Consider the following 142111-nt stretch of genomic DNA (forward strand, 5'->3'; position numbering starts at 1 on the left):
TTGGGTCCCTGGGCATTTAGAGCTCACCCAGGACCCATGGGTTTTTCTTTTTTCTTTTTTTTCTTCTCCTGAAAGGTGGGAAACAGATGTTCTGCTGGTGTTGCCAATTCTTGGAGAGCTGGAAAGCTCCATGAACTTTGTAAGCTATTACCATAAATTGGGAAAGAGAACTACTCCATGTTAGGCATTGTGGTTGTGTAATTTCATTTCATCCCTTACAACAGCCTTTCATCCTCTAGCAGAGGCTGTGCCTTGCCCATTTCCCCTGGGCACTCAACATTCTATTACATACCCACAGTAACCTATTGCAAGAATTTGCAGCTCTCTGCATTAGCACTTCTCTAGCTTTGTATTGGCACAGGCTAGGATGCCAGGACTTAGGCCCCTGAGGCAGTCCTCAACCGGTGAAAGGTGGAAGCTGGGGGATAAATACTTGAGCTTCCTTACCTGTTAGGTGGGTGCATTCTCCACCAGAGTTCTCACAGAGTTCCTCTGTGGGACTGAGCCTCACGAGCTGCCAGCAGCAATTTAGTTATGTACATTCAATTGCTTTTCTTTTCCTTCCTACCTCACTTCCAGTTCCCCTGCCAGCACTTCCTGGATCAGGGCTGGGACTAGAGTGAGGGGCCCTTGCTTTGGGTTCATGTAAGGACAGAGTTGGCACTTACATGAAGGTAAGAGGGCGTCTTTACCTTTTGTAGCTAGGCACACCTCACATGGATCACCCTCATTCTAGCCCTGGCCTGGATCACTTCCCAGTTAAGATATTTGCACTCAAATTAGGTCTGCCTCTGGGGAAACCCAACCTGAGGCAAATCCTATGGAAAAATTAGTCTCCACGTTTTATGCATGGAAAATTCAGGCTCAGAGAAATGAAGAGATTTGCCTAAAATCATACAGCTAAATGGGATGGGATTCTAACCCATCTGCCTGACACTAGAACTAATGCTCTGTGTACTTCACCACCTCCTACCTCCCACTTGAGTCCCAAAACTCAATGGAAGTTTTAAGTTTGGATGGGCTCATTCTCACCTGTGAGGCAGAACAGCTTTGGCCCTAAGTTGATTTAGAAATTGGACTGAGGAGAAGTCAGATACTAAGTGGAGGGTATACCAGTGGGAAGATAGAAGAATATATAAGCCCAGAGTGGAAAGGCTGCTGAAGCTATACGCACCAGGAAAGCAGGAAGAGGTTATTTCGAAACTCTCAGTTTCAAAAGCCCTGTACTACTGAAGTTGTAGCTCTTCAATTTAACACAAATTAACTGATACCTATTACATGTCAGGTCTAGAACCTGGGCCATGGGATTCCAAAGATGAATAAGGAACATTTTCTTGGGAGTCTGTGGGGAAAGACAAACATTATTTTAATAGACTTGTCAATGCAATGATATAAGCCAATCCAAGACCCTCAGATCAATAGACCACACTCAGCTGGGGTCAGGGCCAAGAGGAACTTCTCAGGAAAGGCTCCACAGCATTGGTGATGACTCAAATATAATTTTTTTAATGTTTATTTACTTTGAGAGAGACAGCAGGGGAGCTGCAGAGGGGGAGAGAAAGAGAATTCCAAGCATGATCCATGAGTCTGGGATCATGACCTGAGCCGAAATTAAGAGATGCTTAACTGACTGAGCTACCCAGGCACCCATGAAGTATAAAGGGTAGGAAAAATTTGGTGACAAGGCTAGAGAGGGCAAAGGGGGAGGTTATTCCAGATAGACCAGCATGAACAAAGACTTAACAGCAAGAAGCAGCTTGATGGGGGTAGGAAGTCTGGAAGGCACACCTGGAGTAAAGGGTGTGGAAGAAATGGTGGGGAACTTACTGAGCCTGTGTGCCTGGCTGCTGGGCACTGTTAGCTGTGAGAAACAAGACTATGAACAGCTCCGAGTAGGGAGAGCCTAGCTCCTAGCCCAGCCCTGGCTGTAGCCCACCTTTCAATGACCTGACCACCAATTCCCATCCCTCAGTTCCTCCTGGACAGCTGGAGATTGGTACTAAGGGTGCTATGAGAGAGTCTTGTCAGGATTTGTCCTTCTTGTTGGTCAGTGGTCATCTGGCGTCCAAAGAGAACTTCTGGCTACTACTATGCCTCTGCTATAGCCAGGACTGTCACAGCTGCTCACAGACCTCAAGCCCGAGCAATCTCCACCCTCTATAGGCCCTGACACAGAACTTTCCCAACACTCTGCCTAGGGTATCGGGGAGATAGACACAGGACTTCCAGAAACATGGATGAAGAGTTTTGGCATTACTTGTTAGGAACATATCCTCACCCTGGCCCAGAAGACTGTGGACTCTGGCTGTCAGCATGAATCACATTCAGTTCCATATTCTCTTCCAACTAAACTAAGCTGAGAGAGACTAGAGCCCTAGGCTAGGCAGGATGTTATGCTGTGGGTGATGGCCACTCTGTCCTCCTGACCCCACCCCCAGTTTCCCTGCTTTTCAGAGCCCATGTGTCTGATTGGCACTAATCTAGCCAAAGCTAATACAAGAGCCATCATCCCTGGTCTCCACCCTGGTGTCACATGGGGGCCATGTTCTACTGTAGATAGTGGTAGGGTTACTGCTGTTGAGGTAGACCAGAGTTTTAAAATTTCTGCTTACCAATTTCTCAGAAATGAAAATTGGTGCAGTATGTCTGGTCTCCTGTCTTGGTGGGTGTCTTAGCCTGTTCAGACTTCTATAACAAAATACCACAGACTGGTATATAAACAACAGAAATTTATTAGTCTGTATACTGAAGTCTCAGATCAAGCATGATTGAGTGAGGGCCCTTTTCTAGGTTGCAGACTGCCAACTTCTCATATCCTCTCATGACAGAAGGGGCAAAGATGCTCTCTAGGGCCTCTTTTATGAGGGCACTGATCCCATTAGGGCTCTGCCCTTATGACTAATCTTCCAAAGGCCCCATCTCATATCTTCACCTTGGGCATTAGGTTTGCAACATAAGAATTTGGGGGGGATACAGATATTCAGACCATAGGAGTGGTCATAGTGATACCCCAAGGTTCTATGTATTCAAGAAGACCAATTTGGGCAAAAACAGCTTTGTGGCCAACAGCTGTACTGCAGCCTGAGATTCCCATTTCCTTTCTGGTAGAGAAGACCCAAGGTATGAGCCTACTTTCTCCCCACCCACCCCTTGGCCTACCAATTCAAGGATAGACTCTACAGTCTGGCTGCCACCTTTCCCATTATATATCCCCACCTACACATATCTTCTTTAGGTCTTTGGAGCTGCATCCCATTCCATGAAGGTGCCTTGTGCTCCGTGATTTTGTACATGATCTTCTCTTTGTCAAGGATCACCTCTGCCAGCATACTGCTATTCGTCCTTCAAGGCTTAGCTTTCTCAAATTGCCCTGCCCACTCTAGAACAGAGTTAGTCTCTTCCTCTTGTGTTCCCACATTGCCTCTTGCACATTAGTACTTCAGCATTTTACTGTTGATTTATTTATTTTGAGAGAGAGTGTGTGTGTGAGTTGGGGAGAGGCAGAGAGAGGGAAAGAAAGAATCCTATGCAGGCTCCATGCTGCCAGTGCAGAGCCCAATGGAGGGCTCGATCCCACGAGTCTGGAGATCACAACTGAGGCTGAAATCAAGAGTTGACACTTAACTGACTGAGCCACCCATCTGCCCCAGTACTACATTTTGGAAAATTGTCTATTGTACTGTACATTTCTCATGCTAGGCTCTTCCATCTTTCCAGGGGTAAGCCATCAACTCAAAACTCAGACTCTGAGTGTTTGTAAAGTGGACGGAGCTCCCAGCATTACAGAGGGGATGTCCCAGGGTCCTTGACCTAGTTCAGGGCTCCAGTTTCCTGCTTCATCTTGCTTAAGTTTGCACCATAGCCCTGCCTGTGCTGGGCTTCTCTTAAGGCAGACTCAGAAGGAAGTGCACCTTCCTGAATTAACTGATGTTCAGTTAGTGGTGGCCAAGGAAGAGGGTGGGACATTACAACTCAGGTGACTTGTGAGTTTCATTTCACAGTTCAGTGGGATGCCTCACATTGAGAGAGAAGAGCTGACGCCCGAGGAAAGTGACCAACTGCTTCTCCCAGGTAAGAGCCTCTTCTAATTCCTGCTTGCTTCAGCCCCAGTCCCTTGCCCTCATCTCTCCAGCTTGGCCCATGCTAGGGGAGTGGAGGCTGGAACGACTAAGCCAGATGTCCTCAGTGGTAGCTCCCATCCTTGGCAGGGATCCGTGGATACTTTTCAGAAGGAAGTCTCACTTCATGTAGCTGATTCAGCTGAGTTAAGCTAAGAGGCCAACAGTTACTCAAACATGTGCAGACCCTGGCTGGGTTCTGGGAATCTAAGGATGTGGAAGAAATGTCCCTCCCCACTGGGCTCAGCTGGAAGAGGCAAACAGGGATACATTTACTGGGAGTGTAAACACTGAGATTTATTGAGGGGAATCTTCACAGTCTTTGGCATGTAGAAATATGGAATAGATATCAAATAGAAGAGTGAATGAGTAAGAGAGTGAATATATGATTGAATTAGCTGGGAGTGAGTGAATGAATGTTTGAGTTAGCTGAGCCTCAAAAGGAGAGTGAAAGCTCACCCCGTGTGTAACTCTTGGCCCTTTACTAAGATTATAATTGCCTTAGTTATCCCATTTTATTCTTGAAACAAACTTGTAACATACGTGGAGTTAACATTCCCATTTGACAGATTTTGGAAATTAGGTATATGTTACTTTGAGGAAATTTGTTAGAAACTCATTTCTTAGTTCTCCAAATAAGGACCCCACCCCCAACCCCCAAATTTTTCAAAGCTGTATTAGCACCTACCTATGCCAAATTTTGTGCTGGGCTGAAGATGTAAATGACTCAGACACAGTACTTCCAGAGTCAAGGAATGCCGTGAATGAAGGCTGGACAGCAGGAGACAGGGTGAAGCTTGTAGTAAGTGTGGCTGGACTATGAGTGGGAGTAGCAAGAGAGGAAGCTTGGGGCCTGCAATGCTGTGATAAAGAGTTTTAGACTTTTTTCCTGCAGTGGGAACATCACAATGTAAAGGTTTACCTCCTTAAGGGAGATAGGGCTGGGAAATGGCATTTTTGCATAGTCTGGTGATATGTTGGTAGTTGGTAGGGCAGGGAGATATACAAATTGGAGCAGAAGTATCAGTTAGTAGTTGTTGGAATAATCAGATGGGAATAGGGTCTGGGGCAATGGCAGTGGGAACCAGGAGGAGGGGATACATGGGAGAACTCTTTCCATTTTTAGCTCTTTCAGCGTAAGACCTGATTGCATAGAGAAAGTGAGGGTCAAGGATGTAAACAGGCACCTGAATAGCTGTGAGAGTGAGCAACCTTAATGCCTCCAGCCAATGTGGAGGACAGGAAGAGTTTCATAAGGAAAAGTGAAGGAGAAAATGAATGTGTCTTTGACTATTGAATTTGATGAGCCTCTCTATCGTCTGGACAGTAATGTCTAACAGACCATTAGAATTTGGGATTTGGTTCAGGACAGGGGTTGATTTAGGAGCCCTTGCAAATAGGCCTCAATCAAACCTTGCAGATGATACAAAGGGAGTGTGGGGAAGAGGGCTATGGCCAGAAACTAGGAGAGGGGGGTGTTGTTTAAGGGGAGAGGAGAGAAGAAGTTATGAAGACTATGAGAGACTCAGGAAGGAGGCCCAGGAAAGACTGGCTGTCAAAGCCAAGGGACAAGGGAATTTTACAGTGAAAAGAATGCTCATGGCTTTGCATGACTGAGAGAGGACAGTAAGGGTGGGGACTGAGGAAAAGGTTGGGATTGGGCAGTCAGGAGATCCTAGGTGATCAGTAGGAGGGCAAATTCATGGGCATCATGGGGGTGGAAGATGGGGAGGGGTTGCAGGGATGGAAGAGTATCTTTCCTGAAGTTTTGCTGTTATAGGAAGAGAGGTAGAGTAATTCAGTGGACAGATGCCTTCTGCTCATCTTGGGGCCTCCACTGCATTTTCCCTTTTTCTTAACCCTGAAAGGCACCTGAATCCCCAAAAGCTCCCTTGGGAACTTCTTGGAACACCAATACCACCTCTAGCTTGAATTAGCAAAGTACCAGACATCTCTACAGTCCTTTACAGTGTGCAAAGGGCTTTCAGATTCATTAACTCCTTTAATCCTCACAAGAACTGAATTTTTGTCCTGTCATAGAAGAGGAGATTGAGGCTCATAGAGTTTCAATTCAGATTCATCTAAATAAATCTGAAGGCACACCCTGAGCAAGGTTCTTTTGTTCTCATTATTTCATTTGCGCCACATAGCCCTTTGACATATATTGGTCCCCATTTGGCAGATGAAGAAAATTAGGCCTCCAGATTAGACACCTGGTGATGCTGCTTTGTGAAGAGCTGGGTCCTTGACTTTGAGCACAGGGCTGTTTCCATTCTGCATCACTATACTTCTAAAACCCACCCATGAACTGATGTTTGTGTTACACATTAAATTTCCTGAAGGAAAAAAAAAATCCCAAAACTAACTTTATTTATTTATTTATTTTAATGTGTACTTATTTTTGAGAGAGACAGAGTGTGATTGGGAGAGGGGCAGAGAGAGGGAGACACAGAATCCAAAGCAGACTCCAGGCTCCAAGCTGTCACCACAGAGCCCAATGCAGGACTTGAACTCACAAACCGTTAGATCATGACCTGAGCTAAAGTCAGATGCTTAACTGATTGAGCCACTCAGGCGCCCCTCAAAGCATTTTCTAAGTCTTACTCCATTTAATTCTTACAACAACCTTGTAAAGGTAGATGGTAGATATTTCCTCCCATTTTACAGATGAAAAAACTGAAATTCAAAGAAGTCAGAAATGACCTGCCCGAAGTTGTGCCACTAGTGGAACTCCTTTCTAAAGCGCGAACCCATCCCTGTTTAGATCTCCCTTCAAGATGAAGTTTGCTGGGCACCTGGGTGGCTTAGTCAGTTAAGTGTCCAACTCTTGATTTGGGCTCAGGTCATGACCTCACGGTTCGTGAGACTGAGCTCCACATTGGGCTCTGAGCTGACAGTGCGGAGCCTGCTTGGGATTCTCTCTCTCTCCCTCTCTCTGCCCCTCCTCCACTCACCCTCTCTTTCTCTTTCTCAAAATAAACTTAAAAAAAAAAAAGATGAAATCTGCATGCCTTAGCTAGGCATAAAGGCCATTCTTAGTCCAGCCTGCCTGTTTCTCCAGCAAGTCTTTGGCCCCTCCTTACCTCACACCCTTTGTTCCAAACCTCTGGAACATCCCTGAAATCCCAAGCACAGTAGCAGGTCCATGTCTGTTACTGCCCATGTCAACTGTATTATGATTGTTGGTAAGGCTCTGAAATCCCTGAGGCCAAGGGCTACATCTCCTTTGTACCCCAACATTAGGCACAGTAGCCATCAGGAATTGTAAATGTAAATAAATGACAGAATGAATAAATGGCATTGGGATTAGAAATCAGTCTTCCTAATGCTCTGTTAATATACATGCTTCTGGAAAATGAAGGCCTTCTGGTTGATTACCAAAGGATCCGTTGATGGTCAGAGGTTATGAGCTCTGCACACAGCTTTCTTCCCAGACCCCTTAAGAAGGAAGAAAGTTAAGGGCCATGGCCTCTGAGGGTTTGCAGAGTGTGTGGTTCATGAGGGCTGTCCTTTTCCTTCTATAGGTGGCCACCCCCCATTGTGGAAACACATGGACTCCATTGGGGCAATAGGGTTGCAGCAAAGGGAAGGATTTCCTAGCTGCTCCCAGAAGGGCTTGCCTTGCCCCTCAGACAGCTCTGAGCTGGTAAGTGCAGCACTGGGTTTCTGTCTCATGGCTATTCAAGGCTGTCAAGGGCAGGATCAGCTGAATATGCAGTGGGGCCATGGGCTCACAGCCATGCAGCCCTTTCTAGTTAACCAAGCCTTTCAGATCTGATCTGGTAACTACCTCTTCTGTGGCTCCACACAACAGCAAGGTGGGGATTATCTTTTCATCTTACAGCTGAGAAAGAGGGGACTTGGAGAGGTGAAGTGATTTGAGTTTTAGTTGAGCTAAACAGGAGCTTCAGCTGAGGTGTTTCAGTTCCAAAGGCATTGCTTTTGCCACCTTGCTACATAGACGCTGTCCCTGCCCTGATGGGTTGGCATAGTCTAGAAAGGACCATCTTGGGGTTTTCTGGTAGAAAGTTGCATTCTTAAGGCACTTCCTTCTCCTATTTCTTTAGTTACTCCTGCATGTCTCCCTCCCTTCAACATGGCCACTGCAATCAGGCACACAGAGATGATTGCAGGGCTGAACTCAACGTAGAGGTTATTCTGCAGCACAGTCCATAAGCCTCAGGTTAGCTCAGACTGAGTTTCTCTTTTCTGTCATCTGTTTTTTTTTTTAAGTTTATTTATTTTGAGAGAGACAGAGACAGAGAGAGCAAGTGGGGGAGGGGCAGCGAGAGGGGTGTAGAGAGAATTGCAAGCAGAGCTGGACTCAGAGCTCAAACTCACAAACCATAGATCATTACCCAAGCTGAAACCAAGAGTCAGACACTTAACTAACCAAGCCAACTAACCAAGCCACACTTAACTAACCAAGCCACTTCTTTTCTGTCATCTTGACCAAGATTTAGAAACCCTTGCATATCACACCATCAAGCAGGAAACACTTGTGTAAGTCATTTCATATCTGTTAGTCTGTTTCCTCATCAGTAAAATGGAGGAAAATAAAGTCTAATCCTCCCACTCCCTTGGAGGATTAAGTGAACTAATGGAGATAAAGGACCTGCACAGAGGAGGCATCCATGAAAGGGTTCTTGAGTTGTTCCCTGCAGTTTCTTTAGTTTTCTAGGTTATTCTGACATCTGCTGGACTTGGCTTGTTGCCTAAACTGTGAGGGCATCACCCCTCACTGCATTTCACGCTCCCACTTCACCTTTGTCCAGTCTCTGCTCCAGACCATGCTATCAACGTTTCCCTAGTATACAACTCATGATTGGGCCACAGAAGTGAGCAATGACATGGCCCCTGGCATGGGGGACTCAGGCCTTCTGAGTATTATTATTCTCTTGGCCATATTCCAGGGCCACACAGCCAGGAAGTGGCAGAACAAGGACTCAGATGTAAGTTTTCTCATCCTTTGGAGTTTCTTTGCTGTAACCTTCATCAGCTTTGAGTTCTTTTGAGGTGAAATTGCTAGTTTTTATAAGGTTTCACATTCATATGGAAACCCCTCTTCAGTCAGTTCTGGGCTCAAATCCCACTCTGTCCCTTAATAGCTGCTTGGGTTATGCAGATGACTATCCCTCTCTGAGCTTCAGTTTCATCATTTGTAACACATGAACAACCCCTCCTAGTGTACATGGCTGCTAGAAGCATCCCCTATAATGTAAACACGGAACTGAACATCTGGCACTCCAGGTAGGATCATTTGCCTCCTTAGGAATCTGTTTTCCATTCTCTTCTTAAGCAGAGGTGGGAGCAACTCGCCTGCATCTCCCTCACTGAACATCCTTTCCTCCTTGGCTCTCCCTGCCTCCTTATTCATATGCCTGGTGGTTACTTTGCAGATATGGGTCCAGCGTGGGGCACTGGAATGGAATTCCTGTGGGACAGGTGGTGAGGACCTGGGAAAGGCTCAGGCCAGGAGACTAGAAAATAGAGTCACAGGTTGGGACTCTCCAGCAAACCTAGGAGGGCTGCTGGTGTCTCTTTGAAGGACAGGCCAGAGAGTCATCTGGGGTAGGTTTCCACATACAGATGAGGTACTGGGGTCCTCTTAAACTCCCCCACAGTAGCCTGATGGAGAAGAACCTGGGGTGTCCTATTCTCTGCTTTTTGCTTGCCTATCCCTCCCATCACTTTGATTCATCCCTAGTCCAGCCTTCCCCCCAATTCATCCCCTCACTCTGAAGAAAATCCCTTTATCCTCTTCTCCAGATCTTCAAATGGCTTGTTCCCTTCCTTCATTTAGGTCACCTCCTCAGGGAGAACTTCCCAGACCAATATCCAAAAATACCTCTTCCTCCCCTGGTCACTCTCAAACTTCTAATCCTGCCTTTAAAAAAAAAAAAATCTACCATTTCTACCAGAATATATGTTTATGTGCTTATTTTCTGCATCTATGCTGAAATCTGAGCTTCACAAGAACAGAACTCAGCTGGTTATGCAACATATAGTGCTTAGAATAGTGTTGGGCATGTAGTAGGGGCTCTATCGATGTCTGTGGGAAGGATGGCTGACTGATGGCTGATGACTGATGGCCAATTGTCCTCCATTGTGTAGCCTCCAAATTTTCCTGGGCCGGGCTTACTTAGGTTCCAGAGTCAAATGGATTAAGAACCTGAACTTGAGATTCATTCACACATTTTGTTCATTTGCTCATTCAATGATAATTCACTGAGCAGCTCACCTCTGGGTACTGGGGAGCCAGAGTGAGTCAGGGGTATGACAGGAGAGAGGTCTCACTAAACCCTGAATTCAAAGAAGAGGAAGGGGCAGGGGACACAGGGATCTGAGAAGGAGCTACCAGAGAATGGAGCAGGAGGAGGAAGTGTGTGGGTCTCCCCTCTAAGAAGGAACCTTCTAAGAATGCAGGAATGTAGTGTAAGCTGCAGGCTATAAAAGAGAGCCAAGGGATGTGAAGAGGTGAGGAGTGGGGCTGAGCAGGTGTTGGGGAGACCAGCAAGGCTCAGAAAGAGCTCAGGAAGGGCTCTAGTCAGCTTCTGGGAAAGTCAAGGGAGGTGCTGGTCTGTACTGGCAAGAAGAGGAGGTGTGAGCCAGGCAGGACAGTCCTGATTAGAGTGAGAGAGCTTGGCTAGGTTAACAGGGCTCTTGCCCAGATGTTAGCCTGTTTCTCCCCAGGTGCTGGAATGCCTACAGCAATTCAAGGTAACACAGACACAGCTGCAGCAGATCCAAACCAGCCTCCTGGGCTCCATGGAGCAGGCACTAGGGGGGCAGGCCAGCTCTGCTTCCGCTGTCCGGATGCTGCCCACATATGTGGGGTCCACCCCACATGGCACTGGTGGGTGACATAGACTAAGATGGGTGGGCAGGCCTGGGGAGAGTGTTCTGATCTGGGGAAGGGAGAAGTTCCTTATCCCTCTTCCCATTAAGGTTCCCAACTCTAAGCTCTCTTAATGAGACTTTACAGTCCTTGGGGATGTTTCTGGGAGGCAGAGGGCTTGTCTTGCCAGCTCATGCCTTTCTGTGAACTTTCTGCCCCAGAGCAAGGAGATTTTTTGGTGCTGGAGCTGGGGGCCACAGGGGCCTCACTGCGTGTTCTGTGGGTGACTCTGATGGGCACTGAAGGACACAGGATGGAGCCCCGGAGCCAGGAGTTTGTGATCCCCCCAGAAGTGATGCTGGGACCTGGTCAGCAGGTGAGAGGTCACTGCCCAGTCTCTGGGGCTTGGCTGGGTAGCCAGGGCTCTGGTGGGCAGATTTGAGCCCCCAACCTGTTCCACAGCTCTTTGACTTTGCTGCCCACTGCCTGTCTGAGTTCCTGGATGCATTCCCTGTGAGCACTCAGGATCTGCAGCTTGGGTTCAGCTTCTCCTTCCCTTGTCACCAGACAGGACTGGACAGGGTGAGGCAGAGTGGGCATGGGAACATTGGGTGGAGGAACCACAACCCTATGAAGGTTGCTGGGGAGTAACCCAGCTTTCCTGCCCCCAGAGCACCCTCATTTCCTGGACCAAAGGTTTTAGGTGCAGTGGTGTGGAAGGCCACGACGTGGTCCAGTTACTACGAGATGCCATCAAGAGGCAGGGGGTGAGTAGAGGCAAGGGCAATGGGAGGGCAGCTTGTGTGGCCTGGGCCTGGGCCCAGCACACATAGGCTGTGCCTGTGCTCCTGGGAAGGCCTGCTTTCCTTTTCTGTTTATATCCTTTATCCAGTTTAACTCTGGGGTGAATGTTGCTACCATTCCCATTTTATAGGTAAGGAGGCTGAGGCTAGGAAAGGTCAAAAAATTTTCAGGACTGTAGGAGAAAACAAGGATGAAAGGACTTGACCCTGTCCTCAAGGACTTCACAGTCTAGTGGGAAAGCATTTTGACAAAAGATTGTCCCTGTCAAGGAGGTGGTTCCAATGACTCTGGTAGCACTGGGAAAGGTACACCAGGACCTGGGCAGGGATTTGAAGGAGGAATTCTCCAGGTGTATAAGCTAGGCCTGGGGTGGAAGGTCTGGTTTCAGAGAAGAGAATATGCAAAAGCCTGGATGCCTGAGAAAGGTGGATCTGAATTCATGTGACTAAATACAGTGGTGCTAGTGGATGGTAGTCAGGGCTGGGAGGAGCAGGCTTGGGAAGCCAGGCCAAGATGAGGATGAGCAAGCCAGGTGCCAACAGTGCAGTTTTCCAGATGCCATGCTTGCTCACCCTCATCTTGGTCCTGTGGGGAGCGCTGGTGTTCTGGGGGTGATGGCTGAGGTTGGAGCCTTTGAGAGTCCCAGAACCCGAGCTGGGGGTGGAAGAGCCAAGGGGAAGTGTGGAATGGGAGGAAAATCCTCTAGGTGGGATGGCCTAGAATATATGTGTGGGCATGAGCACACATATTTCATGGACTCTGAGAACCTCCATCAAAGCCAGGACCCCTCCGTCAAACCAAGGCCCTAGGCTTGCCTATCCCCCCGGTTCCCCACTACCTACATAGGTAGAACCCTGACCTCTGCCCTCTCCATTGTCTAGGCCTACAGCATCGATGTGGTTGCCGTGGTGAATGACACAGTGGGCACCATGATGGGCTGCGAGCCAGGGGTTGGGCCTTGTGAGGTCGGGCTTGTTGTAGGTGAGCGGTGGGCCATTTGTGATGATGGGTAGAGGGCACAGCTACCTGATGGGGAGGTCCTGATGGAGTCATCCCTGCCAGACACTGGCACCAATGCATGTTACATGGAGGAGGCAAGGCATGTGGCGGTGCTGGATGAGGACCGGGGCCGTGTCTGCGTCAGCGTTGAGTGGGGCTCCTTCGGCGATGATGAAGCCCTGGGACCAGTGCTGACCACATTTGACCATGCCTTGGACCAAGAGTCCCTGAATCCTGGTGCCCAGAGGTGGCCTGATCTTCTGCTCTAGAGCTTATCATTCTTCTGCTCCCTTCCTCACTGCTATCCCTGAACTCAGGACCCTCCCTCTTGCTTGCTCATAGGGTTTCCAGGTTGCAACCTGGGGGGCCCTGGCCAGGCTCAAAGAATTAAGGGCTTAAGATTCTAGAACCCAGAGTTTTCAACACTTAGCCCTCCCTTATTCCTGACAGGTATTCCCTGCCCTCTTTTGGGTCCTGCCACCCTCCAGGAGCCCCTCTGAACCCAACTTAAGCCAGAGGGGGCAGCAAAATCTGGATAAACACCCACCTATCTCCTGGAAGGCCATTTGCTTCTAGAACCTCCAGTCCGGGGACCCTAAAGAAAATGATCCTTCTTTTGGGGCTCTTAGAGGTGGGGTCAGGTGGGCTGAGGGCTTAAGAAAGGCTCTGTCCAGCCATACTTCCTACCTATAGGTTTGAGAAGATGATTGGGGGCTTGTACCTGGGTGAACTGGTGAGGCTTGTGTTGGCTCACCTGGCCCAGCAAGGAGCCCTCTTTGGCGGCTGCACCTCCCCTGCCCTGCTGAGCCGAGGCAGCATTCTCCTAGAGCATGTGACTGAGATGGAGGAGTAAGTAGGGAAAGCGAGTGGGCCTAGACAAGGGGCTTCTTGGCTTGGGAGAGGGAAGGATGCTCTGTCCCCCAGGTAGCTCTGGGGCTGGGGGTGGGTAGGGAGCTTCCAGGCTATTGAGTCCCAGTACGCTGTGTCCCTCTAGCCCCTTGGCCGGGGCAGCCCGTGTGCATGCTATCCTGCAGGACTTGGGCCTGAGCGTGGGAACCTCGGATGCTGAGCTTGTGCGGTACGTGTGCACAGCCGTGTTTACTCGGGCTGCCCGACTCTGTGGTGCTGCCCTGGCTGCTGTTCTCTCCCGTCTCCAACACAGCCGGGAGCAGCAGATGCTTCAGATCGCTGTGGCCACCGGAGGCCGAGTGTTTGAGCGACATCCCAGGTATGGGAAAAACACACAATCCTGTGTGAGCAGGTAGCAAGAACATGTGTGTGTTTTCCATAGAGACCCAGAGGGCACTCTGTGGTAGCATGGGTGCCAGGCAGTGGGTACAAGTGGCACTCAAGCAGAGTGAGGTCAGATGGGGACTAAGGGAAGCCAGAGGAAGTCACGGGAGAGAAAAGATGCTTCTCTTTGGGTGTGCAAGGGAGGGGTCTCTGGGAGCACTGGAGACACTGGGCATATGGTTGGTTCACAGATGGATTTAGAATTGAAGGGATCTGGAGTAATGGGGCTCAGGGCTTCAGCAAGCCCTGGGGTTCAGGTTCAGGTGCCAAGCCAGGTATGCTTGCTATGTGTCTGTGTAGTTTCCTCAGCATCCTGCAGGAGACCGTGATGCTCCTGGTCCCTGAATGTGACGTCTCCTTCATTCCCTCTGTGGACGGGGGCGGCCGGGGCGTGGCAATGGTGACTGCTGTGGCTGCCCGCCTGGCTGCTCACCGACGCCTGCTGGAAGAGACTCTGGCACCATTCCGGTTGAACCGTGAACAGCTGGCAGCAGTGCAGGCACAGATGCAGGAGGCCATGGCCAAGGGGCTCCGAGGGGAGGCCTCATCCCTCCGAATGCTGCCCACTTATGTACGGGCCACGCCTGATGGCAGTGGTGAGGACCTGGCCTAAGTGTGGGGCTGGGTTATGGGTTCCTGGAAGTCATAGCATGTGCTGAAGTCGAGCCACCAGCTTTGTCCTGGCACTGAGGGTCTCTGTCCCACAGAGCGTGGGGACTTCCTGGCCCTGGACCTTGGGGGCACCAACTTCCGGGTCCTCCTGGTACGTGTAACTGCAGGAGGTGTGCAGATCACCAGCCAGGTCTACTCCATCCCAGAGTGTGTGGCCCAGGGCTCTGGACAGCAGGTACTCACAGCTTGGACCTGATGTCAAGAATGGGGAAGAGCCAGGATGGGACCACCCTCTGACTTGCCCCGTATCTTAGCTCTTCGACCACATTGTGGACTGCATTGTGGACTTCCAGCAGAAGCAAGGCCTGAGTGGGCAGAGCCTCCCCCTGGGTTTCACCTTCTCCTTCCCATGCAGGCAGCTTGGCCTGGATCAGGTGAGGGAGGGAGGGCCAGGAGAAACCATCCCCAAGGGCTTTCCACCCTCATCCCCTTCATGAAATGGGCAGGAGGCCTGGGAGAGGGCTTCAGGTGTCCTGGGCTGGAGCTAGGGGTGGGCAGAAGCACTGCTGTGCTGGGCCAGCACTTAGTCCCAGTTTCCCTGGATATGGTGCGTGCAGGTGGAGGAGGTGTGGCCTAGAATCTAGTGAAGTGGCCTGGAATCTAGGGCTATAAAGAGGCCTGAGGTGGAAAAGATCATGGATACCCCTGGGGGCTGCCAATGGGCAGGAAAGTGGAGCCAGGTTAGGTCTGGGCGCTCGGGAGCAGTGTAGGCCCAGATCAGGGCTGATGAGGGGACACACTGACTGTCTCCCCCACAGCCCTGGTGTACTGATCTAGGGGACCTGCAGGGAAGAGCATTTGTTCCTGTATTTCAAGCGGCTGTGTTGTCCAGTTTCTTTGCATGTCTTCCCTTCCTGGCCTTGCTGTGCCCTGGCTTGGTGTTGGGTGCCTGACTGGAATGGCAGAGCAGCACAGAACTAGACACAGCACCCACTAAGCATCCACCTCTGCATGTCCTTCAACAAGAATGCTGGACTTCTCAGTGCATACATCTGAGGCCTGTCATGCAGACAGCTCCTCCCAGACCTCTGGTCCAAGTTCCCAGGAGTCTCCTCCTCAACAACCCCAACTTCTGCCAGAAAGCCTCCTGTGATGAGGAGCTTGCTGCCCCTAAATTTGCCCACCACATTCTTCCACGCCTGTGCTCACTGAAAAAGCTCTGCTTTCTCTTCTCCACCCAGCCTTTGTGCAGGTTTCACCTCTGCTCCAGCTCTGACCTCTCTCAGACACCTGCCTCTGTATTTTGCTTTCTTTCACACAGTGGCCCTTTGGAATTGAGCATTCAGCACTGTCTGTCTGCTGGTCTCCTCCACTCTAGGCTAAGCACCCTTGCACCGTTTGATTATTCCTTGTAAGGTGTGAGAAGAAGATGGGACTCAGGATGCAAAATCAGTCATGCAAAAACAAACAAGGTCCTATTCATTTTCTAGAACTGAACTTAATTTCTGTGTTGAGCCCACATTCTTTTGAGGAGTGATAACTTAATGATAATCAATTTGGGGACCTCCTTCCCCAGGTAGGGGTCGCTCCCAACTGCACAGCATCCTTTGTTGTGTACGTGCAAATACTCGGGGAAGTCAGGAGATGCCCAGGCCCCAGCTATGTGGACTCTCTGCCACTTCCTGTCTTGGTTCTTGACACCTTCCTTGACAACTCACCTTCCCCTCCAAGGGGAAGGAGGACAGAGACCTCCTCTGCTGTCAGGTCACTCCAATCTCTACTGTCTCCTCCCTTCCCACACAGGGGAATGGCCCAGGAAGAGGCATAGGACACCTTTCTCAGGAAACTCCAAAACTTCAGTCCCTCACACCCAGCACCCCTTCCCCAGACCAGGGGTCTTTCTCTTGTCTGGGAGCAGGGAAGTTTTGCTGCTACTAATGATCTGTCTCCCCCACACTAACCCTCCTCCTCATTTGCCCTCTCACTCTCTGGTTTCTGGTTTCAATACAATGAGCATAGAACAATCTGGCTGTGGTTATATAGGAAAAAGGATAAAAGGAAATATTGTTGGGGGAAATGTCGGTTAATAGTTCTAAAATCTCCTGCCCCAAAGATTTTCATAGCTGCTCTGCATGCTCATACTTTGGGCAGAGCTGCCATTTTCTAATAGCAGTAGGCTAACTCCTCCTGCCCCCACCCTCAAGAGGAAGCACACTTAGAAATGAATAGTTCTATGCTGCCAAGCCCATCACTAAGTTCACAATTTAAGGCCAATTTCTCACAATAAAGGCCTATCTGTCTTGTCTCCCCCCATTCTGCCCAGGTGTCTGGATTCTGGCTTTTCCATTTGTCCTGCACTCATATCTGGAACACACAAGTGTATCTGCTATGGACACGGCTCTATCCCTAATTCCTCAATTTCCTTCCTCTCAAGTGACTCTTGCTAGTTCTTTCTGAAAGAGCAGAATTTTCTGTCATTTGGACCCCTGAGCCTTCTGTGTCCTCCCCCTTCTCATACATAGCACTCATTTTATCAGCTCGGTTCATTCCTAACCCAATTATGAAGGGCCGTTCCTTCTGGGCAGCCGTCTTAAAACATCCAGACTCTCAGACCATCTGAGCATTCTGGCACTAATAATAGAAGACATAGGTCAGATGGTTATTAATAGCTTTCTTTACACAGGAAGGCCCCTGGAGAGTTAGGAGGGGCAGAGGGCAAGGCCTTCAACCATGTGGCAGAGTGGGTATGGGATCCTGTTTGGGGAGAGGGGAAATCGTATGCTTCTGATGGGATGCAGGCTTTGGGGAGGGTGAGTGAGATTCCAAGGGGCCTTTACCTTCCTGCCCCACCTTGGTCCCACCCTAGGGCATCCTCCTAAACTGGACAAAGGGTTTCAATGCATCAGACTGTGAGGGCCAAGATGTTGTGTGTCTGCTGCGGGAAGCCATTGGGCGAAAACAGGTGAGGAGTCTGCCTCTAGGGATGCTTGGGGCTGTGGCAGGCCTTGAAGGGAGCAAAGGGTCCCTTGCTTCCTGACCCAGGGGGGTGGAGTGGGTGGCTCTCTGCAGTAGAGACCTTTGGGTCCAGCGCTGGTTGCCGTGACGACCACGTTGCCCAGCAACTAGCAGCATCCTTTTGTGTGCAGGCAGTGAAGCTGAATGTGGTTGCCATTGTCAATGACACGGTGGGGACCATGATGTCCTGTGGCTATGAGGATCCCCGTTGTGAGGTCGGCCTCATCGTTGGTGAGGAGGGCCCTGCTTTTTTGTGCTCCTACTGCCTGGTGTTAATTCATTGCTTCCTGTTGATTCCTCAGGTTGGACACTCCCCTGGTCTTGGGGATGTGGCATCTTTCCTGCCTGACCCAACTAGGCCCTGCAACACTCATTTGGACTGGGTGTCTAAACTTTGGTTGTTTAGCCCAGCTCAGCTACTGACTCACAGTCATTTAAGCTCTCTGAGCCTCAGTTTGCCCTTCAGTTAAATGACTCTGAGCTTTAGAGTCATACAGATTTGGGTGGAAATACTAGCTCTGCCACTTCTATCTGTACGACCTTGACCAAATCACCAGAGACTCAGTTTCCTTCTCTCTAAGATGGAGATAATAATGCCTGTCTCAAGGGTCATGAGAATGAAACAAGAGGCAACAAAGTGTGGGACAATGCTTAGCTCATGGTACATATACAGTGCTTGGAACTGAGTAGAGGCTGTGGGTGGAGGACACAGAATGAGCTGTGGGGGTCCTTCAGGTAGTCCAAGATCCTAAGTCTTTATTAAGCATTTCTCCTCTGGCCAGATAGGGCCTGGATGAAAGGTCAGGAAACCACATAAAGACAGGGGAAATACCTGTCTTCTCAAAACTGACCATGGGGTGCCTGGCTGGCTGTCAGAGGAGCATGTCACTCTTGATCTCAGGATCGTGAGTTAAAGTCCCATGTGGGGTGTAGAGATTACTTAAATGAAAAAAAAAAAAACAAAAAAAAAAACTTTAAAACAAACAAACAACTGACCATTTAGTAGGAATTGAGCCCAGAACAGCATGTGGCAGTCAGAGAGCTTAATCGGACTCTACACATCAGGGTGACAAGGCCAAGATCAGAAAGGAAGTGATCCCAACATGAATGGGACTTGAAGAGAGAGGGTTGTCTAGGCAGTGGAGGAGGGCTCCCACAGCTCTTTGGGTAGTCTCCCAGAGAAGGAGGTATGTAGTAGCCTCCTTTAAACTGGGGGCTTCTTGAAAATAGAACCTAGCATGGAGAGATGCTCAGGAGAGGTGTGCCCAGATTGCTATGTGAATAAACAACTAGTGAGAGGAATTCCAGGTGGGGCTGACAAGGAGACCACCTGCCTAGATAGAGCTGACCATGTATTGGGGGAGAGGGAGGGGATGTCTTTACCCAGAGTATGCCTTCTGCCTAGAATGCCTTTCCTTTCTGTGCTTCTTGGCTTTAAGGTAAAATCCAAACGTCATTTCCTCTCTGTAGCTTTTCCTGACCCTCTAGGCAGGAAGACTCAGCGGTGCTTAAGGCTCCCATGATGCTCTTATTTGCACTTCTATCTGGGTACATACAGGCACTATCAGAGTTAGCTGCTTACTGCCCAACTTTGGCCACTGTAGGGCTCCTCATGTCTTGATTCCTATGTCCCTGGTTCCCAGCCAGAACCTGCTGGTTTGACTAAAGATGTGGAAAGCCAGTGTAGATTGGGCCTCTCAGTTGCAGGCAGCAGGGGTTGGGAGGCTCCCTCACGTATCTCCCAGGGGTGGTCTGGGGTAGCATGGAAGATACAGTGATGGTGGTGCTTGTAAGGAAAGTAGTGGAGGCCCAGAGGCCTTGATGCCCCAGGGTCTTCAGAAGGAATGTCAGGAAGGAAGGCATATCAGGATCTGGCACAGGTTGTGACTGTGGGGAAATGGAGAGGTAAGACATGAACCCAAATTTTGCCATCTCAGTCTGGGAAGGGTTCAGAGGAGTCTTATCCATGTCAGTAAATGGCTTCCACCCTGTCTGGCCTCTCTGCAGGAACTGGCACTAATGCCTGCTACATGGAGGAACTTCGGAATGTGGCAAGTGTGGCTGGGGATTCAGGCCACATGTGCATCAATATGGAGTGGGGAGCCTTTGGGGATGATGGCTCTCTGGGCTTGCTCAGAACCTGCTTTGATGCAAATGTGGACCAAGCATCCATCAACCCTGGCAAGCAGAGGTATGGGCTGGGTTGGAAAGAGGTGGCTGGTGGTGGCTGGCACTGGTTATGGTAGCAGGTGGGGTCTCCTGACCTTTGTGCACCTATGCTTTCTTGCAGTTTTGAGAAGATGATCAGTGGCATGTACCTTGGGGAGATCGTCCGCCACATTCTCTTGCATTTGACCAGCCTTGGAGTTCTCTTCCGGGGCCAGCAGACCCAGCGTCTTCAGACCAGGGACATCTTCAAGACCAAGTTTCTCTCTGAGATTGAAAGGTACCTGAGGCCTGCATTGCTCCTTCCACCTCCCAAAGGAATCTATCCACTTTGGGTAAAATTTTGGTTGGTGGGAGGTCCATTCCAGAGGATGGAGATGTCATGAGGTGGGAAAGCTAATGCAGGACTCTGGCTCTCTGTGCTTTCTTCCTTTCTTTCCTCAGTGACAGCCTGGCTCTGAGGCAGGTCCGAGCCATCCTGGAGGATCTGGGACTGCCCCTGACCTCAGATGATGCCCTGATGGTTCTGGAGGTGTGCCAGGCTGTGTCTCAGCGGGCTGCCCAGCTCTGTGGGGCGGGTGTGGCTGCTGTGGTGGAGAAGATCCGTGAGAACCGGGGCCTAGAAGAGTTGACTGTATCCGTGGGGGTGGATGGGACCCTCTACAAGCTGCACCCCCAGTGAGTCTGGGTGCTGGGCTGAGCAGGGAGGCATGGCTGGCTGGGGTCTGGCTGGCCTGGTCTTACCTCAGCCCCTCTCCTTCACAGCTTCTCCGGCCTGGTGGCGGCCACAGTCAGGGAGCTAGCCCCTCGCTGTGCGGTCACCTTCCTGCAGTCAGAAGATGGGTCTGGCAAAGGTGCAGCCCTGGTCACTGCGGTTGCCTGTCGCCTTGCCCAGATGGACCATGTTTGAAGAAGTCTCCAGGACTACCCTTGCTGGACCAGGGCCCAGGTCCTACCTGTCCCCAGCTACCCAGGACTCCCAGAATAGCCCAAATGTGGCCATTCTGTGGCCACTAGCCTTGACCTCTGGCTTTCTCAGAGAGAAGTAGCACTTGGGTTAGCAATATATATATATAATTTATTTACATTCACGTCTGCTAAAATCCCTACGCACCCCGGCGGCCGGGCAAGGCTGTGTACATAAGGCCAAGTGTAAGTGCACGAATGCACTTAAGACAGAGTCAGGGCACGAGCTTCACACAACAGACCCCGCATGGGGGAACCGGCCAGCCCCAGGAGCGGGCACGCCACGGCACGCACACTTGCCATTGTCCAGCCCGGGACTCCCATTGCATATTCACATGCCCTGTTGGGCAGGGCTCCTCCAGGCTGGGGGTAGAGGGAGGATCAGGGAGGAGCCATTGGGTGTCCCTGGGTGGGTGGGAGAAGGGCAGCATGTGAGAGGCAGATGTGGACTGATACTGGGTGTGAGAGACGTGAGTGGCCTCCAGGTGTACAGCATGAGATGAGCGTGTGTGTGTGTGTGTGTGTGTGTGAGAGGGGGAGTATGTGAGATGAGAACACGAGACATGCATGGGCACATGCCCGTGCGGTGGTTGTGTGCCTGAACCCAGGGGCCGCCCCTTGTCCAGCTGTGGCCCTCAATCTAACAGGCTTGAAGCCAGGCCCCTCAGATGTGCCCCTACCTGGCAGGCACAGAAATGTTTGCATAAGGTCCAGCTCAGGCAGGAGCTCTGGGGGCCATGTCCCGAGCCCAGCGTGTGCGCGCATGCCCGTGTGTATGCGGCCTCCTGGCCAGGGGCAGGAGGAGAGGTAGCATCACACGCACATACACACACACAGATGGGCTGGGCCTGGCTTGGGCTCTAGGCACTGTCCACCCTGGGTGGGCCCCAGAGGCCAGGGCATGGTCAGAGCAGGTGGCAGTGCCAGCCTGGCCAGGCAGGCCTTGGAGGGGCAGAAGTGTAGGCAGGGTCTGAAGGGCCAGTGTTAAGGGACAGTGTCTGCCAGGAGGGGGCCTGTCCACACAGCTCCCCCTGAGCATGGGGGAAGGGCCCCGTCTGGCATCTGTCCGTCCCTGGTGGGTGCCAAAGCTGGTGAGAGTGTAGGCGTTGTAGGCCTGGCTGGCCTCAGCACTCCGCCTCTGACACCGTGAAGAGGCCAGCGTCTGGCTGGCCCAGTCCAGCTACTGCTGCAGCCAGCTGGCTGAGGTTGCCGTTGGGGAAGTGCCGCGCCTCCCACAGGTTGAGGATCATGGCTGTGGGGCTGGGCTTGGAGGCAAAGAAGCTGAGATGGCTGTGGAGGGGGTGGGGAGGGGGAACAGGAGCCAGTCAGCGCCCTGCCTTACCCCAGGCTGTACCCTCCTGTCCCTCAGCCCACCCAAGGGCAGGACCTCCCCTTGACCAAGTGCACCGACCACCCTGGGTGCTGGTGGATGGGGTGCAAGGCCCACAGAGCTTCCTGTCCACCCCACCCATCCTACCCCACCAGGATGGACTGCAGGTGGCCTTTGTAGCCCCTCCTTGCCCATCTCCCACCCACCTGTCCAGGTGGAGTTTCTGTGCCAGAGTCCGCCAGTCGGCACCACGGCTACAGGGTGGGTCAAGGCTGGTAATGATCTTCTGCCGAATGAGGAAGGGGATCTTGAAGGCACTGGGGCCCACTAGGGCTGGGACCCCCCCTTCACTCTCCAGAGCCAGCAGCTCAGCAAATCTCGTGTCCTAGGGGAAGGAGGGGTGGAGGTGCCTCTTAGAACTTTCATGGCCCAGGCCCACTGCCACCTCCAGCTGGAGGAGTATCCAGACCACCTCAGAGCATAGGGGCAGCATGGGCAGTTTCCTGGGCACCCCTGGTGTGCCAGGGCCCTGCTCACACCAGAGTTTAGAGGGTCCCAAGCCTCAGAGGTACGGTGACCTATCCAAAGTCACACAGCCAGTAAGCAGGAGAGCTGTCTAGCCTCATTCTCCTCCTCTCTCCCCATCACTCCTCCCCAGGTCACCTCTACTGACCACTCAGAACTCACTGAACTCTTCTCACTGCCTTTGTCCTCCACACTCAGTTCCCACTGCCCCTTTTCACTCATTGCTGCCTATCTCTTACTCATCCTTCAAGGCACTGTACAAAGTTCCTCCTCCTGGAAGCCCCAGGACCCCCAGGTGGCTCTGTCTGTCCCTCCTGCTGCTCCCACATCTTCTTCCATCTCTACCCCATGTCAGATTGTGATTGCATCTGTCTGCATCTGTCCGTCTGCATCTGCACCTCTCTCCCTGGAGACTTGGAGGAAGCTGCTAAGCAGTTTCTAGGAGGAGGTGGGCTTGGTGGCAGGGTAGGCCCAGTGAGAAGGGGGGTGGGGGTGCGGGCACATTTCAGCAGTGCTCATGCCCCCTTCTGCCCACCTTGGTGATGTTGAAGTTGATATTGAAGCTCTGCCCATCGCCTTCCACCTGCCACACCCACACCTTGCAGGCCAGGTCACTGGTGCTGGGGCTGACGCGCTCCAAGGTGAAGGTGCAGTGCAGGTACTGCTGCGTGCCATTCCAGATGTGATAGAAGGGGATCTCCTGAGGAGACAGGCTGCGTCAGGCGTGCCCGGCATCGGGTGTGCCCACTCCAGGCACCCTGAGCACCCTCACCTGGTAGCTGACCAGGAGCTTGCTCTTCCACAGGGAGCTGGGCACATCGTGGATGGACAAGCGCAGGTTGTGGTAACTGTCCTTGAAGTGAAGGACTCGAGGTTCCTGGATCAGCTGTCCTCCCAGCTGCTTCTCCAGCTGTACCACCTCCTGCGGCGAGCCCCAGGTTGTCAGCTGAGCCTGGGGCCCGGAGCACCCTCCCCACTGCCACCCCTCCCTGAGGACCTCCCCGTGGCAGGGTGGGGGCACGCGGTACCTTGAGTGCGTCGTGGGTATCATGTAGGCAGTAGACTCGGATGTTGTATTCAAGGGAGGTGCAGGCCACGGGGGCAAACAGGAGCAGCTTGAGGCGCTTGGTCGCGGCCACACTGAGGGCCTCTCCCACCAGGGCAAAGCGGCCCAGCTGCTCAGTGAAGACATAGCAGGCGCCGGCCTCCAGCTGGCAGTAGTAGAGGTGGGAGGGTGCCTCCTCACCCAGGTGCAGCACATCCTGCAGGCAGGGCCCGATGGGTCAGCTCATGGCCAACTACAACTCTGAGGAGCAGCCAGACTGGGGAGAGGGTGGCTCGAGGGCCAGATAGGAAGCCCAGGCTCCACGCTGAGCCCCGTGCTCAGGTGGGTGGGCTCAGGGCCGTTCCTGCTCACCTCCCAGCTGCCCTCACAGGACTGCTTTTTGAGGCGCAGGCTCCAGCTCTCCGGGCAGGGCTCCCCACAGTGGTCCATGGCGAGGATGACAGGCCGGGTGAGCAGGACTCCAGGGGGCCCGCAGCTAACGATGGGACTCAGCAGGGTCTGGCAGCCAGCTAGGGGCAACCTCAAGTGGGGAAATATGGGTGCAGAGGGAAAAGCATCAGTGGGCTGTCTTGGGCGTTGGCTGGGGCAGGGTAGTGGCATCCCAGGTTGGTGGCCCCAGAGCTGGGTGGAGCTTATATGGGCAGTTCTTCCTTGCCCTCCCTATGGCTATGCCAGACCAAGTCTGACAGTGGGTGGGCAAGGGGCGTCATGGTAACTGAAGGCAGAGGGCAGAACCCGCCCAGCCCCAGCAGCAGGGCCCGCGCCCACACCTCACGTCCTCCGGCTTGTGCAGCGTGAGGTAGATCTCGTAGATCTTTCCTCGGGGTATGGCATCTGGGGGGATGAGGAGGCTGATCCCTGTGACAAAGTGGGAGGAGGGCTGGGGTTTACCAGGGCTGCAAAGACACCAAACACCCCACTCTGCCAGCCTCTACCAGAGCCTCCTTTGAGAACTGACCGGTGTCAGCCTGGCCTAGGGGACAGAGGTGCCACAGGCACTGCCAGGCTGTCCAACTACCCACATAGGCATGAAACTGAGTCCTAGTGGCCCCAAGAGAGGCTGAGAGAACTCAGGTGGGACAAGCATGCTTAGTTAGCCTGGGCACAGAAAACTGTGGAACAAAATGTGTCAGGTATGATATACCTACCTGACCCATCACCCAAAAGGCACTGGGTGGGACCAGGGCACTCCCTGCTTAAAACCTTCCCTGGCTCCAGTATAAGGTCCAGCTCCCTGACCTGGCATTTAAGACCCTTCACCTATGACCCCAGTTGCCTTTCCAGCAGCTTCTTCAGCACAGCCTGTGCCATATACTTGGCCATTCTGGAGCCACTTTCCTGAGCACTCCTCTGCCTAGATGCCCTGCCCTCCTGCTCTGCTCAAGCTTTCCTCCTCTCCATCGGCCCTGGCCATCTTTGGGGATAGCCATTCTCTGCCACCATGACTTTGCTCCTCATTTGGCAGTGGCCCCTGCAGATGGGGCTGGGGCCTTTAACAACTTGGTCCTTAGGTAGCCTTCCCTGGTTTGGGAGCCTTTGCACACACATCCTTCTGTCTGGCTGATTCACTTCCATAGCAGGGTCTTGCTGGGCAGCATCAAAAGTGCCTGCTCAGTGAGGAGTGGTTCCAGGGGAGGCACAATGGGACAGGAGCTGCAGAGTTCCTCTGGGGGATGGCAAAGGGTGGTCCTACTTCACCTTCCTGTTCTTTTAGGGCAGGGAGTCCCTACATCAGAAGGGGCTTCAGAGGCTAATGACCAGGGAAGAGAAGGAATTCTACGACTTTATCCCACCAAGTCCAAAAGCTTACATTTATGCTCCGAGTGGGTAACTCTGAGATGGGCTACTTGGAATATCACTACTTCCCAGAAACTGAAGCCCAGGAGATGGCATATTTACAGCTACTGCTCCCTTCATCAGCTCTGTGCTGCCTCCTGCTACTGGCTGCCAGTGTTGGTGGCAGTTCCAGAGATCCACATATGAATGCTCTCTGTGGCAGAGGTATACACACTTGCACACTCATTCAGTGAATGCTAATGTTGAGTACTTGAGGCAGTGAGGGAAAACCACGGGCCCTGCTCTCATGAGGCGTCAGCCCCGTGGGTAGAAACACAAGTGGATGGTGGTTAAGGGTGCTAGGGGAGAGCAGGGAGGAGCAGCAGCCCCCCTGCCCCAGGGGAAATGAAAGGCTGATGGTCACTGAGTGCCCACTGTGCCTATCCTTTCTAAGAGCTTGACATGGACCATCTCACCTCATCATCCTAGCAGCCCCGTGAGGAGGACATGAGGCACAGAGAGGGAGAGCTGCCAGGCCAAGACCTGAATGAGAAGTAGCAGATGAGTCAGTGAATGGGGGGCAAAGGGATCTGTGTGTGCAAAGGGCAGCATGGTGTGCTTGGAGTTCTGAGAGCCCACCATGACTGCCACGTGCAGGAAAAGAGTGCATAGGAGGGTAGGGGCCACTGTCGCTGGCTGGCAGGGGACAGGACACTGTGGCTGTGTCATGTGGGCTTTGTGGGGGGCACTGTGAAGCCCCCAAAGCAGTTGGAGAAGGGGAGGGACATGATTAAGTCTGGTGTCATTGGGTGAATGCTTGAGGTAGGTGTGGTGGCCTGAGCCCGAAAAGGCAGTAGGGAGGAGAGCCAGGAGGACGCAGAAACATTTGAGGAGGAAGAATGATGGAATTGGTGTGTGACTGACTAAAGCTGTTGTGGAGGTGAGGGGGGACAAGTGAAAAAGACCAGGAAGTCACGGTGACCTCCAGTTTCTGGCTTGAGCCACTTGACTTTGCTGTCCCTGAGGTGGGGAAAGCCAGGAAGCAGGAAGTTCTGGGGGAGGGTGGGAGACAGTGCTGTTTTAGGCATCAGGAATCTGAGGTGCTGTGAGACATCCAGATGGAGCTGCCCAGGAGGCAGCTGGGTGTATGATTCTGTCGCCCAGGAGAAATGTGGCTGGGGCTGGAGGAGTGGGAGTGATCTGCACAGACATGGCGATTAAAGCCATGGAGTAGGCGCAACTGCTCGGTGAGAGGGTGCCAGGAGAGAGCTCTCAGGAACACCTACATTCAGGGAACAGGCACCAGGAGCAGCTGGAGAGGCGCAAGAAAATCAGGGGCATGTGGGGTCATCTCAGCTGAGGGGATAGAAAATTTCAAGGTGGGAACATCAGAGGCTGCTGTGCTTCCTCAAAAGGTCTTCAGTAGAGATTACTGAAAATCTTTAAAAAAGGATGACTATGGAAGGGGTCTGTGGATTCTCTATCAAGAGGGGTTTCCGCGAGGTGGTGGGTGGGGGATGCCATGTTCAGGTGTTTGTGGTCTGCCATCTCTCCACTAGTTTGCCAGCTCCTTGGGGCTGGCACCTGTCCTACCTCTGGGCCCAGGGTCCAACGTAGAGTCCAGCACACACAGGCTGGCTGACTATGGAAATGAATGGACAGAAGTCCTGTCCTTTAGGTAACAGATCCCTTAGGTAACAGAAGGGAGACACTCAGGCCATGGCCTCAGTGTCGGCCCTACTGCCAGCCACGACTGGATCCTCTCCAAAACTCTATCCCCTTTCCTTGCTGGCCTAGCTCAGCACTTGGGATGAGCCTGAGCAGCACAGGAAGAACATCAGAGCTGTCCCATCCTCCTCCAGGAGAGACACAAAGGCTAGTCGTGCCTTTTAGAGTTCCCCGGGGCACTCTGGGGTCTTTCCCACCTGTATTAGGGATCATCAGCCGTCCCCCGAGGAAGTTGAAGGTCCCGTAGGTCATGTTGCTGGTGCCGCGGGGCAGGGAGCGGAAGTAGTTCTGGGTAGAGAGGCGGGAGACGAAGTCCTCGGCCTCAGAGGTGGGTGAGCTGTGGTGCAGCGTGTGGCGCCCACCACCCAGCGGGCTGAGCAGGTGCCCATTGGCGAGCTGGAACTTGGGGCTTGGCCCGTCCTGCCGGGGACACAGACTGCCCTGGCAAGTGGTGGTGGTGGTGCTGAGGTCTGGCTGGATGGTGAGCAGGTGGGGATTGTCTGCAACGGTAAAGACAGACTCAGTGAGTGGCACTGAGGTGATCTCTTGGGTAGCTCTTGGTGTGGGGGCCTGGCAGGAGTAGGGGTGAGGGGCACCCCACCTGCTTTGCTGGGCTTGATGCTGACAGGCTGGAAGCCTGAGGTGAGTATGGACGAGTCAGCCACATCTGAGTCTAGCCCTTCCTTCTTGCGGCAATAAACAAGGATGAGGACGAGCAGCAGCAGGAGGAGGCACACAGCCACAGCAATTAGGCCCACGTAGAGGGCCACGTCCTCGGGCCCGGAAGCAGCTGCGGGAAAGAGCGTGGCCTTGGGAGGGGCAGGGTGCAGGAGGCCGGGAAGGAGAGGTCAGTGGTCTACACCCCAGGAGGATGAGGCGCTCACTCCTTGGGCATCAGCACTAGCAGGGCTGGGGATACGGGTGGCAGGGAGCATGGAGGCAGCATGTGTGCATCTCAGTCCTGCATCTGCCTGCCACCACCATGCTCTGTCACTCTGGGCAAATCACATCTCTCACTGCTCCATTCGGTCTGAGGTTGCTGCTACTGAAGGATGGAGGAGGGGAAAAGATACTTCCCTGGACAGTCCCAATGGGCTGCTGGGCTGAACGGAAGCTCCTGTGATCCCCGAAGTAGGGGATCTGCTTCTTGGGGGGGGGGGGGTGCGGTCTGCCAATCTGGTTCCTAGCCATGTCCCTGGGCCAGAAGCAGTGGTGCTGGGGCTCTTCTTGTCTGCCTCCCCAGGTCTGAGGCAGGGCTGGGGAGGGGGTGATTGACTGCCTGGAGGAAGCTTATATTGATTTTAGAAGGGCTTTGCATAATAGAAGAAATGTCCATCAGAAAGGAATTGACACAGATAATTAGGTTTTTAATTGAAAGAATGGGGGAGGGTGTGTTCTAGAGAAAAAAATCCAACAGAGATCTTTAATTGTTAGTTATGGCCTTGTAATTAACAGGCCTCACAAGCCTGGTGTCCCCAAAGGACTTCTGTGTGCACTTGGGGAACCATGTGGAGGTGAAGCTGCAGGAGAGGAGGGGGATCCAGGGGCATGGTGTACATGGTAAAGGTTCACACGTATGCATGTTTCATGAGAAGTGAGAGAGGTATTAGGGTGTGTTAGGGATGGGGAGTTCCCGAGGGTCCTAAACTTTGGAGAAGGGGATACAGCCTGTGGCAGGGGGGCTGATCAGGGCCAATCCTGGCAAACTCAAGAGGACTCCTGGGGCAGAGAGGACTCACTGTGCACACAGAGGTCACTGGTACAATTTCGGGTGTCCAGGTCAGCGCCCCGGCACTCCTCGCCTCCATTGCGGGGAGCTGGGTCAGAACACTCACGACTCCGCCAGTGGGTGCAGTCGAGCCCACAGGCTGACCACTTGCTCCATGGGCTCCAGCTGCCATCGACTAGATGAGAGACAGACACGAACACAGAGGAGATGGTGCAGTTAGCCTGGGCAGCCAGCCTGGGCAGTTTGCCAGTGCGGCCCTGCTGGGCATCCAGACCTAGGTGCGATGCTGTGGTAAGGAGCACACCCTCTGATGTCCAGCTGGCCTGGATGACGCATGCTAATGACAGGAGGCACGATGATGCCGGGCCTGCTTTGCTCTATCCACACTATGGGGCCGTCCTGGCCCTGGGGCAGCAAGGGTACTTGGTCCCACGATGACCCTCTGATTCCAGGCATAGGTGGTTCTGTAGCCTCAGGCGGTGCCCTGCCCCTGCCCCACACTGTCTGTACCTGTCCTGATCGTACCTCAGCCTCTGTGACTCAGCCCCTCTGCCAAGGCCTAGCCTGGACACAGACCAAGCCCTGCTTCCGATCACACTAAACCCCATCCCAGCCTTGGACTGAGCCTGGCCTTGTGTGTGGGCGGGTGGGATGGAGCCATGGGGGGCAGGCTGGTGGGCACAATGGAGCCAGGGCACGGAGATGGCGTGGTGAGGAGCGATGCGGGAGGTGGCGGCCGCTGGTACCTGGGCACAGGGTGGCGCAGGCTGTTTTCTGGACATTCTGCCCCTCACAGAAGGCACCCCCGTTGAGAGGCGCCGGGTTGGTGCAGCTCCGGCTCCGTTTCTGCCAGCCGCGCCCACAGCTGGCGCTGCAGACGGACCACTCGGTCCACGTCGACCACCCACCGTTCACTGGCCGGACAGAGAAGGACTGGGGTCAGGGAGCGGGGGGGGCTTCCTCAGACACGCTGGCCCAGAGGCCAGGGCAGGAGGGCAGAGGGGCTGTGAGCTGGAAATGGGCGGACTGTGGCTGTGCTGGTGAAGAAGCCCTGGAGGGGAGCCCATGCTTGTGCTCACCGGCCCCCAGAGCCTGGCAGTATCCTCTCCACAGCCCCTTCTCCCAGCAGGTTCTGCAAGCACTCAGGGCAGCCAGCCCTGGCCCAGTCTTTCATGCAGGCAACTCCTGCACCCGCCCCTTCTGCCTGCTCCTAGGGTGCCTGGAACATTCTACTTCCCATACCTGGGACACAGGAGCATGGGCTGTAGTCTGTCACCTTTTCTAGACTCCCATCCTGTGCCCTCATCTCCATCTGCACGATGTCCCTGGCCCACAGGTAAGCCAAGGGATGGTCCAGCCACAGAGGACTACCACCTGTCCCACACCTCTGCCCAGGCATGCCCCTCGGCTCCCAGACAGCCACAGCAAGCCCTCTCCCTGTCCTTCCCAGCGAGGCCATGGCCTGGTCCACTGGGCCCTGGCTCCATGGGGAGCCACCAACATGTCATCACCCCATATCCCTATGCCCGGGAGCCCCTCTGCCCCACCAGCGCTGGGGCCCACCGTAGACGATGACAGCAGCCGAGGCGCTGCGGCGACGCGCTACGATGTTCTTGGCCACGCAGGTGTAGTTGGCCGTGTCGGCCAGGCGGGCCTGTCGCACCACCAGGCTGTGCTCCCTTGTGATGTACACATTGGGGTCCAGGGACGGGTCCACCAGGTCCTCGTTCCGGAGCCACTCCACCTGGGGGAGGGAGCCACGCCACTGCACTGCCCGCCCATGCTGGCCCTACCTGGAGCGAGAGCAACCCCTGGGGGCGTCAGGGCAGGCAGGACCTGAGACCTGGGAGCCCTACCCACCTGCGGAGCGGGCACCAGAGCCCCTCTCACCTCAGCCGGGGGGATGCCCTCTGGTGGGCGGCAGGGTAGCACGATGCCCTGCTCCAGAGACACCTCCTTGGCCAGCGGCTCCTGCTCGAAGTTCTTGCGCAAATCTGGGAGAAGAACAAGAGTGTCCTCCAGCCTGAGTGCCTCATGACAGCTTCGCCTGGCTGGCCCTGTACCCTGGTCCCGCAGGGGCTGTGGCACGTGGCAGGAGAAAGTGCCGAGTGACCAGGGGGAACATGGGGGTGGCTGGGCCGTGTGCAGAGGCAATTTCTCCACCCATCAAGGCAGGCCCTGAGGTTTTTCTGACCAGACTCTTCCCCCTAGTGATACCCTCTGGCCACCCCTGACCAAGGGCTAGGCTCTGGACTCACAGGCAATGCGGATGTAGGCCTTCTGACTCTTGGTGGTGCCCGAGGAGCTCCACGCCACACACTGGCACCAGTACTCCTCCAGCCCAAACACCTTTTCCACCTGCTGCCTCGAGACATTGATGCGGACCTCCATGGCGGGCAGCCCTGGGGGGCAGGAGAGGTGGGTAGCCAGGGTCCTAGTCATGCCAAGTCTCACACGGTTCTTGCTGTCCAGATGTGTGGGGTCCCTACACCACCATGGCCACTCTGCTCAGAAGGAGCAGCCTGGAGGGAACTCTGGGGGAGCCCCAGGGGGTACTCTATTTATATCTCCTGAAAGCCAGGAGCCAGTCCTTAGCTCCTCCATTCATTATACTTTTTTACCCCAGGCCTGTCTCCCTGGAGTCACAGAAATGTCTCTAAATGGGCTTCCTGTTGTTTCAGAGACAACAGCACAGAGGAGCTTTGGGCTACAGGGGCTGGCCTTCAAGGACCCAAGGCAGAAAGGATGAGGTAGATAGGAGAGCCCTGGGGCTTTTGTGTATTAAAAAAAAAAAAAAAAAAAAAAAAAAAAGGTGAAGAAGGATCTGGTTCACCTCCCTGGGGTTAGCAGGTAGATCCTGACATGTGATAATATAGTAACAGCTATTAACAATATAATTACAGCGATTATGTAGTATGATAATAGACCCCTGGGGCTTAGCCAGGGTTTCCCACATGCTAGCTTATTTTCTTCAATCTACTCCCTTGGTAGGCATTGCTCCCACTCCATGGATAAGGAAACAGAGGCTTAGAGAGGCAGTGACTTGCCCATCTCAAGAGAGAAACGCTGGTGAGGGTGAGGGGGCAGTCTGCAAAGGTGAAGCTGGCTAGTGATGAGTATCTGGGACCCTCTCTGCCCCAACTGGGCTGGGCTGAAGAGACCCCTCTCAAAGACAGACTCAGCCCCCCTGTCCTCTGCCACACCTGGGCGCCCCCGGGGGGGGGGGCCCAGATCCTCTGAGGACCCAGAAGGGATGGAATGCCTGCCGTCCTTTGGGCCCCTGGCCCTTGGCCAAAACCAGTGTCCCCAGGAGTGAAAAAAGACTGTTTCCAATTTCTCCTCCTCCTGACCCCAATTTCCCTCGGGTCATTGGCTTATCAGAAAGAGGGAGAGAGGCCGGGCAACCAACGTGTTTCCATTGTTAACAGAGAAATTCAATTAGGGCTGCATTGCAGGGAGAGCAGCAGCCCAGCTGAGCAGACAGGCCGGGAGGCTGTTTTCCCCCTTAATTTCTCTAACATGTCTTTCTCTGACCTCTGCCCACACCCCTCCTCATGAGTCTCTCCAGCTCCCACACTGGGCCCCAGATTTTCTCACTTGCCCCTGCCCCTAGCAAGTTCTCACAGGAGACTTCTGGCCAAGGTCATCATGGCTGAGCTCCCTCTGTTCTGGGCACTGCCTGGCACCCCTTCTCTCTAAGGCGAAGGATGTGCGCATTCTCTGGGGGTAGGGTGAGGCTGAGAACTGGGGGTCCCTCATAGGGTGTATGTATAGTAGAAGGACCCTGGGCTCCAGCTACCTGTCAAGCATACTGGAGTCTTGGGGCATCTGAGAAGGAGCTGTGCATACACTTGGGGGTGGAGACAGGGCCCTCCTGCTCTAAGCTTCGGGGGTTAATGGTGAGAGACTTCCAGAACATTCTGAACTGGGTACATTTCCTGAGTGGACAGGTCTATGGATGGATGGACTGTTCCATCCCCCATGGTGGTGGTGGGAGCTCAGGAAACTCAGTCTGGGGAGAACGGCACTAAATTTAAGCACTCCTATTTCTTTCTCCCCATCTCCTCCCCTCTCTGTCCTGCCACTGCCACCCCCTCATCTCCTTCCTGCTGCCATGAAGGAGGGCCAAGTTTGTCCACGATGTCCCAGATCCAGGCAGTGGCCTCAAGCACCACATGCTCCAGGAAGCTGGTGGACCTAGGGGGAGATCCAGACCCAGACCCTGTCCTGCTGGTCCTGGATGTGAAGACAGTGCCTTCCTCCCTGCAGGTCACCAAGCAGATGCCAGGAGAGAAAGGATGCATGGTCCCTGCTGGCCCCAGAGTGTGTGGGGTGTGAGTGGGTGTGTGAATGCTGTGGGCACATGGGGAGGCCCCAGTGTGGGTGTGCTGAGTATTTTTGGGAGGTGGAGGGTTAGCAGGGTGGGGTTGGGGCTCTGAGGCCAAGTTTGGGCTTAGGTTCTCATGTTCTCGCCAATCTGCTTCTAATAACCAGCTTGTTTAACGCACAATGCTTGGCTTCACAGATCTGGGGCTTTTATAGCATCAGCAGGTTTGGGTTTGAGGGTTTTCAGGCTTGGTCTCTCCTCCTGGCTTTCTGGATGGGAACTGGGGACAAGTCAGGGGAAGACAGGGGTGCTGTCTCCTGAGGTGTCCACCCAGCTACCCACACAGGAATGGGTGGGGCTAAGGATCTGTGCTGACCTATGACTCTACCATACCTGCCTGACCACAGAACATTCCTGGGGCAGGGTCTTTGGTCTCAGTGTCTGTATGACACCACTGCCCACTGCAGTGACATCTGTTTGTGAGCTTATCTCTTCTCAAAGCACTCAATCACTTTGGGTTGAAAAATCAACAAGATCAATACAAATTTGGATATGCTGGCCATGGGAGGCTTGAGTATGGATGCTCAGGGCAGGAGAGGGCCCCAGTGATTATGGGCGAATATGTCCCCATGAGCTCTGCTCTCCGCCTGGTTTGAAGGGAGCAAGACCAGAGCAGACTCCTGGGGACTCTGGGGTGGAGGCTCTTGGCATGTGTGACCCAGCCTATGACTGCTATGCAGGCATTAACCTGGGTCTCAGCCAAGCCATGGATTCCAGAATTCCTGATGGTAGGAGACAAGGAGGGGTGTGTGGGGACACCTGGAAGAAGAGGCTGGGAGCAGCAGGAGGCTGGCCTAGAGCCTTCTAAGGAGTTCTAGACAGGCCCTGAACGATGCAGGAAGGCAGGTCTCCGACTGTAGCTTCCTCCTCCTCCTCACCTGTCCTTTCTCTGGGGGATCTGCCACAGCAGTGGGAGGACTCAAAATGGTGCTGGGCCCTGGGTGTGGAGTAGGGAGAGAGGAAAGGCCTGGAGCCGGGCTCATACAGGGTGCATGAGATCTCATGGCTTTCCCCACCAACCTACCAGCCCCCCTACCCCATTTTACAGATGAGGAAACTGAGGCCCAGTGAGGGGAGGCAGACACTGCCACCAGGTCCTAAAGCTGCAGGGCCAGGGAGGTTTCTGGTACCTCTGCTGGGGTCTGAAGGTGGGGGATCATCTTGGGGGCTAACCTAGGCCTGGCACAGTGCAGGTCCTCAGTTAACCTCTGAGGACTGCAAGAAAAACAGCTGCAGGCAGCAGCTGTGTGGAGGCCAGGGCAATGCAGAGCTCAAGGGCCTGGGCAGGAATCATTGACTGGGGAGCTGATGCTTGGTGGGAAGGAGACCAGCCCCTGCTGAGTCTTGTAGGGGAAAGTTGGGTGTGGCTTCTAGGGACCAGAATGCTTGGTTGGAGCCCTTTTGGGGCCCTGGATGACTCAGAGCCATCTGTAACATGACAGGTTGGTTCTGAGGACTAAATCACCCTCTGCCAAAACTCAGGGCTCATTTGCTCACATCCCCATTATTGTGAGAGCTTCCAAGTTCTCCTAGGCAGGGCCCCTTCCTTTAGTCTCCCTCTTCCCAGCACCAACTTTCCACAGAGTTCTAGTGCGGTCACAACCCTATGTTCTGCTGCCTGCCCCCCAGGCCCACTCTTTCTGCCCATACCGGGGTCTCCGCAGGCCAGCTACCATTCCTGCATTTGCACCTTCTGGTCCTTTGACCTCGGAAATGCTTGTTCCAGGAGGTTTTAAGATTCATGCTTAGAAAGTATCCTCTGGAATCTTCTCTGGAATACCCAGACCCTCCTGCCTGGTGGCATGGACCACCCCTCTAGGTCTGGGGTCTCTTGCCTGCCTTGACATCTGTGTGAGTTGTCCTGGGCATGGCCTGCCTGTCTTCATCTGCACTGCTGCTCTGGCCTCACTCTGGTGGCTGTACCCCCGCAGGATGCGTGCTATGTCTCGGGACTCAACCTGAGGGGCTCCTCATGTGTGGGGGCTTCACAAAGTGCCAAGGTGAAGGAAGAGGAAATGGACTTATTTGGGGTCTAAACAGTGAGGAGGAGGAGAGGCTATAGTCAGCTCCACTAGGCCTGCTCTTGGAGAGTGCTGGACCCCAAACAAAGGCTCTCTGCCCAATCCCCACTGGCTGCCTGCTGCCTAAGGCAGGGAATGGGGTGTCCCACAGAAAGGGCACTTCTTGAGTCTGCCCTCTGTCTCTGGAACCCCTCCCTCCATGTCTCAGCTCAGTCTCACTGGTTCCCTCTCCTTAGCGTCTCTGCATCTGCCCCTTCCATCAGCACCCCCACCCCCATGGGCCCCAAGTGTCACTCATAGCTCTGGCCACCTCACTTGGCATTCTGAAATCCCACAGGACTGTGACCTCACTCCAGAGCCCGAGATGTGAGTCTCCCAGATGGTACCACTGTTACCTATGCACCCTCCCTCCTGACCCTGACCAGTATGCCCACCTCTCTGACCCAAAGCCTTTGCTCCTGCTGAGCCCCTTTCCTGGAATGCTGTTCCCCTGTTCTTTCCCTGACCAGCTCTCATAACCCTTTTGTTTCCATGTCACCTCCCCTGAGAACCCTCAGTCATGCTTCCCTCTTGCTGCCATAGCCCCCAGAACTCACTGAGAGGTCCCCATGCTGCCCACCTCTCTGCAGGGGCTGGGGCTCTCTGTAGGTGGTGGCTGTGTCCCCAGCATGAAAGTGGGGGCTCAGGGAATGTGTGAAGAATGAATGGGGGCACAGAGATCAGAGTGTCACTTCCTCATTATCTGGGACCTACTCCCTCCAAACTCTCTTTGCTGGCACTTCTCGCCAGGCTGCCCGTGGCCCAGACCAGGCTCAGATGCAGTGGTGGGCATTTGCCTCTCCAACCATAGCCTCCTGGGGCATTTGTAGGGGGCTTTCCTTTTACTCACTAACCCACTTCCCAGGTGGTGAGTTCTGGTGAGGGTGGGGTCTCCTGGAGAAGGCCTCGGTGTATATATAGGGGGTGTGAGGTATGGGAATCCTGCCTCTTCTGGGGGCTTGGGGTGGTGGCCAGAGTTGGTTATATCCTGTCCTCCTGCTCACAGGTGTGCAGCCAGGGGTAACTGCAAGCCCCATTCTGGGCCTCCATTTTTTCCCAGGCTGAGACTCGCTTCCCCGTTAACTGGCCCTGCCTGGCCCCCCAGCCTGGCCTCACCACTGCTGTCGTCCGTGCTGCGCTCTATCACATGGTCCACCTGGCGTACCCACTCCCCGTTGCACTTGAAGAAGATCTGCGTGGCAGGCATGGCCTTGCACACCAGCAGCACCGGCTTGTTCTTGACGATGTATACATCCTCAGGCTCCACCAGGAAGTGAGGAAGCAGGTCTGGGTTGGCGCCGGGTACTGGGTTGGCCACCGTGGCACTCTGTTGGGCACCTGCAGCAGGGGCAAAGAGGGAAGGTAAGCCGGGCCAGCCTTTCAGGGCCCTTGGGGGCTACGTGCCCATATAGGTGCTGAGGCTGAGCCATGGGAAGGCAGCGGGTGTGGCTGATGGGAGGAGAGTGAGGCCAGGCTGCCACTTCCAGCCCAGCAATCTGGGCTGCCGAATGCTCCCCTGAGCCTCAGCGTCCCCTCTGTAAAATGGGGGAAGCCCACCCACTTCTGAAGACTATAGAGAGATGAAATGAGACAAGGGCAGAAGTCCCAGCCCTTAGGATGCCCTCCACACAGAGCAGCAGTTAGGGCTCATTATTACTCTGGTAGAAGTTCAGGGATCTGGTGAGGCAGTCCACCACCCTCGGAGGTCCAGAGAAAGCCAGAGGGATGGAGAGGACCCTGGCAGAGCAGGTGGGCAGCCCGGGGTGGGGGAGGGCAGGGTCCCTTCCTCTCTGCCCCGGCTGCCTCCAGGGCCACTTCTGGGCTCATCTCCATTCTGGTAAGTAGGAGGCGCTCAGAAAATAGCATGTGAATGAAGGAGGGGAGGGGGCAGCTATGAGGGGAGACATGGCGAGGGGGCTGGTGCTGGTGCTGGTGGCAGTGCGACAGGAGAGGCCCCAGGGTGGGGGGAGAGCCTGGACTGCTGGCTGGGCCCAGGCAGGGTGGGAGCCAGGAGAGTGTGTCTGGGAGCCTGAGGGACCTAGGCCATGTCCCACCCCTTCAAGGAGACCTGAATCTGGGCTTCCTTCTAATTTTAACTGAAAACCACAACCATCCCACAAGTCATTTGTTGCTAATTACACAGGTAATTGGCTCTGAGGCTTTGGTGGAGGTAACCTCCCCACCCCTCCCCCTGCCCTCTGCCAGGCAGTCTGACAGTCTGTTGGGCCAGCAGGACCCTGGGAGGGTGGAGAAGGGTGAATTGGGAGGCAGTGGGAGGATGGAGTGGGGGCGCCCTCTGCCTCCAGCCAGGTGCCCGCCAAATAGGCCCTCAACAGCCTGGTTTCCCTCAGGGGCTACTATGATTTCCCCCACAAGCCACCCTGACAACCAACAGTGGCCTCTGGCCATAAAGAAGGAAGAACATGGGCTTCAGAGACCAGCTCTGCTCCTTGCTAGAGGTGACCTTGGGTGAGATAGCCGTTTTGTCATCTGTGACACTGAGGTCCTGTCTGCCCCTCGGGAGAGTCTGGAAGGGCCTCATGTGGTCTACCTCTTGAGTTCTCTACTGTCCAGTCTACCCTTTTGGAGAGCACTCCAAAACCCACAAAGGGCTTCTAACACAAGGAGGCCTGGCTCCTTGGGCCTTGATCCTTCTCTGCCCAGAGGGCATCCAGTGCCCTTTCTCTGCTGTTTAGCACAAGGTCCCTCTCTTTCCAAGGTGGGAGTCGGCCCTCCACCCCAAGATTGATTTTGGGGAGGGGATCTGCACCTGGTCCTGTAGGTGTCCTGGGCCAGCTCAGGTGAGCTGGGAACGGGAATGCCCATTGAGAGGCTGAAGCCTGGTGTGACTTCTTCAGGCATGCCAGCCCACTCTCAGCCTGTCTCCCTGCCTGCCAGATGGGTCACGCCATTCCTAGGCTGTTGTGAGAATGAAATGAGAAAAGGCACTCATAGCAATGTCTTCGTGGTTGAGGGCTGATGAGGAAACTGAGGCACAGAGCCACAGATGCCTTGCCCTCAGGATGGGGGAGGGCATTGCTGGCTCAGCAAGACAGCATCTGCCGCAGGGCCATCATCTGCCACCTCCCCCTCAAGACCGTGGCCTCTCCTCAGCTTATCTCTTCCTGTTGTGAACTCTTTTTGGAAGCCGCCCTTGCACTTCCCTGTACAAGCTCCAAGATGAAGGCCGACCTGCCTCGGAACCACATTTGCAGCGAGGAAAACAAAGCTCACCTTTCCCCATCTTGCCCCATCCTGCAACACCTCCTCGGGGCTCTGCCAGTGCCCTCTGGAGGTCTATTTGAGGTTGAGGAACGTGGGGGGGTGGAGGGGAGGAGCCATCTAGACATCTTACAGATGGGGAATCTGAGGTCCCAGGGGAAAGTCACTCACTTCAGACCCCCAGGCTCGGGCCCTGGATTCACAAAATGTCCAGTGGCCACCTCATGACTCTTCTGTTGTTACACTTGCTCTTCACTATTACCCAGCCAAGGGCAGGACTGAGTCAGGCTCAGGCCTCCTAAGATTAGGACTCTGAAGGAGAGCATGGGCTCCTGAGTATGGGCCTGAATGGGGAGCTGGTAGGCCCAGTGACGTCTCTAGACACAGTATCTCCACAGACCCAGGGCTGCACAGAGGATGGCCAAGCTTGACCTCTGAGTGGGGCCCACAGGGGGCTGGTCCAGCAGGGAATGGGAGCCCCCAGTGGCAGGCTCAGGGCTTCCCTGTGCATCACCTCCCAGCGGCTCAAAGCAATGGTCTGCAATGGCCCGTGCCTGCCTACTGGCTCGGGTCTGGGTGGGCAGGGGTCCCGGCCAGGGATATGGGCAGTGAGTGGCCCTCAAGCCTCCCTATTGATCGCGGCACCAAGCACTGCTCACGTCAGCTGCCCGCTGAACCCAGCACAATCCCTCATGTCTGCATTTAACTGCTAATGAAAAATAAATGTACTGTGACCAATAAGGGACATAGCTCACTTCTCCAGGGCCTCCGTCACGCCACGCTGGTGCGGCCTCCCCTCCTCACCCTGAGGGGAGGCATTTACTAGATGGACCCAGGGGGCACCCTCCAGGCTGCAGCTATGCCCTCTATCAAGGACACTCTTAAAGCCATAGGTAGGGGTAAATTCAGGCCCCATTGGATGTCCTCTTGGAGCTACTAGATGTTTCCTAGGTGGCCAGAGCTGGCCTCCCCTCCTCTGGCCCTGAAGCTCACCATGTGCCCTCCACCCTGTGGTCAGCACCTGTGATCTACCTGACCCCTCACTGTCCCAGTTAGGCCTCTTGCCTGAACTAAGGCAGCGCATGAGCCTTGGGTCCCTCCCGCTCCATGTCACAGGCCACTAGAGTAAGCAACTTTCTCCTTCACCTGAATCCTGTACTTGTCTAAGAAAAATAACATCAAGCAGTGCACGCTCAGGCCCAAATGATCTATGACCCTTTCCACAGGGCACAAGCTCTCTAGTTTGCCCCAGTCCCCCCCACTCCCTATTGCTCTAGCCCAGGCCTGCCTCTTCTAGTTTCTATTGTGTGCCTGGCTCCCACAGCTGTTTCAGGATGAGGCCAAACGCTTTTGGTTGACATCCCTGAGTCTTCTGGCACAGACAACTCACCAGCCTTCCTGTGCAGAGACACCTATTGATCCCTCCTAGGCACCTCCCTCACCACCTCCAGGTCTCGGCCCATAGTCTTCTCTGTCTCAAACACCCCTCCTCCCTCCTTTGCCAGCACTTTCCTACCTTCTCCTCAGGGCCCAGCTCCATTCTCGCTTCCTCTGGAAAGAGGGGTTCCCACCTCACTCTCCCAGGAAACCACAATATCATTTTGCCCTCTCTGCATCTATGGCCTGTCCTCACTGGTACTGTAACTGTTACCGCAAGAGAAACATGTGGGTGGCTAAGGCCTTTGTCTTTAGCCAGCCTATCCATCCCTGATCCCTGCCTCTCAGCTCAAGGCGCCTAGTGCAGGCATTAGCAACTAGGGACTCAGAGTGGGTGCCTTTGGCTGCTTCCTTTGGGGCTGTTGAAGCAATAAGCATGGATGAATGGCTCTGCCAGGATGGACACACAGGGGCTGCAGGAGGGCTGGCAGGTGCACATCCCACTGACTATATGGCCCTGGCATACCCTGAACCCAAACCTTCAATTCTGCAGAGGCTCTGTTTACCGTGCCCCAGCCAAGGACCTCTTACTTGCAGAGGACATGACCCAGCTGCCCTACTGGAATCCAGTTAGAAAACCTCTTTCAGGGGTGCCTGGGTGGCTCAGTTAAGTGGCTGACTCTTGATTTTGGCCCATGTCATGATCTCATGATCTGTGAGACTGAGCCCCTCGTTGGGCTCAGTGTGGAGTGTGGAGCCTGTGTGGGTGTTTTCTCTCTCCCTCTCTCTCTGCCCCTCCCCCACTCATTCTCTCTCCCTCCCTCTCTCTCAAAATAAATGAATAAACTTAAAAAAAAAAAAACATTCACTGGGAACGCAAGCTGGTGCAGCCACTCTGGAAAACAGTATGGAGGTTCCTCAAAAAACTAAAAATAGAACTACCCTACGACCCAGCCATTGCACTACTAGGTATTTATCCACGGGATACAGGTATGCTGTTTCGAAGGGACACATGCACCCCCATGTTTATAGCAGCACTATCAACAACAGCCAAAGTATGGAAAGAGCCCAAATGTCCCTTGATGGATGAATGGATAAAGATGTGGCGCATATATATATATATATATATATATATATATATATATACACACACACACAGTGGAGTATTACTCGGCAATCAAAAAGAATGAAATCTTGCCATTTGCAACTACGTGGATGGAACTGGAGGGTATTATGCTAAGGGAAATTAGAGAAAGACAAAAATCATATGACTTCACTCATATGAGGACTTTTAAGAGACAAGACAGATGAACATAAGGGAAGGGAAACAAAAGTAAGACAAAAACAGGGAGGGGGACAAAACAGAAGAGACTCATAAATATGGAGAACTAACTGAGGGTTACTGGAGGGGTCGTGGGAGGGGGGACGGGCTAAATGGGTAAGGGGCATTAAGGAGTCTACTCCTGAAATCATTGTTTCACTATATGCTAATTAGTTTGGATGTAAAGTTTTAAAAATAAAAAATAAAAATAAAAAAATTACCATAAAAAAAACCTCTTTCACTTACTGGCAGATCCCCAATGGGCTCTGTGTGCAAGGGAATGATGAGATCTTCCTGCATGAACAGGTGGAGGGAGGCAGGAGTGGCAGTGGGGAGATGGATGAGGACGCGTCCAATAGAGTGCACCATGGTAGACCTGCCTCACGAGGTGCATCTGGGAACTCCCACCCAGTCTTCAAGTTTCAGCAAATGTGCCATTTCCGCTGGGACACCTTTCTAGATCCATACTCTTTGTCACTTGCCCAAGTGCCCACCCTGTCCCCTGAGCCTCCCTCCAGAGTACATTCAGGATGGTTGGCACGCCATGTATTTGCTTGGAGCAGGAGCCCAGCATACTGATGGAGTATTTGTTGAGTGACTGCATGACTACCCCTTCTTCCCCCTTGAATTTCAGAAGACCTGCCAAGGGTGGCCACTTCACTCTTGTCCTGCAGGGAGACCCAGATATTGTGCAGAGTGGCCCACAGGCAGAGGTGTGGGCAGGGAGAGGGCTCCTGCACGGCCACACACCAACTTGCTGCTACTCAGAGTCTGAGCCCCCCTTTCTCACTTGCAGTCTGGGATGATAAGACCTGCCCGTGTAACTCTGAGGCCCAGGGTGGGTGTGAAAGTGCTTTCAAATGTTTTATTTTTAAAAGCACCATGAAAATATGAGGTGTGATTAATCAAGCTATTAATGAACTGGATTTTCTGAGCAAAGGCTCAGTCCCTGGGGAGGGGGGAGGCGGGGAGGGGGCAGGGTGTCACCTGGCCTCATTCAGCTGGGAGATGGGAGCAGTACGTCCCAAACGCAGCCTTGCCCCTGCTGCCACCTGCTCCTTTCATCCTCGCAAGCTTTCCCTGACAGTCCTGGTGGTCAGACCCACAAGCCCCTGCTTTGTCTACTCTGAGAAATGTTCTGGATTTGATATGGGGTAGAGGAAGGAGCTGGGGCCTGGCAGCTTTCCCTTTCTCCAGGCTGAAATTTTCCTGGCAATTCACCCAGCATTGAGCCCCTGACGCCTGGGCCCCAGGCGCTTCTGTTCTCAGAATGCCTTGCCTGGAGATTTGCATTTGGTAGGTCCCCCTGGGGCTTGGGTGTTCCCATTCTATAGGCCCAGGTGGAGAGAAGAGAGTGCCACAGGCTAACGCACCACGCCCTTCACCTGGCACTGGAGGCCCTGTTGGCCCAGGGCCTGAGCTGCCCACTTGGCCTTGCCTCTAGGGCCTCCCTCCAAGTGTGCTCCATGGGATGGCATCTTGACTGTTTGTAGTCCCTCAAGGGCTTGTGCACATTGTGTTCCAGGCTCTGCCTCCCTCCCCTTCTGGCTAAGAGTACCTGGTTTTCTGTAGAGGATGCTCCCCCCACCCCACTCAGGCCATGTGTTCATTCAGTCCAGGTAGGCTGAGCCCTTATCTGGCCCCAGAAATAGGCATACGATGCTGCCTGGTTCGCAGATGGGCAGATCACCCCACCTGAACAGATGGGACTCTGGGATTTGGATTAGACTGGTAGAAAGAGAACCTCTCTTTCTTCTGGGCCAGTCCTGAAGGCTTTGTAGGTCTATGTGCCCAGGTGACTTCTACTCGTCCTTCAAGGCCTGTTCAAGTAACCTCCTCCCTTGGGAAGCTTTCTCTGACACTCACACAGAGTGGGCCACACTTCCTCTGACCTCCCACAGTTCAGCTGAACTTGCCCACCATCTTAAACCTCATATTGTCACCATTTGTGAGTCTGTCTCTCCAATGTCAGCACCTTCAGGGCAGGGACTGAATGGTGACATCCTTTGCACATCCCCCCCGAGCCGGCCAGGATCTGACACATAGCAAGTGCCCAGCAGGTGTTTGTTGAATGTGTGGTGAACATCATTCCCTTGAACGGGACCAGAGCCCAGAAAGGAGGGCTGAAAGTGGAGGACACACACTCAAATCTGATGGGAAGCCAGCTCTGCTTGCCCTCCAGTCAATCAATCAATCAATCAATCAACCAAAGAAATGAATGGAAAGGGAACTTGATTTCAGAAGCATGAGTGCTGGACCCCAGGGAGGTAGAGAACATGGGCAGCACCCAGGGAAGGCAGGGAGCCAGGGGCCAGGGCCACAGCGGTGGGGCACTGAGGGGTGCATACGTGCAGGGGAATGGGGATTTTTGCTCTCCTGCCCATTTGTACCTTTGCAGCCTGAGATTGCTTCGTGAGTTATTATTTTTTAAACATAGGCAATTCTATGATGAGGGAGCTTCACCAGGAGGCTCTGATAAGCAGGGACAAACTGTACTTGCTGTCAGAGATGCAGAGACAGCTGCAGGAGGTAGGGGGAATGGAGGAATGGTGGGCCAGAGGCCCCGAGATGACAGATCTGGGAGCCACACAAAGAGCCCTGTGGTTCCAGGCAGCAACTCGGACACACGGACCTGCCTGGAGATGATAATGGGGTGCCACAGGGTGAAAGCAAGCTGAGGTATGTGCCCCAGAATTCTTCCAAATCCAACATGTAAAAAACCTCTGTGCTGCCTGTCAGCTGCTTTGGGGGCTCATTTGACTGCTGCAGACTTCCCTGCTGCTGTTTCTTAAGCCTCAGTTTCCTCATTTGGGCCACATCATGCTGACCCTGCACCAGGTTGAGATGGGTTAGTACCACCCTGCCTGGGGTCTTGAGGTGCCCACCCATGCCCCTCTTTTTTCCCTTTTCTGCCCCTTGGCCCATCCCTCAATCATCTGTCCCCCTGGCTGCTGCTTCTCGCACCCAATAGCAAGGACTTCCTGGAGGGCAGAGACAGGTCTGGGGCCAGGCTCTTTTGCCCCAGTGCGTGCGTGGTCAGTGAACGGGGGAGGACACAGCGGCAGTCTCTCCGGTCTAGGAGTGTGCATGAGGTGGAAGTAGCAGGGTGGGGGGCTGTTACCCCAACCCACACTCACACGCTTGCGCGGCACTCCAGTTTCCATGGCAATGGATGCGTGAAGGTGCCACAGAAGCAGCAGCCACCTCCCCAAGATTGGAGGAAAGTCACCCTCTTCCCCAACGGGCTCCAGGGGCCTGGTCACAAGGACAGACACCGGCGCCACAAGGAGGACATGCAGACGGGCTGAACTGCAAAGAACAAAGCAGGTAGGAGTGGGGGACGGTTGCCACTTCACCAGTTCAGAGGACACTCATGCCTAGTGTGGCCAGGCCACGCTGTCCATGGCTGCCGCACACCAGGCTTGTCATCTGGTGGCTGTACTCAGGTGCTTGCTGCTGGCCCCTCATTTTACAGACAGGGAATGCGAACTCAGGACTTATGTAAAGTCATCCAGCGACAAAGGGCTGTGTGGGTTCTCGACAACTCCCAGCCCAGGCCGGGCACAGGGCAGGGGCTCTGGGCATTTACCGGACCAGGGTCTGGCCCTGTCCACCTCACATCCTCTACTCACTCTGTGACCATGCTGACCCTCTCTGTTTCTCAAACCCTCCAAGCTTATCTCACCACAGGGCCTTTGCACTTGCTCTTTCTTCCACCTGCAACACACTGCCCCTTGCTCTTCTACAGCTGCCCCCTTGAATCCCTCAGGTCTCAGCTCCAGTGTTACCTCCTTCAAGTTCCTGTTTCTGAAGCAGCCCCTCTGAGCCTCCTATCTCTTTCCCAGTCTACTTCTCTCACAGCGCTCACTGTTATCTGAAGTCATCCTGTTTGTAAACTTGCCTGCTGGTTATTGTTCATGTCCCCTTACCCGAAATGTTTCATGAGAGCAGGGACCACACTTGTCAGGTTCTCTGCTGTAGTACCAGAACCCAGCCCAGGGCCCAGTACATAGTAGGTGCTTGATAAACATGTGCTGAATTCAGGAACAAACAAACTCAGGTCTTCCAACTCTATCCAGTGCCCACACTTAGTGTCACACTGCTGCCATCACTAAGGTCCCCCAGACACACCCAGGAAGGGGACTTAGAAACTACTGGGATGCCAAGGGAGGGAGTGCTGTGATGGGGGGGACAGGCTCCCAGGGGCCTCTTCCTAGTGCCCTTTCCTGCCACAGGGCCTTGCTTCGGGCCAGAGAAATAGTTAATAAAGCTGAGGCCTAAATAAGCATTTGATTAACAAACGATAAAATAGCTATTGTGTCCCTGAATTAAGCTGTAATTGTGGCTGATAATTGGCTGGTTAGAATTTAATAAGCTGCAATTAAATAGAATGGAATCCAGGGTAATTATGTGGTCGCACAGCCCAGAGAGAACTAGGGAAGGAAGGCTTTCTCTTACTATGGAATCTTCTGGTGGTGGAGTGTGTGTTGCTGTGGGAGTGTTTCTGGTTGGGGTGGTGGGTGTGTATGTGTGTGGTTTTGTGTGTGTGTGTGTGTGTGTGTGTGTGTGTGTGTGTGTGTCTGTGGCAGGCCTCCTCCACCTTTCACTTGGCAGGGGTGGGTGGTGGGCGCAGGCCCAGCCTCCTCACCACTGCTCAGCAGGAGGTCAGCATACAAGCTCTGAGCCCTACCAGGGCCTACGGCGGCCCTAGCTGGAAGATATATAACAGGATCCCTGGCATAACGGGATCTCTGGGAGGGAGTCCAGGAGGGGTCTGGGCAGGCAGGCAGGATGGGGGTTTAGCTGTTTTCTCAATGAGGAAACTGGGGCTCAGAGAGGGGAAGGACTGGCTCAAGGTCACTCAGCTATCAGTGGCCAGGCTGGGTCAGATTCTCACATTGCCCATGGATCCAGGATAACTCTGGCCAGCAGGCTGAAGGATGCCCCCCCTTTCCCCTCCCTCCCCGGCCCCAGCTAGCTCCTGAGTCACCATTCTCCATTTCCATCCATGCCCTTCTCCAGGTAACCATCCAGGCTCAGTTAAGAATTGTGCAATTATTCCACACTGAAAACAAGGAGCCCCACCCACTCCCATTCCCCTCTCCCTTGGTCTTCCTGCCACCAGCCAGCCCACCTGCCAGAGGCCCTGGTGGCTGCAGAGCTCCCCAGTCGCTCAGCCCCGCATGCCCAGTCCCACCCCCAGCCCAGGTGAGGCCCCCAGCAAGTCTGAGGAAATGATGAATGGCATCAGCGATGTGCCGTTTATGACCCCATCAGCATTTTTACAATGTTGCTGGCAATTAATTTAATTAAAGACCCTGTCCCAGATATGGTGGCATTTCATATCTCACTGGTTTAATGCCAGCCTGGCCAGAGTGGGGGCCAGGGGTGGTGCAGGAGCAGCCAATAGCTCCCTAGCCTGGCTCTGCATAGTGTGCACCGGACAGGGCAGGGCAATTTCAGCCCCTGGACAGAGCTCAGAGACCAGAGGATGGCCGCACAGAGAAGTGCCCTTGGCCAGTGGGAGATACTACCCACAACCACAGCCAACAAATGCCCACCCACACACATGTGCACGTGCGCGCACACACTCACTCACACATGCACATACACAGTCTTAGCACAACATGGCTTTTCTTATCTAATCCTCATGATAATTCTAGGAGGCAAAGAACTATTAACTATTTTTATTTATTTATTTACTTATTTTTAAGTAGGCTTCACACCCAGCATGGAGCCCAACACAGGGCTTGAACTCACAACTCTGAGATCGAGACTTGAGCTGAGATCAAGAGTTGGATCCTCAACCAACTGAGCCACCCAGGCGCCCTGGCAAAGAACTATTTTAAATCTCCAACTTCCAGGCAATGAAACCAAGGCAAAGAGAGGTGAAGTCAGTAGTGAGTGATGGGTTCCTACCCAGGCCAGATGGCTGTAGCACCCTAAGCTCTTAATCAGGATATGTGCATTCACCAAATATGTGCCGGGCGCAATGCACCAGGCACCGTGTTAGGCACAGGCCACACAGTAGTGCCCAAGACAGACTCGAGTCCTTGACCCAAGGAGTGGCCAGTGGCCACAGCCCCACCTAGGAAGTCCTAGGCACACAGTGTTCCAGAATCATATTGGCTGTGCCTCGTGCTCTGGCATTCATGGGTGCACACACACTGAGCCTTGTACACACACACGTATAACAGTACTGCCTATCGTCCTTCGGGCTAAATCTGGCTGCGGTGGCCAATGCCGTCACCAGGATGAAAACCCTGTGGCCACAGGTCATCAGCCATCCTGTGATCCCATTCTTAGCAGCTGAGTCCATCTGGACTTCTCTTCATAAAAAGGACCCACAGGAAAATCCAGTCCAGATCCAGCTGCTCCCAGCAGCAGTGGTATCTGAGCCTCCAACCCAGCTCCTCCTCTGCTCCCCATCCATGTGGCTTGCCCACCTGTGCTCTGCCCTCTCTTGGGGCTTCTGCTCCCATGGCTTCCCACCAGCCTCCTGACCATGGCTCCCCAACTAGGCTCCCTAGCCCCGCTCACTGCTGGCAGCTTTCCCTGCGTCTGGATGTCTCCCAGAACCTCACACCAGGCATGTCCCAAGTCAGGCTCAGGGGCTCCTCCAAACCTTCTGCCCTTAAGCATTGCTCTTAGTCAGCAGCGCTACACCCCCAAGGAACTTCGGTAGGAGTCTTAGAGCCACCAGGCCCTCTTGCTCCCTGACCTCTTCTAGCCCCCTGAGTGCCACCCCAGGCTTTCTTCCACCCACTCCTTCCTCTCTCCATTTATGGCTACCCAGCTCCTCAGGCCCCCACCCCCTGAGGGTGCCCCAAACTTGCCTTCCCATGACCACCTCCTGGCTTCGGTGCCCTCCTCAACTACACCACACAGTGCTATTTCTAGAAAGAAAATCTGATCCCACACTTCAACCCCTTGAAATAGTTCCCACTGACCACAGGGTAAAGGTCATAACCCCACCCCACCCAATGCAGCAGCCTCATCCTGGGCACCAACCCACACCCTGCAGCCAGCTCAGTGAGTCCACAATCCCCTCTCACTGCACACTTGGACCCTTGCCCTCACTCCGACATCCCCCTGCACCCGCAGGGCACCCCACTCACTCGCAATGCTCACCAGCCCTGTCAATTCATAATTCGAAGGTATCACCTTCTCTTGACACCCCCCACCCCCCAGCTCCTCTCTGCAGTGGAGATGCATGGCTTGCTCCTCTGGCTTCCTGGCTGGGAGAGCATTATCGACTGACACAGGCTGCTTGTGCAGCGGCTGCTTCTTCCATCGGACGGTGCGCCCTTAAGTACGTGCACAGATGTGAGCCACCTCTTCTCAGCAGTGTCCACCTCAGGGACTGGCAAGCTGGGGGTCAGTAACTGGGTTGAGGTGAAGCATCCCCCTTACTGACTTCAAGCTCTGGGCTGGGAACCATGTCATTTATATCCCTGCCAGTGACCGGCCCAATGCACATACTTGCTGAGAGCAGGGCACAGAGACCTCAGTTGGGCATCAAAAGACTGGGTCTCCAGTCCTCAACAAGGGTATGAAGTCCTGGGCAGGTCACTGCCCCTCTGAGCCTTGGAAGGGTCACGGGTGGCAAACTCAGGTGTCTTCAGGGGCCGGGTGGGAGCCAGAAGTGAACAGTAAAGATGCCTGTCCAAGGGGTCAGTGCAACCCAGCCAGCTGCTACTACACTTTCTTTGAAGAGAAGCTGGGAATCCATTTTTATGTGAAATTTCCTGTTTTAAAATGTTGACAACTAATTTAAACATTTAAACACCTTGTGGGCCAAGCAAGTTGGCCGGCCAAAGATAGACTGGATGATGTCCAAGGTCTCCTCCAACTTTACAGATCTAAGAACCGGGGTCACAGCAGGGTGAGGCCCCCCCAGTCACTGCTCTGCCCCTCTGGTATCCTGCTCCTCCCTGACTCTTCCCATCCTTGCCGGCACCCCACCATCCTGCCTCCTCTCTAGGATCTCTCCTCATCATGGCCTCCTGAAGGAAGTCCCCCCAAGTTCTGGGCAGCAAGAGTCATCTGTATAGCACCCCAGGTGGCTGGGATTTAATTGTGGGCACAAGCATCCTCCCTTGCTTGAAGCCTGCAGGCACTGCCCCTTTCCTAGAGGCTGAGGGTTGCAGAAAGGGCGGAGAGATGCTCTCTGCTTGGGAAAGCAGAGGGGGTCAGGAGGGGCCAACAGCAGGTTAGGGGCTGCCCTGCCTTGCTTGCCTTGGGTCTGGTCCTCAGATCCTGACCCCCGGAGAGCCAGAGAAGGCTGCTGAAGACAGAGACACAGGTAGAACTGGGGCAGGCATCCACAGAGGAAACCCCCTGCGACGACCCCTCCCAATTCTGGGTGGGTAGGAGCCCAGCCTGGCTGTGAACTTCCAGCTGGGAAGAGGGTGTCTGGCTGCGCCCATCATACCCCTGACGAGACAGTAATGAGCCCTCACCCCATTTTAATTACCCGCTGTCCAAATAATTACCAGCTTGTTTATTTTACTTAATGGCAGCCGTACTTTTTTCTCCTAATATTGATTTCATGTTTTCCTGGTTTGTTCATTATCTTTCCTGCCCCTTTAATGGGCTATGAGGTCTTTCGGGGGAGGAGAGGCGAGGACTAGAGGAAGATAGGGGAGAGGGTATGAGTGAACATGGAGGAAGGAGAGACTGGTGGCCTGGGCCTTGCTGTGCAGCCTGAGGCAAGCCACTGCTCTCTCTGGGCCCCGCGTCCCCAAACCCCAGATCCCTGCACACTCTCTCATCCTCGATGCAATCAGAGTGGAGCATTTAAAAATGAAAGATAGGAAGGGAAGGGCAGCAGGGGAGAGAGAAGCTGGCCTACTCTTTCCCCTAAAAGGATAGGAAAACTCAGACAAGTGTGAGGGTAGGAGGGATATGGGGGAGGGTTGGGAGTGGGTGGAGCTACACTAATGCCAGAATGAGGTGGGAAGGGCGTGCTCCTGGAAACCAGCCTGGAGGAGGCTACAGGTCAGTGGGGGTGTGTGGAGGGACTGGTGGGCAGCCTCCTCATCCTCAAGTCCTCCAGGTCTCATTGGGAAGGGAGAGAAAGCCTCCACCCTCATGAAGCCCAGCCCCTCCCTAGGCCTGACCTTGGTCCTTGGCCTCCACCTCACCTGTCTGACATAGCCATGGAAACATGGGTGATGCTATTATGTCATCATTTCTCTGGTTGGGGGTGGGGGGCAATAAGGAGAGATAGGGGCAAAGGGGGAGGGGAGGGCAGGGGCCTCTGTGGGTGAAGATTTAGAGCCTCTTGAAGGGGTCATTAGCTCTTAATAAATCACTAATAATTGCATGAATATTTAAATCTTAATAAAAAAATACAGTGGGCCCAGTGAGTCTCCCTGTGTGGGTATTTATTGCTCTCAGGCTGGAATATATAAAAGTTGGTATCGGTCTGATTGAACTGCTGTTATCGCCACAGCTAAATGGGTAATTGGGAGTGAGAGACGCTATCTGCAGATATAAATTACATACAGTAAACCGAGGGCATTAACTGAGGGTTTATTATCAATTATCTCTGCGTTTGTTCCCCTTAAAACGAACTTTAAGTATATTAATGAGAAATTTACAGGTCTTAATGAATTGAGGGAAGCTAAAGGCCGCTGAGGGTCTCCCACCTCAGCTCCTATTCCCTGGTGGGGGCCCGCACCCAAGGGGGGCCCTGGAAGAAGACTCATGGGTCAGCATGCTGGTCCACACACACCAGCTCTCCTGCTTGGACCGGCTGGGACAGCAAGCAGGTCAGTCCCTGGGGTGCACGGTGCCCCTCTCCCAAACCCCATCCCAGAGGAAGGTGCTGGGTGTGAATGGGGAGGTTTCATCCAGCAAAGACCCAACCAGGGCTTGGTCCTCTGTTGTGTGCACACGCTTAGAGCCCAACTTCAGCTTGATGTACACAAGGCAGACCTTCATCTGCCCCTGAACCTGTATGTGGGTGCTGCCATTTGAGCTGCATGAATGGAGCATGAGGGGATGGGGGGCCGGGAGGGGACACGGGGCTGGGTGTGGGTGGGGTGCAGGTGGGAGTGGGGTGTGCACTTGTGTAGCGTTTGCATCCACCCTGCTTCCCCTCCAGGCCCTGCTGAGATGTGCTCACAGCCCACAGGCCTGCTGGCTTCAAGGTCAGCATGACCTCCTTCTGGGCCAATTCACCATCCAGCAGTCTTGGCTCCCTCTGGGGCCTCCACACCAGGAATGTGCTGCCCTCCCGGGCATCCTCAGGCCCTGCCTGGTCCTGGGTAATGGCCTGAATTTACCATGGAGGGAAAAACCCAGGCCCCTCTCTCAGGAGCTCACTCACTTATGGGAGAAGGGCATTGGCTAGGTGTCAGAGCAGTAAGTCCATGATTATAACCCATAGTCAGAATTCTGTCAGAGAAGCACTGGTGGTCTGAGAACACCTTGATCTGAGGTATCCAGGGCTTGATCTGAGGCATCCAGGAAGGCTTCCTGGAGGCAGGGTTACTGAGCTATGTAAAATGCCTCAAAGGCCCAAGGGTCTCCAAGGATACTCAACTCTCCTCCCTTAAGGACAAGAAAAATTCTTGTTTAACTCTTTTCCCCTCTCCAGCCTAGGTCTCTTTTCTCTCTTGCCCTCAGGGCCTAGTTCTGTCCTCCATCCTGTTCCTGACTCAGCCACAACAGTCTGGCTTCCTCCTCTACCTCTCCACTGAAACCCTTTCTCCATTTGCCAATGACTCCTCTATCTGATTCAGGAGCTCTTCCTGGCCTCTGCCTTTAGGGCTCTGCTGAAGATCTTCCCTTTCTCCTGGACCTCTGATCAGCTTTCTCCTTGCTCTTGGAGAATGGCAGGCTTCAATAAGGACCTCAGAGCAGAAGACTCCAAAATCCCCACTGCAGGACCTTCGGGCCTGTCTCTGCAGGATGTTTCCTCTTGGCCATCCAGTGTGGCCACTCCAAATGGTCAGCTCCCCATGCAAATAGCACTGTCTGGAAAGCTGCTGGCTCTGCCTCTCCTGTTCCTTTTTCTCCTGTCCCTTCAGATGTCATGGGCCACTGTCCTCCCTAATCACTATCTAACACCCGGCTGCTTACCTGTTTTCCCAGCACTCTGAGATCAGTCCTGCTTTGGGGTCATTGTACCTGCTGTTCCCTCTGCCCGGGATGCTGTTCTTACTTGATGCTGTAGCTCACCCTCATTGTCCAGATCTTGGCTCAGGTCACTTCCTCAGAGAGGCTTTCTGAGCACCCCATCTCAGATAGTGCCCCTGGCACTCTTGGATAGGTTCCCTGTGGGACGTGTGTGTTGTCCATCTGCCTGGAACTAGACGTGCAGCTCAAGAAATGGACAGCTTGTCTGTCTCATTCACCTGGAACAGGGCCTTGAACACTAGAGGCCCTCACTACCTCTTTCTGAGCGAAGGGATGAGTAAGTTTCTGCAGGACCTGCTCTGTGCTGGGTGCTGAGCCCTCCGCTGCAGAGAAGGCTTCTGGGGTGTTCACCATCGGGCAGAGGAGGAATGCAGTGGGGCAGTGGGTGTGCCCTGCTGCAGGGACGGGGACGGGGCGGGAGGGGCGGTGGGTGGGATGCACTTGCCTTGGGGAAAAGGTAGGGGCCTGGAGGGGGCAGCGGAGAGGGGTATTCTAGTCCGAGGGAATAGGAGAAGTAAAGAATCTTCTGAGTCAGGACATATCTGGTGGCAGCGCGGTTGGACACTGAGCATGGGACACTGAGCATGGGAAAGCGGGGCCGGTGGGATCAGAATGCTGTAGAGACAGCTCTGCTGTGTGAGGAGGAAGAGAGTGGAGGCTGTCACCACTGCAGAGGGAGCCTGACCTGGAACAGGCCGCTGGAGACGGGGAGTGAGGAATGAGGAACGGATGTGAAAAGCATCTGGGGGGCAGGGTAAGGAGGTGACCGTCCTGACCGGGAGGGAGGCAGCAGGGAGCAGAAGATGACTCTGTCATTTCCTGCCTGGTTGAGTGGATAGATGGCCAGGCAGCCAGGCATAAATAACTGGAAAAGCCCACTGCTCGCACTTGGGGGAGGGCAAGATCAGTGCCCTCTGGCAAGCTGAGAGAGCCATCGACCCACCCTGTGGCAGACCTGTGTGTGTGTGTGTGTGTGTGTGTGTGTGTGTGTGTAGCAGCTGTCAAGCTCTGGGTGGGGGAGGGCTGTGGAGTACGGCAGGTTGGGGAGATGTGGGGCAGGAAGGCACTGAGCCTCAGTCCTGCCGGGGTTCTCTATCTTTAACTGGAACAATAAGAGGCCAGGCTGGTTTTCAGAAGCTGCAAAATGCTGGTCCACAGGCCTCTAGATGTGTCTCATCGGTTTAAACCAACATTTAAAAACTAGGAGGTTTCATGCAAACACTGTGAAGAAGGGAGCTGGGGCCACACCAGGCCCACACCCCCTGAGCCATGACTGGCTACACTCTTCAGGCATGACACAGTTCACCCATGTCCTCTCTGGCCCCTTCTCTCACTGGCCTGCTAGAACCAGTGGGCACCCACGTTTGGCTCAATCTGGCCTCTGCTCCCACCTCTGTGGGTGGAAATAACCCCCTGATGGACAGGAACAAGAAAAGCCCATGAGAACAGAGTGAGGCTGGGCAGTGGTGCAGACACGGGCCCACATGCCCCCTGGGATTCCAGGGGAGAGGGACCCCATGTTTGCCCCACCCCCCACCCAGAGAACCCTGGCACCCCATGGGATCCCAGTCCGTCTCAAAGACATGACAAAGCCCGGGATGTCTGATATATCTGTTGAGACACTTTCATCAGCGTGGACCTGAGGTTAGTTATGGCTTTTATTTAAAAAGTGTCTTTTACTCCCCCAAACACAGCCCCATTTGCTTAACTCTCTCTATCCCTTGTTTCCACGCCTTGCTTCCAGGCCCCTCTCCCTCCCTGTTGCCTCCTGCCTCTGTAAATAATCCTCTGTGTCTATAATTAGCCCCAAGAAGAATAATTCATAACAAACTTTATTTCTCATGGCATCTTTCTTGCTAACGTGTCGCTGAGCGCCTCACAGGATCAGCAGGAGGGAAACCAGACTCAGGAAACAGCTGAGCGCCTCCCCATGTGCTCCTCTCCCTGTCTGTCTGCAACCACAGAGCGGGTGGGGTGGGCTGAGACTCCCCATTGTGTCCTCCCCAGCCTGCCCGAGCAGGAGGGTGGGCCCTGATGCACAGCCAGGGTGGGTCTGGGATGTGAACCATCAACCCAGAGACTCTTCCAAGGCTAATCATGATATGAATGGTACTACTAATAATAATGGCAGCTAACACTTACATAGTGTTTACTACACCCCAGGTTCTGCTTTTTAAAAATTGAGGTTGTCTTTGGGGCGCCTGGGCGGCTCAGTCGGTTAGGCGTCCGACTTCAGCTCAGGTCATGATCTCGCAGTCTGTGAGTTCGAGCCCTGCGTTGGGCTCTGTGCTGACAACTCGGAGCCTGGAGCCTGCTTCGGATCCCATGTCTCCCTCTCTCTCTGCCCCTCCCCCGCTCACACTCTGTGTCTCTCTCTGTCTCTCAATAATAAATGTTAAAAAAATATTTAAAACATCAAGGTTGTCTTTTTTGATGTATAAAATGCACCCCCCCCACTGCCTTTAAATTTATAGTCTGATGAGGTTTAACAAATGTATCTATCCACCACCACAATCAAGACAGAGAATAGTTTTGTTTAGCCCCTTTACTATCAATCCCTTCTCCCAACCCCAGCAACCACTGATCTGCTTTCTGTCACTACAGTTTTGCCTCCTCTAGAATGTCACAGAAATGGAATTAGACAGTATGCAGCCTTTTGTGCCTGGCTTCTTTCACTTAGCACAATGCTTTTGAGGTTCATCGATGTTGCTGCTTGAATCAGTAGTCGGTTCCTTTTTATTGCTGAGCAGTATTCCATTATATGAATGTACCACAGCTTGTTTATCCATTCACCAGTGCTATTTCTAGATTTTGGTGATTACATAGCTGCTGTGAACATTCACATATAGGCCTTTGGTGGACAGGTCTTCATTTCTCTTGGGAGTGGGACTGCAAGGACATATGGTAAGCATGTATTTAACTGGATTAGAAATTCTTTGTTTTATGTACCATCTACATTCATATATAACCTATCACTGAATTCTCTCAACAACTTCATAAGTTAGGTACCATCATTATTCCCATTTTATAGGTGACAAGCGGAGGCTCAGAATGGTGAAGCAACTTTCCCAAGATCACACTGCTAGAAGTGGCAGAGCCAGCAGTCTGGCTCTGGGGTGTGTGTCCAAAGGCCCCCCGATATACTGCCTCCCGCAGCATTCCAGCGTTGATCCCTGGGTGAGGCTTGGGATAGGGGCTAGAACTCTGATCTGAGAGCTGAAGGGCTGAGTCTGAGTCCCAGCTTCATCTATGGCTAGCAGTATGACCTACACAAGTCCCTTAGACTCTGGTACATCCCTGTCTGCAAATGGTACCCACAACTGCCTGTATCACTGAGCAGCTCTGTGGCTGGAAGAAAATAAATTGGAGCAGATGTTTGGCACCCCCTCCAACTTTAGCTTGGTGATCACTATCATGCTGTCTGACTTCCTGACCTTACAAGTTTAGTAGAAAAGGAAAGAAGACTCCCACTACCTGCCATGGTGTTCAATGCACAACCAAATCACACTGCACGCATTCAATGCCTGGTTATTCATCCCCCTCTGCTATAGAATAAATACGTGTGTCCCCCTCTCAAATCCATATGTTGAAATCCTAGCCCCCAATGGTATTAGAAGGTCTCATGAATGAGATTAGTGCCCTCATAAGCCAGACCCTACAGAGCTCCCTACCCCTTCTGCTGCCATGTGAGGACACAGGGAGAGGACAGCCATCTCTGAACCAGGAAGCAAGCCCTCACCAAATACTGAATCTGCCAGTGCCTTCATCTTGGACTTCTCAGCCTCCAGAACTGAGAAGTAGATTTCTGTTTATAAGCCACCCAGTCTGTGGTATTTTTTGTTATAGCAGCCCGAATGGACTGAGACACCTTTTTTCTGGTGGAGGAGTTTTCCAGCGAGGAAATCCATGCCCAAACACCCAGAAGGAGGGAATCAGAGAGCAGCAACCTTCCCACCTTGGCCACTCAAGGACTGGGGACACCCATGAGGAGGGTGAGAGTGGAGGAAGCAGGAAGCTGTCACCAACCTTGCCCCCACCTGCTTTTTTGCAAGAAGGCTGTCGATGTGGGGTTGTCTGGGTAGGTCTCCCTGTCATCTGGTCCCATTTGTCCCAGTGCAGAATGAGATTTCTCCGAAGCTGGCTTAGTGGTTCAGAAGAGGGTCGTCAGGGAGGTCTGGGGCCAGGTTGGAGAGAAAACTCCCTTTTGGCCTGCCCACCAGCTCCCTCACAGAGAATCCCTACTTGTCCCTCACATGAGCTCCTGGCCACCCTGAGGTCTGCTCCAGATCAGAGGCTCCTGGACGAGGTGAGGTCTTCCATTAAACAGAAAGAGATGAAGAGATGTGGTCAGCCCCTTGTTGAACCCAACTTGTTATTAAAACAAGAGCTTGAAGGGGAAAGTGCCGATGTGAGTATTGCCTCATTGAGGGAAGCTGTAAGGCTTGGTGGTGGAAATGAATCATGGCTCTGGTCCCTCCCCAGGCTCACTGCCCAATCCCTGTCACTGCACTACCTCATGTCTGCCTCCTCCCAGCATGGCTGCATCCCTTCCCCCTCCCTCCGACACACAGTTCCAGTCTTCTCTCCCTTAGACCAGCAGGTTCCTTCCAAGTCCTTCCTCTCCACCAACTCCCCCACCCTTGGCCAGTGGCAGAGAGGCCTGAAAGGTTAACACTGTGAGGAGAAAGAGGAGGTAGTGAAACCAAGGTAGGAGAAAGAACCCAGGGTGCTGCCTGGATCCTAGCATCTGCTCTCCTGGGACGCCTACTGACCCTCCCCCAAGTGCCTCCACTTTTGGGTTAGGCCACCTTCTCCATGCACATGTGTTTTCCTGTCACATTTTGACTGGCACTGCCAGGATAGTTTCAGGGGCAAAGACTCTACCCACAGACTGAGCCAGTCCAAGCTTTCACTAGGGGAGATGGCAAGGGACAGCCCAGGCCATGTGGACATAGCCATCAGGGACAGCCCTGGGCCTGCCCAGCCAGCCAGTCCTCCTGGCCTGTCTGTGGCTCAGCGATGCTATTATCCCATCCCACTGAGCCAATGTGACAGTGGCCATCCATCACCCAGTTCCATCCAGCACACGTGCCCTGGGATGCATGTCCACTCTACTCACTGCCTGTGGATCAAGGAATGGTGGGGAGACAGAAGGGAGAAGTAAGCTGGAAGTGCAGTGAGGGATCAGAGGAGGCAGACATGACTCCCTGAAGGGTGTTTTGGGAGTGGTGTTAGGAAGGCAGTAACATTTGAGAAAAGCCTTGAAGGTGGCACAGGGTATCAGTAGGTGGGACAACAGGGGAGCAGCAGGTGTAAAATCAGAGAAGCAGAAAAGAGCATACTCAATGACTGGACACCTGCTGACTCCTCCCCAGTCTCCATCCTCCCCTGCCCCCAAACCATTTCTTAGGGAATCCCCTGCTGTTCTGTATTCAGCTGTGTGGTTTAGGTGGAAATGACTCCCCCATCGGCTCCAGGAGTGGGTCCTGAGTGGCTTAAACCAATTGTATTTCTTTGTATTTCCTGTTCTGGCTTTGGCAATTGGTTTGGGAAAGGTATGGGAGCTAATGAATGAATGATGTGGGGGCGATGATGTGGGGGTTGGGCTGCTGCAGTCATTTTATTACCAAGACAAGGATGTTATGGAGTTGCTGGGGGCTGCCCTGAGGAAGCCAAGGATGTAGCCAACATCACAGAAGACAGAGCAGAAAAACGGAGAGAGTAGTGGCAGATTGACATGGTTTGAGCCAGTGGATCAAGCCTTGCCCAAAGTCAGCCATACCTTTGGGCTTTTCAGTTTTACAAGAGTCAATAACATCCATTTACTGCTTAAGTCTGTTTGAGTTCAGTTTTCTGTCATATGGTAACCAAAAGATGTTTAACTGAGAATCCAGTTTGGCTGGAATGTAGGAAACATGAGAAGAGAGGCATGAAGACTGGCAAGATGGAGCAGCAACACTTTACCAGGGGCTTGAATGACAGGTTGGGGAACCGCTATTTATTTCCACAGACACTGGAGGACCATGGAAGGTTTCTCAGCAGAGGCGTGACTGGATCACACTGGCTTCCAAGAATCCTAAAATACCATCTGAATTGGGCCTCACCAATCCCTACTCCCTACCTCTTCAGCTCCCTCCCACAAGTTAAGCAGCAGAACCAGCTTTGTAAGAAGCCATAATCTGTTCACCTTCCATGAGCATGCAGGACCATATTGCCTGGAGCAGACTCTAGGAACATCAGTGGAAGCCTATGGGGCAGGAGTCCACACCTGGAAGGATAGAGGTTCCACAGGGCAAGTATCTGCTTCCTTCAGTGATGTGCTCCCAGCATCTAAAACAGAGGCTGGCACGTAGTAGGTAGGTGCTCAGTCAATCTTGGTGAACGGATAAATGAATTCTCTGTAGCTGGTGGGGACCTCCCCACAGGAGCTAGCAGACGTAGGCAGCAGAGCAGCCCTAAGAGGGGGCAACGGCACCTCATGGAGCTGCCCGTGGTGCTGAAAACGTTTGCCGCGTCTGGGACTGCTATCCGTGGTGCTAAAATAGAGCCTACACAGCCCTTACGTGGTGAACTGGAAAGGGCTCAAAGCACCTAAGAACCACAGTGGGGAAGCAAACTCCATAACCTTGCTTCCCCTTGCTAATCCCAGTCCCCGAAGACTTTCTGCATGAGGCAGATAACCTGGCACAGACCCAAGCAGGCCTGTTTTCTGATGGTAACCTTGTCCCCAGCATAGGTATCAGTCCATCCTCAGGTGCCCAAGCTCTCCATGGTTGTGGGCTCCCAAAGGGCTTCAGCCAGCCTCTGCTGGGGACCCTGGAAGAAGCAGCCAGGCAGAGATGGGCCCTGGGCAGGCAGCCAGACAGAGACTGCATGCCAACAGCATTAACTGGAGGGCCTGGCAGGATATTCCAGTCCTCATTGGCTCATGGGCACTGCCAAGCAAGGTGCCTGTGCTAGAAGACAGTACATAGAGGGAGGGTGTGGCTGCTCTATGAGGATAGATGAGATGGCAGGGGAAAGATGGTCAAGATTTTGACCTTCACAGATCAACACTATGAAGGCAGAAATTGGAGAGTGGGGATGGGGAACAGCAATGAAGGTGAAGGACTGGGGAGGAAGTAAAGTTTCAGAACACAGGTGACTAGTGAGTGAGGAGCCATTCTCACCAGTTAGGGACAAAGCAGTCCTAAATACAGACTCTCTCACACAGATACAGATACAGGGCTACCGGGTTGTTAGGTCTGGCCCAGGCATTTGGCTCTGAAGGGACTTCCTCTCTGACATCATGCTTACAGGGTTGAGGCCTCCCAACATCCTAATTTTGCCTAAGAACCACTCTGACTCTTCCATCCATGAACTTACCTAAACCTTTCTGGAAGCAATTTATATTTCCAGCCTGTATCACCTCCAGGGAAATGATTTTCAATGTTTATTCCCTGCTGAGTGCAGCAGGATTTCCTGTTATTGGTTTTAAACTTACCTCTCTTGAGCTTTGGTGGGGTCCAGGAGTGGAGATGGGTTTGTTCTGCCAGTCTGGGATTTAGTGAAGGAGCCCATGTCCCTTCTCTATGCCCCTTCTGATGTTACAGATTTTTACCATATTCCTGCTTAGCTTCTCTCTGTATACTGAAGTTGTCCCAGGCGGGCCAGTCTGATTTTATATGACAGTTCCCTTCTCATCACAACTCTCTTGATAACAACCACTCATGGTTGTACTGAACTTTATAGCTACCTATACATTGTCACCTGTGTGCCGTCTCAGTGTCTTTCACACTCCCTGTGAAGCAGACCCCAGAGATCATTACCTCCACTTCACAGATGTAGAAACTGAGGGTAAAGGATAGGAAATGAATTACTCAGATCATGTAAGTCTGGAGTAAAACCCAGGTTCCCCCCACTCTTGGGTGGATGGCTCTCCAAAGAAGGCATGACCACAAGCACACCAGAATGTTGGATGCAGGTAACCCTCACTCATGTGTCAGGAGAAGGGAACATTTATGGCTTCTTTCAAACTCCCTTCCCAACCATGTTCAGCCTTCTATTGCTCTTCTGGGTCCCTCCTTAGGTAAGAAGCTTCAAGTAAATTCCCTCAGACACCATCCACATTATTTTCCCCAAACTAAAACTTGCTGGCCATTCTCTGCCCAGCCCACTGCCTTTCAAGATAAGATTTTCCCAAAGCTTATCCCTCACCAGCTTGGCATTTTACTACCACCCAGGAGAGTTTAGATTTAACTGCAAACTTGGTGATTTCACTGTACACATTCTCTTCCAGATCTTTTATTTAAATGTTAAAAAAAAAAAAGATTAGCTCCAATTCTTGGCTGAGCTCTCATCTTATACTTCTTTATCCAGAACACTGTTTATTAATTCAGACCTTTTGTTTCCTTTCTTTGTCAGCTCCTTATCAATGATAAAACAGTTGCCTCAAATTCCAGATGAATCCATTTTTAAGATACATTTACACATGAGACCCACACCCTAGAAAACGTAGGATACACAGAGTCAGAGGACACACACACACACACACACACACACACACACACACTTTATCAAAGCATCCATTTATATTGATGCTGGTGCCTCTACACCCATGCTAAGGCACACAAGTGTTTATTCACACACTCACACTTCCTTCCACACTCACTCATACACCTGCATGTTGAGGAGGGACTTGGCATTGCCCTTTGAGGAGCCCAGTGATTTCATATGTTTGACAGGAGGGAAGGAGATAGAGCCAGGCAGGAAAATGCCAGCACATGAGAGAAATGGATCAGAGGCTCTGGAGCATCTGGAACTGTTGGGAGGGGATCAGGGAATTTCCTGAAATTTGGACTAGGGTGGTTAGAGAATCCTGGATGAGGACCTCTCTCAGCCATGGGCAGGGGGCCCAGATAGCTGTGTTGCCACACAGTGGACTGGGCAGGCAGCCTCTGTTCATACTTAGAAGAGAGGCAGGTCTGGCAGGTGACCATGGACCCCCAGGGGTGGGCATCCCTGCTTTCCAAGCATGCAGTGAGGTCACCTTCACCGATGGGCACATATTTTTTTCTCAGTCACACCAATACCAATGTCCACCTCCAGGTGTACAAAGTCAGCCCCTGGCCAGAGGTCCCATTTCCAGCCTCATGAGATGTGTGAGAACACTTGTCACCCTACCAAGACACGCTGAAGCCACCTCTCTCCCTGACCACACTCCTTGCAGAGTGCAGAGGTTGTCCACAGTGCCAGGTAGGGACCTGGAATTTCCAAACGCTTTCATGAGAAGTAGCTGCCACTTTAAACCCCAAAGGGGTGATGACTCCCAGCCTAGAGAATCATATGAGCACCAACCATGGCCCAGAGCACACTTATCACCTTCCCGCATCCTATTTTGCCTTGGGGCTACCACACTGGCATGTTTTCTCTGGCCACCTGGAACAGGGTGGGACCAGCTCACTGGTCACTCTGGTCCAGCTACAGGGAACGGAGCACACTGAGGCTGGTCTCCGCAGGATCCCTCACAGTGCACGTGTGGCCCCTCAGAGGACTGGGAAGGACAGGGGAGGGACAAACCAAATTATAACCAGGGACAACATCTCCCAGCACCTGGGGACAGCTTTCCCTTAGGAGGATGGGATGTGGGGTCTCAGACTCCTGCAGGGGTGCAGGCAAAAGGTGAAAGGGACGGGGAAGGTACTTACACCACTAGATAGATAAGTCTCTGAGTCACTGGGCCCTGCTCTCTACTGCATCTGTCCTGCTGCTTGGGAGTTCTGAAATCAGATTCCTCTTGCTCTCTTTTTCGTCCTCTCCTGGCATTTTTCTTTCCCTCAGCGTCCTCAGAGGAGAAGGCTCCATAGAAAGATCTTTAAATGAATGGCCCCTCCCGGGCCCTGGGGAATATATTAGAGTTCTGAAGTGATAGCCAAAATGGTGGAAGTAATCCAGGGAAGACAGGGAGACATATCGGGCAGGCTGGACCGCTAATGCCAGCCATGCATCTCGGTGGGCTGGGGAGCCGAGAGCCACTTCTCACAGGCAGACAGGCCAGGGACCGAGAGGAGGAGAAAGGAGGGGGGAACCCCATCTCAGCTCCTTCTTTGTTCTCCTCTGCACTCTCGACAGCATGCAATTATTTCATTTCTTCATTTGCTCACTGGCTCGTTGCCCATCTCCTCCACTAGAACATCAGCTCCAGGAGTGTGCCATCATACTTCCCGGCACCCACAGTATCCAGCTCAGTGCCTGGTACAGAAATGGTGTTCAGCAAACATTTGTGGAGGACATGAGTTAAGGACTGTATGAATGAGTGGGAGAGTGAATAAATTAATAAGTGAAGCCATCCAGGCAGACTCCCAGCCTGCACCCAAGCCTGTCCAGAGACATGACCAGTCTCATGAGGTTGCTCAGAGAAGCCCCACCTCAGTCCCTGGCAGTGGCCTAAAGATTCTCTTCCTTGGGATGAGCACTGGGTGTTGTATGGAAACCAATTTGACAATAAACTTCATATATTGAAAAAAAAAAAAGATTTTCTTCTATACTTGGACTTGGCCTCAGTCCCAGATATTCCTGCTGTGCCCTTGGGCTTAGCCAATTACCTGCATTCTTGAGGCAAAAGTGGCCACCATGCACGCCAGACCCATGCTTAACATCAAGTCTTCATGACTTTGGTAGTATCCCTGCCATGGCCAGGGTACAGGCCTTGTCAGCCCTCATCTGGATCATTCTGGTTCTGAGCTTTGATCTGCCGTTGGGCCACTAATGATCCTTCTAAAACCCAGATCCGATCACATGTTTCCTGATTTAAAATCTTCAGCAGCTCCCTATCTCTGGAATGGCTTGAAACTCCTTGGTATGGCATTAAGAGACCACTGCACAATGTGGACTCAACTTATCTTCACAACCTCAACTTCCGCCACTCTTACCACGGCGACAGCAAGGCCAGCAGCTAAAAGGTCCTCAGTTCTCACTACACACCTTGCTCTAAGCCACACATTATGGCATGGGCTTATTTGATGTCCTCATCCTATAGGATAGGTAAGCCATGTCTCCATTTTACAGATGAGGGAAGTGAGGTGTAACTAAAGTAGCTAAGCAATTTGCTCCAGGTTGAACAGCAATAACAACAAAAATTATTTTTAGAACTAGAATGTATTGACTGTGAACTATTCCTGGCACTGTTCCAAGCATTTCACAACTGTTACCCATTCAATCTTTAGACCAACCCTGTAAAGTCGGACTGACAGCCAAACATTTGACTTCTCTGTGCCTCAGTTTCATATCTGTAAAATGGGGAGGATAATGACAGCATCTCCTCAAAGTTCTGTCATGAGCAAATGTGTGAAAGTGCTTAAAAAGGGGTGGTTCCCAAGCAGGGGTGTGCCATTTTGGGTTTTGGGGAGATACAAGTATAGCAGTAAGGCTGGGTTGAACGTTGAGGGCAGGAGGACAGATGAGGACCTCTGTCAGGAGGCAGTGGTCAGCAGTCAGGCTCTGGGAGGTAGAGGGAGGGAGAGAAGGAAGAGACAGGTTCGAGGTGACAGGGCTCAGGGCAGGACCAGGTCTGGACAGTGCTGGAATCCAAGATGGTGCCCAGGGCAATGGCCCTGTGTGGCCAGAGGCTGGGGGTGGCCACAGTAGAGCAGGGTCATGGGCAGAGGGCCTACTTAAGGGAGCCAGCCTAACACCGGCATGTCTTCCATGGAGCAGAAAGAGGGGTCAATCCAAGGTTCACCCTGCAGGGAATGGAGCCTCCAGGATGCTCCTGTGTCTGTGCTGCTATATCACCCTTGGCATTGGAGACCTGGCCTTAGGGACAGGGAGAGGGGGGCCCTGGGGCCTCTACACCAGCTGACTGGAATTGCCAGCTGCAGTCCCATAAATCGTGCCCTGGCCCAGGCTGGCAGTCCATTAACATGAAAGATTTTATCGCGTTTTACAACCTCCCTGTCTTGTACGGCGACAGCAGGTAATTAAAACAATAATTGTTTTCTGATGTTGCTTCTGCTGAACGATAAAAGCTTCCAGTTATTTTCTTTTCACTGGGGTAAGGTGGGGGAGGAGGGGTCTGATCTGGGGGTACGCGGGTGGAGTGAGGAGCCACAGAAGTTTTGGAGGTGCAGAAGGGTGAGGAAGGGCCTCCCGAGTGGCTACTGTGGAGTGAGGCCAGCAGGAGCCTGCGGACTCTTGGCAAAGCTCTGAGGACTTCCTATCACACACACACTAGTACATAAGCAGATTCATGCCACACACATGCCCCCTGCAGGCACATCCTTCCTGCCCAGACCTTGGCTGCCCTGTGAGCTGCTCTGGGGAGGCCATCCTGCTTGAGAGCCCCTAGGAGGGGAGGAGGGGGCTGGCAGCATCTGGGATCTGAAGGAAATAGTCTGTCCAAAACCCTTGGGAGCCCCTTATGGCAGCTCCCATCCATCCTGCGAGGGAGGCATAGACAGGTTCTAAAGAATGGAAGTGATGAGGAAGAGTTGGGGGGTGGGTTGGAGCCTATGAGTACAGCCCCAGTGCTAATGAACTTGTATTTCCTAGGTGCTCAGAGTCTGGCACACCAGAGGTGGCTTGCTGGGGAAGGGCTGGGATTCCTCAAGTCACAGAGGGCTTGATTCAAGGATGACAGGATACATGGTATGGTGAGGGGTCTTCTATACCCTTCTGTACCCATCCATCCATCCCTCCCTCCCTCCATCCATCCACTTATCCAGCCAACAAATACTGAGCTTCTACTTAGTGCCAGGCCTGTTCTAGGCATAGGTGATATAGCAGGGAGCAGGTCACAGTCCCTCAAGAAGCTTGTGTTCTAATCCTGGGGGTGGGGGGGATAAACAAGTAAAGAAATCAGTAAAGGAGGTCACCTCTGATATTGCAAAGTGCTGTGAAGGAAATAAGACAGAAGTTAAGCCGCTACTTGAGGTTAGAGGGCCAAGGGGAGCCTCTCTGAGGAGCTGACTTTCAGTGAGTCTTGAATGACATGGAGAAGAGGGGGGAAGAGAGTAGGGGCTGAGGCTTCAGGGTCCCAGTACCTTCAAGGGGCCCTCAGACCTCCCTGTCTCCACCACCTGGTCCTGCCACATGCCCGCTCCTTGCAGCCCCACGTCCAGGAAGCCTGTGATGGACACAGGTGGGAGTAGGGTGATGACTGGCGTGAGCTCTGCTTGTGCGGGTGCCCGTGAATGACATCACATCTGGGGCTCCCCTGCCCCTGCCCCCCACCGCCCTCCAGGCCTGCAGTAAATCATCCTGATGCTTTAAAACAAATACTTCTTAATCACTAAAAATTGAAATGATTTCATGTGAAAATGTTAATGTATTCGGAATCACAGCCGCGCACTGCGTCTGACAAATTAGCACCCAGCCCGTCGCATTGTTTGTAGCTACATTTATCCTGGTGATGAGACACACACACAAAACGGAGCAGAGGGGTGGTGAGGGCAGCTCCTGGCTGGGGGCATGCACAGAGGAGGAGGGAGGGGGCAGAGGGAAACAGGAGTCTCAGAGGGCAGAGAAAGGCCCAGCCCCATCTCTGACAGCCTGCCTGACCCCATTGCCTGCTGCAGGACTGCGTGTCCCCAGCTGCCCCAGTCCCCTCGACCTCCCCTTGGATGCCAGTTCTGGACCATGAGACCCTCACCAGGCAGGGCTGGCTGGCCTAGTGGCAGGCTCCCCAAGGACTCAGGCATTAGTAAAGCAGGAGCACCAGGAGAGGAGAAAAACAATTTTTGCAAGAATTTAATGTGTCAGAAGTAAACGTTAAGATGTAGAAAAACTGGAACCCTCATGCTCATGCATGCAACATAAAATGGTGCAGTTGCTGAGGAAAACAATTTGGCATTTCCTCAAAATTAAACCCTAGAATTACCATTTGACCCAGCAATTCCACTCCTAGGTTTATACCAAAGATAACTGAAAATGGGGTTTTAAACAAATATTTGCACATGAGTATTCAAAGCAGCACTATTCACAATAGCCAAAAGGTGGAAACAACCCAAATGGATGATAACGGATAAACAAAATGTGGTCGATTCATACAATGGAATATTGTTCGGCCGTAAAAAGGAATGAGGTACTGATACATGCTACAACATGGATGAACCTGGAAAACATTTCGCTCAGTGAAAAAAGCCAGACACAAAAGGCCACATGTTGTATAATTCAATTTTACATGAAATACCCAGAATAGGCAAATCCGTAGGGACAGACAGCAAGCTGGTGTTGCCAGGGGCTGGGGGAATGGGAAGTGACTGTTAACAGGGTGTCCCTTGGGGTGAAGAAAATATTTTGAAACTAAATAGAGGTGATGGTTGCACAGCATTGTGAATGTACTAAATGCCATTAAATTGTGTACTTTAAAATGGTTAATTTAAAAACAAAAAAAAAATTTTAAAGTAGGCTTCATGCTCAGCGTGGAGCCTAAGGCGGGGCTTGAACTCGCAACCCTGAGATCAAGAGTTGGACATTTAACTGACTGCCCTCTGCCTGCCCCTGCCTCAGGATCACCTCCATGAAAGCCCAGGGCTGGTCATTCTGGATCATTTGCTTCATTTCACAAATGAGGCAGAGGAGCACATCCGGCCAGGGGCTCGCATTCTGAATACAGAGCAGTCCTGGGACCCAGGCCTCCTGACTGCCAGTCCAGGACAGTGTCTACCCTCTCCAGACCTGGGCTCTCTCGTGCTGCACCCTCTTCTCCTAGTCACTTTCCTTATCCCTGTTGGACTTCTCAGATCTGCTTCGCAATTTTGTGCCTTTCTGGTAGGCAAGGGGGCATGTAGCATAAATGAACACAGAGATACGTCATTATGCTCTCTCTTCACCTAACTCCACGTCCCTGCGCCCAGACCACAGTGGACCCTTTAGTAGCCAAGTTCATTCCCACCTCCAGGCTGCTGCACCCACAGTTGGATCTTCCTGTCATTCAGGTCTCAGCTCATACCTCACCTCCTCAGAGAGGTCTGACCATCCAGTCTAACCTGGCACCCAGCACGCCCACATGAGCCCACTCATGGTCATGTGGTCACGTGGCCCTCTCTGCCTGCCTTCCAACTCCTGAAGAACATTCCTCATTATCTGAATCTACTAGTTTATGGTCATCTCCTCCCACTAGAGTGAGTTCCTTCCCATCTCCTCCCACTAGAGTGAGTTCCTCAAGGTAGGGCCAGCACCTGCCTTGCTCACTGAGTATCTATGGTGCGAAACACCTAGCCTGGCACCCAGGAGGTGCTCCATCAACACTTAATGACAGGTGTGCCCCCACCTTCACCTAGCCCTGTCTCCCAGGCCATCCTCTCCACCTCCTTCAAAAACTCACTAGGGCCCTGGGCCTTCTGCCCCACCCCCTTCTGCAGATGGCACACAGAGGGGCTAGGGCTGTGACCTGGCTCTGTGGTGGCTGCCATGTGACTTTGTGAGGTCACTTCACCTCTGAACCTACCTGCAGAGAGGTTAGGTACAAGTGCTTTGCAAACACTCAGCAGTCAAGCTTGTCTTGCCCCTGCCCCCTTTGCTCAGGTTCCTCCTCTGAAGCATCCACCAGAACCCAAGCCTTTTCTGGCTCATATCCTTGTACCCCAGCTCTATAATTTCCGAGTGCCCTCTGTGTCCTGGCCCACTCTTCCCCACTCTCTAATGCTGGCTCTGGGCTTCTGCATAGGTCCCAAGCAGCTCCTCGTGGCCTCCTCCCAGAGCACAAGTCCTCCAGGCCTCATCTGCATGCTCCTTCCTTGCAGCCTTCCTTGTGGCTGCCTCCCAGCCCTGCTCAAAACTTAAAAATTTCCTGGATCCTATTGTTCTCTCTTTGGTCTGCTTCTGGCTTCCTCAGAATCTCCTCCCAAATTTTCCTTTTCCATCTCAATTGCAGCCATTCCCCAATCGCTCTTTAGAATGGGATCTGAGCTCACAGTACCCATGACCAGCTCCTTAGGAATGGGCCTTTCATCTCCACTTCCCACCCTCATTGCATCTCAAAGTGCCAGTCCTGGCTTTCCAGTGATCTTTTAGATGTTTGCACCTGCCCATCTGCCACTGCCTCAAACTGAACAGGTGAAATGTGATGCCCCAAACACAGGCTCTCCTTGCTGGAAGGGAGGGAAGGGGAAGGAGTGTGCCTGCACATGTTTTCAGGGCTTGCTATGTGCAGAGCACTGTGTGGGATGGAGAGTGCAGCCTTGTGCGCATGGGCAGTGGGGGTGCACACCTGTCAAGGTGACAGCCTGGTCCTAGCTCCTGCCGACCCAGGGAAATGGGCTCATAGTGCCCAGGTCTGATTCTTCTTTTTTCCTTCTGAAAACGTTTTAAAGTTTATTTATTTTTGAGAGACAGAAAAAGACAGAGCGTGAGTGGGGGAGGGGCAGAGAGAGAGGGAGACATAGAATCTGAAGCAGGCTCCAGGCTCTGAGCTTTCAGCACAGAGCCTGATGTGGGGCTTGAACCCACCAACCATGAGATCATGACCTGATCCAAAGTCGGACACTAGGCGACTGAGCCACCCAGGTGCCCCCTATATCTGATTTTTCAAGGGAAGCCTGAAATCTGGACTTTTTGTTGTGCATTCTCTATTTTTTAGAATGCTGCATCTGCTACCTGGAGGGTGAATGCCCTGCACACTGCCACCTTTGGGTGCCTTGCCCACATTATCATGTCTTCCTCCTGAGATCCTGTGCCAGGCCTCTTTCAGATACAGGGTACCAAAACCCAATCCACACTGGCAGAAGCCTAAAACAGGAAGTTCTTGGCTTAAGGGCCGGAAAGGCTGTTGGGGCAGCTCACAGGACTGATAGAAAAGTTCAGGGAACTGAGTCTCCAGGGCCTTGGGACAATCTTCCCTTCTGTTTGTCTCTGATTTGCCTGTGTATTGGCCTCACTCTTCTCACCAGACAGGCTCTGTCCACACACGGGGGAAGTAGCTACCACTGGCCCAACATTCCCACCTGCATCTTCACAGGCTAAACCCAGAGGCAGAGATGGCAACTTCACCTGCAAGTGAGAAAAGCCATGAAAAGAATCCTGATTGGTCATGTGGCCACTTGGGATCAATTCATGTTGCCCAGGATCTCCATCAGGATTTGCCCATGAAGATGCTTTCCCTGGGGGACAGATGGAACCCTATGACTGACAGTCCCAACAGGACCACATGGTATTGGGGAGGAGGTCACCTAAGGGAGGGTAGGGGTGCTATGCCCATGAGACCATGTGTTGAGTACTCAAAACTACAGAGAAACTACAACACCTCACGAGATGGGGTCAATTCTCCGGAAAGCCCAGTTCCCAAAGGGCAAGAAACTCCTCAAGGACAATGAGTGAGGGTGGGCCTGAGAGGAGTCCGAGTCCGTTCCGGAGCCCCATCCTTTCCCCTTTACCACGAAGCCTCACCAAGGCCACCTGCCTCCCACCCATGGTCTCCTTGACAGGTCCCAACAGGGAATGTTCCAACAGCCCCACCGACTGGGAGCTCACTTCCTGCTAAGTCTACCCATGTCACTGCTTGTTAGGAAGGTCTTTCTCAGCCTCCTGTGCCTCTCACCTGCTGGTCCTGACCCTGCTCTCTGGGGCTACACAGAACAAAGCAAATCCACTTTCCTTTCCTGCCTCCAGTGCCTTAAATTAAATAACACAACCCCGTCGCCACCCAGACCTTTGAGGACTTCTCTCTTAGGACATGGCTTTAAGTCTACCCCTTGGTTTCCCATGGGCCAGAGCCAGTTTCTGTTGCTTATGGCCAAAGTGCCCAGACTGATGGCCATGCTCTGGAGAGGGCCTGGCAGGGTGGAGCTCCCTGGTTGGGGCCCCCAGTACTGTGGGGCCTTCTTGCTCTCCTGGCTTCTTTCTCATTCATTACACAGCTCCCAAGCCATTTTTTCTTTCTGACATCACTTCCCGTGGCTCAAAAGCTCTGAATCATGTTTGCCTCTTCCCGGTCCCATGCCTTCCACATGTAACATCCAGAGGCTCCTCCTTTCAAATGTCTCCCACAACCATCTCTCACTCTATCCCTGCTGCTTGCTCTCTGGGAAGGGGGGGGCCTCATCATTTCTTGCCTGGATGACCACCACAGCCTCCTGGCTGGTCTCCTTGCCTCCAGCCTCACCCTGCTCCCAATCTATCCTCGATGCGCTGCCAGATTAATCTTCCTTAAACACCATTCACCTCCTGTCTCTCCCCAGCTCAATGATGCAGCCAGCCCTATTGCTTGTTGGTCCCCCGCAGGCACTGTCTGCTTCTGCTGGGCTGTGCCTCCTGGCTCCCCTGTACACACACTGTCACTATGGAATGCCTGTGCCCTGCCCCATCCGTTCACTGTCTGGTCCAATCCCACCACATGCCAAGGTCCCAGGTGGAGTCCCTTTCTTCTGACCTTAGGGACCGCCAGAGCTCAGAAGCAGAGCATGGCGGGGAGTGGCAAGGGGAGAGGGGAGGTGGTGGCCAGGGACGAGCCCCGAAGCCACAGTCCACCCTGCAATTCAGTAGGTAGGTTATCCATGCCTGGCCAATCTAGGCTCTCAAATGTCGCTATGGCCCCTGCCACCTCTCTGGTCATCCTTACACCCCACCCCGCCTCCAGGCTGTTAGGAGTCATACCTGGCCAAGTCACCGGGGGTGAGTCATCCTTCACCACATCAACTTTCCTTCTCAAACCCTTCCATGAAAGCTTGTCACCCCAGAATAAGCACCTTCCCAAGATTCCAGACCTGCAGGGTCTTGCCCTTGAGGCTCTCTGTCAGTGCTGTCAGCCAGGGACCTCATGCTCCACTTCCTTACACTTTAGGGGTGTGGTCACAGAGGTCTAAAGTCAGCGTACTCGGTGCAGTCCACATAGCATCGCAGCACCTCCCATGCACTGAGCATTTACTGTGGGCCTGAATGGGGCTAAGTTGTTCCACACGGAATACCTCATTTAGTCCTTGCAACCCTATGAGGTAGGAGCCTCTCATTATCCATATTTTCTGGATGAGGAAACTGAGGTGCAGAGAGCTGAAGCTGCCTAATGTCACCCAGTTTAAGCTTCTAACCCACACCATCACCGGCAGAACCCTGGCTCTTAGTGGCTCTGGTGCCTAAGTGACTCCCCACCCTCAGCCCACCAAAGAGCCTGGTGTCCAGAAGGAGCAGCCCCTCCAAGCCTGGGGACATCAGTGGGTCCTACAGGCAGAGGCCTAAAGACCCTCTGTCACTCTTTCCTTGTGACCACTTCTTCAGGGTGACCAGGGAATAGCAGTGTGCTACAGCCAGCTCACCTTTGCTAAAGACAGACCATAATTAAAATTTGTAGAATTTTTCAAGCCAGCTGATATCACATTGGTAGCTTAAAATAGGCCACAGTGGGAGTATTTACACCATGGAAATTGGCAAACCAGTCCCCCAGCTCTCCCAGAGTGCCAAGTGTTAAACTTTTACCAGCACATCACTGCTGAGGAGGGAATGCTGACCACCCTCAGAAGGGCATCCTGGCCTTTGGGTGGTGGGCTTCAGGAAATTCACACCAAAGACAGCCCCCGTCCCCCTCCCCCAGTAGAGCCAGATTTCTGAAAGTATAGGGGTCTTGAGAAGAATGGATGAGTCTCAAAAATGGACCTCTGGCTGTGTGAACCCAAAGGATATGGAGAAAGAAGGTCTCTAGAATAGTGTCAGGGAAGCTCTGAGCCCTCATGACCTTCCCCTTTTGTATACAACCTTCGTGGGAACTTGGGGGGGCCCCTGATCTCAGCAGCAGGGCCCAATGAGACAGGTAAGTAATTTCCCCTTTCCTGGTTCCTTTCTCACTTCAGGGCCTACTTTTTAAGTCTCTTGGCCCTTCTCCAACAACCCAATTTCTCGCCGGTACTTTCCCTTTTTTGCTTAAATTTTGAGAATCAATTTTGTTGCTTGTACTTGAAAACCCCTGATTCATTCACTGAATCAACTTGCCTCCTCTTTGGAAAAGCAGACGGCAGCTCATCATCTCCTGCCCCATGACCACTCCCATTCCCACTTCCTCAGAGCCCAGCAGCGGGCCTCAATGGTTGGGGTGGGATCTATCTGGCCCCAGAAACTTGAACTCATTCAAAACAACCCCTTGGCCTCTCTGATCACGTCTTCTTGGTTTTCGGTGCTTTCTTACTAGAGTTTGTCCTGCCCTTCCAGTTCAGTGTCCTCAGCTGCAAAATGGTGGGATGGGAAGGCTGGCTTCCCAGAGCTCCCTAGTCAGCAGCCTTGCCCTTTCCTAGTCTTCCTCCTCCAAGCCCCCTCCTGCACCATGTGGCTTTGGCATTTCCCACAAGCCTCAGCTGGACCTGAGCTCAGCCTGCCCTGCATGCTTCTCTACTCCATGTCTCTTGTCAGTGTTTTTGTCCTTGGTTTTGGGCCATCTTTCCATGCTGGTCATGTCCATTCCTGGAATGGAAGCCAGACAAATATAAAACCCAACAAATGTCCTGAAGGGGCCACAGCATGATGACCTGACGTCAATCCCAAGCATGATTCTGGTGGAGCTTCTCTGTCAACTACAGATGACTAAGGAAAGTGGTAACACAGAGAGACATACTGGGACTCCGGCAGACCCATCACTCCAGACCAGCTTCCCTTATTATAGTTACTGTTCTGGTAGATCAGGGCCAGACTGGAAACAGTGTGTCTGGATTTCAGCCAGGCACCTGATAAAATATCTCAGGATCTGCAAATGGAGATACATGAACCAGATGACAGAACACTTAAGGGAATGTAAAACCTGTTGAATGGCTGGCGTTGTTTGTAACACAGCTGATTAAATAGCTAAGGTCAATCCAAATCCAAACTTGGGTCTTTACCTTTGAGCCTCAGGCTGTGTCCTTGGTGCTATTCAGCATTTTGATTAAATATTTGGGCAAACTGTATTGATGACACACTGGTTAAATCTGAGGACAATGTGCCCATCTCTTCCTGGTGAACAAGCTGCAAATGGTCGCAAATAGGACAGTGGCATAGGTGGTTTGGACCCAGGCTAAATGGCAAAACCCTAACTGCTGGCTGTGGGGACTAGCTCACATGGCATAGCACTTGAGTTGGCCCAATGGGGAAGGACCAGGACATGTGTTAGATGGCTGAGGGAAGAGATGCTCTCTCCTTCCCCTGGGCTGGGCCTGCAAGGATGTAGCCCTGGTAAGTTGTGGCAGCCACCTTGGGACTGTGAAGGGAGAGGTTGTTGGAGAGTGGTGCCAGTCCCCCAAAAGAGCAGAGATGAGGCATGGATCCTGGCCATGCCGTTTTTTCTGGATCCAACCATGCCTGAAGCTAGACTACCTTTTAGTTGCATGCACCAATAAATCCTTTTTTTTTTTTTGCTTAAGTAACTTTGGGTTGGGTTTCCTAATATTTGCAACAGCTACACTTAGTATTGTGTGATAGTTCGTGCCAGAGCATTGTATCGCAGTGGGATGAACTCCTGGGACTGACATCCAGAGGCAGGCAACAGGAATGTAGGGGACAGGGAAGGGGCTTAGAACCATGCTACATGAGAAACAGCAGAGAGGACTGGTGGTGACTGGCCTGGAAAGGGCAGATGGGGCCAGGGAGGAGCCCTGTCTTAAATAACTGAAAAGGGGGAATCCTCCTTTTGTCAGAAGGAGGAGCCAAGAACCATTTGGGGGAGGTTACTGAGAAGGATTCCTCCTTGTAACAAAGTGGCTTTGAACAGTCTCAGCCACCTGTCGATGTGTGGCCTGGGGCAAGTTGGAAAGCCAACCCCCAGGCAGGTTTATATTCAAAATTCTGTGGCCTGGACAGCCCTGCCTAGGTTGAGGAAGCACCCAAGGTGGGGTCAGGAGGCAGGATATACAGTGCAAAGAGCTTGGAGAGATGAGGGGATAAGCCCAAGACCAGAGAGTATCAAAGTCTCCTGACTTTCTTCCATAGTCTTTCATGTCCATGGGGCACCAGACAAGGCCTTGAGAGTAAATGACCACCTAGGACAGCATTCTGCTACCCACGGTGTGGGAGGGGGTAAGCAAGGGGGTCAGGCTGAGCAGTAACAAGGTTCCAGCCTTACCATTTCTTGAGCCTCAGTGTCTTTTTCTAATAAATGGGACTAACCTTACCTATCTCGTGGGTTGTCCTTAGGTTCTGATCAGATGATGCAGGAGAGCCCAGCATGGGCCATGATTACTACCATCATGAAGTTAATGAAGGAATAAAAAATGTAGCAAGTCTACAACCACCGAAAGCTCCTCCTCTCTCGGCCCCAAGCTTCTCTTCTAGCTGAAGGAGGATGAGATTTGGAGTCAAAGACCTGGATTGCAACTCCAGCCCTGCCTAGTTTGGCCAGGGACTGCAGGAAGCCGTGCCCTCCCACATCTGTGAAATGGGACCCAGGGCAAGCAGCGCATTCGAAGCCCCTCGCCCGCAGGAGGTGATCATGGAACGCGGCGTTCTCCTTTCCGCAGCGAGGTCAGCCGGGGTGCTCTGGAGGTCTCACGCACACCAGACCTCCAGTGTGACCCACCGGCCAGCCACGTCTACGGGGCTCGGAGAAAACGGGGTGGGGGGGGGAGGAGGCGGGGGTGCTGCTGGGCGTGAGAACCGAGGCGCAGCGGGGGCCGCGGAGCTGCGGTGCCGGGAGGCTGGACGCCCGCTCCCCGGGCGGCAGCCGAGCGCTCAGCCAGGAACTTGTTAACAGGCCCCGAACAAAGAGCCACTAATCCGGCGGGCGGCCGCGGGCGGGCTGGCGGGCGGAGGGATCCCGCCCCTTCCCCTGCCCCTGCCCCGAGTTTACAGCGCTCTCAGCACCGGCGCCGAGCGGGGGCGGGGCCGCGGGGCAGGACGCCCCCGGAGGCGCCCCTCCCCAGGGCCCCAGCCGGCTATGGGGCCGACGGGCGCAGTGGCTAATGGCTAATCCCCTGGGCTCGAGCTCCTAGAGAGTGGCTCGGGATCCCGCCGCCCCTCGGCCGCTAACGTGCCCTGCAGCTCGCCTGGCCGGAGGCCCGCATCTAGCCCGGGACCCCGGCCTGGCAAGCTACCCAAACAACGAGGCAACGGGGTGGGGATGGTGTTTTGGGAAGCAGGGTAGGCTCCTGCCACGCGGGGATCCTAAGGAAGCATTCCTACCTGCCTGTGCCTGGCACCCTTTTATCGGGGAGGAGTGAGGGGTCTGGAAAGATGCTGACATGGGAAAACCCAGCAGCCCCTCAACTCCATCCGGTCTCCGCCCCAATCAGGAGGGAGTAAGGTCTCACTCCGGGTGTACTGCCGGCAGGCTCTCTGCTGGACGTGCTGGGGTGGAGCAGTGCGGGGTGGGGCCCACCTGCCGTCCTGGCTGGGTAGGTATAGGGCAGAAAGGATACATCGTCGGAATTCCCTACCCAAGGGCCCTGCAGTTGTAGCTCTCAGGCCCCATCAATCTAGACTGACCCCCATCCTCAAATCTCAGACACTTATTTGCCTGGAGCTCAAGGTCACCCTGAGCCTTCCAGATGGACACAGCTCTGACATCTAGGTGTGGGGAGGGTCTGAGTTCTGGGAGACTCACCCATCAGGGCGCTGGCCCTTGGTGCTGTCTTCAGGGGCCTCTTCCTCCATCTAAGTGGAACCTAAAACCTACCCCTTTGGGGCCTACCTTAGGGATGAGCAGCTGCCATTCAGGCCTCCCCAGATTTCTGAGTCTCTCCCTCTCCCCCATCTCAAACAGGGCTGAGCTGGGCTTGTCAACAACCACACCTGGAGAAGGGGAGGGGAGGGGACTTCTATAAGCGCTATTCCTGGGTGTCAAAAGAGACAATCAAAACACAGGCCTCTCCTCATGCCTGTGTCCTCCCACTTGAACCCCTAGCTGCACCCCATCCCGCAAAGATGGCACCAAAGACTCCCCCCAAGTGAGGACAGAACAGTGTCCTCTGCCACATCGTTCATCGGCAGTTGCTAACACTGCATGCCTACTGTGTGCCAGGACTGTCACACACTGATGACATGTATCAGTCCACCTAATCCATACAACAACGCTGTGAGGTGGGTCCTTTTATGACTCCATTTTATAGACAAGAAAACTGAAGTGCAGGGAAAAGCTAGATTGCCAACTGGGACTAAGGGTGGGGCACAGGGGGTACCAAGGGCACACAATTTAAGGAGGCTGGCCCTGCCCTTGCACAACTTAATTTCTGCACCCTGGGCACCTCCCTTGTCTCACCCTAGTCCAAGTCCTCGTCCAAACTCAGACTTCAGAGCTTGCCCACTCAACCCTTCTACCACCTCCTCAACGTGCCTGGGGGTCTGGCTCCCAAGGGCCAGCGGCTGCCCGTAGCACCTGACATTAGTGCCTCGGAAGAGGGTGGCCTTAGACACTGGCACTATGACCTTCTTGGGACCATAAGAAGGCCTGTTTTTGCCAATGCGGGTGTTCACCAGCTAAAGCAGGACCTTATTTCCTGCCTTGGGTGCTGGGACTCACAGTTCCTACCTCTGCTTCACAGCCACTTTCAGCCCTGCCACAGCAGCCACCTGGCTCCAAGGCAACATGGCAGCTACCGCTGGGGTGGCTGGAGCCTTTGGCAGGTGCTGAGCATGTGTGAGTGTTTCCTGGGAGAACCTGATGCTGAGTGCACAGTCCACCCCAAGCCTCCCTGCACACTAGCCTCTGCTCCAGTAGAGTCATCAAGTCCAATGCTTTAATATACAGAGGTCAACAGCCCAGAGAGGTTAAGTGACTTGTCCAAGGTCACACAGCAATAGAATGGCAGAGCTGGGACTAGAATTTAGTTCCATCCAGGGACCCCACCCCCTTCGCTGCTATTTTCTGTGTGTCAGAGCTGATTAGCACATGGTTCCAGGACAAGCTGCACCCAAATCATCACCTTCATAGAATCCCAAACAAAGCTCTTTGCACACTGGAGGAATCGGTGTCTGAGTCAGGCCCAAGTCCCTGCAGGAGGTGGAGATTGGGGGCGGGGGGGGGGGGGGGTTGCTTCTTCCAATTAAAAGCATGACTCTTTCCTGGGACTCCTGCCTGCGGCTGGAACAGCGACAAATGCTTTCTTCTCTTATCTCTGGGCTTGGGCCCTGATCACCACCTTAGGACTCTAGCTCTGTCCTAACTCATGCCCCTTCGAAGCCAGGGAAAATGGAGGAAGGAGATAAACAAGCCACAGGGGTCTGCTCCATGTCAGGTTCCACCCTGGGGCACTCTCTATGTTGACCACTATCTCATTACAATAGCTTCAGGAAGCAGAAATGACCCTATTCTAAAGATGTGGGAACAGGCTGGGTAGTAAAAGTTACTTGTCCAAGGTCAGGTGGCTTAGAGCGAAACCTAGACCTGTCTGTCTCCAAAGCCCCTGCCCTTTCCACTCTACCTGACGGGAAGAGGGGGCTGAGGCTCCCCAGAAGGCAGGAAGACCTGTCAGTGCCATTCCCATGGGAGCAGAAAAGAAGGATAAAGGAGTGGACCAGGAGAATTGATCACAGGAAGCTGAGCTCCCATCTGGGTGGCGAGGATGGCTGGGGCTCATGGGCCAGACTCTCCTGGTGCTTGGCCTCAGGAACCAGAAGTCCCAATAGGTGTTGCACAGAGCAGCCCAAGTTTTGGTGTCAGTTCCATTCCTGAGGATCAGGGTGGGGCCTGAGGAAGAGGCCATGAGACCAGTTTGTCAGGGTCAGGAAGGGCAATGCCATGACTCTATGCCCCTTAGCCCCACCTTCCAGGGCCTTGAGTCTAAAGGTTTGGTGCCCAGAATGACATTATTTGCATGAGAAGACACCCATCCAGGAACATCTATGACTGGGAGGGGGAGGGGTGAGCAGGGAGGTTCCTGCTCAGTAGACCTGGGCCTACAACCTGTGTGAAGGACCCACAAACATGCATGATCACATGAGCTGGTTTGCCATCCGTGTGAGGCTCCAAGACACAGCCACCCCATGGTGAGGCTTTAACCTGCTCATTCCTACCCTGGACAGGAGCCATTTCCAGCCTCCCCAGAGTAAAGCAGTCTGTGTCCAGGGACAGGGATGGGGAAGGCTGCCAAGGGGGACAGAGTAAACTTCTCTCCCCCTCTCTAGCCATAGCAGCCCTCCTTACCTAGCCAGAGAACCCAAACACACATGGAGGGGAAAAAAAAGAAAAAAATAAGAACTTGACTGGCCATGACTCAGAGCATGTTGGGGGCTAACAGCAGGGTCATAGGGCGGTGGACAGTGGCAATACCCGTAGAAAACACTGGCATGAATGAATAGCTAACTTGGGCCAGGGGCCTCTGGCAGTTGCCCCAGGCCCCATGTGCCTCTCTAGGCCTGAAGAATCCATCCTGTCGGCCACTCAGAGCTCATCGATGTGCCATGGCCCCTGTGTGGGCCCTGGGAGGAGTTGGGGAGTCCCCTTGGAGGGAGCTGAGATAAACAGAACGGTTGTACTGGCAGCAGCAGGGGGGCTTGGCCTAGGTCTGGACAGAGCAGGAGACGTTGGGCTGTAGGATGGGGAGTGTGGCTGGCGGGGCCAGGGGCACCAGGTCCTGCAAGGCAAGGGAGCTATAGTGCAGAAGCCACAACTTGACTGGGGGTGTGGATGCCTGGCCCACCAGCAGTTAAAGCCAAGTTCCAATGGATCAGCCTAGTCATGCATGGTGATGCAGGTGTTTCCCTAAGTGCCCCCAGACTCAGGTTTGGACTTCACCTTCAGGCACTGGTGAGCCACAGAAGTCTTTTTAGTGGGGTCCCAGCCTAGATACCAGGGGCATTAAGCAAAGTAGAGGAGGTACATAAAGGGGATGAGTGGGGTGGCCACTGCACTGGTCCAGGTGGGAAAGGTGAGGGAGAAAGGGGCTGGGGGGGGGGGGCAGGTGCGGTGACAAAAGAGGAGAGGGACACAAGCAATGTCACAAGTAGAAGCGAGCTGGAGGACTTAGTGACAGATTAGACATGAAGCGTGAAGGAGAAGGGAGAGCCAAGAGAGACTGCAAGGTTTCCAGCCCCAGGCTGGAGGACTAGGGGGGTGAGGGGAGGCAGCGGGAGGGGATTGGCCTGGATAGAGTAGGCTCAGGCATGCATGTATGTGGACACACGTGTTCCCAGGCAGCAGCCAAGCCCAACACGACCGCCTTTGCAAGAAGAAGGGGTCCCCCTACCCCGGGCTTAAGGCAGCTCCTGCCTTTGAGACTGCAGGTCTGCAGGTCTGGGGCCCAGAGCAGGACCAGGTGGGAGGAAGGTATGTGAGACAGGAGGGGCTCCTAGCCCTGGGCTGAGGCCAAAGTTGGCTGCTCATAGAAACCTGCCAGTGACCCACGGCTGGGGGCTTGGTACCTGGATCAGTACCAATCCCCGGGTTCCCGAGGGAAGCCCCTCCCAACATGGGCAACAGGGAACAGACAGGGCCAGCCCTCTCCTGGGGGTACCTGGGAGGCCCTGAAGCCCAGCCCAACCCATCCCCAAGGCAAAGTGAGAGCCTTAAAGAATTAAGACACCCTCCCCCAACCAACTGCCCCAGTTTGGGGTGAGGGGTGGACAGAGGGGTCCAGGACCAGCCCTGAGGATGGGGGTGGGGCTCGGGGAAGAGGCCATCAGGACAGATTGTTGAGGTAAGGATGGACAATACCACAGCTCAGTGCCCCTCAGCACCACCTTCCAGGAGAGCCAGCTCTTCATGGGCCCCTCCCCCTAGGAGTGCAGAGATCTGTGTGGCAGGGCATCCAACAGGTGTGAGCGGCCCACAGGGGTGGGGAGGCAGGTGGCAGCTGTGTGACTGGGTATGAATGGGAAAAAGCTGTGAGACAGGGTGTGGGGGAGTGTCCCTGTGTGCAGGGGCACACAGACGGTGAGTGTGCTGAAGGGACAGGCTTTTGTGTGAAGCAGTGACAGAGGGTGGGCCCTTGGCCTGGGGAGCCTGAGGCTGCAGTCCTGCTGGCCCCCGGCGCCCCCTGCCGCCTGACTGGCCGTCTCTTCCTCAGCCACTCACACACATTTTTCACTGGCTGCTGTTGCCGAGGAGATGATGGGTGGTGTGGGAGGAGGTGTGGGAGGAGCTGGGGTCATCTCAGGGCCAGCCTGCCTGGGCACGTGTGCCCAGAGCCTGTGGGGGACAGCAGTAAGGGGCCCCAGATAAGAAGAAGGGCCCCTGCATGCCGTTCAGAGGCTCCTCCCACAGGCCCGAGAGTTCATGCCCAGAGGCAGCCTCTGCTCCAGGGCAGCCCTGCGGCACGAGTGCCCACCTGCCAGCTCCCTGGGCAACCATGGACCAGGCCCCAACAGGTGCCCCACCAACCAGGGATGCGGTTCCCCAACTCTATGACCTTCTGAGAAATCCATGCGGCACCCCCCAGGCTGAGGCACCCTGACTCACCAGCACCCATCACCCCCTTATCGACACATGCTCACCTGTGCAACTGCTCACAACGACCACACACATGTGCAGGAGGCCAGCCGTCACACAAGCTCATCTGGCCACACACATACCAATGCCATAGACACTGCCAGCCCTCATCGTCACCGGGGCACACATGCCAACCCACAGCCTTCACACGTGCTCAGGCATGACCACACAGCCCTCTCACACACAGCCGACTTGGTAAACATTTCCCGGGCACCTACTCGGTATCTGGCAACACCTCCCCTGTGTGAGGAGCATGAACACCCCCAGTTTACCATGACCAGCTCACCAACCCTGCACTCCCCTGAGGGTTGCACACACGATCCGAACACGGATATATGTGCAATAGGAACACACACCCAGCAGTAGTGCAGCCTCCTGGCTCGGTCAGGATTAAAAGGGGAGGTCATGGGGCAGAAGGGTTTGTTAAAGTGAGGATTTAGGGGGGACAATGGGGTGTTGGAAAAGGGATGGGATAGAGTAGAGGGAAGACTGAGGGGGCAGAGTGGGGAGGGCAGCCAGGCAGAATGGGTGCAGGATGTGCAACACAGAGACCCTTTAAAGAAACAGCCATCAGCCTCAATCATGGGGCTGGTGTAAGCTCTCACTCATTGATCTCTAATCAGTCTGGCTTCGTACCTCAGGAACCCCAAAGCTCCCTTCTGACATCTAGGATTAACAATGGCCTGGCCAGGGTAGGAGGCATCCCCCAGGTTCTCAGAGCGGCAGGAATCAAGAATTGCTAGGGTGCACCCCATGTCCCCTTGATCACACAAATGACCCCCCCACCCCCCCCCTACACACATAAGCTCAGCTCTGCTAAGTGCATGGATGGTGGGGAGGAGAGATCAGGAGGCCCTAACAACTCAGCCTAGGTGGAAGCTCAGGGAGAGCAGACAAAGGATGCAGGGGAACTCCCCCCCCCCCCCAAGGGAGGTGGGCTGAGAGCCTAGTTACCAAGCAGGTTAGGATGGCCAACGGGACATTGAGGGAGGAGGAAGGGCGGTGCAAGGAAAGGGAGAAGGGAAAGCGGCAGCGGCCCCACCATACATAACTCTGGCCCCCACGCACCGAGGAGGCTGGGAGCCACAGCCCTGGCCAGGGGCCGCGGGCCTTTGACTGTGCAGGCTGTAAGGGCTGGGGGCTGGTGTATGCGCCTCCACGCCTGAGTGTGTGCGTGTGCGAGCGTGTGGCGGGGACAGAGGAGGACACTGTGTTCTGGACGTGGGCAGAGGCCAGTTGCCAAGTGGGAATTGTGAGTAGCTGTTTGGGTCAGATGCTACCGGGAAGAGGTATCTTAAGACCCCTCCTCAATTTCCTGGGCACTGGGATGTGATCAAAACCTCTATCTATGACTCTCAGAGTCAGGCTCCCCCGGGCGTTGATTCAAACCCTCGACTCTGCTCTGGGGCCGGGCAACCAGCAAACTTCCCCCGCCCGGAGGCGTGGAGCGTTTACACTCGCCAGCCCCGCGCGCTGACAGCTGCTCCAGCACTTGGCAGAACCCAGGCTTCCGGGGAAGCGCGCGGGGAAGCTGCGCAGCAGCGAGAGGCGGCCCCCGCGTCCCGCCTCGCAAAGTTTGGCCTCCGGGGGCTTCCAGACGGGTCCGGCCGCGCGGGTCAGGGACCCCCCATAGCAAAGAGCGTTCGCGCGCACAATCCCCCGCAAGCCTCCCCAGAGCGCGCGCGTGACTCACCCGTGCCGTGGAGCCAGGCGGCGAGGACTATGCCCAGGAGCGCTGGCCACAGGCCGGGCCGGACGGCCATGACCGCGGGCGGGCGAGCTGGCCGGCCGGGCGCGGGGCCCCGCGGGCGGGAGGGCGGCTTTCAGCGCCTCAGCCCAGAGCCCCAGCCCGGGGCGCCCTCGGGGCCCATGCCAGCGGACTGCGCTGCCTTGGGGCGGCCGGCTGCGGGGCGCACGCGGCGCGTGGCTCCCCTGGGCACCGGGAGCACAGCAATGCAGCCGGGGCGGAGCGCAGCGCCAGCCGCGCCGCGCACCGAGCCAGCCGCCGCGCGGAGCCCGCAGCCGGGGAGCGGGCCGGCGGGCGCCGCAAAACCCGGACTGGAGCAGCGGAGCGGGGCGGCGGCAGGGCGGGGCGGGGGAAGGAAGGAGGGGCCCGGCCGCCCCACGCCGCGCGCTTGGGCCACCCCCAGCTCCGGGGATCCCTCCCGGCGTTGCCCGAGGCTCCCCCGGGGAGGGGTTGGGGTGGTGGGCGGGGAGGCCTCCCACCGCCCCGCGCGGTCTCCAGGGACAAGGCCTGGAGTCTGAAACCCGGAGTGGATCAGTTGTCCGGATCCGGGCTCTCCCAGACCCGCCAGCCTGCGCACAGGTGGCCCGGGAGGGGCCCAGGGCTGCGGCGACCCCGGCGCGGCGCCAGCCTGCAGAAAACGGCTTGGGGCAGGGGTGCTCGGGGCAGGTTCCGCTGCAGTCCTCTCCCCCACCCCACCCCACCCCACTCCCCGCCTCCCAGCCGCGCTCCGAGGCCGTCTGCGTGCCGCGGTACGCCACCAGCCCGCGGCTTGGATAAGGGACTGCGGGAGAGCGCTCTGCCCCGGCCCTCGCGTAGAGGTGCTCGGGCAAGCCAGACTCAGGGCCACCTGCAGTCCCAGCCATGTAGCTTGGTGGACTCCAGCGTGACCCAAGATTTCTCTAACCCCGTGGCGCCCTTCGCCTAAGGAAAACAACCCCAGGACACAGCGTATCTGGGCGCGCGGTGTTTGCGCCCTGAGCTAGCACCGCGCCAGAGACGTGGGCGTGAAGGACTGGGCAGGGCTTTGGGAGCCACGGAGACCCCGGTGTAGGATCTAGGCACCTTTCCACCTTCTAGCTCTGTGACCTTGGGCAAGTCACGTTGTCTCCAGCAATGACCGCTGCTGGAGTCTCCTGCTCCCCACCCCCATTCCCTAATCTGGTTAAAGTAAACAGAGGGTTGCCTTGAAGGAGAAAGGAAATGACAAACGCGCAACATACACACAGGACGAATGGTCAGAAAAAGAGAGGGTCCGACTTTGGGAGGGATGAGAAGGGTGGCGGCAAGGTCGCAAAGTAAGCCTCCTACAGGGGCCAGTCAATAATTTAAATTGGTGCTGCACGCTGGGTGATGTAAGAATGGTCTTCCCTTCCACAAAGAGATATGAGCTCTCCTCTATTTCTTGAAACCACGAGGCCCTCTCTCGGTCTGTCTTTTGTTTCCCACTTTTGATAGAGAAGGGTTATGAGAAATGTTTTCCTTTTCTCTTAACTAGTGTAAGAAACATCAGCCAATGTCCAGATACTCATGCATGGATACTGGGCTTCAGCACCAAGGAGGCAATGGCAGTACTGGAGACGAGACATCAGATCCAATGGAAAGGTGCAGCTGGCTCTTCTACTCTAGGTCCCAACTGAGGGTGTTGGAATTGGGGCCCAGCATGGCCCTATCTTTCAAATTATCAAGAGAAGCCATTGGATGCAAAATCTTCTGATTTAAAATTTTTAACTAAAAAATATATATTTTTTTAACCTCATGTGAGCCCAGGTGAAAATGTCTGCAAATGTCCAACAGCTTCCGGTTTTTGAACTCCGCTTTAGGGATTGCTTGTATGTATGCTGTGTCTACTTGATCTACCCAACTGGAGTGTGTGTGTGTGTGTGTGTGTGTGTGTGTGTGTGTGTGTGTGTTGTGGGGAGCAATGTGTGCTCAGGCCCCTCCCTCTGACACTATGCCCCACCCTGCTTCAAGGGAAGAGGTGGATGGAAGAGGTGAAACCTTAGGAGGACTGTCATTTGGGGCACCTGGTGTAAGAGAGGTGATTAGGAACTGGGTTTGGGCACTAAATGGGGAGGATGAAGGACTGAAACTGGGGTCTGGGATATAAGAGGATATCATAATGGTGAGTGCTGCACTCTGCTCTGTCCTTGCCTACGTTAATAATTTGCTCCTCACATTCAATCCTATTAAATAAACATTATCATCTTCATTATACAGTAACGGTAACTGAGATTTTGGGAAGGGAAGTGCCTGAAGCCCAGGGCCAACGTATTCAGTGTTTGCAGGGCTAGCTGAGATTGGGCCTAAGGGAGGCTGACTTCAATGTCCATGCTCCTTACATTTCCTCTTCCTACAGTTTCTGCTCTGGGATTAGAATTTGGGAATAAGGTTTGGGGAACAAGAAAAGAAAGGGTCTCCTTCTCTTTTCAGTTTGGTGGCTGTGTTCACTTCTCTGGCCTTCTTTCTTCAGCCAGAATAGTATGGTCTGTAACAGGGTAGACTAGGTTATGTCATGGTAACAAACAGTCCCCAAATATCAGTGGCTTCAGCCAACAAAGGTTCATTTCTCATTTGTTCTTCATGGGTCTACTGCTCCAGATCATCCTCAATTGAGGACCCAGGCTGACAAAACAGCCACTCTCTGGAACATCGTTGGTCAGTGAGGTGGGAAAAGAGAGGTCTGGAGGTAATCAGTGGCTCAGCCCTGAAATGACATGTGTCACTTCCACTGACAATTCATTGGCCAGAGCTGGCCCCATAGCCCCATACAAAAGGGCCAAGAAATATAGTTCTCCTACATGCCAACAGCTGAAATGTGAGGAAAGCAGCATTAATGATGACCGCTGCCTCCAAGCTCAGCATGATCTGGCCCCTGCCTACTTCTGCAACTCTGCCTAGGCCTTAGCCATGGTCACCTCCCTTCTGTTTCTCCAGCATCCAAGTTCATCCCCACCTCTGGACCTTCCCACTTGCTTTTATTCCTGGAACACTATGTCCCCAGATCTTCACATGGTTGGTTCCTTTTAGTCACTCAGGCCTTAGCTCAGCCATCCCCTTCCAATTGGTACTCAGGGCATATCAGGAAAAGGAGCAGGGATGCCCTTGAGGAGATGGTGAGTTAATTGTCTCACCTGAATTCTGCTTAAGAATCTAGGTGGGAGGACTGCCAGGAAGTGCTTGTCTCAGGCTCAAAGGTAGATGGTCAGATAGGAGGACTCCTAACATCTTTAACCTTCATTGCCTTTGAGCCCCAGACTCAAAGGGAGGGAGCAGCAAAACCCTTCCTAGGATAGACTCTCCAACTAGTGTCTGTAGTCCTATCCAGTGACCATGCATGGGTTTCACCTCCAACCATTCTGCTGGCTAGGAATTTCTTCTCCTTAGGCAGCAGGAATCTGCCCCTCATTGGATTCACCTTTTGGGGCCTCATCAAACCTGTCTGCTCCTTCTTCATTTCTGTTATTCAGAAGACTCTTCTTTTTTACTTCAGATGACAAAGTCTGGGTCTATCCTGAATTTAGACCCAAATAGTCTTTAGACCCTTTAGACCAAATAGTTCTGTTTCTGTTACTGGAATAGCAACAGAGCTCTGGGTCTCTGTCCTTGCCACCTTGGCCCCCTACTGTAAGTGCTTTCCACCAAGGCTGCTCCTCTGAAGGCATCTCTTAAAGGAAATTGGCACATCTCCTGCCTGCATGGCCTGATGCATTAGCAGGGTCCCAATCAGTTATTGGTCAGTGACATCACACTGTTAATGCCCACTGGATTGGAGGGGAGGGGCTCTGAACCCATGGTGAGGCCATCAATGACTTGGAGATGTGCCAGAATCTCCTATGGTGCTGGTTAAAATACACATCTCCAGGCCCTGCCCTATCCTGATTCTAATTTAGTATGTCTGGGGAAGTGTCTAGGAATCTCTGCTTTTCCCACCCACTCCATCCCCAACCAGCTATTTCTACTGGTGCCAGTGGTCTGAAGATTGCACTTTGAGGAACACTGCCCCATGTCTTTTCATAGGTGCTGCCACCAGCTGGATGTTCCCCATCTACCCTTGCACCACTGGCTTTCTGAATTTAAGTGCAGAGACTTCAGTTCATTCCAATTCTATTCCATTGTATTACATCTAATCCCTTTATCCTATATGGAGCCCTCTCAGGTTGAGGAAGCTGTCAGGCAGGGTACTTGCTATTTTCTTCAGCTTCCTGTCATTCCCAGATAAGATTGGGAAGTCATGTATACTTTCAACCAAGTCCTTGCTAAACAGGATGCTGAGAGCAGGACCAAGGAGAGAGTCTAGTGGCTCCCCACTTCAGACTATCTTGCAAGTTGCACCAGGGCAATAAATCAGTATCTCTTTCATTCACTCAGGAAACCTCTGACCACACCATCTTTCAGCTAACATCTCACTGCTGCACCCACAAAATAAACAGAAAGACCCTACAGAACCCCAGATTCATGAGCCTCCAGCTTTATCCTAATCTACCAGGCCAATGACTAAAACAAGAAATTAGTTCAGCAGGCTGGACTTGCTCTTGGTGACCCCATGTTGGTCCTTGATAGTCTAGTCCCTGCCTTGATCCAAGCATCCATATTTGCCCACTGCTCAGCATCTAGCTTCTGTCTTCTAGAAGCAGCAGCTTCCTGTCTTTCCTTTGAGAAATCACCCTTCCTCACCATTGGTGTGTGAGATTCATGTGGGGCCACCCCACCCCAGTTCCAGAGGATGACACATGCTTCAGGTCTACCTACTCAGCAACCACTATTCCTTGAACCACAGTGATTCATTTAGAGATGGGCATATGGCCTGAACAAAGGGCTCAGGCTCTTTTCTGGGATTTTTGTTAGAACTAAGAAGAGAAAGAGTTTCTTTTCTTGCTGAACTTGGAGCAGAAAAGAAGAGACACTGGAGCTGCCACCATGTGAGGAGAACATACCTGAGACTGAAGCCTGGGTAGGGAAAAGCAGAGCCTGGAAAAGAGAGACACTGAATACTGATTCATCACTTAAGGCCCTTAGATCCAGCTGCTCCTGAAGCTGCCAGATATACCCCTGGTTTTTCAGTTACATGAGCCAATAGATTCCTCTGTTTGTTGTTTAAGACCATTTGTTTTTTTGTCATTTGCACCTTTAAAAATGATACATAATCATCTTTTATAAAAATATTTTCTTGAACCTTGCCCAAGATGGAATAAGCATTTATTAGTGCCTACTGTTTGCAAGGCTTAATACCACCCAACTGGGGAAATTGCAGCCTGTGGGAGAAGACATAGTCTTCCCAGTTGTAAGTTAGGGTGGAATGAGCCAGGTCATAAGACAAGTGATGAATGGGGTGGGGGGGGTGGTTAAAAGGGAAAGAGGACTAGAAACAAGCCCCTTCAGATGACCTTCAGCAATATCTGGACCAGTCCCTTTCTCACACAGAACCCCAACACCCACACATCCCTGAATCTAACACACACACACACACACACACACACACACACACACACACACACACCATGCCAGCACTGTCTTTCCTAACTCAAATGCACTTCCCAAACCCAAATCACACACATGTGCATGCCCAGCAACTGAACATAATCAATAAAAACACATTTCCTGTCTATACTTACATACATGTAAAAACACTTCCACATATCCCCACTTCTTTCCTGCACAGACTATTGTACTCTCCATGCTGCCCTATGCTATTGAGAACTCTCTGCCTGGGCCTCTCCTGTGCCTGACCACAGGAATGGAGATCTCCTTGCCTTGGGTCCTTCAGGACCAAGGACAGTGCCCAATATTTCTTGAGATCTCACCTTGTGTCTAGCACAGGACTCAGATCCTTAGCTGGTTTATCTTTTTCAATTCTCACAAACCTTTATGAAATGGATGCTATTATCATCCCCATTGTATAGATACAAAAACTGAAGCACAGAGAGGGGATGTACCTTGACTAAAACCACTCAGCTTGTAAGAGATGGGGCAGGATTAAACCTAGAAGGTGCCCCCAAAATGTTTGCTGAGTGACTGAAAGAATGTGCAGTTTAACAAATGGTTTTATTAGAGACACATACTCCTATGAGGTATGTTCTGTCACACACATACAACACACATACACACATGTACTCAGAAACACACACAGAGAAACACACGCACACCCAGACACAACATTTCCAGCTCCATGAGCTCCATGGTATCTCAGATTCTGAGGTTTCCCTGGCTACATAGCCCCCATTTCTGGTTTCCCCACTGGGCACTCTCAGGCAGGTTTGGTAGTGAGATGTTCCCTGCTGAGGGGCCTGTTGAAAAGGAGAGGGCGGGGAATCATCAGGAAGGGGCAGGAGGAGCTGAGGAGGGGGAGGAGGATGGGATTGGACCAAGCGGAAGCCTGGCACTGTGCCCTCTGCAGATGACCTGATGAGCATTTTGCAGAGTTAATTTCATTAGCGTCTCTGGGAGATGAACAATTAGCAAGATGCTCTGATGCCTTTAAAAGCTTAAGAGAGGGAGAAGGATGCCTTCTTGGCTTCCCCACCAAGCCACAGTGCCCCTCCTCCTCACTCTCTCTCCATGCTCCCTCCATCATGCTCCCCCCATCTCCCATCCACCATCATCCCATCTTCCCCTTTCCTCTCATCATACCATCACAGAGTCATTTCTACCCGCCATCCTACCCCAGGAACTCCACCCCACTCGGCCCCACTCCTTGGCCACCACGATGGCCCCTCTCTCCCTTTTCCAGGCTCCCACCTGCCCCTTGAAAAGCCCTATGCTGGACCACTGCCCACAGTGCATCAATTGGTCCTCCGTGTTTTGATCACTTAGACACCCAGGGCTGGGGTTTGGCACTGGTCCAGGCCTCCAAAGTAGCACAGCTATTCTTTGGCACCCACAGAGGGCACGGCCAGGTAGGAGGTCTCTTTTTTTATTGATTTTGCTACCAGGTCCTTGGCAACTCCCAGACAGGGTTCTAACCCTTGATAGCTTGGAGCTCCCATTCCAATTCTAGGGCTTCTCTGGTGGATAGGGCTGAAGTAAGCTTCTGCCTCCTCTCCCAGTGCCTGGCATATTGAATTTCCAGGCCTGGGGGGAGGTTGGGGCTCTCAGAAGGGAGGCCCAGGTTACTGTGGGGATCATCCATAGCTCCATTGAACAGATGGAAAATGGGACTCCAGACACCTTGGGTCAGTGTTTGTTCTAGATCCCAGCTGCATGATCCGGTCTTGGGGACCCACTCCTTATTTTGCCTTATGAAAGTCCTAGACCTGTGTGAGGAGTTCTGGCCCAGCTGCCAGCCTCCCCCAGCTTCATTTGGGGAGACCTGGGGAAGTCTTATATAGGAAGGTCCTGCTGGCCAGGACTCCAGCCTTTGTGAGTTGAGATTCCAAGCTCTCTAGGACTAGATGGGGGCTCCAGACAGACCTCCTCTCAGACTAGATGATCCCTGATGGTTCTAAACTCCCTTTAATCCCTAGCCCACAGTCAGGGCATCAGAATTCCCTGGGAGCTTACTAAAATCTGGATTCCTGGACTCCTTCTCCGATCTACTACAGGATCTCCAGGTGGGGCCTCAAATCTGCATTTTTAGAGGTTTCTACCTGGACCCTTGAGACTGGGAACCTTGTGCCACAACATCAGGGGTCACAGACCTCTGGAGCCAGAAATTCTTGCTCTGTATCATTAATTCTCAATGGGGGCAGTATGACCCCCAAGGGGGTGGAGATTTTTCTATGGGGGTGGTGGTAGGTGAAAAAAATGGACGCTTTCTCTATATAAAGCATAAATCTATGTACAGTACATAAAGAGATATATGATGTATCTGTGGTATACAATTTCAGAGAGGGCGTGATTAGGAAAAAAATATCTACAAAGGCTCCTTATGGGGGTGATAGTGAAAAACAGGTTGAGAAACTGCTCACTACTGTAAGATTCTAAGAAGCATAAAAGCATAACACACACCTCACACTCCACATCCTGACACGTACACACATACCCAGGGACACACACACATACACACACACACACCAACACACCCTACACACAAATGCACTGAAAGTCTTCTCTCACACATATGCAAATACACACACTCCTGTCTTCACCCTCCCACACAGACATCAGGAGGCTCCAATAACACTGCATTAGTGAAGAGAAGACTAGGTTAGGATTTTAATAAGCTTTCAAATAAATAAATATATAAAAGCCCCTTTACCAGAGCCTCTATGCTTCTTATTAATGTGACATCTCTGGCCTCACGCTTCTTGAGAACAGAGGAGCCATGTGGTCCTCTTCATGAATGTAGGTGTTTTTCTGAGATGGTGCACGTTCTGTTCATGGCTATGAAGGAGAATGTGTACCTGTGTGTGGTGTGCTAAATGTGGGGGCTTGTGGGTGATGGGTCAGAAAGGAGTGTGTGTGTGTGTGTGCATGTGCACATGAGGGTGATTCTGGAGTCACGGTCAATTTCCAGAGAATTCAGTCTCTAAATTCTCTCTGTTCATCACTGTACTACTTACCTTTGCTAATACATAGTGCATAATCCATAAATATGTGCTGAATAAATGAATGTAATTTTACAAGGCATCTTGATCTCTGTTCTCTTAATTAAACCTCATGTCCTAGGGATCACTGTGCTCAATTTATAGATGAGGAAACTGCGGCTCGGGAATTTAAGGCAGCACCACCATCCAGTAAGTGCTAGATGAACACAAGACTTCTGGTCCCCAGGCTACCCTGAAGACACTTGGGAGACCCAAGTAGGGTGGCCCAGGCTGACTTCTCTGTCTCATTTCACCCAGGATCACTTGCAGGAGGGCTGCTGAAGAGGGGCCATGTTGGAATCCAGCACCCACAGCAAGACCCCCCCCCAAAAGTTTCCTAACAATCCCTGCCTGATTTTCACTCCCATCCTCCCTGGTTCCACCAGACCCCAGGACCTCAGGGCCCACTGCCTCAGTCCCTTGAGGACTAGCCGAAGCTAACACAGAGCAGATGGGCGATGTTCACCCAGCGTGGCAATCGTCACTCAATCCCTCGGGGGTTGGTACATACTGTGTGCCAAGGTTAATTAAACCGGTAATTAGAAGGAGAGATGCTTAATCTATCTGGTTAATAAAATAACCCCCCTTGCATAAGCGTACAGGCGCTGTCACTTGGCCAGTGGAAGTGGAGATGCTGCAGCCCTGATATTATGGGATCAGTCCAGCAGCATGCTCCCCACTCCAACTGGCATTGGCTTCCCACCCTCTCTGCTCCTCAAGTCCTGGAACCGATTTCTGGGTCCGTCACAGCCACCTCCGGGGGGAATCTTGAAGGATCAAGTCTAGGAAGGCATCCAGGGGTGCCCAGTCCCAGGGAAGCTCAAAGGTTAACGGCAGCACCTGCAGGGAACACTGCCCAGGCAAGAGTCCTGGGGTGGTGGCCCAGCTCACCTCCTCTGCCAGCCGGGATTCTCTTGTGTCATTTTGTGACCCTTCATGCCACTTTCTTTAAGAGCTATGTCTGACCCTCACACTCCAAATTACATCTTTGGCGAATATCTTTAAAAATTAATTTTTAATTTTACATGTAAAACATGAGCACCTTATTATTGTAAAAATTTTAAAAAAGACTGCAAATAACCTCACCACAGATCTCAGGGATTTGTTTTTAAGGAGGAAGCCACTGGAAACCACTGTGTAGCCTTCTGGGCCTTTCCCTGCATGTATACAGGTATGTCTATTGATGTAATTAGACATAGTTTCACTTGATTTTTGACTTTTTACAACATGGTATCTTACTGTATGCTTCCTTCTGCAGTGTGCTTTTCTCCACCCTGCCCCCCAGCAGTGATGTGGAGACTTGATGTTTTCTTCAGTTAGATTTCACAGAGATGGAAATTTCCAGATAGGGAGAGAAGCCTGCCTTGTCCTCAGGACCTCATGCTAAGAATGGCCTGACACCTACATCAAGGCATCCCTTGAATATGGGCTCTCAGCCCAGTGGGTCCACCTTGCTCCCCACAGGCCCATTGACCACTCCCTGTCTGCCTAATGTTCCCCTGGACCCTTTTTCCCTCAGCAATTAGAGTGAGCCAAAGTCACAGCAGTGCCCCTTACCTCCTTCAGCCTCTGTCTCTGAGACACAAGGGCAGCTCAAAGAAGACTGTCTGCATGTAAGGCCTCCACAGATTCACATGCCAACCCACAGACTCCCCAGCTTAGGAGCTGGGTCCTCAAAGAGACTGGCCACCTGCCATTTCCCATTTCCCAGAACAGCTCTGGAGGAGCAGGACCTGAATGACACCCCTCCCTGGGGGACTGATGTGAGGACAAAGGTGCTCAGCTCACCTGCATGGCTTGCCAGGCAAAAGGGGTGGCCAGCCTCTCTCCCAACTCCTGGTAACAGCCATAGGCAGGCCCAGCTGATGGGCACATCAGGTGGCAGACAAGGGCAGAGGTGTGCCCATGCAGAGGAAAGGGTTTTATTAACCTCCTAATGATCGGTTTAATGGGCGTTGAAGTCAGGTGAATTCAGCGACTAGAGCAGGTGGCACTGAAGCCACAGTGCATGATTTGGTGTGAAGCGGGGAGACTAAAGGGTCTTTAGCTACCAGAGCTCCAAGTCAGGTCCTAGTCTAAAAGGGCAACAGGACACACTTTTTTTTAAGGGCAAGAAACAAGTTAGAGAGTGATGGCAGGACCAGACAGGGTATGGGCTCAGTCCACTCTCCATCCATTCATCCACTCATTCATCACCCATTCACCCATCCACTCACCCATCCACTCACTCATCCATTTGCCCACCTACCCATCCACCTACCCACCCATCCGCTCATCTACCCACCAACCCACCCATCCATTCACCCATCCACTGACCCACTTATCCATCTATCTGCCCACACATTTACCCATCCTCCCACCCACCCACCCATCCACCAACCATCCATCCATCCTTATATTCATTCATTCAACAAGTATTTATTGACCACCTACTCTATGCCAGGCCCTGTGCTGTGTGTAGACAATGTTTGCACACAGTTACAGGTAACTGTACTTACCTACAGTTGTAGGCAAGAGAACAACTGGCAATAAATAAGCAAACAAAGCAACAAGATAATTCCAGATGATGAAGAATATAAAATAGGCGAAGTGAGAGAGAGTGAAGGAGAAAAGGTGTGGTGGATATCAATACAAAAGTGTGGCCAGGGGAAGTCTCTCAGAGCATGATGTTTCAGCCAAGACCTGAGTAATGAGAAACTGGGGGAAAAGTGTTTGAGGCAGAGGGAACAGCAAGTGCAAAACATCTGAAAAGGAAACAAGCTTGGTGCATTTGCATAAGCAAAGGAAAGGTGGTGTGGCTGGGGCAGGAGGGAGTGGTGGGAAAGGATGAAGAGGATGGAATCTGAGAGGTAGGCAGGGACAAGATCATAAGGACCCTTGAGGCAGAGGAAGGGAATCTAGACTATTCCAAGGAAAGCCAGTGGAGGGTTTAGGCAAGGGAGTGACATGATGTGATCTGCTTTTAAAGTTCATTCTTCTGGCTGCTTTGTAGTGATGACTATAAGGCGGGGGGGGGGGGGGGGGGGGGTGCTAATGATTTCTAGGCCCCTTTCAATTCCAAAATCCTATTGTTCCCTGCCCCTCTTCCATTCTAACCTGTTAAGGATAATCTCTAACATTTGAAGAGTATTTCACCATTTACAAATCATATTCATGGAACCATTCTGTTTAGCTCTCATGCAGTTTCATTCAGCATTTTCACAAGGAAGTGGCTCCTCTGAGCCCCTGAAGAGCAGCCCCAGAGTGGAGTCTCCTGGGACCTGGAGCCCTAAAGAGTGCTGCTCTGCAATGCCAGCTGCAGGGTAAGAATATCTCTGTTGGTCTTGCTGTGAACTTCTCTTATGTGCCATCCAGGCTCCCAGGCCCTCTTCTGGTAGCAGCACCCCCATTGTCCTTTGGAAGCCTCTACCACCACCACTCACAGTCTCTGTGGTTCAGATGAAGCCAATCCCACCTCTGGCTCCAGGGATGGGAGTCAAGAGTTTCCCAGTCTCCTGGCTTCCATCATGGTTGGTTCATAAGGGACATCTAATTTATATGAGAATCAATCTTGGGTCTTAAGCTGGGGCTTATATAGGAGAAGTTCCCTTTCAGGTGCGGTTGGTCACCTGTCAGCCTGGGGGCCTGGAATGGCTGATGGCCACACACTGACGAGAGCCTACCTAAGAAGGAAGGCCCTACAGAAGAGAGCTAACAAGGAGACAAGCAGAGAGGCTTATTCTCCTGGAGCATCTTGATCCAGCCAAGCTTAAAGCCAACATCCCCCATCTCAAGGCCTTTTTAATTGTAAGTGCTCTTTTGAGTTTGAGTCAGTTTGAGGTGGATTTCTGACCCCAAATGAGTCCTCATCATGCACATTTTAACAACCCTTGAAGGTTTATGAAAACACTCTTACACGCAGGGCTTAGTTCATTCTTAGAGCAACTCTCAGAGGTGAGCATTATTATCTCCATTCCATAGAGGAGGACAAGTAGGCTGAAAGTTGTGTTGTGTTGCTGGATGCAGGACTAGTACTCAGATCCAAGTCCTTAGTCATTTGTGTCCTGGAGGGCGAGTACAAGACTGCCATGCATAGGCCTCCACCATTTCTGTCATGAGCCAGACATGACTCATGTCACCCTTCCTTTGTCTACCAAGGAGCAGGACCCACTTTTCTGGCTTCTCTTTCCTAGCCACTGCCCTCTTTGGACTGGGATCCTTGGAAGCCTGCTGCCCATGATTCCTATCTTCTGCCAGTTCAAACAGTCAAGGCCCTTTTGGGAAAGCTACAGTGAGTGACTCAAGGGACACAGACTAGGCCCTAAGACATTCCTCCAACCAGCTGAGAAGCCACGTGCCACAAAGGAGAAATTTTAGACACATGATTAATACTCGAGTCTCAACTATTTCATCTGTAAATGGGGTTAGTAGTACACTAGCTTCAGGTGATCAACATTAAGTGAGGCAAACTGAGCAAAGCCCTGGGTAAAATGAGCATTGGCATCGTGGGCTCCTTGCAGGTCTCTGTGGTCCTGGCCCCTCAAAATCGTGCCTGTCCTCTGACCACATAACTCTGTTCTGTTCAGTTTCTTGTACATGTGCTTCTCACCCTGGGGACACTTGGCTTTTTCCTCTTTGATTCACTCATTTCACTGTGGGAATATTTATTAAATGCCTACTGTGCTCCAGGTTCTGCTCCAAACAGTGAGAAACAGCAGTGAACAAAACAAGAGCCTGCATTCTTTAGGGCAGACACAGACTAAAAACATACAGAGGAAATATTTTCTATATGCTGCACAGTAAGCAAATGAACAAAACCCAGGGAGATGTGATAGTGCCCAGAGGAAGGAGGGGGACACGAATTGGAATGGTGTAAGGCCATCTGAGACCTAGATGATGAGAAGAATTCAAGAACTGGCAGCTAAGTCAAGAACTGGCAGCTGGAGTGTCCTAGGCAGAGAGTATGGCAAGTGCAAAGGCCCTGAGGTAGAGCCAGGTTAGAGGAACAATAAGGATGGTGTGGATGGAGAGCTTTGAATGAAGAAGAGGATAGGTAGAGCAGACCCTGGGGTCCTTGTAAGCCATGGGTAGGATTTGAACTTTATTACATATGCAATGGGAAGTCATGGAATGGGGGAGGTAAGCAGGGGAGGGACAGATCCCAGGCCCATTCTGAGAATAGCAGTCTGGCAGCTGTAGGAGGATGCTTGGAAGGGGCAAAGAGGAAGCAGGGCTGCCAGCCCGAGCCCCTGCTTTGTCCACACCCTGCTGGAGCTAATGCCCCCAGCCCAGCCCACCCCCAGCAATCAGATGGTGTCAGAAGCCCCTGAGCTCTCTGCTCATCTGGAGGTACTGGTGAACAGTTCAGGGCACCCAGGGAGAAGTGTACTTGATGAACTTGAGCAGACACTAGGGTTTCTGCTCCTCAACGCCTCATCCCCAGGGATCAACATCCACCCACCATCCCCCACTCCTACAACTGAAATGGTTTGTAATTTCCTACCACTGTCACTAACAAAGGCATACCTCCTCAGACCCCAAGTAATTTGCATAAGAGAAGACCCTTTCCCCCTACTGCCAGAGATTATTTCCCTCCTCAGTAGCATCTCAGAATTTGGAGGGTCCAACACCCCCTCTCCTCCCACTCTGGTGAGCACTGGGATGTGCGTGTGCAAATGCTCTACCAGGGTGTCTTAGGGCCGTGTGTGTGAGAGCTGATGACCAAGGGCAGGAGGCGGGGAAAGGTTCTGCTGGAGCAGAGAGAGGCCCCAGGCTACGGGAATCCAGCCACCACTGCCTGTCGGTTCCCATCATGAGAGCCATCGGCCTCACCGGCTATTTCGTCTGTGTTTATTTGTCTGTCTGCCTGTGTCTTGCTCTATCTTCTGATGTGTCTGTCTCAGCCATCAGATGCCCCCTCAGCTGGAGCCAGTGTTTCTGAAATCAGACAGCTCGAATCTTTCTCCTAGAAGCCGGGCATGCACGCTCTCAGGCCATGGGACCTCATTGCCTCTCTGGGAGCAGGCCCACATCCCGTGTGAAAGAGCAAAACAGCCCCTTTGGCTGCACAGTACTTTACAGTTTGCATTTCTCTGTCCCACGCATGTGTTTAATTATATCTTGTCTTGTTCCCGAAGGAGTTCAAGCCACTAGTCCTATGTTTGTTCTTTGCAGTGACACTAGGTTAGTGGGCAGACACTAACCTAGTCTATTGGCAGCCAAGAAAACTGAGGTTTAGAGGGGTTTTGTCAAGGTCATGGAGCTAGTGAGCTTTAGGGGCAGGGCTGGGACTCCAGCCTCTGGCGTGGGTTGGATTGCTATTGCAGGAAGTTTCCAGAGCTCTCCCACTCCCGGAGGTTTGGAGCTTGCTCTGTCTGGAGGTGTCCCGGGCCACCTGCTCTGTTATGGGCTCAGTGAGGAGTGCTGGACATGTCCTGGCTCTTTCATACCTCTGATCCAAGCCTCAGTTCTCCTGTCTGGAGTTCTGGGGAAGGTTCTGGGGAGCAGCAAGTTGGGGAATCCCATGAGAAGTGGGGGAAGGGGAGGGGATTGAGAGTCTGGGCTGTGGGTACAGGGCAGGCAGGGCTGCTCTGAATGCCCCTGCCTGTGCTCCTCTCTGCAGCCTGGCCATGAGGGACTGAGGGCTGGAGAGGGCTGGAGGGGGCTGGAGGCGGCTGGTGGGGGCATAGTGGGGGAGAGAAGGGGCCGCCCCACTGACAGCAGGTGACAGGATGACTTGGAGCCCAAGCTGCTGCTGCAACAAAGGAGGGGAGCGAGGGGGACAGCGAGGCTTGGCAACCACTCTCCCAGCTGCTCTGGGTTTGAAGCTGAGCCACTTTGCTGGCTCCAGCACAGCGCGAACAGGTGGCAGCAAGATTGGCACAGCCAGGAAAATCCATCTTGCGGAGGCCAGCGTGCAGCAGAGCGGGAGAGGAGCAGCCAGACGGAGGGGGTGGTTGGAGAAGTAGAGAAGGGGAGGGGCTGTGTAGAAGGGACCCTCCACTCCCCCTCCACTCCCCCTCCGCAGGCTCAGCCACCCCAGGGGGCCCCACGAGTGTCTGCATGTGTCCACATGGCCACCTCTGCACACCCAAGCCGAGGCACTCAAGACCTCTTGAGGACACTTAGGGGCCAAGGGCTGGCCAGGTCTCCTGCCCCAAAGGGCTCACAGGATACCTGCCTTCCTCTTCTGTCCTGTTACTTACACCTTCCAGCTAGCTCACCTCTTCAGCTAGTGCCAGCTGGCACAGGGGACACCTGAGCACTTGGGGTGGATGGAGGCACCTGGGCATCCCAGATGGGCTCCCAATTCCAGGAGTGGCAAGTCGAGTTTTCTTGCCTGGTTTCTTGCTCTGGCAGAATGGGGAGCCCCCAACACATGCTGTTTGGTGATGTGGCTGAGAATGGGCTCACTCCACAGTGCCCTGACTCATGACCACGTGGGCTCCATGAAATCTGCCTGCGTGATGTTTGCCACTCAGCCACTGCAAGGCTGTGTATGGTGCTACTTAAACACCTGGTTGATGCCCAGATAAACCAGGTGGCTCTGGCATTCACTCAGTCTCCATTCAGTAGATGTCTGTGAAGTGTCTACTCTGGGCCATGCACTATTCCAGGTATGGAGGACACAGCAGGAAAGAGGATAGACAGGTCCAGAGCTCATGGCACTTACACAGTAGAGAGACGAGTCAAACAAAACAAACAAACAAACAAACAAACAAGGTAATTTTAGATAGTGATAGATTCTGTAGAAATAAATAGAGTGAAGTCAAAAGGAACTAGAGTGGTAGTTTTTTAGATGACGTGGTCAGTGAGGGTTTCTCTGAAGAGGTGGCATTTGGGCTAAGACCTGAATGAAGAACTTGTCATAAAAAGTGTGGGAAGAGTGTTCTCAGCAGAGGGAATTGCATGTGCAAAGGCACTGAGGAAGAATGACACTGGTCTGTTTGAGGGACAGAAGGAAGACTAATGATGTTGGGAGCAGGTAGGGCCTGGATCATGCAAGACCTGAAGGGAGTGGGGAGGAGTTAACCTTTAAAAAATTTTTTTTAATGTTTATTTATTTTGAGTGAGAGAGAGAGAGAGAGAATGTGCGAGCAGGAGAGTGGCAGAGAGAGAGGGAGACACAGAATCCGAAGCCGGCTCCAGGCTCCAAGCTGTCAGCACAGAGCCCAACGAGGGGCTCGAAATCACAAACCATGAGATCATGACCTGAGTCGAATATGCTTAACTGACTGAGCCAGCCAGACGCCCCTGAGCTTTTTATCCTCTGTGGGATGAAAAGTGTTTGAAGGAGGGATCCATCTGGTGGCTGTGGGGTGGGGAGGGAGGCATCCGGAGACAAGGTTGGGGTGGCTGCTGTTGGCTGAGAGGAGGGGTGCTGGATTGGAGTGGAGGTGGGGAGGGGGTGAGGAGCAGCTGGATTTGGGTGCGTTTTAGAGGCTGAGCCTACACCACTCTGGAGTTGGATATAGAAGAAGAAGAATTAAAGATATGTTTGAGGTTGAGCTGGGTGGAGGGGGCATTCCCTAGGCGGGGGAGGATTGGGGACTCCCGTGCAGTCAGGGAGGAGACACAGAGGACGTTCTTTCTCCTCTTTCAAAAGTACAACCCAAAGGGGATCCCCACACGCTGCATGTCTGGAGCAGTGTGTGCCCCTGCCCCCCGTCCCCACCTGAGAGATGAGTGTCCATCTTTATTCCACAGACACATCCCCTCGGACCCCAGCTCTCCCGTGCATTCTGAGCAAGTCGGATCCCTTCTCGAAGATGGACGGCACTTTACAAACTCCATATGCTCAGTTTTCTTTTATTATTTTAATTTCTAAATACTTGGGAAGGGTTCCAGCATTGGCTTCTGCTGTGATTCTGGTGCCAGCAAACACACTTTGCTCTCTCCCCCTCCTCCTCATCCCTTCCTTCATCCAAACCACAGAGCTTTCTTCCAACCTGGAGGAGAACTGGCACGCGGGGAGGGAAGTTCAGCCAGCACGTGGGTGCCCTGTGGGTCTGGTCAAAATTAAATTGACCCCAGAGACCCCGGGGGGGACAGCAGGTAGGGCCTGGCCTCGTGGGTGGGAATCCAGGATATGGGTCAGGTCACGGGTTTCTAAAGATGCTTTCAAAGAGGCCAGGGCACCAGATGGGAACAGCAGGCTTCCCCACACTGCCCGGTCCACACAGCCACCCCTCCAGGTCTCTCCCTTGCCCGAGTCCCACAGGGGCTGGCTGCCCTCCTCCTCCTGTACTAAGCTCTTCAGCACCCACTTCGCCAGCAGCTGGCTTGCTTTCTCTCTCTCAGACAACTGTCAGGGACTTCGCTTTGCTCTTCCCTCTGCCTGGAGTGCTCTCACCCCAAACTTTTACAAAGCGTACCCTTTCTCACCCCAGTGTTCCTCCTCTGTAAAGCCCTCCCTGGATACCCAATCTGAGTTGGCTCCCCTTGAACATTCTTCATGGTCCTCGTCATGCTGAAATCTCATGTATTGCTTCAATGACATGTTCCCATAGGATCAGGACTTTATCTGTCTTTGTTTTGCTTGCTGCTGTACCTCCAGTGACTGGAACAGTGCCTGGTGTGGAGTAATAAATTCTTGTTGAATGAATGAATGGGTTTCCTGCCCATCTCCTCGTGCCAGATCCCATTTGTGGAAGGGAGACGGGGCATTCTGGGTAATGCAGAGTTAGGTATATGGAGGAACAGGACAATTATTGACTGGCTACACATGCCAAGAGCAAAACAAGTGACCATTCAATGTGTTACCCCCATTTTACTCACAAGAAAACGAAAGCTCAAAGGAATAAAGGAACCTGCCCAGAAGCAGACAGCTTGGAAATTGGGGAGCATGGTTTAAATTCTCGGCTTTCCTACCCACCAGGCTGCAGATGGACTACAGATAAATGACCAATTTTCAACAAAGTGGAATAATAAAGTGCACTTAGCACCCCACACTATTATTGACCATAAATCAATGGCACTTTGATGACTCAGATGGTGATGATTTCAGAGCCCCTCAGGGCCCTGTCGTGCTGGGTCCTGATCTCTTGCATGGAGCCACTCTTGTGCACAGTGTGGGGCCAGGATAAAGCTGCAGTGACCCCATGCAGCACCCTGAAGGCTGCTTTCCAGGCTACACCTCTCATCCCTGCAGACTGGCTTTTGCTTTTTCGTACTGAAGAGAGGTGGACAGGGCATCGATGTGAGGTTTCCTGGGGCACGTCATCGTGACCAGCAGGAGTCTCCAAAACCAGCCTCAACCAGGAGGGGATGGGTTCCGTTTCTTTTACCTGCTGTGCTCCGTCCCTGGGCATCTGCAAAGCCGTGGCTCCACCTCTGCCAAGCCGGCACTCTGCCAGGTTTTCAGTGAAGCTTGACCAGGCTGGTCTGCAGCAGAGCGTCCTGTCCCTGCTCTGCCTTCATGCAAGTCACTGACCACCATCTAAGATGCCGTGCCTTTTGTTTATTTTGCTTACGTTTTATCTCCCTACTGCCCCATTAGACTGTAAGCTCTGTGAGGCCAGGGTATTGCCAGCTTGGTTCCCTGCTGTATTCCCAGCACCTGGCACCTGGTAGGCGGTCCGTGTTTGTGCAATGAATACTCCCCAAACTTCGGTCATTCACGTCCCACCTTCACAATCCTGGTGAGAGCTGTGTCCCACTTGTACTATCTAATATTTTTCTTTTAACCATCCCCCTTTAAAAAACTTAAAGAAATGAAATGTAAAAGAAAGCTTTTTATCACTGCCATAAATGGAAAGCCAATATCACTTGCCATAAATAGAAGACAACTGTTAAAATAAATGCCACGAAAACAAAACAGTGTGAGGGAATTTGAGCAGGAGCCTGTTGCCTGCAGAAGGCAATAAGCTTAGGCCTGTTCTCTCTCTCTCTCTCTCTCTCTCTGCTAAAAGGAGGGGTCAGCAAGTGCTAGAGAGGTGTCCAAGACGGGCCAGCATGAAACCGAGACCTTGCTTTTGATAAGAGATTTTAGAGAGAATTGCATAGGCAGCCACCTTCTCACCATCCAAGTGAGACAGTTGGCTTAATGCCACGCTCAGCACCTCCTCAAATCCCTACCTGCCATGGTCCTCGTCCCGTACTTTGGGGAACAGAGAATCTGGAGAACTCGATAGGGGTACGTGTGGAGGGACTGCTCCTTGAATGTACCTGGTGCCTGGGGCCATGATAGCCCCTAAGGTGTCTTTGTGTAAATTTGGAAAAGCTGGTCTCTGGGTGGAGGTGGTACCCTTGTGGGCAGAGAAAGTCACCCTGTCTCCTGGGTCCTGCCTTCCTGCATCGTTTTCTCCAGGCTCCCAGGGCTCACTGGTCTGGATCTTGATCTTGGTACTTATCCCAGCCCTGCTTGTGCCTCAGTGAGCCGTTTGAGCCTAGTCTTCCTCACCTGACTGGGGGCTCTCTGCTGTGAGGACTGTCCTGTTCGTACCTTATCTTCCGTCGCTCAGCAGTGTCCCTTATAGGGCTGGCTTTCAAGAAACATTTGTAGACTTGACTAGAATCGGTGATTAATCAAACTCAAAATAGCCAACATTTCTCCCTGTCCAGACAAATAATACCAAAAAATTCATCTAGTCTCTCAGCCTTGGCTTTTTTCTGAAGTTTTCCTAGCACCGGGTGGGTGGGTGGATATTCCAATTTCCCACATCCTTTGGAAGAATTTCGTCTTCCTGACTCCCAAGCTCTCCTTCCTGATCTTTTCTTAGTCTAGTCCAGCTGGCAGAGAGTTTCAGTTAGCATGTTTTGTGTTGCAAGTGACAGGAAAACTCAGGTCTGATTGGTTACATCATAGGGGAGTTTATTGAGCTATACAGTTTTAAAGTCTGGAGGCAGTGTTAGCATCAGGTGTGGCTTGGTCCAGCAGCTTCAGAGGTGTCACCAGAGACCTTGCTTCTCTCCATCTCTCTTGTCTGACTTCCTTGAGTGTGTCGCTCTTGGGCTCGCACAGAATCTCCCCCCACCTTGTGCAGCTCCAGGTTCTCCCTTCCCAGTAGCAAAATAGCTACAGCCATTCTTGTCTTGTACCACGTCCTTCAGGGGAAGAGTGAAGATCTCTTCTAGACCTCTACGGAAGACAAGAAAGACCTTGCTTTCCCAGAAACTCTAGGAATATTCTCATGTCTCATTGACCCTGATTAAGGTAACTGACCATCTCTGAACCAATAGCCACAGCCAGGAGGAAGGGATATGCCGGGTGGCCAATCAGGTGGTCTGCTCCTGAAGATGTGTGGAATCAGCTCACCAATCATAGGCTGAGATATGGGAGGGGTGTTCCTAAGGGGAGTTTGGAGGCCAACTTCCAGAAGGAAGAAGGGATGGATTCTGGGGGCAAACTACAGATGTCCTCAATATAGGGGACATAACCCAAGCAAGCCATCCACTGCGGGGCTTTTGTAACAGCTTCCCTTCTTCCCCAAAATACAGGTGGGTGAGACTACAGGCTGGGGCTATTCTCTGAATCCAGATGCTGCCAGGTTCAGAAAGGACAAGAGTAACCACATGAAACCCACACAAAGCCCCACACAAAGGCATAGAAGGTTAGGGCTGGAGGAACCATCAGATCAGGGGTTTTAACCTAGGATCCACAGACAGATTTCAGGGGCTACGTACAGGAACCTTTGAAATCTCTTGCCAAATCCACGGGGTCCCATGTGTGCAATTTTCTGGGCAGAGGGTCCACAACTTAATGAAGTCTCATAGGAGGTTCACTGAGGGGGACAGCTAGGCCCTCAAGGTTGAATAAGAGCTGGAGACAGAAGTCGAAAGAGAACCTGGGTTTCCAAGTTCTCCACCCCTCTGGGTGTGGGTGGGGTATCACCACAACATTCTCGTTGTGCAGCAGCCTACTTTAATCCTCTGCAAGTGCCCTACGAAGTAGCTGCTGTCCCCATTTTGCGGATGAGAGAATGCATGATTTGTTCATGGTCACAAGTGCCTTAGTGGGTTCAAGCCCAGGTCTGAGTCCACAGCACACCAAGCTGCCTCCATTTATTTTATTGCTGTTATTCCTTAGAGCCACCCAGTGATGGGAGGTCAGGGACAGAGGCTCAGAACTGCCAGGCTACTGCCTGGAAAAGGGAGTCTCATTTTGCTTTGCATCGGAGGATGCCCACCACCAGACTGATAGTCACCTGGCTTGGCTTCCTATGAATCTGGCAATTCTCAGCATGCTGCCTCAACTCTCAGAACTTCCAGTCCCTCGGCCTGAAGTGGGACCAACAATCCTTACCTTGCAAGGCTGTTTTGTGGGTCCCCATGGGTCCTCACTGCGGCAACATCACGTGCATGGCCAGGCCGGATGCAGGCGAGAGGCTGCTCCTGGTATTGGCAGACCTAGAGTCTTTTAGAGGTTGTCTGGTTGCTCACCAGGACCTCGGCTTCCCCACAGCTCACAAAGCAGGAGGAGAAAATCATTCCAAGTGATGGCACGGCTCAGGAAAGCAAGTGCGGGGGAGGTGGGGGGTGAAGTCACTTGGCCAGGTGATACAGCAGTGGTGGGCTGGGATTTGAACCCAAGCCTGCCTGAGGCCAAAGGTGGTGCATTTCCCCTGCCCTTGCTCTCCATGAGCCTCAGGGCAAAGTCTTATGCTATTTAATCGAGGTGCTGGGGGCCTCTGCAAGTGTGGCCTGGCTACCATTTAATTTAGACTCGTTACTTGCAAGCCTGTCAAGGAGGTACCAGGGGCCATGGCCTGGTTGGGGACAGCCTGGCCCAATCTCATTGCCCCTCTTGCCCTCTCAGCCTGCCAGCCCCAAGTCACATCCAGCCCAGGGCTCCCTGGCCCCACTGCCCACTACAGGGCCAGGCTGCCCTTGGGCTCTGACACGGGAAGGGGGGGGTGAGGGGCTTTCCGCTCCAGTGTGAGAAGACACTGCCACCACACACTGCTCTGAACGGCTTCAAAAGCCATAAAGCAGCAGAGAAAAAATGACGGCGGGAGAGGAAACGAGCCACGGAGGAAATTAACTCTCACCCAGGGAGCTGCGCGGCTTTCTGCTGACAGAGAGGGCCGGCTAGATCATAAAACTAAACACTTAAACTCTCCTCTTTACAATAATTACAGCGCCTTGAATGCCTCTTCCCCCTGCCCCAGTTGGCCCAGGCCTGCTCTGCAAGGGGTACCAGGAGGACCTGCAGGGGGCTGGGCCTCAAGAGAGAAGGGACAGAGCCAGGCTTGTTATTGCTGGATCAGACTTGGGGACCGGCTGCTCCAACCCCCTCATTTGACCGATAAGGAACCTGGGGGCCCAGAGAGGGTTTGTGACTAAGTGAAGTTCACCCAGCCAGAGATAGGTGGGACGGACTAACGCAGCTCCTCTCCCAGTGGGCGGTGAGACCCATTTCTACCAAATCGCTGCCTTAATTCTACAAACCCTTCCTGAAGCCCATCCATGAGCCAGACCCTGTGCCAGAGCCCAGTGAAAACACCAAGGGCCTGTCCTTGGCCTCAGTTAGAAAATGAGCTCCTGTCCCCCTCACCCTGTGTCCGACCCCGAGAACAACACCCTTGTGACTCCAGGAAGCCATCTGGAGGGACCTGAGAGCAGCAGGTCTGAATGCCCTCTCTTCTGGGTGCCCTCCTCACCCGCTGGCTGTCTGGGGCACCCCCAGGAAGACACTGACTAGAAGCTACCAGCAGCAAAGGGCCACAGGAATGAAGGGCATGGCTGCCAGCAAGGGCAGTGTCAGACTCCAAGCTGGAGAGGACAGGGCTTTTCCTCCCCAGCTGCAAACTGCTCCCTGGACCTTTGACCCCAGCTTCTGTCTAGCTCTACCCTGTTTTCAGGGCTGCCCATCGGCTCTGCTGCAGGGGGACCCCTGCCATCTGTGCCTACACACCTGTTTTCCTGCCAGCTCTACCCCCTACCTCCATTCCTCACTCCTCACTCGGACTCCTCCCCCTACAACAGCCTTCCTCTCCCGCTTGGCACGTGGCCGCCTTCTGTACTTCCAACGCTCCCCCTCCATCCCTCTCCCTGAGTGAGGGACAGCTGTTGTTTTTTCCTGCAGGCATCATCCCTCTCTGTGTGACTGCCCCTCCCCCTGCTCAATCCTTGAGGTTTGGAAGGAGCTGATTGTTGGGAGCTGGAGCGAGTGGTAGGGTGGTGCGTGCCCCAAGGCCTGGCCAATCAACATACCTCATTGCCTTGGTTACCAGAGTAATTTAGAGATAAACAGGGAGACCAAAGTCTAATCCAGGCGAATCTTGGGATTGTGGGGAGGGGTCTTCTCTTCCTGCTGGGACTGCTGAGCTGAGCATATATATAAGCCTGATGCTGCCTGAGGACTTGAAAATGAAGCCAATGCAGTGGAAAATGACATGAGATGGGGACTTACAGCTTCCTGATGACTTGTTGAGCACCTGGATCCAGCTATGCCTGAAGTTATATGAGTCAGGAAATAACATTATAATGATATTAATAATTAGATTATATAATTATATGATTGTGTTTACAATTACATATTACTATTTTTGCTATTGTCATGTTTTATATATTGTGAATAATAATTTTATTATTGCTATTTTGCTTCAGCCAGTCTGAATTTGGTTTCTGTCACTTGTTACTGAAAGATACTGAGTGATACGGCAAGACCCCCTGTTGAAGGACCCAGCTGACATTGCTATGGCCTCTCCCCAGTTCCTTCCAGAAGGGAAGTCTCAGGACCTGCCTGGGCCTGACCTCTTGGCTCTGTTACTCCCTTCTGCAAGTGAAAAAGGTTGGGTCTTCTGGGTTTGTTCAACAGCTGCTCCCTGTCACTCTGGGGACAACTGCATCAAGCAGAAGGGTCCAGCTGCTCCTACCCAGGCTCCTGAAGGTACATATCATGACTTTTTCCCAGACCCTGGCTCCCAAAGAGGTGAGCACAAATACAGCCAATTTAGCTTGCCAATTTATGCTTTCAGTGGTGAATCACTGTACACGTAGATTTGTCAGCATATACATTCTTGTATTAGAAGGCCACATTAAAATGAAATTCAAAATGAAAAAGATAACTAGAAATGAACATATGGTAGCCCCTGTTTTACCACCAGCCCAGTATCCACCCTCTTCTTCCATCTCTTTGCCTGGATACTTTTCCTCTTCAAGTTTGTCCTGACCAAGGCTGGTCCACTCACAGCCTGCCATCCCTGACACAGTGATGTCAGGGTAGACATGTGGCCCTGGACAAGACAGGAGGACTCCATTCTGGGTCACTTATCACATCCATGAAAAATGATGTCCTCTCTTTCCTCTGTGGTACTCGGCCTGTAGAAAGTAAATCTGGAGCTGCCAGGAAGCACTTCAGAGACGGAGGCTGATGAAAAATAAAGCCAAATGCCACAGAAATAGACCTGGGTTTGGGGAGAGGAGCAGAATCCTAATGACAGTGTTTTTATGCCTGGATCCAGCCATGCCTGATGCTGAAGCTCATTCCCTTAGACTTCCCAGTTCCCTTGTTTTCTTGAGCTGGTTTGTGTTGGGTTTCTAACTCTCACCAACAAAAAAGTATCGTCGAATGTAGGAAGTATTCCAGAGAAGTCATTTTAAGGAAATAACAAAGACAACATTTTACAAGATGCCGAAGTTATGTATAGATAAATAACTAGGATAAATGGACTCGGAGAGGAGACTGACCCCTCTGTGCAAGCCAGGCTCTGAGTAGTTGGGTAAATAGAATGACGCCTTTCTTTTGCCCCTTTGGTGTAGGCTGTGACTCTCGAGTAATGGGACAGCTTCCACTAGCCTCAGTTACCAGGTGGCTCTGTGCAGCTTTGTTGGCTGCTCAGGTTTTTCCTGCCTTTTCTGTCAAAGGGAAAAATGGGAGATACCATTCGCGAGCGGGGTCCTGAAGGCTGGCTGTGCACCCCACCTTCATGCCTAGAGGGAAGAAGGGTGAAGGCTTTAAGCAGAGCAGAGCCATGAATCAGGTGCTCCCTGGTCTCCTGCTACACAGGCTGTGTCCTGTCGACCCTGATGGGAATGCCCTCTGGCCAGAGCACTCAACATGGAGGCCCTGCCTGTTCCCAGCCCATTCCCAGATACTCGGCTGGCAAAGAATTCTAGCTGGAAGACACATTACCCAAGAAAACAATCGCTCTCGGGCCCTAAGTTGTCAATACGTTGCTTCTGGAGTCCTATTTAGCTCTATTCCCCCTTTTGGCACAAAGAAAACAAGATACACAGGTGGCTTTGAACAGTTCTCCAAAGAAGTTGCCAAAGGTCCTTACCTTTTCAATCCTCCCTGTCTCTCTGTCTCTGTCTCTCTCTGTCTCTCTCTATTTCCTGCATCACTGACAGCATGTGTCATTCCCTGTTCACAGCAGTCCACTGCCAACTGAATTGAATCTAAAATTTTGGCCCTGATTCTAAATGCCTCCTGGGCCACGGTTCCCATACACCTTTCTGGAGCTGGGTCTTACTATTCTAGGCACTATGGCTGCTTGCTGTTCCCCAAGCACATCCCTGCTTGCTAGTGCTGCTCTGTCCCTCGAATGCCCCTGTGGGCCCAATAACCACCATTTATCGTGCTCCCGGCACACACCAACCACTTCACTCATTCAGCCTTGCGGGTGTACACATCACCATCCTTTCTAGGGACAGGCAAACAAGCTCTCAGAGAGGTCAGGTGAGTAGCCTCCACTCACACAAGTATGGGGACAGGGTTGGAATCTGAACCTCCGGTGCCTGGCTTAAAACCCTTTCCTGATTCCAGGATCCCTGTTTCCCATTCTTACCCCTGAAGACACTGCAAATGCCCCATCACATACCCTCCTTCCTGAAGCGTTCCCTCAACTTCCACCTAGAAATCAACCGACATTGGGGTCCCTGGGTGGCTTAGTCCGTTAAGCATCTGACTTCGGCTCAGGTCAGGACCTCACGGCTCGTCAGTTCGTACCTCGTGAGTTCGAGCCCTGTGTCGGGCTCTGTGCTGACAGCTTGGAGCCTGGAGCCTGCTTCAGATTCTGTGTCTCCCTCTCTCTCTGCCCCTCCCCCACTCTCTCTCTAAAAAATAAACAAATATAAAAAAAATTAAAAAAAAAAAGAAATCAACTGACATCTTTTTTTATGTTCACACCCTATGATATCAGGCAGGTTTCCGACAGGGGGCAGAGGGCACTCAGCTGGGACTTTGAGAAGAATTTAATGAGGGTTTCGTTTGCAGAGGTGCAGGCAGGGTTATAAGGGAAGCCACCGTGGGTGTGGAAGCACCGGGGACAAGCCACACGGGAAGCCATTGCCAGCCCAGCAGAGGGAGAGGAGGAAAGAGCAGTGTGGCCAGAACTGGGGAGAGCTGCTGCAGGGAGGAGGGCTGTCCACAGTTGCTCAGGATACAGGCACCATCAGAAGCAGGGAGACAGGAAGAAAGAGACACTACTCTTTCTCCTTCTACCCTCCAGTTTCCTGCCGATGTACCCAACTGTGAGCCCCAGGTCCAGGGAGCCTGCATGTGCAGTCATGAGAGCATCAGCCTCCCACACACAGAGCTGAGAGAGGAGGGGGCAGAGTGGAGCTGGGAGGTGCCATAATGCTGTCTGATCGCTGCTATAACAAATCACCACCAACTTGGTGACTTAGAATAACACACATTTATTCCCTTAAAGTCCTGGGGGTCAGAAGTCCAAAATGAGCCTCACTGGGCTAAAATCAAGGTGTCATTCCTTGTGGGAGGCTCTACGAGAGAGTCTGTTGCCTTTCCCAGCTTCTAGCATCTGCCTGCACTCCTTAGCTCACGGTCCCATCCTCCACCAGCAATGGAGCCAGCCTCATGTTGCCATATCTCTTGGTCCTGACTCCTCTGCCCTGCTCTGTCTCCCATGTAAGGACCCTGTGATTACATTGGGCCTACCCAGAAAATCCAGGATAATCTTATTTTAAGGTGAGCTGATTAACAACCTTAATTTCATCTGCAACTTTAATTCTCTTGGTTGTATAACCTATGATATTCCCAGGTTCTGGGGATCAGACTGTGGACATCTTTGGGGGGGGCGTTTTTCTGCCTACCATATACACTAAACAGAAAACAATTGGTTCACCTGCTTGATATGCTGGTTACCTGGGGAGTTGGTTTATTTCCTCTACTGGATGAGTCACTTAAAAACTTGGGTTACCTGTTGCATGTAACAATCTGCTTCAAGACTCAGTGGCTGAGTCTATCATCACTCATGCATCTGGGGATCAGCTTGGGTTTAGCTGAGCAGTTGGCTGCTGGGCAACTCTGTGTCTCATGGGCATCTGTGTTGGCTGGCATGGCTCTGCTTCATGTGTTTCTCATCCCCTTGGGCCAGCAAGCCAGCGGGGTGGGCCTTTCCCAGGCAACGACAAAGATGCACACCAAAACAGGGAGGAAACACTCGACGCCTTCTGAACTGTCACTTCCACCCATCTGCCATTGGCCAAAGCAAGTCCCATTGGCAAGCCCAAAGCTGAGGGGTGAGGAGATGCCCTCAACTCTCAGGGAGGGTGTTGCCAGATGCAGGGAGGAGGGAGATATGGGATTACAATCCAATACAATCCAGGGCCATGTCTTAATCATATTTGCTTTCCCACTGTCCCAGAACATGTTTTTTTTACTGGGTTGAGTCTGCATGGAAATGTATCAAGTGAATGAATGAATGAATGAATGAACAGTTGAGCTCCCATAAGTAGGATATACTCATCCAGGCTTAGTGTCTCTCACTGTGGTTCAGATGGGCTGGAGATCACAGCTGGCAGGGCACAAACTCCTTTGTCTGGTGTGGATTTTGCAGCATAGGAGGGAGAGTCACATCTGAGCCAAGAGCTCAGCTCCCTTGTGTGTGTGTGTGTCTTGGGGGTTTCCTGAGGGGCTGCAGAGTGCCCGGGTGGTGTGGCTCCTGCAGACAAGCCATCTCTGCCACCTCAGTTCCTTCACTCCTTTTCTCCCTTCCCCTGAGCCCCTGCCTGGGGGACTCAGGTATTCAATGGCCCACAGTACTCAAGATTGCCACTGGGGCAGGCCCTGCCCTCAAGATGCTTATGGTCTCCTGAGGACGCAAAGCACGACAAGTGAGGACAAGAGGGTTGCAGCATCTGCAAGAGGAGTGTGGAAAGAGCGCCCCAGGAGCACCAAGTGCCTCCATGCACCCTCAGAGCTGAGCCTGGAAGACCAGACCCTGCTATGTGGGCAGACAAGTGGAGAGGGGCCTTCAGGGATCGGCAGAGACGGCGTGGGTGAGCACGTTGTCCCTGTGTGCAGGGACTGGTCCGGCAACTAAAGAAGTTCAGTACTGCCGAGAAAGTGTATTAACTGTAGGGAGGCCATGAAAGTGAGTGGCAGACAAGGAAGGAGGTGGTTTTAGCCAAAGGGTTTAGATTTATCCTCTAAGCCAGGGGTTGACAGACATCTTCTGTAAAGGGCCAGAGAACAAATATTTCAGGCTTTGCGGACCATGCAGTCTGTATCGCAACTTCTCAACTCTGCCATTGTAGCATGAAAGCGGCCACAGTCAGTATGTAAATAAATGAGCATGTTTGTGTTTCCAATAAACTTTATTTATAAAAACAGATCTGGGCAGTGGATGTAGTTTGTCAATCCCTGCTCCAAGCCCAAAGTCACAAACTGGCAGCCTTCAGGAATATCTATCCCACAGATTTTTGTTTTGTTTTGTATCATTTAGCCAACATTAAAAGATGGAGTGATTTTACATAAAAATCTAAATCTAGATTTCCAGGCTCCTTTAAAAGTCTGAAGCTCTGGGGACGCCTGGGTGGCTCAGTCGGTTAAGTGTCCGACTTCAGCTCAGGTCGTGATCTCATGGTTCATGAGCAGTTCGTGAGTTTGAGTCCTGCATCGGGTTCTCTGCTGTCAGTGCAGAGCCTGCTTCAGATCCTCTATCTCCCTCTCTCTCTCCTCCTCCCCCATGGACTCTCTCTCTCTCTCTCTCTCTCTCTCTCTCTCAAAAGTAATAAACAGGGGCGCCTGGGTGGCTCAGTCGGTTAGGCGTCCGACTTCGGCCCAGGTCATGATCTCATGGTCCGTGAGTTCGAGCCCCGCGTCGGGCTCTGTGCTGACAGCTCGGAGCCTGGAGCCTGTTTCAGATTCTGTGTCTCCCTCTCTCTCTGCCCCTCCCCTGCTCATGCTCTGTCTCTGTCTGTCTCAAAAAATAAATAAACATTAAAAAAAAAATTAAAAAAAATAATAAACAAACCTTAAAAAAAAAAAAAAAAAAACAAAAAACTCTGAAGCTCTGGTTACACCAGGCTTTCAATTCTACATGGCGGTAACCGGCTGGAGTCCCCTTGCACCAGGTCATGGTCTCTCCAGTTTGCCAGAGTCTCCACCATTTCCTATTGCCTCCTGCTTATCATTTTCCCTCTGCTGTGCTAATGTTTTCTTTGTTCCCTGCTCCCCCGCCCCTGCAACTGTATTAGTTTCCTAGGGCTGCCTCTGTACAAGAAACGGGGCAGCTTAAATGACAGAGATGTACTGTCTCACAGTTCTGGAGGCCGGAAGTCCAAGGTCAAGGCATGAGCAGGGTTGATTCCTTCTGAGGGCTATGAGACACTATCTGTTCCATGCCTCTCTCCTCACTTCTGGTAGCCTCAGGCATTCTTGCAGATGTCATTCTCCCCGTGTCCTCCCACTGTCTACCCTCATGCGTGTCTGTGTCCAGAATTCCCCTTTTTATAAGGACATCAGTTACATTAGATTAGAGCCCGCTCTAATGACCTCATTGTAACCTGATTACCTACATAAAGACCTTATCGCCAAATAAGGTCACATTATGAGGTACTGGGGGTTAGGACTCCAACATATTTTTAAGGGGGGGGAGACACAATTCACCCACCCATTCCTTCCCAGCCTTAATATTTCCTGCCTGACTGCCCCTGCCATTAGCAGTGAAGACACAGAAAAGTGTTCTTGGAACATCTGGATCTGCATTTACAAAGATTTTACAGGTTGACAGCATGGCCAATGCCTTTGGAGGGGGCAAGTCCCAGACTCAGAGGTTGGGTGACAGCAGGGAGGCGGGGGGGGGTTTGATATGTGGGTACCTGGGCCACATAGGACCAGAGGAGGTGGCAGGGTCAGGAGGGAGGTGAGAGGTGAAACCCATGGGGCTTGGTGAGAGCCTGGAGGAAGGGGAGAGGGAGGCTAATATCCAGGTTTTAGGCTCAAGAAAACAAGTGGGCAGTCATGCTTTTGCTGAAGGGGGAGCAAATTTCAGTGAAGGTTTTGTAGGGGTGAAAACTGCAGGCTGAGATGAGGAGAAGACAGAATTGTACGCACAGACTTCACTGGAAAAGAGCTGGGCCAGGCTAACAGAAAGAAATAGGGGAAGTTCAGTAGGCAGGGGGCAGGAGGGGGCACTGAGGAGGGGAGAATGGATTGGACCACCTCCGAGGGTCGTAGCCTGCCAGGTCTCACAAGGTCCTCAGGGACAATGTAGCCCAGGGCAGACTGATTTGTTGGTCCCAATTTTTATGGCTTTCTCATGTGACTTTGCAGTCTCTCCATACAGAAGCTGAGTGTCTCCCTGCTCCTCCAATTTGGGTTCAGCTATGGGACAAACTTTAGCCAATGGAATGTGGACAAAGATGTCCACTCCTACCCTTCAGAGGCCTCTTCATGTTTCCACTTTTCTTCTTGGGCGTCTGCCATCACCACCTGAAGACATGACCTGGTTACCCCACTGGGCCAAGAAGTTGGGAAATAGGTGGAGAAGAGCTAGACCCAGCCGGCCACCTGGTGGAGCCCAGGCTGGGTCAGCCAACACCCACATAACTGCAAACACAGGAGCCAAATAAGGCTTATTGCTGTATGTTGCTCAGAATCTATGGCTGTTTGTTGCTTAGCAATAGCTGACTGAGATACAGGCAAATACACCATTTTGGAGATGAGGAAACTGAGACCTCGAGAAGGTGAGAGATTTGCCCAGTGATATATAAATAAACTGCAAAGTTCTCCTGATTCTTGGACTGAGGGTCTTTCTTTCTACTCCATTGCAGTGACTGTCACCTAGCTTCTGATTTGTTCATTCATTCGTTCATTCAACAAGTACGCTACTAGAAATACCTAGATAACTTGGGTTTTTCCTTAGCTCTCGAAGAGCTTCATGTGGTCATAGACAGATCACGACAAATGTGGTAAGTGAGGCCCTAGAGATGTGCTCAGGCACCCAGAATAGGCACCTAACCCAGCTCGGGAAAATCAGGGTAGGCTTCCTGGAAAAGGGGGTATCTGGGCTCAGTAATAAAAAATGAGGCAAGGCAGAGGAAGGAATGGGTTGGCATGAGCCTGGGCAAGAGCTGAGGCACAGCCTGGGGCTGTGTGTATGGTCAGACCCTGGCGATGGAGGGCAGTAGCAGGAGAACTGTAAATTCTTTAGAGCTATTCAAGCCATTTCAGATGAAGCAGGGCCTGGTGGGAGATGAGGCCGGAGATGAAAGTGAGGCCCACATCCAGCCCTTTATCACACGTGCTCAACCCTTTCACTAGCAGGTGATTGGAGGCCATTGTGAGCATGGCCTTGGACCAGTCAACTCATTCCTTGGGCCTTCGTATGTGCATCCCTAACATGTCCTCATTTAGTCTTTAGGGGCTTCTCCAGCTCTGAAACCATTGTGGGGGACTGCCTGGGGGTGGCACACCACAGAGGAGACTGTCTGTCCTGGCAGCCAGTCCATGCCAAGAGCTGAGAAAGAAGGGACCCCTCTGCCTGTGGGATGGAGTGTGGGTGGCACCTCCAGAAACCAGTCAATGCTTTCCTCTGCCTTGGTGAGGAGCAGGGAGCTCTCCTCTGAGCCAAAGTCTGGTCCTGGAACATGAAGAACAAGGATAAATTGGACATTTAACATTCAACATAGGAGCATCCAGATGGAGGAAGTGACTTTGTTTCCCTTTCTTTTCTCCTAGCAGAGGGAACGTAGGGGTTGGGAATGGTCACTGGCAAGAGGGGAGAGGGCCTTTCAGGTGGCCATCCAGGCTCAAAGAGCCATGTCCCCCTGCCCTGTCACAGAGCCCTCAGCAGAGGCCACCTGGAGGAAAAACAAACACCTAATACAAGAACCCACTATTTAACAGAAGAGGGCCAATCCAGCCAGGCTGGCAAGGAAATTTCAGGTAATTGATGTTATTTTCCCATTGACTATGTTCTGCTAGAAAGGATTTTGGTTACAGGGTGTAATCAAGTCACACTTAAGAATTCTACTAAAAGATTACTTTCATAATGAGAAAAAGGAATCTGTGGCACACCCTCCTCAGAGGGCAATTTGGCAATACCTATCAAAATGGGAAAGGCACACTTTCTTACATGTAGCAATTCCACTCGTGGGAAAGGGCCTCACAGGTGTTTGCACACACACACACACACACACACACACACACACACACACCTGTGTGGGAAGAGACGCTCTTCTCAGCATTGTTTATGGTGGTCAAAGATTGGGAACAACCTCAATGTCAACAGTGAGGGACGGGGGAGACCACTCAACAGTGCATCCATGCAGTGGACTAATATGCAAACATAGGTAAGACCATGGCAGTTGTTGGTGACAAAGAATCTCAAGCAACATTTATTTTTAAAATTTTTTTAACGTTTATTTATTTTTGAGACAGAGAGAGACAGAGCATGAACAGGGGAGGGGCAGAGAGAGAGGGAGACACAGAATCTGAAACAGGCTCCAGGCTCTGAGCGGTCAGCACAGAGCCCGACGCGGGGCTCGAACTCATGGACCGTGAGACCATGAGCTGAGCCGAAGTTGGATGCTTAACCGACCGAGCCATCCAGGCGCCCCTCAAGCAACATTTAAATGAAAAAAAGCAAGAGGAATTACACTGAGTGGGATATGCTTCACATATGTAGAAAATGAGGAGGGGAAATAGAGACAAGGGCAGGAACTCTGTGTCAGTTTCCGGTGGCTGCTATGACAAAATACACAAACTTGCTGGCTTAAAACAATAAGAATTTTGGGGCACCTGGTTGCTCAGTGGGTTAAGCATTTGACTCTTGGTTTTGGCTCAAGTCATGTTCTTGAGGTTCGTGAGTTCAAGCCCCGCACTGGGCTCTGCACTACCAGTGAGGAGCCTGCTTGGGATTCTCTCTCTCTCCCTCTCTCTCTGCCCTTACCTTGCTTGTTCTTGCTCTCTCTCAAAATAAATAAAGTAATTTAAAAAATAAAAATAAATTTTAAAAAACCAATAATATTTTTTTCCTCTCACCATCCTGGAAACCAGAAGTCTGAAATTCAGGTGTCAGCAGGCCCGTGCTCCCTTCTGAAGCTTTGGGGGAGAATCTATTCATTGCCTCTTGCAGCTTCTGGTGACTACCCACATGTCTTGGCTTGTAGCCACATCACTCCAGTCTCTGCCTCCAGAGTCACATTGCCTCCTACTCTTCCCTGCATCTGTTTTATAAGGATGCTATCACTGGATTTGGGGCTCACTTGGATAATCCAGGATAATTTCCTCATCTTCAGATCCTTACGTAATTACATCCACAAATACCTTATTTTTTTTCCCAAATAAGTTCACAGTCACAGGTACCACAGATTAGGGCATGTGCATATCTTTGGGGGTTGTCCATCATTCAACTTACTTTGGATTCCAGTTCCATGGAAAGTGGAGGCCTCTTGGAAGGGAGACTGGGGGTCTTGCTTTTCATGGCAACGCTTTCTATAGCCTGCAGACTTCTTTTCCATGAGCATGGGTTACCTATTTTTACAAACTTTGAACAATAAGTAAACCAGGGGCACCTGGATGGTTCAGTCATTTGAATGTCTGACTCTTAATTTCAGTTCAGGTCATGATCTCATGGTTTGTGAGATCAAGTCCCACATCAGGCTCTGTGCTGACAGTGTGGAGCCTGCGTGGGATTCTCTCTCTCCTTCTCTCTCTGTCCCTCCCCTGTTTGCTAACTCTCTCTCTCAAAATAAATAAATAAACTTAAAAAAAAAAAACCCATAATCCAGCTAGCCAACTTTTTCAGCACCTTAAAAAGCTCTTATGCATACATCATCTCACCAAAATTCCGACTGCCTTTACTCAAGGCCCTGACCAGAGTGCCCAGGGCGGGGTTGGCCTTAAACATCTTTAGTGGGTTCCACAGCTGAACCCATACCAGATGTTGGAAAGGTCCTACTTATGGGGGTTGAAATCCATACTCAAATGGTAAAAAATGGTAACCTTCAGTTTCACTGAGAATATGACTCAAGGTGTTCATAAGCAAGATACACACTTAAGCTCCCAATAGTGAAAAATTAGTTTCCAGTGTTACCTGTGCAGTAAGAATAGCCCCCACTGCGGAGATGACAATCCTTCGAGCAGGGGCCAGAGGATCCTTCGATGCCATGAGGGGCCAGGCTGTAATGTTTGACAGGGAGGAGCTGCCCATAGCGTCTTCGTGAATTGCTTGCAGGCAGACACGCTTTGCTTGCACATTAACCGCGTGGGAATTGTCTCCATGTCTCAAGAAATAGTCTCTCTCCCGTCTTTTCTGCCTCTTGATCCGTTTTGTTTGCCTATTTTCAATAAAGAGGAGCTCTGAGAAACATACTCCTTTCTTCTTAAATCTCCAGATAGAAGGTCAACTGGGCAGACTTGATGACAAATGGCAACTGACACTTGACCTCAGCGTGGGGAGAGCTTGCGGGGGGAGGGGTGGAGGCCGCTGCAAAGAGGTCAGAGCTCTGAGGGACAGCCTGTGCCCAACCCCAGCCCAACACTGCTGGCTCAGGGATCCAGAGCTTCAGGCTCCTCAGGAGAAACTGAACATCCAAATTTTTATGTAAACTCTCCCAATAATTTAATGTAGGAAACTGATTTAAATTTTCTGTAACTGCTGTGTGGGCCAAATAAAACATACTCATGTCAGATCTAGCCTGCAGCCCTCGTTCTAAAACCTCTGCCCTAATGCATTAGCGCTTTAAGTTCTGACCAGCCTCAAGCTATATCTTCACTTCTACTTCTACAGTCAAGCAAATCCTTATATGTTTTTTTTCTCAGTTCTTAGCTTCACGTGGTGGAAACAAAACAGTCCACGGCGTTGTACCGGGATAGGGATGACAGCTCAGGGAGATACAGGCAGAAAAATGGGCTTCCTGCTTGTTTGGGAAAAGGGGCAGCCTGTCCAGCCCAGACTGGAAGGGGGCAGTGTCTGCTCCCTGGCTAATCGCCTGGTTGTTTTGGACATTTGCTTGTGTAGACTGTTCTGTTCTCAACCTAATGATGCCATTTTTAGTGACTCATTAGGATCCTCATTAAGAGTTGTTAGCACATCAAAACAGTGTTGGTGAGGGCTGGCAGAGGGCGGCTTCCTGGACATTAGCAGTTGTCTGAATATCCCTGGCAGCAGGGAAGGGACAAAATGGCAGTAAATGGATCCCCAAATGCTGTCAGTTCAGAGGGTGCTGTTTTTGCAGTAAGCACTTATTGAGCACCTACTGTATATACGCATGGACATACAGTGGCTTTCCCTGGTCCAGGAATAAGATGCAAAGCGGTAACTCCTACCCTTCTCCCGGCTCAGCCGCTCCAGTTATAACAACACTTCTATCCCATGGACATGTTGACTTGTGCCTGCCTCAGGGCCTTTTCACTTGCTATGTCCTCTGCTTGGCATGCTCTTCCCAAGTCTCAGCCCCAAATACCCTCTTTCTGGGGGGATTTTCTCTGACTCCCTGTCTGCTGTTGCAAATCCTTGCTAACTGCTCTTCAACACATTCCCCTATTTTATTTATAATATGGTGCTTATCACAGTTGAAGTAGTCATATTTATCTGCTTACTGGCTTACTGTCTGTGTCCCCTCCCCCTAGAGTGTCAGCTCCATGAGAACAGGAACCTATTCTACTGGGTCCCTGGCTCCCACAAGGAGCTTAGCACATAGTAGGAATTTACTTAATATTTGATTAACAAATGGGAAATGATAAGGAGACGCAACCCCTTAGCCCAGGGTCACAAATGATCTGGTGTACCCACTAGATTCCCCTATCCTGCCCATTGTACATCTCCAAGGAATATATCTTGTGGCTTTATTAAAGAAATCTGAGATCAGGCTTGAAGGAAAGATAACACATGAATTTCTTCAGGTCATAACTCTCCTTAGTGAAGGATACCTGTTCAGCAGCACAAGCCCAGGCCCCACCTCTCCCCCGCTCCGGTCAGCGCCTGGAGTGAAGCCTCAGGTGCCTGCTGCAGCAGGCAGAGATCAGGCAGGGGCATCCCAGGGCCAGGCTGTGCCAATAGATTATTTCTCTGAGTAATTAAGATGGAATTAAAAATTAATTCTTTCCTTCAGCCTGATTGCATTTCAAGGGATAAACCGAGTGTTATGGCTTTTGTGCACTTTTTTCTCCCTAAATTAAATTGGATCTTGTTTTCCAAGGTGGGGGAAGTGAGAATGTTAGGATTAAACCAGCAGCTCAAAATCCCTGGGGAAGGAACCAGGTGAATCTGCCTTGAGAATGGATGAACTTGAAGGTATGGCTGCTCTGGCCCACATGGTGGACTTGGCTCCCCAGGGAGCAACTTGGGTCCATGTTGGGGACCCAGTAATTCTGATCTGCTCTTGTCACTGTAATGCAGGAAGTCAGGCTACCTTGTCTGCTCCCCACAGGGGACTGAGCTGAATTAGCCAGAGTCAGACCCAGGCTCCAAGCAAGCTCTGCCACTTACTGGTGGCAGCTGTCTCGGGCAAGCTTATCTTCTCTCTCAGCCCCAGCTTTCTCATCTGTGAAATGGGTGTAAACAGCCTACCTCCTGGGGGTGTTGGGAGCAATATATGATAAGCAGGTTTGCCCAGTGGCATGGGCATTCGATGAATGTATACAGGCTACAGGAGAAAGAGTTTCCCTCATTTCTTTTAAGTTGCATTGATTCATTCACCAGGGTAATGCATTCCCAGGATTCAAAAGTCAAAAGGTAGAAAAGGGTATATAGTGAGAATCTCCCTCACGCCACTGTTCCCAGGGTACCAGCTCCTTTCTACAAAGGCAACCAGTGTTATCTGTTAGAGATATTTTATGTACCCATGAGCAAATACGTTCACATCACCCATTCCCTTTTTGTTACACAAATGGCAGTATACTAGATGCATTCTTTGACCCCTTGTTTTGTTTATTTTGTGTTTTCTCTCCACCTTAACAATGTATTTTGGAGAGTATTCCACACTGGTGCATAACATAGTTCCTCAGTCATCTCTACATCTGGATAGTTCTCCATTGCATAGATATCCCATGATGTATTTAACCAGTCCCCTGTTGATGGGCATTCACATTGCTTCCAGTCTCTTGCTATTCCAAAAAAAAATTCTTTAATATATAATTTTGGACAGAAATCATCTTCTTCATATGCATCTATATCTCTCAAATAAACTCCTGGAAGTGAAATTGCTGGTCAGAGGGAACAAACTCTCATTTGTTAAAAATAAGAAAAATCCGTGTATGGGAGAGGGAATACATGAAACGAAAACTGCAGAATATTTGTAAAAGTTGAAGCTGAGCCGGACATGGGAATTCATGATCTGATTCTTTTATGCATGCTTAAAAATGTCCATAATAGGGGCTCCTGGGTGACTCAGTAGGTTAAGCGTCTGACTCTTGATTTTGGCTCAGGTCATGATCTTGTGGTTCGTGCTGTGCTGACAGCATAGCGCCTGCTTGGGATTCTCTCTCTCTCTGCCTGCCCCTGCCCCCACTCGCATGCTCCCTCTCTCTCTCTCTCTTTCAAAATCAATAAACTTTCAAAAGAAATGTTGATAATAAAAAATTGTAAAGATAAGGGACTGAAGTTCTGACAAAGAACTTAGAAGTTATCTCTCCCATCCACACACGAGAAAGGCTGAGCAAACTGAAAATCAACAGCTTTTCTTAGACCCAGAAAAGAACTGAGGTCACGGGGCAAATTGCTATTCCCCAAATTGTGATACAGAGAATCACAACTTATCAGAACAGAAACCCACCAACAGAAAACTCTGGGAGAACCAGTCAAGGTAGGGAAACCTAGGCTGTAATTGATGAATTGCTGGAGGCCTAGTGTGGACAAGGTTCAGAGTCAAAAACTCAAAGGGGACGCATTCTGGGGGAGGTCCCCACAGTTTTGTGAGTATTTCCTCCAGGAGTGCTACCAAGTTCTCAGAGTGAAGATTAGAACAAAATCCCCTCTAACTTCTGGTCAAGGAAGGGGGAAAGTAGCCATTTTGAAATATACCAGAACATTCTGTTCCTTTTAACAAAGCCTATGTGCCTTCAAGAGAAACTATTTTGCCCGAGCTTAAATGACCTGGTGGGAGAGAAATACCCAACTTCAGCCCCATCTAGCTTTTGTCAGGGGAGGAAAATACTCAACTGCAGCCCAATGTAGCCTTCTTGTCCCATCTAAGGTGGGGTTGGGGAAGGGGTGGTAGTGGTGGAGAACAGAGAAACATTTGCAAAGGTCATAGCCCAGGGGCACAAGCTTGCTAAAAGACAGAGGTAATCTCAGGGCTACAGACAGAATGCTTCCCCTCACCCCACACCTTACCACCACATCGTTAAAGGCGTATTTACCACAGTTCCTTGTATTCAGTATATCATGTCCGGCTTTCAACAAAAAGTTACCGGGTATGCTTAAAGGCATACAGTTTGAAGAGACAGAACAAGTGTCAGACCAGATTCAAATACGGCAGAGATGTTGGAATGATCAGATTGGGTATTTAAAGTAACTATGATTAATATGCTAAGGGCGCTAGAGGAGCCTGGCTGGATCAGTTGGTAGAGAGGGTGACTCTTGATTTCAGGATCGTCAGTTTGAGCCCCACATTGGGTGTAGACACAACTGTAAAAAAACTAAAAATAAAAATATTTAAAAAATATTTAAATATGCTAAGGGCTCTAATGGAAAAAGTAGACATTGCTGAAGAACAGAGTATCTTTCTGTATGCTAATTAGGTGACTCTTGGTGGGCCTCTAGATTGTTTCAGGATGGGCACTAGTGGTCAGAGGAATCAAACCATGTGATTAGAGGGTTGGAACTTTCATTCTCATCCCTAGACCTCCAAGGAGAGGTGAGGGACTAGGGATTGGGCTAGTCACCAACTGCCGATGATCTAATCAACCAGGCCTACATGATGGAACCCTCCATAAAAACTCCAAGCAACAGGGTCCAGACAGTTTCCAAGTTGGCAAATACATCCATATGCTGGAGGGTGATACATCGCAACTCCATTTGGACAGAAGCTCCTGCATTCAAGACCCTTCTAGACTCACCCTATGTGCCTCTTCATCTGGTTGTTCATTTATATCTTTTATAATACCCTTCATAATAAAGTGGCAAATGTAAGTCAATGATTTCAAGTTTTGTGAGCCATTTCAGCAAATTATTGAACCATCTGTGGTGCTATGGGAACATCCAACTTTGTAGCCAAGTCAGACAGAAGTGTAGATACCCTGAGGACCCATTACTTTTGACTGGCATGTGAAGTGGGCAGTCTTGTGGAACCGAGGCCTTAACCTGTAAAATCTGATGCTAACTCCAGAGAGTTAGTGTCAGAATTGAATTAAATTGTAAGACACCTAGTTGGTGTTCAGATAGTTATAAATTAGTTGGTATGAGGGGAAAACTCCCATACATTTGGTGTCAGAAGTATTGTCACTAGAGAAACAGTGTTCCCATAGGCTTGAATAAGTGTTTTGCCAAAGATCCAAAGATATACCAAATAGCCAATAAATACATGAAGAGATGCTCAACTTCATTAATCAATAAGGAAATGCAAATCAAAACCACAACGAAATATCACCTTACACCTATCAGGACAGCTACTATAAAAGAAAAAAGAGAGAGACAGAGAGACCAAAAAACAGAAAATAATAATAGTTGGTAGAAACTGAAACTTTTGTACACTGTTGGTGGGAATATAAAATGGTGCAACCATTATGAAAAACAGGATGATGGTTCCTTAAAAAATGCAAAATAGAATTACCATATGATTCAGCAACCCTTGGTAAAGTTAGTCTTAATTTTTTAATAGTTATCTCAATGTGGTTTTATAATTGTTTTTAAGGTTTATTTATTTTTGAGAGAGAGAGGGAGAGAGCAAGTGGGGGAGGGGCAGAGAGAGAGGAGACACAGAATCTGAAGCAGACTCCAGGCTCTGAGCTCTGAGCTGTGAGCACAGAGCCCAACATGGGGCTCGAACTCACAAACCGTGAGATTGTGACCTGAGCTGAAGTCATACGCTTAACTGACTGAGCCATCCCAGTGGCCTTCAAGTGTTTATAGACCAATTCCATAGCCCTGCTATCAAATGCCTATTCAGATCTTTTGCCTGTTTTTCTAGTGTCTTCTTTCTTTTACTCGATGGGAATTCTTCCTATGTACTAGGTAGAAGTCCTTTGCCAGTAATATGTCAGAAAATATGTTCTTCCCCTCTGTGACTGGACTTTCCACTGTCCTGACAGTGTCTTTTGATGAACAGAAGTACTTGATTTTAATGTAGTCTTATTTATCAGTATTTTCCTTGATGCTAGTGCCCTTATGTCCCATTCAATAAACATTTGCCCTCCCCAAAGTCACAAAGATATTCTCTAATGCTATCTTCAAGAAGCTTTATTATTTCACTTTTCATATGGTATGAGGTAAGAGATGAGATAGATTTTTTCCATATGTCTATCCAGTTGACACTGCACCATTTGTTAAGAAGACCATCTTCTCACTGCTCTGTGATATCAACGTTGTAAGAAGCAACACTTCCACACGTTTGTGTATATCTGTTTCTGAATTTTATTCTGTCTAATTGGTCTATTCGTCTACCTGTATGCTAATATTACACTTTCTTAGTGATTGTAGCCTTGTATTAAATTTTAATATCTAATAATGCAAGTCCTCCTACTTTTTTTTTCTTCTGCAAGATTGTCTTGGCTGTTTTTCACCCTTTGTATTTCTATGTAAAATTGATAACTAACCTGTCATATTGCACACAAATTACACACACAAGTAATGGGTATTTTGTCTCTGTCTCCCTTTAAGATTTTCTTTTTGTCTTTGATTTTCAGTAGTTCTACACTGATATACCTAGGTGTGGTTTCTTAACTGCTTGAATCTCTGGCGTGTTCTCTTTGGTATGTTTTCTCAGAAAATTCCTAGTCATTATCTTTTCAAATACTGTTACTGCTTACTCTTCTTTTCTATGTTCTCTTTCCTCTTCTTCCTGAATTCTAAATACTTACTACATGACTTATATGTCCTTCATGACTTATATTTTCTTTTCTGTATTTTTTCATTTTTCAGTTGGGGATATTTCATTCTGATCTTAACAGTCCCACAATCTTCCCTTCAGCAGTTTTCTAAACCCAGTTGCTTAGTTCTTGCCCGTAGTTGTGTTTTAAAATTATTTTTTCTATTTTATGCAGCTTTATTGGATCGTAGTTGACAAATAAAAGTTTGTAATATTTAAAGTATGCACTTTGATCAGGTTTGGCATATGAATACACCTATGAAACCGCTATCATAATGGATATGATGAAAATATCCATCACCCCAAAAGTTTCCTCATGCCCTTAATCTGTCCCTCCCTATGCCCTTTCCTTAGGCATTAACTGGTCTGCTTTTTATCACTATAGATTAATTTGCATTTTCTAGAATTTTATAAAAATGGAATGACATAGTTTGAATTTATTTTTGGTATGGCTTGTTTTTAACTCAGCATAATTATTTTGAGATTCATCCATTTTGATGCATCAATATGCATCAACTATGTTGTATTAATAGTTCATTTCTTTTTAATGCTGAAAAGTAGTCTACTAAATGGATAGCCTGCAATGTGCTTATCTAATGCTTGGTGATTTTGGATTTTGGACCTTTGGATTTTTACAATTGTTGGCTATTACATATAAAGTTATTATGAGCATTCATGTACAAGTCTTTATGTCAACACATGCTTTCATTTTTGTCGACAAAAACCTTGTAGTAAATGGCTAGATTTTATGGTAGTTGTGTGTTTAAATTTTTAAGAAAGTGACAAATTATGATCCAAAATAAATATACCAATTTATACACCCACCAACAATGGATGAAAGTTCCAGTCGTTCTAGATCCTCATCAACACTTGGTATGATCAGTGTTTTTAATTTTAGTCGTTGTAGTGGCTATTTAGTGGAATTTCATTGTGGTTTTAATTTACATTTCCTTAATGGCTAATGTTGTCAGAGCATCTTTTCGTGTGCTTATTTGACAACCATATATCTTCAATGGCAAAGTGTCTGAATAAATACCCATCTTAAAAACTGAGTTTGTCTTATTATTTTCTTATTATTGAGAGGTAAAAGTTTTTAATATATTCTAGATACAATTCCTTTGTTAGATATATGTTTTGCAAACACTTTTTCCTGGCCTGTGGCTTGCCTTTTAATGTTCTTAACACTATCTTTTTCTCCCACATTTAAGAGCTTTATTAAAGTATAATTTACATATCACACAATTCACCCATTGTAAGTGTACAAGTCAACGACTTTTAGTAAAGAGTACGGTTGTTGAACTATCACCACAGTCCAGCTTTAGAAACTTCCATCACCCCCATAAGTTCCCTTGTGCCTATTTATAGTCACTCCTTACTCCCAATATGGGCCCAATCACTGATATGTTTATCTATAGTTCTGCGTTTTCTGGAAATTTTATGTAAATAAAAATACACAATATATATATTTTTCAGTTTGGCTTCTTTCACTTAGTAAAATATTTTTGAGGTTCATCTATCTTGTTGCATTTATCAGTAACTCATTTTCTTTTTGTTGCTAAGTAGTACTTATTGTATGTTTTACCATCCAGTGGAATTTGGATTGTTTCCCATTTTTGATTATTATAAATAACGTTGCTATGATTATTCACATGCAAGTCTTTCTGTGGACCTATCTTTTCTTTTAGGATTAGAATTGCAGGGTCATACAAGTGTATATTTAACTTTTTAAAACACTGCCAAACAGAATAGTGTCTTTTGAAGAGTAAATACTTTTAATTTGGATGAAATTCAATTTATTGATTTTTCTTTCACAGTTCATTTTTTGGTGGCATATTTAAGAAATCTTTACCAAACCCATCACTAATATTTTCTTCTAGAAGCTTTACAGTTTTGGCTTTTATTTTTAGATCTATGACCTACTTCAAGTTAATTTCTGTATATGGTGTGAGGTAATGGTCAAGGTGCTTTTTTTTCCTTTTTGCATACTTTTTGCATATGCTTATCCAAGTGTTCTAGCAACATTTCTTAAAAATAATATCCTTTCCTCATAGCTGCCTTGGAATCTTTGTCAAATATCAATTGGCGTGGTCTACTACTGGACTCGTTTTCTGCTGTATAGACCTGTAGGTCTATTTTTATACCAATACAATACTATCTTGACTATTGTTGCTTTATAATAAAGTCTTGAAATAAAGTAGTGTAAGTTCCCCCAACTTACTCTTCCTTTTCAAAATGTTTGACTGTTCCAGATCATTTGTATTTCCATATAAATTTTAGAATCAACTTGTCAAGTTCTACAAAAAAATCTTGCACTGAATTTATAGATCAATTTGGGGAGAACTGACATCTTAGCCACATTGAGTCTTCTGATCCATGAACACATATATTTCCCTGTTTATTTATATCTCCTTTAATCTCTCAGCGATGTCTTGAGTTTTACATGTGCAGATCTTGCACATCTTTTGTCAAATTTATCATCTCCTTTTATCATTTTTAGAATTTCCATTTGATTATTTTTTGATAGTTTCCAGTTCCCTGCTGAAATTCTTCTTGTCATCTAATATGTTGACTATAGTAACTTCAGTTATTTTAAAGTCTAGTCCTGATGTCTCAAATATCTGGATCCCTGTGATATGTTTCTAATATGTTGTTTTTCTCTTGTATTTTTGTCCCGTTGTTGGATTTCTACATGTTGGTTTTTCGTTGACTATCAGACATAATAGATGAACTTGGAAAAGGCATTTTGAGGCTCTGAATGTTACCTTCCTCCAAGGAGAAATTACTTTTACTTTTGCCTAAGCTAGGAGCACCAATCACCTCAGGTTGCATTCGTCCAATCAGGAATCAAGATGATTTGAAACAGGCCTGCAATCCCCAAGAGAGGGCTGGTTTAGTTCTGGACTACTTCCTCCTAGTGTGTAGTCCTTTAGGTCTCAAATGAAATCCTGGGCTGTTTATCAGGGTCCTTACTTCTTTTGTTTCCTTTTTTTTCTGTGTGTAACATAGAAGTTACCATCTCAAACATTTTTTTATGTACAGTTCAGTGGCACTGAGTACACTCACATTGTTGTGTGCAACCATCACCACCATCCATCTCCAGAACGCTTTCCATCTTACAAACCTGAAACTCTGTACCCATTAAACAATGGCTTCCCATTTCCCCTCCCGCCCTGCCCCTGGCAACCACCATATTACTTTCTGTCTTTATGGATTTGTCTACTCTCTATGTCTCATACAAGTGGAATCTTTCAGTGTCTGTCTTCTTGTGACTGGCTTATGTCACTTAGCATGATGTCTTCAAGTTTCATCGATGTTGTAGCATGTGTCAGAATTATGTATACACCGCATTTGGTTTATCCATTCATCTGTCAATGGACACTTGGGTTGATTCTACCTTTGGGCTATTGTGAATAAGCTGCTGTGAACGTGGGTGTAAAAATAGGGTCCTTACTTCTTAAGAGAACTGCACTCCAATCTTGGTCTCCCCAACCCCACGAAATTGCCAGAAGCTCTTCTCAGCCTCTCCGTTACTGCGTTAGAACTAGAAAATGCCTCAAGAGGTAGAGCACTGCCAGATATCAGGCTTCCCTCTCTGAGATTCCCTTCTCTCTGCGATCTTGGAGCCTCGGTAGCTCTCCAGTATCTTCAAACAGTGATTTTTGTACAATTTCATCCAGTTTTCCTAATTATTCTCAGTAGGATGATTGGTCTGATACAAGCTAGTCTATCATAGCTAGAAGCAGATGTGTCAGTGTAATCTTCATTTGCACCTCTCTTATTATGCATGAGCTTGAGCATCTTTTCTGATATTTACATGTTGTTTGTATTTTCTTTGAAATCCTTTCCCATTTTTCTACTGAGTCTTTCTTTTTATTGATTTGTGGGCATTTGTTACATGTCTGGAAACTTAGCCTTCGTCTTTCACCTGGAAAGAATTTTCTGAAGCCAGTTCTAACTTCCCGTATAATCAAGTCACTTTCACCTCTGAGACTTGGTTTATTCCTCTGTGAAATGGGTGAGAGGGCCAGACTTCACCATATGGTCTGTTTCCTTTTGATCTGTCATTCATGGCTTGATTATCTCCTTCTGTAAAGATGAGACAAAAAAATCCGGGTGGGAGGTTATTGAGATTAAAAAAAAAAAAAATGCCTTTCCACATCTTACCTCCACATTCCATGGTGGATTTGTATTGTATCCACTGCTCTCTGGCTTTAGAAAATTGATCACTGTTAACAGGAGGTGGAAGAAGGGAACCCAGTGTCTGTGCATGCTTTTATACCCTTAGGACCTCAGCAATGTGGCACAAAGCCACTCTTCCCACACTTCAGTCAGTCTCATGAGTTTTGCTGTATCTGCATATCACATGTACTATTATTTACTTACATTTCCAGTAAACCGACTCACTTGTTTTTAATCCAAATACCTTTAGCTTCTTCTTGAAAACAATATGTGTGAGGGGTGCCTGGATGGCTTAGTTGGTTAAGCATCCGACTTTGGCTCAGGTCATGATCTCACAGTTGGTGAGTTCAAGCCGACAGCTCAGAACCTGGAGCCTGCTTCAGATTCTGTGTCTCCCTCTCTCTCTGCTCCTCCCCAGCTTGTGCTCTCTCTCGAAAAAAAATATAAATAAATAAATGAACATTAAAAAAAATAGAAAAAGAAAATAATATGTGTGAAATTATAGGTTTGCTGCATGAGGATATTTTTCTGGTATAGATTAACACAAACAAATAACACATAATTAAGAGCGTTTTCCGGGTACCCCCTCGACCCTTGGGGAGCAGCCCCCGGGGCTGGGATCCCTGGTCTGGTGGCCAGCCAACCATGCCATGCGTGGCCAGAACACCCAGAGCCTCCACCCACCAACCAGGAAACTTTGCACAAGCATTATTCAATGTTACTCATTATAATCGGGGTATTGCCAACTGATTCCCTCACACAGATGCAGAACCTTTCCTGCTTCGTGGCTGTGGGTTGTTTTTGTGCTGAAGTGTTTGCAGCCTTTGATGAAAGGTGGCCCGAGACGGCCTCCCAGACAGAAGGCAGCTTGCTGCGGCTACCACCTGAGGTCTCCAGAAAATTTTCTTCTTTCAGAGGCTGTGCTCTTGCAACGCAGAGCCTTTCTCCTTCTTCTTCTGAGGTCGGTTATTGCTTTTAGCCCAGAGCAATGGCAAGACTCAGAGAGCAAAGATACAGCGGGAGCCCTAAAATAAATTACAAAGTCCAAAATGGAACGCACTTCGAGTGAGCCCTGAGTGAAAAATAGGTAACGTTTTAGTGCCGTTTTCATAAAAGAAACCACCACACCAATATGTCATTGGGTCTTTTTAACTGTGGCATCTGAATAGATTTAAATCTGATTTTTGACATGACTGGTGCCTCTCAGACATTTGAGTGGCTGCAGCATATCCAGGCCGGATGGTAACTGACCGCTTTTTGATCATTCTTCAGCAAATTCATTCATTTCTTCAGCAAATATCAATAAAGACATAGAGAGTGCAAGCTCTCTGCAAGACACTGGGCTGCTGGTGATGAGCCACACCACCTGCAGGGAGCCTGGGGTCTGGTGGACAAGTTGAAATCATCTCGAGGAAACTTCTGGCACAGATTTGAAGACACCTGGGGGGCAGATTTGAAGGCCTCTGGCCCAGGAGTTTCCAGGAAAGTTTGGCTGGACCACAGGGGCTCAGTGCTCTGCGTCATTCTTTTAGAAGCTTTTCCTCCTGCGGTGAGCACCCTGGCCGCTGGCTCCCTCGCAGTGGAGCTCATTCCCCACCAAGTGATTGACAGGCACAACCTCACCACAGGATCAGGAACCTCTAAGCAACGTGAATGCAAATTAGCTAAGTTCCACGGGTGACTGCACCATCCCTCTTTTTCTGGATATAAGTCTGGTACAGATGCCAAAGTTCAGAACTGAGTGTTGCCCCAAAGGGGGCAACCTGTTTTCCTAGATGCACAGGGCAGGCTCTTAGCCCGTGAGCAGGGTGCTGCGTCCTACAGCCATCCCTGGCCTCGGGAGCAATTGCAAACTTGTTCACACATGGCCTGGGGGCAGGAAGCGTTTTTTCCTCTTTATGCCATTGTCCCCTCTCAGTGTGCCCCGCCTTCCCTTCTGGAGGATGGCCAGAATGGGAAAGTGGACTCTCATTCCTGGGGCTCAGACCAGCATCGCTCCCATCCAGAGCACTGATGGGGAACAAGCTGACCTCTGACCATTCATGACCACAGGTGCCTACAAAACTACTCAGGGCAATGTAGCTTCCGCGTAGCAACCTGGCGGTCCAGCAAAAAAGGCAGGGTGCAAGTGTGAAAGGGAGGCACGTGACACTGATCTGGCACAGGCTCCCCTCCCACCTCCCTTCTCCCTCAGCCTCAGCCAACGCAAAACCCTGTCCATCAGCGTCTTCCTCCCTTGTGCCTAGGCCAGTGGCTTTTGAGCCTTTGCAGCTTGGATGTCTGGTTCTGCAGCAAGTGACTCATGCTTGGCTGTGGAGGCTGGGAGAGGAAAGACACCCTAAGGGCAAGGAGAAGAAATTCAGTTACTGCAGAGGTGGGTGAGTGGGAGATAAACATACTGATCAAAACTTCAATGTGCATGAGCTCATTCACCGAGCAACTTGCCAGAGACCCACCAATGAGTCAGGGACGAGTCTATTGCTCAGACCAGAAACAAGGACTGCCAGGAAGTTCCAGAGAGGGGAAGCCTCTTAGAAGGGGCTCTTCTGACCTTGGCCGTGAGGGCAACTTCCTCAAGAGTCTGGCTGGGAGCTGGAAGCAAGCAACCAGGCTTAGGGGCTTGTGAAGTTCTCTCCCCTCTGAGGCTAGAGGTAGTTTCCTCTTGGACCACTTCTGCAGTGGACAGCCTGCAGCCCCGGCTGGACAGAAACTTGAACTTTGGGAGTGTGTCAGGAGGGTGCTGAAGCCAATGTGAGCAGAAGGGAATTATTAGATGGCTTTGGGGGCCCTTGTCAAATCAGGAGGCTGGGGCACCAGGCCTGGAGATGAGCAGGACGTAAGCCGAGGAGGCAGAAAGCCCGGGAGATGACTTGAAGCCTTGTCAGCTTGGTGCTGGGGCCACTGAAATGCCAGAGCCACAGGGAGACAGGACAGGCCCTCCTGCTGTCTCCAAGGTCCCTGAGACACTTGATCAAAAGTCAGGGTTCCAGAAGCAGGCATCTGATTGAAAAGCTCAGGCCCTAAGCCCGCACTTGGCTGCATCAAAGGTTAGGGAGAGGAAACCTCGTAGTACCTTTGCTTCTGCCCTGGGACACGAGTGCCAGAGTCACTCAAATACAGAGGGGAAGTTTGGGGTAATATATGAGAAGAGGGTGGATCCTGAGCAGCCAGAAAATGACAAGCAGCCACCATCGGCAGCAGGACTGCTTTCCTATCTTTTGCATTTCCTTTGCTCTGTTCTTGTTTTCCCTTTAGCACATGTGAGTTGTAGCATGCAAGCTGGGTTCCCAATCAGAGGCCCCACCAGCCTCAGCAGCTGCACTGGAGATGAGAGAAGAATGTGAAGAGAGAGGCTGCACACCCTGAGCCATGGGACAGTCCGGTGCCCAGAACCGCCTCCTCTGGGGCTGCAGTGGACACCTGAAGTTTGGCTGGGCAGGCATCTTTTCAGTCCTCTCTCATATTCTCCTTTGGGCTCTGGGGGTGGGCAGTGACCGAGACCCCAGCCTATCAGTTCATTCCGTACCCCAGGCACAGTGGTTGGCTTACAAAGGTCCAATTCAGGCCAACGACATTCAGGGTCAGCCTGATCTTCCTTCTGAAGCTGACCCCAAAAAGAGGAGAACTCGAGGTAAGGCAGGTGCATCTTGCCACCACAGAGGGAGGTCCCAGGGCTTCTGAGGGCCCCCACGCTGAGCTCAAGATTGAAGCCAGCCCAGCAGAAGGCAGGCCCCAAAGAGAAAGACAGAAAGTGAGTCCTGAGGACCCCATTGCAATCCTGGATCCACCTGTGTCTGAAGACCACCTTCTGACTTTTCAGTTATGAGAACCAAAACATATCCTTTCCTGCATAAGCTAGTTTGGGTTGGGTTTTCCATCACTTGTGAACAAAAATGACCTGGCCAAAAAATACAGTGGGGTGGAACCTATCAGGGAAAGACACCCTCAGTCCTCCCAAAGGTTCAAGTAAGAGGCAGGTGTGTGAGGGGGGGTGGTTGGGGGCATCTGTGTATGTGTGTATGAGTGTGCAATTTTTTTTTTCTTTTAAATTTCAGCCCTACTCAGCTGTAGTGAAGGAAACTAGGGAAGCTTTTTATTCTGCTTGAGCCAGAGTTTTAGAGCAAGAAGCCACATCATAGGAGACTCCCACAGTAGTAGGGACAGAAATGACAATTCTTCTCAAGGGGGATGTGAAATTTGGGAGGGGAAGGTCCCAGCCAGAGACTCTTGTCCCTGCTGTTCATTCCTACCTGGAGACCCTCCTCCTAGAGCTTTTCTATTTTCTTTTAATAAGAGACCTGATTCTTTCCTCCAGTATGTAATCTCATATTTTAAATGCAGCTTGACTCAGCTTTCAAAATCAACAGATAATACTATAAATACCTGGTATTTGTGAAGCTCTGTCACCGCAAATCCTCACCCTTCCTCCGCCCCTCCCCTTCCTGAGTCCCACTGCTTCCTCAGCACCAGAGCAGAGCCATCATCTTCTCTCTGGGTCGGTGCTCACCCTCCCTCTGTGGCCTCTGCCACTGCCCACTCGCCCCAATGGGTCAGAACCAAGGTGACGGCAGCCCCAGACGCTGCTCACAGAATCGCCCTGCGCTGAGCCTTCTCCCCCGGTGTCCATGCTGCTCTCTGCTCCCACCTTCTACCTCGCCCACCTCTGAAGCCAGTGCATATCCCCAATACCAGCTTCTCTTCCCTCTCTCCCCATTACCGGCGCTCCCATCCTCCACGAGCACGCTGTCACGGCCTGATGGCCCCACCTCCCACCCTTCACCTATGAGGTCCTCAGCCCTGCGATTTCTCTCCTTAGAGCCCACCATGGAGAACATTAGCCCGTCTCCATGAGCTCACTTCCACCCACAGCGCTCGGGCACGCTCAGGCAGGAGGGCTCCTGATCCATGGTGGACATTGGAAAAATTGGTTTTATTGAACATCGTACTCCTTCTGGGTCAGTGCCCCCTCTCCCCCCTGTCCCTATGCACACACATACTCATTCATTCACAAATCCCCACGCCCACACCTACAGGTGTCTCCCTATACACACACCGCCTGCTTTCTCCCTGCCTCAACACACACACACACTCCCACTGTTTCCCTTCCTGCAGACGTGCGCCCACACACCTCTAACATGGGATGGGAGGAAATTTCGTCTTCTGCAAGAAGTTCTTCCCCTCAGGGGGCGAGGTGGGGGATCAAATATAGGCTTCTTGCAAGTCTGAAGGAAGTTCCTTTGGTGTATCTTACAGACACCATTCAATTTGGAGACAGGCAGGAAGTCAAGAGGGGGCAGAGTAATGAGACAGGGCTCCTTACCAAGGGTTAAATCATGGATCCACCTTGCCATCCACTCCCCACCTGGCATTAGGGCCTGGAGACCCACTGACAGTTGAATGCACTTCCCATGTGCTTCACAAACATGCTTTCAATGTTACAGAACAGTCAGTCAATGCTTATTTCTCTACCTTCATATTTTATTTCCTGAGTTTAATTGAGGAAATTATTTTTATACATATCGTTATTATACCTAAGAATGTTCACTACTTATTTAGTTGTTAGGGGTACGCCCTTGTCAGATACTGCACTAAAAGCACCACATGCAGCATTAATTTAAATCGGCACAACCTTATGGGTAGATATCACTATAGTCCCCATTTTACAGATGAGAATACCGAGGCTCTGACTTGCCCAAGCTCACACAGCGAACGTGGCAGAGAGCTGCCGCTTGAGCTCAGGCCTGCTGACAATTCAGTCACAATCTCGATCACTGAAGTGTAATGCTTTATGCTTGAGAAATTTCCATTAGATCTGAAAAGCTCCACTTATTTTGCCAGAGCAGGTGGTTACAAAATAACTTAGCTGTTCTTTGAGAGAATAAAATTATCTTGGATGTATGTGTTAATACTTTGTTGTTCTGAGATTTTCTTTCAAAACCCACTAAATGTGAGCTTCCTGTAGCTAGAAATATATTTGATTCATCCCTTCCATCTCAGTATTCTGCATAACATCACTTGGCACATAGGAGGTGCCCAGTCGATGTCCAAAGGAAATGAAATAAAATACAGTAAAATTCAGGTTTTTGCTGTAGATGTTGTCCCAAATAACCTCTTCAACAAGTGCAGGGGCGGGGGTGGGGAGCAGCAATGACAAAAATAACACCAAACGAATAATTCCTTCAGGGGTCAAATGGCCTAGCCCCTCTTCACAGCTCTTTAAGGACTCTTATCACACTTTTCTGTCTCTAACCTGGTTAGGGAGGCCACACTCCTGGCTGCAACCTGGTGAGCCGTTTTCCAGATTCAGAAGAGCCATCTCTCCCTCGTGAGAGAAACTGTGAGAAACACAGACTCCCATCCTACACCAACACACTCGTGCTTCTTATACACCTCAGTGGATAAATGAAACCTTGCACACTTGCCAATATGATGCAAAGGGGAAGGGCATGCAGTCTGGACATGAACCTGGGTTTGAATCCTGACATAAGTGCTCTTATCAGTAAGTGACGGCTCCCACTCGCCTGTCAAGGTTGACATGAACGTTGAGGGCGATATACACCAGACACTTAGCACAGAGCCTGGCACCTAGCAGACAACGGGAAACAGCAGTGGCTCTCTTCCTGCGTATTTCTGCCATGGCCGCTGGTTCTCCCTGGCAAAACAGAGGCATGTCCCGAGAGCCCGGCACCTGTCAAGACGTTCTCATCTTCTTAACCTGGTTCTGCCTAAGCCTCGGCTTCTTGGAATTTCCCAGAGATGGTTCCCCACCCAGGAGGACCCAGCTTTCTGATCCTTGAAGTGAATTTCTAAGCCCACCTCTTCTATCCCTGCCATGTCCCCATTTCCAATTTGCGCCTAACCTGGCCCTTGCCCCCCCACCCCCCGGGACCTGTGAGATGGAGCCAGACAATCGAAAATGGAATTCAGTCATACACGTGGGGAAAAAAAGATTATGAAAATGAAAAGTAAATAAATATGGATGTTGAGGACCTAATTCTGATAAGCGGATTTTCAAAATTAGCCATTTGCAAGAGTAGATTAAATGCATTTAATGTGGTGGGTGGAAGGAAGTCGATTAAGATGCACAACAAACCCCAGTTCAGCAGATTCCGGGGAGAAGGCATTGCAGGCCCCCTTTGCGGTGAGCTTGTTTGCTGGGATAAATGCTGAATGCCTTTTAAGAGCACTAATTTGCTGTTGTCGTGCTGGTAAACAGGCCTCCTGGAAAGGGGCCACTCACTGCCTTCTGTGCACGAGGCGGACCGGCAGGACAGGGAGGGGACTGCTGGGGGCCCGGGCTGCGGAAGGCCCAGCTCCGGGGGTGTGGGGGGACCATTCGCCGTCTGCAGGGATGCAGAAAGCGCCAAGGACAAAAGAGGCACTGGCTTCCCCATCACCTTCCCCAACCCCCCGCCCCCCCACCCAGTCCTCTGCAGTGAGAATTTTGATCCCAGAATACCTTGCAGCTCCTTCCATGGCAACAGTCGCCCTCCCTCCCCGCACTGCCTCTGCCTCCTTCCTTCCTGCTCCTTCTCCCTGCAGCCCACTCCTGTCCCCAGAGCCAGGCCTCCGGAGAGGGTTAGTGCACCCCTCAGGCAAGTGGCCAATCCAGTCATCCAAGGAGGAGGGGCAAACACAGATACCAAGCCCTACCAGGTCCCAAACCCGAAAATGACCAGCTCTTTCCTTCCCTGGGGCCCTGCATTTAAAGACCTCTGAAAAGAGCTCTGAAAGAGAAGCTCTGGCTGGATTTAGGTTTGAGGAAACAAAGGAGAGAAGGGATATTCTTTGCTGTCATCCCATGGCAGAGATGTGATCTAAATGAACACATCCTGATATCTTCACATGGGATCCCAGTGCCCAGACTTGGGAACAATCTTAAGTTCCTTATAGGACCTGAGGCCTCAAGTCACCGAGTCACGAGTCACGGTGTGACTTTATGGCTAGGACCCTGCAAGATCCGCCCGCTGCTGACCTCTGACCTCTCTCTCTCCGCGGCTCCTCCCTCCATGATTCTCTGCTAGCCACACCAGTGCCCTTCTGTTCCCTTGGTATTCTATGCCCGTTCCTTGGCCTCTCTGCCTGGGATGCTCTGACACTATTTACACCAGGTGATAACTTGCCACTCAGGTCTTGACTCAAATGCCAGCTTCCCAGGGAGGTGGCTCCAGGCTGTTATTGTCCATCAGCGCCCCCTTTTCCTTGCTTTCACAACAGTCATCACTTTTTTCAGTTACTTTGTTTTACCGATTTGTTTGTGAGTTGATGTCTGCCTCCTCGCCCTGTGAAAACAGGGGCTTTGTCCTGTGGGAGAGCTATGCCCAGCTCTGAGGACTTGCCCACGGTCACACAGGCAAGAAGCGGTGAAGCCAGGATTGGAAGCCTCATGTGTGTCTGGCGGCAGACGCTTTCCCCACCCGACAAATATCACCACTGGTTCTTGATGAGGAGAGGGACCAGTCCAGGGACTGGCTCCCATCTGTGATATCTCCTACCTGAGACAAGATGCTCTCCACCCCTTAGGAAGTCGGGCTTGGAGGAGGCTGAACAGAGGCGGTGGGTTCTGCTTCTCTCCCATTTCACAGATGAGGCAGCTGAGGCAAGGACGTGAAGTTCCCAGCCAAACTCCTACATCTCATAGTGGCAAAGATGGGGCTCAAACTCAGGTAGTCTGGGGTAGGAAAGGAGGAGGTTTGGGGGGGGGGGTTCTGTCCCCAGAAGCATGACATCTAGTCTAGGGGAAAGGGTCATAAACCTCTCGAAGCAAGAGACTCTCTGGAGTTGTTTGAAAGGTCAGTTTCATGGCCCCGGGGCAGTGATACTCACTCAGCAGGACTGAGGTGGGGCCCTGGAATCCGGAATCCACGTGTTTACCAAGCACCTCAGGTGACTCTAATGCAGGAGCTACAGGGACCCTTGTGCTTTGATGGGGTGGTATCCGGGCTGGAAACCAGAGGAGCTATCATGTGATGTTCTCTCTAAAGTCATTATCCCTCTCCACCCCATTATCCCTCATCTCCAGCCCAGTTTGTCTCCAGAGTGAGGCCATGAAGCCTGATGGATGCAGTGGTGGCTTTGTGCTTGCAGTCAGTGGAATCTGAAAGTGTAGCTTTCTGCAAGGAGGGCGGAGTGGGCGGACGGGGGAAGGAAAGGCATCTGGGCAAGTTCTTCGCTGTCATCCCTGCGCCTGGCCCGGACACCATCAGCAGCAACACGTGCAGGGGGAGAATAAGAAGCCTGGTGTCAAGTGACAAACTCAGTTCAGAGGAGAAGGGTCCCTCCGCGTGGCCCCTCAGGAGATGGTGTGTTGACTCCAATGCCTGCTCGGGTGTCTCGGGCCCTGCTCCGTTCCAGCTGAGGGTGGATGTGAGGTCTGGCTAGAGTCCTTCAGGGCCCAGCTGGGGACCTGAAGGTGAATGAGCCGGGCTGTCTCATCTTTGCTGTCATGACCCCAAGAAAGGACACCGTGCTCTGTGTGGTGTTCCATAAGCTGGTTTGCAAACCTGTTCCTGGAGAAGGGGTCTGGAACAGGGAGAGGGCAGTTATGGCCGCAGCTGCCCCGCTCTGTCTGGATATCCAGACGCTGGTCTATATGTTGTGATAACTTATCTCACTGCTCTATGGTCATGTTTGTCAGAAGATGGTGGCTGGACCGAAAAGCAGGCTTGGAAATCAGAATACGGCAAGCATTTGTTGAGTAGTGGCCTCATGCCAGGCTCTAGGACCAGCACTGGACAAGGGTCTCTTCTCCACCCAAGGTTCCAGAACACAAAGTGTGAGACTTGCTCCCAATTCATGGATCAAAAAACTGAGGCCAGAGAGACTGGCCAGATGAATGACCCTAGAGCTTGGCCTCCCACCTTCCTCCAGGCCTCCCAGGCCTGTGTAAATGAGGACAGGAAGCTGCACGGCATGGCAGATTTGGCTTCCTCAGAAGCTGGGTCTGCGTCCAGGTAGTGGTTGGAGCAGTGCTGAGGATCGCCCGGGGACGCACGGTGGTGTGAGCCAGTTGCTAAAATATTGAAAGGCTTCCATCTCAGATAGTGAGTAGCAGCTTCCTCTGCTCCCGTGGCCCCCGGCCCCTCTGTCCGGGCCACTCCGGCTTCCCTGGGCCTCCAAGACCCCCTGGACCTGCCCCATCTCGTGGTTGGCCACAGCTCTCACGGATCAGCCCCCGGGCCTTCAGGTTGTTAATTATTTTGATGGTCACCCAGGGTTTCAAGAGAGGATTTGTCACAGATCTGACCTGAAATCTTCCCTGAGCCACGAAAATCTCGGCCCCTGTGGAGGCTGTCCACTTAGTTCAGCAGAACGACCCAGATGGGAGCCTCAGACTACCACAGATCTAGATCCAGGACTGTCTAGAAACAATCTTCTTTCTATGCCTCAGTTTCCTTCTCTGTCAAAACCAACGACAAAAGATAACACATTCTGCCTACCTCCCAAAGCCTCCGCAGAGTAACTTGGCAGGGGAAGGCAGAGGCTGGCCCCCGTGTGCACCGAGAGCACTCCAGGCCACAGGGCTCTTTGTCTCCTGCAGAAGCCCCCACCCGAACCCTTTCTTTCCTGACAACCAGTATTTCAGAATTAGTCTTCAGTTCTGAACAAGAGTAAAAATCACTAGAATTTTTCATCAGGGACTTGTTTCATCTGTATTTGCCAAGCTCCATCTGAGGGTCTCTACAGTTCATTATTTGTATTTTTCCTTTGTCACCAACAAGCTGTTTTCCAAATCCAGTTGCCCATGTTGGAGGGAAGCTTGGGCCTCCCACACGGTGCTCAAACTGGCCTTCTCCAGCTCACATGTGGGGGAAGGGGAAATGGAGAGCCAGATTCCAGATGGCTTAGGGAGCCACGGTGGGTTGGAGGAGATGGAGGGAGAGACGAGAGGGAGAGGGAGCGTTGAGCGCTGAGGTAAACAAATTTGAGGCCAATTACCCGTGGCAACCTTGCCCCCCCAAGGAGGGAAGATGGCTGGAAATATATGAAAATAATATCTAACCAACCACATGATGGTGGAAGTTGGTACCCAGCTGGGAATTTGCTGCCACCCCTCCCCCAACTCTGGGAGGTGGAGGAGGAGGAGAAAATTCCAGAATCTAAGAGGACAAGGGAGGTTGGCAGAAGAGTCTGTGAAGCTAACAAGTACAAAACACGGTTTGGAGGGAGGGGTGTGTGGTTAGGAAAGAGGAGAGAGAATAAGAGCAGGTGCCTCAAGCTGAGATGCTGTCCACCCCTCGTTGGCCACCCCATGCCCCCACCTGCAGTGCCTGCTGGGTAATGAGGGCCCAGGTCTGTTTCAGACACAGGGCACTCCCTTCCTGCAAGAACATCTTTTGTCCTTGAGCGGGTGGTGATAGATAGAGAAACCAACTCAGAGTAGTGAGGTAAGTAGCCCAGGGTCACTGAGAGAATTAATATCATAATTGAGAATAACAAGTAGGCCTCCTATTTACTAGATAAAATAGCGCCAGGGGATGTGCTGAGAGAGACGGGAAAATAGAATTTGAAATCATTTTTTATTTCTCTGCAAATGTAGTTGGTGTTGCATTTCCCCCCTCCTCTCCCTTGGAGATGCTGGAGCTGCCACTCTTTTTTCTGGCCCATGCATGGATGCTGAGACCCTGTGTTCCCCTGGATTTCATATCCTCCCACCTGTCAGGCAAGTTTCTCAGAGCAGGATCCAGGGACGGGCAGAGAATCATCAGGGGCGGAGCTGGCATGGCCACCAAGTTCACTCCAGGGCCACCTCAGAAGATCAGAAGTACACCTGGGAACCGGGACTGACCACTAGCTCTCCCTGTACCAGGAGCTCAGGACAGAGGAAGGGGGTGGTGGTTCAAATACCAGCTCTAGGGCCCCAGAGCCTCAATTTTCCCTCTCTGTAAAATGAAGCTACTCTTTTTTTTTGTTTAATTTTTTTTTTTAACGTTTATTTATTTTTGAGACAGAGAGAGACAGAGCATGAACGGGGGAGGGACAGAGAGAGAGGGAGACACAGAATCGGAAGCAGGCTCCAGGCTCTGAGCCATCAGCCCAGAGCCCGACGCGGGGCTCGAACTCACGGACCGCGAGATCGTGACCTGGCTGAAGTCGGACGCTTAACCGACTGCGCCACCCAGGCGCCCCAAAATGAAGCTACTCTTGAAAGCTGTTATGAACACCAAATGCAACCAATGTGTCCAAATGCTTCGGAAGCAGTAGGCGTGACTAGATCTCCATGCTTCCAGAGATGTCGTTCTCACATTCAGTGGTTAAACTGGAAGAGTTTACAGGGCAACTTATGTGAGAACTTTCAAGAGCTATGAAATTAATTGGAGGTGTTAACTGTAGAAATAAAGTAACAGAAAAAAATTACCTCTAAAGAATTAGAACAAAGCAATTAGCGAGAAAGAAAATGTTGTAGAGGAGAAGTAAGACGCATGCAAATAGCTGTAGCATTGAGACCCAGGAAAGCATAGCCCCTCCATCAGGGCACCAGAGCCACAGCGCTCTTGGGAACTGAGTGAGGCCATGGAGAAGCGAGAAACTGAGGCCAGCAAGCAAATGGACACCAGGTCCATGCAGTTAAGACCAGATTCCCAGGCAGAGGGGCAGACGGGACAATTAGATATAGATTCCAGTTTCTGTTCTGCATTCACTGGCTGTGCGACCTTGAGCATGTGATTGAAGGAAATTGGAAGCCATGAGCTCCAAGATCCTTTCCAGGTCCCAAATCTGGGAGTCTAAATATTCTGGAATATCAAGGGCAGTGGGGTGGGGGGTGGGGGGAGAATGGGCTGAATGAGGAGAGATTGGAAAGGACTTGGAACAAAATAGAAAAAGGCTGGAATCCTCTGGGGATGTGGCCTTGGGCAAGTTCCTCTACCTCAGTGTTCTCATCTGTCAAATGGGAAGAAGATCTTGTTAGAGGCTGTTGAGAAGGGAAGTTGGATAAAGCATGTAAACACAGGCTAAGCTGTCATTGTCAGCTAGCGTCCTGCTTTCTTCCTAGCCAGGTCTTCCCTGCTCTGGGCCTCCTGCCCTCTGTGAGGCTTGAATAAAATTGATACTCTCCCCATCTCCCTTGGCCCCTTGAAGTGGGCCAGAACAATCAGCATATACTGTCCTTCCGGCCACAGCGACTGGTTGGGGGAATGGGCTTGTGACCAGCCAGAAAGAATCTCAGGACTTGCAGGGAATGCCTGGCCAGAGACTTGCTCTTCCCCCTCACCTCAAATAGAACATGTGGTCTCGGGAACTACTAAATGTTCTCACAGGAAGTCCTGGATCCAGCCATTCCTGAAGATGGTTTCCACATGAACCAACACATCCCCTTGTTTGCTTGAAGCCAGCTTGGGTGCTGGCTCACTCTCAGCCACTACTTAATAAAGCCTCTTCCATCCCACCAAATCACCAGCTCACTTGCAATTGAGAGTCTCTTCTCACAAGTGCTCCTGCCTGGCTCCAGGGCAGGAATTTTCACCTCCAGCATGCTCCATCATCCCAGCAGCAGAAAGCACTGGGTTGCCAAATGTGGCCACTGCTGCCTGGCACAGCTGCTCCTCCTACTCAGCACCTCCATGTGCTCACCTCGCTATTGAGCATTGACAGGAGCCGGCCTCCTCTTAGCTCTGGGACCCTGTGCAGCCAGGCTCAGAGATGCATTAAATAGACTGCAGCCCTGAAACTGTTCAAATGGATCTACATCAACAGGGACAGCGAGGGGATGCCTTTAAATAGATTATCACCAAGAGCCAACCAGGGCAGGC

The 142111-nt window shown here is 51.5% G+C and overlaps 2 protein-coding genes across 2 annotated transcripts; one reads left to right on the top strand and one right to left on the bottom strand.

The window, feature by feature from the left end:
- The first annotated feature begins 3777 nt into the window (after window positions 1-3777).
- On the top strand, window positions 3778-20932 carry HK3 (hexokinase 3). The gene is made up of 19 exons (XM_042945777.1): window positions 3778-4071; window positions 7643-7764; window positions 10812-10974; window positions 11178-11332; window positions 11419-11538; window positions 11628-11723; window positions 12642-12741; window positions 12823-13006; window positions 13453-13608; window positions 13754-13987; window positions 14353-14648; window positions 14760-14899; window positions 14979-15098; window positions 17531-17626; window positions 17811-17910; window positions 19687-19870; window positions 19970-20125; window positions 20290-20523; window positions 20611-20932. Exons 1-19 carry the CDS (start codon window positions 4011-4013, stop codon window positions 20753-20755), a joined length of 2862 nt encoding a protein of 953 aa, XP_042801711.1. The 5' UTR covers window positions 3778-4010; the 3' UTR covers window positions 20756-20932.
- Window positions 20933-20981: 49 nt separating this feature from the next.
- UNC5A (unc-5 netrin receptor A) lies at window positions 20982-82531 on the bottom strand. The gene is made up of 15 exons (XM_042945824.1): window positions 82462-82531; window positions 36529-36750; window positions 31224-31367; window positions 30856-30959; window positions 30529-30709; window positions 28976-29140; window positions 27838-28026; window positions 27434-27736; window positions 24503-24590; window positions 24084-24252; window positions 23695-23928; window positions 23439-23588; window positions 23202-23366; window positions 22348-22526; window positions 20982-22101 (listed from the first exon to the last, which is right to left on the bottom strand). The coding sequence occupies exons 1-15, from the start codon at window positions 82529-82531 to the stop codon at window positions 21936-21938; spliced, it is 2529 nt and encodes an 842-aa protein (XP_042801758.1). The 3' UTR covers window positions 20982-21935.
- Window positions 82532-142111: the final 59580 nt, after the last annotated feature.

This window comes from Panthera leo, chromosome A1 (assembly GCF_018350215.1).
Source record: "Panthera leo isolate Ple1 chromosome A1, P.leo_Ple1_pat1.1, whole genome shotgun sequence".
Lineage (NCBI taxonomy): Eukaryota > Metazoa > Chordata > Mammalia > Carnivora > Felidae > Panthera > Panthera leo.

Coding starts and splice junctions, on each gene's coding strand:
- HK3 (XM_042945777.1), top strand. CDS start 4,011: ATGCCTCACATTGAGAGAGAAGAGCTGACGCCCGAGGAAAGTGACCAA. Junction 15,099..17,530: donor GGCAGCTTGGCCTGGATCAG/GTGAGGGAGGGA, acceptor GTCCCACCCTAG/GGCATCCTCCTAAACTGGAC. Junction 17,627..17,810: donor AAGCCATTGGGCGAAAACAG/GTGAGGAGTCTG, acceptor TTTTGTGTGCAG/GCAGTGAAGCTGAATGTGGT.
- UNC5A (XM_042945824.1), bottom strand. CDS start 82,531: ATGGCCGTCCGGCCCGGCCTGTGGCCAGCGCTCCTGGGCATAGTCCTC. Junction 28,027..28,975: donor CAGTGACCTCTGTGTGCACA/GTGAGTCCTCTC, acceptor TCTTTCCCGCAG/CTGCTTCCGGGCCCGAGGAC. Junction 24,253..24,502: donor CACAAGCCGGAGGACGTGAG/GTGTGGGCGCGG, acceptor TCCCCACTTGAG/GTTGCCCCTAGCTGGCTGCC.